At 37.1% G+C, this 144,179-nt stretch overlaps 1 protein-coding gene across 1 annotated transcript; it reads right to left on the reverse strand.

Annotated features, from left to right (window-relative positions):
• Nucleotides 1–3,434: 3,434 nt before the first annotated feature.
• On the reverse strand, nucleotides 3,435–103,734 carry LOC149787911 (metabotropic glutamate receptor 3-like). Its single transcript, XM_089974159.1, has 5 exons — nucleotides 103,466–103,734; nucleotides 44,031–45,646; nucleotides 22,072–23,135; nucleotides 7,768–7,939; nucleotides 3,435–4,015 (listed from the first exon to the last, which is right to left on the reverse strand). Exons 2-5 carry the CDS (start codon nucleotides 45,403–45,405, stop codon nucleotides 3,900–3,902), a joined length of 2,727 nt encoding a protein of 908 aa, XP_089830285.1. The 5' UTR covers nucleotides 45,406–45,646; nucleotides 103,466–103,734; the 3' UTR covers nucleotides 3,435–3,899.
• Nucleotides 103,735–144,179: the final 40,445 nt, after the last annotated feature.

Genomic DNA, 144,179 nt, shown 5'->3' on the forward strand with positions numbered 1-144,179 from the left:
GATGCACAATGACTCTTGGAGTATTCCAGGAATCTTCAATACAAAAATGACGCTAGGTTATTCCTGTAAAATTTACTATAAAATGACTAATGGAGTATTCGTGTAGTCTTGAATGCAAAATTTGCACTTGAAATTTATTTTTTAAAGCAATCATTCCTTGATATGTTGATTAGGTGAAGAGCAGAATAAACAAATTATATATGGCGACTACAGCCTCTCTTTTTAAACAAATCGCAAAATAAAATCCAATATATTTCACGCAAAAGTGAAGATACTTTGATGTTAATGATAAAAGACACATTTTAAGCACGGACACATACCTACACACACACACACACACACACAAACACACACACACACACACACACGTACATACATACATACATACATACATACATACATACATACATGCATACGTACGAATGTACCTATGTACGTTCGTAGTAGCTATATCACAAGCAAAGCTGTGAATTTGAAAATTAAAGATCAACATTTGCATATTATTGGAAATATCAAAAATGCGCAAAAGTTAATTCTTATAATGCTTGCTCATTAAGCAATTCACTATGTTCGGTATAAATTTTGCTGAAATGCACAATTGACAATTGACTAAAGAACCTCGAGAATAATCACCACCGTTATAACAAAATGGGAACAAAATGGGAACATATCAGTTTGCACAATTAAATTCAAGCTATGTTATAAATAACGACGACATTTAAAGCAGACCGTGAATGTGCACGAACATCAGATGATAACAGCATTTGCACCACAATTTAAAAGCTACACTTCTCAACAAAATGATGCTGAAATCATAAGAATTCTGGCATATCTGACATATGTACCTACAGTAATCCCTCACCACAAATCCCTTCAATATACCGCTGCAACTAATATAATGCATGCGTGTATATGGATCACATTCAGTTGGTGATATTCTTGTTTTATCATGACTGCTTATTTCATTTTTGTTGTTAGATTTTGGCATATGATAACGAATTATAATGCAATTTGACATGATTGAATATTAATTCTTGGTGTGCTAATCCACTAGTAGGATACAACCTTGCTGATTATGGCTCACTCCCTATAACGCAGATCGCTTTTATATTTATTCAATGAGCAGCTTTATAAAGAAGTGAACTTTGCAAGTTTAATTTTAGGGGTGTAGAGGGGCTTTAAATGATATCACTTAGTGATATAGGGACTTTCAGTGGTGATTTCAGTTAGTGATATAAAGGGACGTTCAGTAGTGATATCATTTAGTGATATAAAGGGGCTTTGAGTAAGTGATATCATTTAGTGATATAAAGGGGCTTTGAGTAAGTGATATCATTTAGTGATATAAAGGGGCTTTGAGTAAGTGATATCACTTAGTGATATAAAGGCACTTCAAGTATATCAGTGATATAATGGGACTTTCAGTAGTGATTTCACTTAGTGATATAAAATGACTTTAGTGATTTCACTTCGTGATAATAGACTTTTAGTAGTGATTTCACTTAGTGATACAAAGGGACTTTCAGTTGTGACTTTCAGTAGTGATAACTTAGTGATATAAAGGAACTATAAGAAGTGATTTCACTTAGTCATATAAAAGGACTTTTAATAGTGATTTCACTAAGTGATACAAAGGGACTTTCAATAGTTATTTAACTTAGTGATAAGAAGGAATTGTAGGTAGTGGTTTCACTTAGTTATATAAAGGGACTGTAAGAAGTGATTTAATTAGTGATATAAAGGGACTTTCAGTAATGATATCACTTAGTGATAAGAAGGGATTGTATGTAGTGATGTCAGGGACTTTCAGCCATGATTTTACATTGTGACATAAAGGGACTTTACATAATGATGTCATATTTGCAGTTTTGTGCGTTCATTAATTGCTTATTAAACGATAAAATGTTGTCAAGGATACTGTATACAACCATCATATGTTTTTGTATTGCAGTACATATATCTATATGGTGAAAACAAAAACGCATGTATTCAAACATCATGCATATGCATCTCTTCATTTTCTCAGGGTATACAATTTTATTTTATTTTATTTTCTCCAGAAAAACGAACATATAATCTAATACAATGACTGCAGTGAAGACATTTTAACACTTTACAATATGTCAAATATGTAAGCGATAAGAGTAAAGTTCGTCTTTCCACATATAGATACTGAACAACACTTAGAAGAAAAAGCTTTGACAGGGGAGATTTTCTATATAAACTACGTGGTTAAAAATATAAAATACATAACAGTTTATATGAAAAATGTGGACACGGAGATTCACAACCTTTAACAATGGCAATGTGCCCCATAGAAAATGTCATAGAAGCTGCATGTCTGTAACCATGAATTTCAAGCATGCTCCTGTCCGAAAAAAACATTGTTCACACTTGAAAGAGCATTTCGATGTAATTGATATGTGGAATGAATGGGCAGGAACGTTAAATTCCAACATACATTAATGTACTTTTGCATACTCTCTCTTATCACGGTCTTATTGGGAATATTTTTTTTATCTCCTACAGATACGTTATTTGACGAATCCCCAAAATCCATTCACCGACCCTACACTATCAATCAATCAGTATATATAGGCCGACAAACATCTTACGTTGCTGGCGTATAATCAACGAATGCTAAATCTGGGCCTGTCTCGTTTTGAATGTAGGTGGCTTCTCTAATCTTTTCTTTCTTATGTCAGTAATTTGCTTGGTGCCATTCAAACGCTTGATTAAAATGCAAACATTAAATAATATAAAGAAAACGGCGCACGTTTTTGTTGATGACCCTTCTAGCATTAGAAGAGATAATATAACTAACCGTTTGGAATACTGGAAAAACACGCCCACGACAAAAGAAGGTTTTTTCGAGCTATGCTAGTCCAAAGTTCAGCTGCCCTGGACACTGTGCTTGTCTAAATCTAAAATGGTACGTTCCGTCTAAAAAACCTTATAAGTAGAGTCAAACTGCAACCTGCACAGACCGGGACCTGTCATCATATAATGCGCTTGCGGGTCTGGTTATGTACAGTTTGTTAGGAGTAATTAGTAGAACAAACAAAACAGAAAATAATCTTCAGGTTCAGTATTCTATGGCAGATCAGTATTTTTGTTGTTTGCAGTTTGCTTTTACTTATAAGCTAGTATAGACGGTTTTAACAAGTGATGGACTGCATTGATCCATGGGCAATTTACTAAAGCCTAGACTCGTTAGAACGGAACAGTTCTCTACAAATGGGCGTTTTAATGAGATTGGAGGTGTTGGTAGGACTCACATCACACTTGATGAGAAGTAATGTTATATATATATATATATATATATATATATATATATATATATATATATATATATATATATATATATATATATATACATATACATACATATATACATATACATATATATATATATATATATATATATATATATATATATATATATATATATATATATATATATATAGATGATCACCTTACATATTTGATCAATGGTACCGTGATGTATTCGCTAAACTTTATTTTATATAACCGACAACAGGAACTGGAGAAGTCAAGATCACACTCTAGCAGCGAACTATAAAGAAAATAAACATTTTGTTTGTGTATTTTGGACAGCAACAACTTTAAACAAATAAAGAAATCCAGAAATTTCAATGCCCCGGTGACTGTACACACTTTTTGACTAATCTGTGGATAGGTGTGGAAAAAACACGGTTAGCCCATTAATAATAGAAATATGTGTAATTTCTGACAGTTTAAGGGGAGTGTATATCGCTGTTTGATGACAGTAAACTAGAAGGATGGGCGTTCCAAAGTCTGTGGTAACCCTAATGACAGAAGGAGATCATGCTGTCCGGATTTGCGATTTGTTACGGATGGTACTTTTTCTGGAATTGTCACAGTGAAGTCATGCTTTCTTTATCCGTTTCTGTTTCAGTGGTGGTTACATTTATACTTGAGAAATGGTTGCAAAAATTCTGCATGTTGAGCTTCATCAACTCAGCCGGGTTTTCTGCAACAGAAATAACAGTGTTATGTTGTCAACGTTACCTTACATACTGGAACGCACCCAAACAAAACCCTGTTATTGGTTACCCGCTTAAGAACTATACTTCAGATGCAATGCTTCTGGAAAAGCGTACCAAATAAGCGTAAGATAGTTTATGCACGCTATCTAGCGACACATAAGTGGATGAGTTTAATCGTTAGCAGTCAATTGAAAGTTATTTTAAAAGCGACGCACGGAACTTTAGAACTAAACTTGCACGCGAGCTACTATAGTATTATTATATACTCGTTTTTTTTTTAAAAAATCCCTTGAAAGTAACTACAAAGGAAAAAAGGTGCATAGACGTCACAATAACTATTTATAATTCGCCCAGCCCAGTAGATGAAGCAATTTACTAGCAATTACAGAATAGACGAGTAGAACATTTTATAACAGTTTATCAATGAGTACATATAAAAAATAACACCCCTACCCACAACAAATACCAATCCCAAAATATCCCCAGCAAACATTTCTAGTTTGATTGATACGTAATCTTTCTAGTTTGATTTATGCGTAACCTTTCTAGTTTCATTTATACATAACCTTTCTAGTTTGATTTATACATAACCTTTCTAGTTTGATTTACGCATAACCTTTCTAGTTTGATTTATACATAACCTTTCTAGTTTGATTAATGCGTAACCTTTCTAGTTTTAAATATTATTAACCCTTCTAGTCTGGTAAAGTTTCTTAAAATGAATCGAACGCGGCAGAATGTCTCATGAATACCAAGGGTAAAAATAACGGCATTTCTAGATCACAGTAGGCATGTTAAAGGTCCATTGTAAGCATTTAAATGAACTATTTCGGCTTTTATTAGGATTTTTAAAAAAAATTTATAACTCCCTTTTTTTGTCTGACTCAAAATGAAGTGTTCTTAAGACCTTACTAAATGCCTTTATGTGGATCTGCGTCCTTTTCCGAGGAAATATCACCACGCCGTTAATGTAAACACCTTTTCCTTATTCAAACAGCCAACGATAATTGATTATCCTTATTCATAAGCAAATCACGTCATTTAAATCCATAGGATAACATGACCTATTTCCATACATAAAGCTAAAGGATTAAAATAGGAATGATTTTGTTTGCTAAGACAGCGAATCGAAAATCAATGTTCAGACTGCAACACCCAAGTTAGACCATTCTCATAAACACTCCAAGAGTCAATCTTGAAGACTTTCACCAAATTTAATTTCTTTCTTATACATAAATATTATATCCGTGTATTGTAAAATGCAAGTGTTAGAAAAAATAGCTGAAATTCACTATTATATTTATAACCCACCCCAGCTTCTTCTCTTACAAATGTAGCACGATTGATTGAAGAAGAGCAAAGCCAAGTCTAAAATAGACCTCAGTTATAAAAATGTCGACAAATAGTTGGGATAATTTTAAAGAATATCAGATGCTAGACCAAATACTCTGTGGTCACAAATTATGTAACACAAAAGAGCAAACACCACCAGGTCTTGAAAACTTCAACAAATAATTTATTTCCCTGGAACACAAAGTGAAAATATAAAAAGAATTTACAGTATTGTGAATTGAATCCCCAAAACGTCTAAACGTCATATCACAAGTCAAAAAGTATAGAGTATTCCGAAGGAATTCCAGTGGTGTTAGAAGTGAATTTCAGTTTAAATGTGATTTTGTGGAAGTAGTCTAATATGTACTAATGTGCCAATTGTCTTGATGTATCAGAATGATATAATCCAAAATGTCTTTGAATGAAATCACAATAATTTCCAAATATAAATTTAGTCCTCAAGACAACGAGCACTTTGTATTTACAGTGAATAATTTCAATAATAAATCCTCTCAAGTATATTTGAAACACAACTAAAACTGATTCATCTAAAAATTGATGTTACGATATGAATGAGTAATTTTACGATAATCAATTTTAATATAAAAACCTAAGACACGGTCTGAAGACCCGAAAGAGGACTATCTTAATGGAAATTTCCATCAAACTGTAAACAAAATTTGGCTCAGGAAAATTCTAAGGCCTAAATCAAGGCTGTATCTAAGCTTAAACATAGTAAAACAGGTTTATCCAACCCTCAGTTATGGATAAAGGTCATTCACACAATGCAAAATAAGCATATATAACATATAATCATGGACAAAAGCCAACACGCAATACAAACTGAATATAAACAACATATTAGGAGTACATTTTTAGCAATAATTGACATTTTAATATGAATATTTATATTTCAGTCAACTGCGTATCTTAACGTGAAACGTTTTGATTTGTACCTTTCTGTTAGACAGTAGAGATGTCTTTCACATAATTCTTGTAGCTGTGGGCAATTAAAATCAATGTTTTATGTTCCTCAAATCCTACTACAGAAATGTTTTGCTTTAAATTAACTGGAACTTTTGTACGAAGTAAGACATAATGGCTGCAGTTCTTCGTAATTTGTTCTATTATCACTTTTAATTTATGTGCAAATGAGAAAAATATCTGATTTTGTAAAGGTCCGAATGCGTATATAACAAGGTATTGAGAAGACTGTACAAGAAATACTAAGGGTGGGAATTAGTCCGGAACTAGATTCATAACATTTCAACATTGCAAGTTGGCAAACAGATGGAACCGGCTTTCCCTATCGTTTAAGAATTTCATTAATCATATTCTAATGGCATATGCCATTATTTCGACATCAAATGTGTTCTTTGGAGACATATGCCGATATTTCGACAGTAAACATGTTCTTCTGAGATAATTAGACTGTATGTGTTTAATATAGACCTTAATCAGGATTACAAATAAATTCTTTTTCCATTGCAGTGTGAATTGAGGCATAAAGTCAAGTTATTAAATAGTGCATTAACTTTGCCGTGTCGTTATCTATATGAACTAAATATTTATCTTTATTAAGTATTATTATTTTATGTTTCTTTGTATGATTGATTTGCGGAAATATCATTTCGACGATCAATATTTCAAGAAGGGTTTTAATCCCTGAGAAAGTAGTGGATTTATAGTCGAGTTATAAATCTGAAATCGGATTATGGAAACGTTTTGAGTACATAAATGGAAGTCAAGCCTAAAGTCCAGAGATTTGGTTTTTTGTTAAAATTTAAAACTTACATTGGATTCAAAATAGAATAACACATATTTGCTTTGGTTCTTCTGCTAGTCTCTGAAATTTTTATAAGAGCGTAGTATTAAAAAGGAATGTTTAGAGAATACTATCTGGTTTTCTGCAAGCTAATCATATAGTCCATAACAATTACAAGTTTCATGGCCATAACTTATTATAATATGGCGTCAATTAATACTAACGGCAATACCTTGCCAAGCACGAGTTTCACAATGATTAATAATGGGACATGCATCATTATACGAGGTGAATCAGATAGTCCATGTCAAACACGGATTTAGCGACTATTAAATGTTATATTATGGTGTGCATTTTTATTGAAGGTAAGTTATGTAGCACGAGATTCACAATGAATAGTTGTTGTAATAGAGTATGCATTATAACTAACGGTAAACCATGTCAAGCACGAGTTTCACAAAGATTAGAGATTGTAATAGGGCATGTATTATTAAAGGAGGTGAGCAATGGAGTCAGTGTTAAGCACGAGTTGCACGACCATACCATGTTACAGTATAGCATAGTTACGTCAAGCGCGAGTTGCAGCTAATGACTGATATTGCTGAAAATGACCTACTTGAAAAAGAAGCAGAGACATACCGCTGTTATTAAGTGTGCTGGCTGCCATTTTCTTTAGAGATGAATTCATCGTTAGTTTCCGTACATTTTTCTCAGGCTGGAACACTATGATATATATTTTTGGTGCAAAGAGACACCCAAGAGCAACAGTAGCGCTCAAGCTGACTGACACACACAGCGTTGTAATCTGAACCTAAAGAAATAGAAAGAAAACAGGCATGACCTCAAGTAAACCTTCGGATTCAAACAAGAAGTAATTTATAATTAGACCATCATAGATGACGAGTTGCCACATATAATGGTAGCAAGAAATTGGAGAGGAAATTATCTGTACATCGCCACACCATCTAGCCATACCCATATTTTACAGATCCAAAATGAAATTACAATCCTGAAATTGTGAAGAAAATTACAGCAAGCTATGACTTTTGAAGTCTCTCCATCTTGAACTTAGAATGTAAACCAACACGTTCACAGACGAATATAATTTAATGGATTCAGGTTTTAACTCTGGCAAGCGCGGGACAAATAAATTTCAGGACGATTGACCACTTTGAACATTTTATGTGCATACACGTACAAGTTGTAATTGTTAAACCCTAACTCAGAATATAAAGCATAGATTCTACAGTTATCAAATTTTGTTGCTGTTTTCGTTTCTACCACTTTCGAACCACAAAGAAGCAGGTAAAATGAGCGGCATATAATATTCTTTTAGTTCAGGTGGCAAACTCTTTGTTACTTTAATCAATAATGGAAATGGAAGAAAGTAATCGTGTTGGCAAAGTGTTATGGCTGATTGAGCTCTTAGATAACAGTAACACATTAATGTCCTGCACTAGGGGAATAATCACGATTACACGAGAGGCACATCGCAGCCAATTCAGCCGTTGGATGCCATGACAGAACAGAAGGGGATCAAAAAACTTACGTTTCCACTAGAAGAATATGTAGATAAACATCGACATGTGAGGAATAGAAAATTTAGGCAATTTAGAGAAATATACCGGTGAAGAACGTGTTTTCATTATAAAGACCATTTCAAACAATATTTGCACTTGTATTGCCTTATGTGCGCGTATTTGCACGTTGATATTTTGTATTCAGCTGTGAACGGCATATTCACCGACCTGCGTGCGCATAATGCGCCTGCAGATCGGATCTATGATGTTCGATACATTGGACTTAATGCCAAACTACTCCTTCTTGACGACTGTACACAGCACTATTGCTTGTACATTTCGGCTGACCCATGTGTCAGCTTTATTTTGAATTGATATGTCTGTCATTTTTAGCTGAAAATTGTCAAAAAGGATAAAAAGTCAATAACAGTTCTAGAGTTGCTGCCTCGAGACTTAACAAATCTATCTTTGCATCACCTTCTAGCAAATTCATTCGATAAACGAAGTCAAAGCAAAATCAGGGGTTTCTGCAGGAAAGCGGCCATTTTAACTTCCGGTGACAGAAGCGTGAATTTCACGTGAGAAACAGAGCATCTGCGACAGCAAATTTGTTTCTGCACTATTCGCAGTTGGATGCACTTCGAACACGAGTTATAGAGAAAAAGCAAAAAAAGCTTGAAATACAACTTAAAAAGAACTGATGAAGTAAAGTTAGCTTTAACGGTCTCAGTGGTGTCTAAACTTTCAAACACTGCGTGATTTTTGTTGTTTTGCATGCTGTGGCCATACCTAAATTACTTTGAACGACGTTATCAAATTTGGTGATGAATATGCTTTCATGGAGTCAGCTTCTAAATCTAAAAGTAAGGTTGGTTTGTGCTTTACGGCACATCAACACTATGTTATTTAATGCCGTGGCGATTGGAGTAAAGTCCATAGACCACGGTCACACCATGGTAATTGATCCAGGCAGGTCCGATCGTAGGATTGAAACACGCACCATTTTGGTTCCGAATGCGGCATGTTAACCACTGAGCCACAGCGGCTAGTTCGTTCTGGATGTAGCATGTAAAGTAGTAAAACGGTCTGATTGACACAGTCGTTTTGTAATGTATTTTAAACGCATTTACCGTGACCACCTGCAAAGTTATGTAAAATCTCTCTCTCTCTCTCTCTCTCTCTCTCTCTCAATACACATACAGTGTAGTAAGTTATTTATTGCAAGTCTACTTTTCTAGGCAGCAATAAAATACCTTCTAACCATATGTAACTATTAGCTCTTCAGCTTGAAATCCATTGATTATATTAAACAATTTGCCAGTGTATGATAAGAAAAAATGTATAAAATGAGCCAATGATTTATCTGCTAACCTTGGTACACCGTGTCAGAGACGCGTTTAATCTGTTGAAAGAAAATAAAACAAGCAAATCTGATGTCATGATAAAATGTGATTCGATGGTACACTGAACAGCAGCTCAATTTTGAATGTCAGTTATTACTGTATTTTGGCATATTTCTGTCATGAATCCGCCACTCATGTACTTAAACAAGACGATTAATTAATTTAAATGAACTGCATATGTCTTCTTACGACAACATGATATGTGGACAATTAAAAAACGACTCGAGATATCCTTTTTTGTTTACGTTGACCTAATAACCGAATAACTGTCGTCTCTGTTAACGAGAAAGGATATATCTAAATGAAATTGACATTTGTTAAGTTAACAGTTTTTATTATGTCCCCACAACCCCCACTAATTTTCAAGGAACAAGCAACAAGACAAAAATTACGAAACACACACACACACACACACACACACACACACACTGATAGAGTTGTGTGGTATTCTTTAAGAGTATTTATAGAATTACGTGGATAGGTACATGCCCGAAAAAATATTCTGCGAAAAGAGCAACGTAATCATTGAGTTACATTTTGTCTCCTTTTCATCCATAACATTTCTTTCTTTTGATTTAGATTTAATACGACGCTGCATAAATTATAATATATTGTAAAATCTCACCGTCCTGTCTTCAAATAAAACTTCAACAGTCATTTTTCTATTCTTGTCCTGTCAGAGAATCCGTTGCATTGAGGACACAATTTTGTTTATAGGAGTCTCCAAACATATGACATAAGCCCATAATGCATTACATGATTATATTTTGGAACTCAAGAAAACTTGAAAGAAATTCTACCACAATAAAAAGCATTCGGAATCGCGTTAAGGAGTATTTGGTAGATAATGTTTCATCAAATATCTTAGCTTCTCGTGGGTCGGTGGTTCTTTCCGGGGTTTTCCCTGGTTCTTCCTCCACCATTAATACCGGCCGCCATGTATAGCCTATCTTGTGCCGAAAAATGGCGTTAAACCCCATAACAACAACAACAACAACAAATATCATACTTTTGAAAGATAATGTTCCATTAAATACCATATTATAACACTAACCAATTATGCGACTAAGACAGTCACACGTTAATATCTTAACCGAGTGGTCTAAAGCGCTCTCCGTTACGGATCACTGCCATCTCACCTCTGTCTGCGTAGGTTCGAGTCTCGGATTCGGCCATTGTGGGTATGTGAAAAAGCTTGCCAGTAGCTTCTCGAGGGTCGGTGGTTCTTTCCTGGGATTTCCTGGGTTCTTCCTCCACCATTAATACTGGCCGCCATGTATAGCCTATCTTGTGCTGAAAAATGGCGTTAAACCCTACAACAACTACAACAACAACGTTAATATCTCAAGTCAAAGTTGTGTTTTAGCCGAGTTTTGACCGTGTTTCACTTTAATAATTGGTCGGCCGTGTTTGCAGCTTTAGAACTGAGGTCAGACATCATGGGTTTGAACGAAATGTAACCAGGCCGTAGCATCGGTAATAAAAGCGCGGCAAGAAGATCGAAAACAACCGCTCTCGTAATGACTGGATGATACGGAATCCTTGGAATACGCTTTCAATTTTCAAGTGGGGAAAAGTTTAGTTTCTATACAAGAAGATGCGTAAGTGTGCAATTTTTCATGCTTGTCTTAAATATACTTGCGAAGTTTGACCGCTCTTAACATTGTCACTGAAATACAAAAGTAACTGAAAATCATCGTGCATGCGTGAGAACAGGTGCCAACTATAAAATCCATTCTTCTACTAAATCTTCACATTTTTTAAAAACTTGTAAATATTGACAATTTCTTAAAGTTCAAGAAATAATACTTTCATCATTTGGAGATTCAAATCAGTTAATTAAAACTGTTCGATATACAATTTATTTAGATTTTTTTCATACAAGAGCTTACCCCTGATAAATGGAAATTAGCCCAATGTAAAGCGAATTTGCTTTTCTCTAAATCGGTAATAGAATAAGGCGATGGAGCAATTTGTCTGGCAGTGATAGGTTACAAACCTTCTAAGACAGAAGCATGATGACACATAATTCTCCCTCGATGGTTCTGGCTGGGTTTTAGCGTAACCTCAGCAATAATGTCAATATTCATCTGTCACACTTGAGAACTTTTATTTTCTCGCCGTCGTATAACTCAGTAATGGACACATTTGCCTCTATTTAAGAGTTGCTTTTTGCATTTCCAAATTTAATCAAGTGTTATCGATATATTGCTTTGGATGATGTCAGAGAGCCCTGTGCTGTCGATGTCTTTTTATGTCAAATATACAGCGCAGATAAGTCTTTGGTACAGTACTAGCTTCTGTGTTTTCATGTCAGATACACCATTCATTAAGCCACTGAAAGTAGATTCTGTGTTTTAAATTTAGATATAACATGTAGTTAGTCACTGAAGTAACTTCTGTTTTTACCTTAGGTATACCATGCATTAAGTCATTGGTATAATGTGAATCATTTATCACCACGTCAGTTTTTACTGTTCTTTCGCTCGTGAGAGAGAGAGAAAAAAAGAATTACGATGCTTGTCTATTGAATCGAGTTTTTAAAATAAACTTAATCTCGTATCTTTCAACGATACTGTCAAGACAATAGCCTTAAAAAGGCTTCTATTGGAGCTTCTAAAACTGTTTGCGTATTGGTTAGTATATAATGTAAACACGAATTTAGTGTCCATCTGCATCGGAATCATCTGTAAATGTGACAATAGCGGCTTTACTGATCCACGAACATGCCGAGCATTAATCAGCAGCCCAGTCACATGACACGATGGACTTCGAAAAAGTGTTAGTATTCTGCACTTACAGCCGGGTTATGGTTTTGCAAAGATATGCAAACTGTTCAAATTATCATAATAATCTCGAGCAATTTAGAAAACCAATGCCGATTTTTATTCGAGACCGTTACTCCTAATGTGTAGCGTACAGCATGTATTTTATAATAAAATATAAGTTTCAGTGGGCCAGTTCTTATCATTATATATCTCATCATGAGATATTTAAATACATCAGTGGGAGAAAAATGATAGCGCTACAGTGGCGATATCACTTTTGGAATTACTTTCTGATCCCATTTAGGAAATTTATTTCCCCTTGTGTGTGTTATACAGATCTATATTTCCATATTTTGACTTATTTAATTTTCTTCTTCTTTTGCCCCCACCCCTTAACCTCATCAGAATGAACAGAATAGATCTTTCAATGTGTCCAAATTATAGATGATGATGATGATGATAATATTTACAATCAGATTTCCTCCTCCTCATCATGCACGTTTTTTTTTTATAGTTTAGATCGTGCGCGTTTTGTTTTCCAGGCACGATTTTACTGCATTAAAAAAAAACTCCTGGTAGCTCCGATTTCAGTTGGGGGCTCCAAAATTTTTATTCTGAAATATACCTATGCAATCTTTCCTTCATTCCATTCCTTTCCGTAATATATGTTGCTCGATCGTAATGATTATTATATCCTTTTCCTTTACGGAAGTCATCTTGATCTCACAAAAGCTTGACATTGCTTTATTATGAGTAAAGGTATTATATGATTACTGAAGATTTTAATTTCAGTAAGACCTGTATGTAACTGATAGTTATTAACAGTCAGCATACATTTATACAACATGAATAAGCATATACGTTTATTTGCTGTAGATACTGAGTCTCATATTAGGGACTTTTTTCATTTTGAAAATATTATTTTATATCAAATAACACACCAAAAACTATTACTTCTGCTATAAGAAAGACATCTTCACTACAAAACATAACACAATTTGATCACCAATTGTGGTTTATAATATACATATCCCTTGTAATATAGTTTGATTCTACAAAATCTGCTGCAATGGATATATTGAACAAATTGCAACGAAAATTACAGTAGTAATAAGGGATTGATAGAAAGTAAAATAAAGTAATCGCTCTCGATATAGAAAACATCATTTCTGGGGAATCCAATATTATGTTGCTATTACTGTTTTACCATGCTGGACTTGTGAGAACTTGTTTATGGTTTTGAGTATGTTGACAAGAAGTTACTTTTTCTTTCATTCTTTTTCCAAAATACCCATAACTTTGCTTCGTTGACTCTTTAAATTTAGCTCCTGTATAATTCTCAAATTGGATCGCTTCTGAATACATGGATTAAAACCTGGAATACATATCAGAAAGTTCTGCTCTTATCTCAAAATGAAAGCATCGCCTTTATTTTATGTGTGTACGTGCGTGTTTATAATATACGCACATATCAAAGGGATTGCTTGATCGCGAGATATGTGTATAGCTGGATTTTATCAACATTTCGTACGCTTGGAGAGTACTTACTTGTTGGTACATCTGCATTATATTGAAGAGTACATACTTGTTGGTAGATATAAATTATATTGAAGATTACTTACTTGTTGGTACATCTGTATTATTTTGAAGAGTACTTACTTGTTGGTACATCTGTATTATTTTGGAGAGTACATACTTGTTGGTAGATATGAATTATACTGAAGATTACTTACTTGTTGGTACATCTGCATTATATTGAAGAGTACTTACTTGCTGGTAGATATACATTACATTGAAGAGTACTTACTTCTTGGTACATCTGTATTATATTGACGAGTACTTACTTGTTGGTACATCTACATTATATTGAAGAGTACTTACTTGTTGGTACATCTACATTATATTAAAGATTACTTACTTGTTGGTACATCTGCATTATAATGAGGAGTACTTACTTGTTGGTAGATATGAATTATATTGAAGATTACTTACTTGTTGGTACATTTTCATTATATTCAAGGTTACTTACTTGTTGGTACATTTTCATTATATTGAAGAGTACTTACTTGTTGGTACATTTTCATTATATTGAAGAGTACTTACTTGCTGGTACATTTTCATTATATTCAAGGTTACTTACTTGTTGGTACATTTTCATTATATTGAAGAGTACTTACTTGTTGGTACATTTTCATTATATTGAAGAGTACTTACTTGCTGGTACATTTTCATTATATTGAAGAGTACTTACTTGTTGGTACATTTTCATTATATTGAAGATTACTTACTTGTTGGTACATTTTCATTATATTGAAGAGTACTTACTTGGTGGTACATTTTCATTATATTGAAGAGTACACACTTGTTGGTAGATATGAATTATATTGAAGATTACTTACTTGTTGGTACATCTGCATTATATTGAAGAGTACTTACTTGTTGGTACATCTACATTATATTGAAGAGTACTTACTTGTTGGTACATTTTCATTATATTGAAGAGTACATACTTGTTGGTACATCTACATTATATTGAAGAGTACTTACTTGTTGGTACATCTGCATTATATTGAAGAGTACTTACTTGTTGGTACATCTGCATTATATTGGAGATTACTGACTTGTTGGTACATCTGCATTATATTTCTACATTATATTGAAGATTACTTACTTGTTGGTACATCTGAATTATATTGAAGTGTACTTACTTGTTGGTACATCTGCATTATATTGAGGCGTACTTACATGTTGGTACATCTGTATTATATTGAAGAGTACTTACTTGTTGGTACATCTACATTATATTGAAGAGTACATACTTGTTGGTACATCTGCATTATACTGAAGACTACTTACATGTTGGTAGATATGCATTATATTGAAGAGTACATACTTGTATGTAGATATTCATTATATTGAAGAGTACTTACTTGTTGGTACATCTGCATTATATTGAAGAGTACATACTTGTTGGTACATCTGCATTATACTGAGGAGTACTTACATGTTGGTACATCTGCATTATAATGAGGAGTACTTACTTGTTGGTACATCTACATTATATTGAGGAATACTTACTTGTTGGTAGATAAGCATTATACTGAGGAGTACTTACATGTTGGTACATCTGTATTATATTGAAGAGTATTTACTTGTTGGTACATTTTCATTATATTGAAGAGTACATACTTGTTGGTACAACTGCATTATATTGAAGAGTACTTACATGTTGCTAGATATGCATTATATTGAAGAGTACATACTTGTATGTAGATATGGATTATATTGAAGAGTACATACTTGTTGGTAGGTATGCATTATATTGAAGAGTACTTACTTGTTGGTACATCTGCATTATATTGAAGAGTACATACTTGTTGGTAGATATGCATTATATTGAAGAGTACATTCTTGTATGTAGATATGGATTATATTGAAGAGTACATACTTGTTGGTAGGTATGCATTATACTGAAGAGTACTTGCTTGTTGGTACATTTATATTATATTGAAGAGTACATACTTGTTGGTAAATATGCATTATATCGAAGAGTACTTACTTGTTGGTACATCTACATTATATTGAAGAGTACTTACTTGTTGGTACATTTTCATTATATTGAAGAGTACATACTTGTTGGTACATCTACATTATATTGAAGAGTACTTACTTGTTGGTACATCTGCATTATATTGAAGAGTACTTACTTGTTGGTACATCTGCATTATATTGGAGATTACTGACTTGTTGGTACATCTGCATTATATTTCTACATTATGTTGAAGATTACTTACTTGTTGGTACATCTGAATTATATTGAAGTGTACTTACTTGTTGGTACATCTGCATTATATTGAAGATTATTTACTTGTTGGTACATCTACATTATATTGAGGAGTACTTACTTGTTGGTACATCTGCATTATATTGAAGGGTACATACTTGCTGGTACATCTACATTATATTGAGGAGTACTTACTTGTTGGTACATCTGCATTATATTGAGGCGTACTTACATGTTGGTACATCTGTATTATATTGAAGAGTAATTACTTGTTGGTACATCTACATTATATTGAAGAGTACATACTTGTTGGTACATCTGCATTATACTGAAGAGTACTTACATGTTGGTAGATATGCATTACATTGAAGAGTACATACTTGTATGAAGATATTCATTATATTGAAGAGTACTTACTTGTTGGTACATCTGCATTATACTGAGGAGTACTTACATGTTGGTACATCTGCATTATAATGAGGAGCACTTACATGTTGGTACGTCTGCATTATAATGAGGAGTACTTACTTGTTGGTACATCTACATTATATTGAGGAATACTTACTTGTTGGTAGATAAGCATTATACTGAGGAGTACTTACATGTTGGTACATCTGTATTATATTGAAGAGTACTTACTTGTTGGTACATTTTCATTATATTGAAGAGTACATACTTGTTGGTACAACTGCATTATATTGAAGAGTACTTACATGTTGCTAGATATGCATTATATTGAAGAGTACATACTTGTATGTAGATATGGATTATATTGAAGAGTACATACTTGTTGGTAGGTATGCATTATATTGAAGAGTACTTACTTGTTGGTACATCTGCATTATATTGAAGAGTACATACTTGTTGGTAGATATGCATTATATTGAAGAGTACATTCTTGTATGTAGATATGGATTATATTGAAGAGTACATACTTGTTGGTAGGTATGCATTATATTGAAGAGTACTTGCTTGTTGGTACATCTGTATTATTTTGACGAGTTCATACTTGTTGGTACATCTACATTATATTGAAGAGCACTTACTTGTTGGTACATTTATATTATATTGAAGAGTACATACTTGTTGGTAAATATGCATTATATCGAAGAGTACATACTTGTTGGTACATCTGCATTATATGTCGGCTAAATCTCTCGACAAGCAGTTGTTTCCAAGCTGTCCTGAACGCTTGTATCGTTGAAACTAATTGATGGAACATTAAGAAAAGAGGTAGAATATTCACTATATGACTTTCTTTAATTTTCAATAATACATTGGTTGGCTAGGTTATATAAGTAATCGCATATTGAAAGATTTGTTGATTTAAAACGGGAATTTTGCCATAGATTCGCTTAACATGTGGATTTTGAGAGTAGGCTTTCTGGAAAACGTTCAGTTGCAAGGCAGGCTACACTACAAGACCACACGCATTTACACTTCATTATAACATATCTAAACGAAAATCCGCTATGTTTCCATGATTGCTATGGAGCTCCAAGTCCTCATTTGCATGGAATAAAGTGAAGCAGTCTAACTGAAGTTATTTTTAGAAAAATGGTTAGTGTTGTCTTTTATGTATGATAATAGTAGATTTATTGCGCGAGTTTTTCATTTAGGTATTTAACATCGCAATCTCTCCCAAACCAATTAAAACAACAAAAGCTACTAATCTTACTTATTTCATTTGAGAACAATCTTATTTATGTCCAATTTAATTCTGATTTATATATTGAAGTAGTTAGTTTCCTTTCTTGCATGATTTATATCTAAACTTACAATATGGCTGTAAGAGTGTTACGTTTTTCTTGATGGTCTCATTTACTTGGATAACCAGAATAAACATCAAGTTTATTCCTCCATGAAAGTAAGCCACCTACAGTCCAAGATACCCAGAACTATTAAATCCAGCTTAAATATGTAGGTTTCTGTTTAAATTTAGTTTCGAGTTTTCCATACCCGAAAACCCCGTAATAATTATTCTCTGCAGAAAGGAGAACAAAGGCTGCTGTTAATGACATTCATTTGTGATACTTTTATAATGCAGAAATGTTAATTAATGTTGCACAATATTGCGCGGCAGGGGATCCGTTTTAGTTTGTATCACACATACATATGACATATATGATTGGCAAACCTTCGTGAATTAAGAGTTGTTTGGATATTTCTTTTAGATAACTTTGAATATACTTGCATCTTTCTATATCTAGTATGCTTTTAATTTTTCAACTAAAAATTTGAACCTCAACCAAAATGAAATTAAATTCTTTCAACTTAATATCAGAAGCATGGGAAACACAATGTCGTTCCTGAAAAAAATTGTGGACGAAATTGATGTTTTATTCCTGACTGAAAGTACGCTAGATGACACAGTTCCAAGTCATTGTCTGCAATTAGACAGCTTTCATCCTCCAGTTCATAAAGATAAAACAAATGTGAAAGAATGAGAAATTATGTTGGTGTCAGATTTGTTGCAATAAATTACATGCCTCGTTTTTAGAACAACAGATGATAGGAAGTCTTTGGGTAGAAATAATTTACATCAGAATGAATTAGATCCCCTATACTGTACACAAGAATGAATTAGGTACACTCTGATGTATAGAACTATAGATACATTATAATGTATACAATAATGAATTATATACACTATAATGTATAGATACACTATAATGTATGCAAGAATGAATTAGATACACTATCATAAATAGATAAACTATAATGTATCTAAGAATGAATTAGATACACTATCATAAATAGATACACTATAATGTATACAAGAATGAACTAGATGCACTATACTGTATAGATACACTATAATGTATACAAGAATGAATTAGATACACTATGATGTATTGATACACTATAATGTATACAAGAATGAATTATATACACTATAATATATACAAGAATTAATTAGATACACTATAATGTATAGAAACATATAATGTATACAAGAATGAATTATATACACTATAATATAGATACACTATATTATATACAATAATGAATTAGATGCACTATAATGTATACAAGAATGAATTAGATACACTATGATGTATAGATACACTATAATGTATACAAGAATGAATTATATACACTATACTATATACAAGAATGAATTATATACACTATAATGTATATATACACTATAATATATACAAGAATGAATTAGATACGCTATAATGTATACAATAATGAATTAGATACACTATAATGTATAGACACACTATAATGTATAGATACACTATAATGTATACAAGAATGAATTCGATACACTATAATGTCAAGATACACTATTATGTATAGATGCACTATACTGTATAGATACACTATAATGTATACAAGAATGAATTAGATACACCATGATGTATAAATACGTATAATGTTACAAGAATGAATAGGATACACTATGCTGTCAAGATACACTATAATGTATACAAGAATGAATTAGATACACTATAATGTATAGACACATTATAATGTAATAGATACACTATAACGTATATATACACTATAATGTATACAAGAATGAATTAGATACACTATCATGTCAAGATACACTATCATATATAGATACCATATACTGTATTGATACACTATAATATATAGATACACTATAATGTATACAAGAATGAATTAGATACACCATAATGTATATATACACTATAATGTATACAAGAATGAATTAGATACACTATAATGTATAGATACACTATAATGTATACAAGAATGAATTAGATACACTATAATGTATAGATACACTATAATGTATACAAGAATGAATTAGATACACTATAATGTATACAAGAGTAAATTAGATACACTATAATGTATAGATACACTATAATGTATAGATACACTATAATGTATAGATACACTATAATGTATACAAGAATGAATTAGATACACTATAATGTATACAAGAGTAAATTAGATACACTATAATGTATAGATACACTATAATGTATACAATAATGAATTATATATACTATAATATATACAAGAATGAATTAGATACACTATAATGTATATATACACTATAATATATACAAGAATGAATTAGATACACTATCTGCTTTAAATACAGATCCTCAAATAATCAATTAGGTAATAACCTTTGTTTGACAGTGCGGTCATTGCAGCTTTTAGTTCTGCATCAAAGGTCATATTATTAGGAGACTTTAATGGTAATTTTTGTTTCTAAATCAGTATGCGCTAATCTTCCAGACCACAAGTATTTGGTAATTACAAAATTTCTCCAATATTGTCACCAAAGCAAATATAGCGACAGTCAACTCGGTTTTGTTTGACCCGCTACTTGTTTCATGTAATTTCAAAAAAATACAAGCAGGTACACATACAGTCCAGTGTAGTCTTAAAATTATATTTTGTTTCATAAAATTCGCAGTTAAAATTAATCAATATTTCTAACGGAATGTTTGGAATGATAAGAATGCTAACTTTTAATATATATAATGATCAATAGCTTTAATTGGGAGCAAGTATTAGCTCTCTGTTGGGCTTTTATTGATCGACCTTGTAGTTTAAACGCTACGGTATTAACTTTCGTCAACGATTATCAATGGCTTACCTTGTCATGGTAAATAAATAACCTTTATTTAGTAAATGGACAATATTCCATTAAATAGAAGGACAACCAGTCAAAAACTAGTAACTTTCTATATGATTAGCAACATTGCTGTCCCACTACCTTAACAAAACTAGATTTCCCATAATGCAAGCGACATAAGTCGATATTAATTGGGTCTGGCGTTTTTTCAGTTTCACACACGTATGCCCACATTTAAAAAATCATTTATATAATACAGTCTCGATTTGTGAAATACGTTTTCTAGGATATAAGGGACATTACGTCGCTAGGGGAATTCAGACAATCTCAGCTTCCATCACTTATGAAAACAAAGTCATATGGACAGCGTTCTTTTGTATACCAGGGCCCAGCGACGTGGAATGAATTGATCACATTCAAGAGGGCTCTCAAAACTCACTTATTTCGACTGCAAGAACAAACTTAAAGACCTAATAATGTTTCCTACCTTAAATATTCTCAGCATGTTTTTTAAAAATGTTTTTTAATTTCATGGTGTTTGTTTTTGTAATCATATCATTATATTGTTTTTTTTTATCTTTTAGGTGTTGTCTAATGTTGTAAAGCGCTTAGAGCTTCTAAAGATTAGGCGCTATACAAAGTCCTCATTATTATTATTTTTATTATTATTATTATTATTATATATATATATATATATATAACTTTTTTTCTTTCTTTTTCTCCTGATGAAGTTCAAAGAACTTATCAAAGTTGGCTTTATTTCTGCCTATTTCAAATAAAATGAAGGAAATAATGCACATCGGTGTAAAGTCCGTCGTTAATGAAGTGTTCAGTCAAAACAGGCAAACAAGAAGAAACGTTTAAAATAAATGTAGCGGAAAACACAAAAACTCACCTGAAAGGAATTAAGTGTTCCAAAGTAGATGGGTACGAATGCCAGCCATATGATGCAAGTAGTGTACATAGTAAATCCTATGAACTTGGATTCGTTGAAGTTCTCTGGAATTTTACGAGTCTTGATTGCATAAAATGTGCAAATTATAATGAGAATAATATTGTAAATAAGTGACGCCAGAAACGATAGATCCTCTGTTCGACATTTAAGAATGACTTCATCCCTTCTCCCATTTGGAAAGTAAAGCCTAGTTCCAGGAGGCTCAAGCACTAGCCATATGATTGTTACAATAACCTGCAGTGATATTAATATCGAAGCTATGGCAATCTGCGATTTGGGACTGATAAAAGAAGGTCTTTGGGCTGTTCTGCGAGCACTTACAAAGATCCTTGAAATACGATTAGTTTTGGTAAGTAATGAGGAATAGATTACTGCAAACCCAAATCCTACCCCGAATCTCTGAATTATGCACACGATTGTTGATGGTTTCGTAACCAGTATAAAAGTCATTAAATAACACAATAAACACCCACAAAGTAACATGTAACTAAGTTCCTTGCCTGACGCCCTTACTATCGGCGTATCGTTGTTCCGAAGAAAGGTTATTATCACAATAAGTGTAGCTGCAATTCCTAAGCCCGCAAGACACACAGGCACTATCACATAAACAGTATTCCACTGCATGTAGTTCTCTGGTAGGTCGTAACACCCTTTTCTATCCAGTGTTGGCCATCTTCCAGGGCCGCAATCTTCGCACTTGAATTCATTTTTTAGATATTCGTAGCTTTGGCACTGCATGCATATCCAGCAACAGAGGTCACCGTTTTCTCCCACATGCTTGAATTCAAATGGCTTGCACGGCTTAGAACAGCGGGATTCTGGAATATCCTTAGTCTCACCCGGCCAGACAATCTTGTCAAGGTCAATGTCAAGAAACGAAGACCAAGTTCCCACTTTATCGTAGCCGTATTCTCTAGTCTCCCTGTTTAACTTGTAGTTCATGATATTATAGCGTCCAAGGGCGTCTCCGCTCTCGTCAAATGTTACAATGGCACCATATCCATCTGAAAAAGAGAACTAAACATGCTTAATCTGGTGATTCATTTTGTTTTAATAAAAAATACCCAAGACATGAAAGAAGTGGAATGTCTAAATGCCGCTTTTCCCACGACGACTTTAGATACTATATATGAAGAGTGTCAGTGGGAACAGTGAACACAAGGTGCATATTAACATCTTCAAAATAGAGAATGAAATAACGATGGAATTAATAAATTTATTTTCTACGCCATATTTTGTTGGTTTTTGCTTTACAAGTAGTGAATAGGGACACTCTAGGGACTAGTGAACTTCCATGTTAAAAAGGGTATATCCACTCTGGGGACTATGTAAAATTTAACATAGGAGAAAAAAATATCCACTCTGGGGACTATGTAATTTAACATGGGAGAAAAAAATATCCATTCAAGGGACAAGGGGAATTGAACATCGGAATAGAGTTTGGCATGTCAAGGGAAAAGGGGAATGGAACATGGGAATACTGTGTGGGCCTATCTAGGGACAAGGGGAAATGGAACAGGGTCGGGACCCTATTTTAATACGGTCCCGACCTGATGGGTCTATGGAAAGGGAACAGGCAAAAAATTGAAACAGGGAGGGGGGTCTCTATTTTTTTTTAATAAAAAAAATAAAAAAATGGGCTAGGCAATTGAAAGTCAAGATCTTTTCGAGACCTATGAGTGGCCCTGAAAAGGGCCTTTGGTTTTATGTTAATATATCCTTAATATTATATCGTGGATAAACATCCATGTATCTATTTATAGCTATAATCAGCTTAAATTCCTATGAAATCTCACTATCTATTTATACTACAACTTGTGGGTTATTCCTTTGGAAAATCCCACTATCTTTTTATAGCTTCAGCTTGAGTGAAGTTCCTGTTTATGAACTCTAATACATATGTATAGCTACAACCTGTGGAAATCCCCAAGTCCATATTTATAGTCTCAAAATTTCCAGCGTCAGTGACGTCACTGTACTGAACACTAGGGGATAAATGTCAACAGTGTTACAAGTGGCTGACCTGAATACGCGCTACTGTAGGAAGGTAGGTAGAGTGTATTTGATAGGGATAAAGTGAGTTTTATAGGAACAAACAGACACCAATACACACACACACACACACACACACACACACACACACACACACACACACACACACACACACACACACACAACGTACGTGCGCAGACACACACACACACACACACACACACACACACACACAGAGGGAAGAGGAAAAAAACAAATCCAAATATACTATCCATACAAACGTACCCAAACGCATACAATCTCCAAATACACTATCCACACAACGTCGCTAACGCATACAAACCCAAAATATACTATCCACACAGAAGGGATGGAAAACAAAACCAAACATACCATCCGTACAAACGTACCGGAACGCATACAATCCCCAAATATGCTATCCACACAACGTCGCTAACGGGTACAAACCTCAAATATACTATCCACACAACGTCACTAACGCGTACAAACCCCAAATATACTATCCACACAACGTCGCTAACGCATAAAAACCCCAAATATGCTATCCACACAACGTCGCTAACGCGGACAAACCCCAAATATACTATCCACACTCGGGAGGAAGAAGAAAAAAACAACCAAATATACGATCTACACAACGTACGCGAATACACACACACACACACACACACACACACACACACACACACACACACACACACACAGAGGGAAGAGGAAAAAAACAAAACCAAATATACTATCCATACAAACATACCCGAACGCATACAATCCCCAAATATACTATCCACACAACGTCGCCAACGGGTAAAACCCCAAATATACTATCCACACAACGTCGCCAAAGTGTACAAACCCCAAGTATACTATCCACACAACGTCACTAACGCGTACAAACCCCAAATATACTATTCACACAACGTCGCTAAATCATAAAAACCCAAAATATGCTATCCACACAACGTCGCTAACGCGGACAAACCCCAAATATACTATCCACACTCGGGAGGAAGAAGAAAAAAACAACCAAATATACGATCTACACAACGTACGCGAATACACACACACACACACACACACACACACACACACACACACACACACACACACACACAAGGAAGAGGAAAAAACAAAACCAAGTATACTATCCATACAAACGTACCCGAGCGCATACAATCCTCAAACATGCTATCCATACAACGTCGCTAACGGGTAAAACCCCAAATATACTATCTACACAACGTCACTAACGTGTACAAACCCCAAATATACTATCCACACAACGTCGCTAACGCATAAAAACCCCAAATATGCTATCCACACAACGTCGCTAACGCATAAAATCCCCAAACATGCTATCCACATAACGTCGTTAACGCGGACAAACTCCAAATATACTATCCATACTCGGGAGGAAGAAGAAAAAAAACAACCAAATATACGATCTACACAACGTACGCGAATACATACACACACACACAGACGCACTCACACACACACACACACACACACACACACACACACACACACACACACAGGGAAGAGGAAGAAAACAAACCCCAAATATACTATCCACACAGAAGGGAGATAATACAAACCCCAAATATACTATCTACACATGGAAGAGGAAGAATACAAATCCCATACCTACTATCCACACGGAGGTGAGATGTAAAAGAATAAACCCCATATCTACAATCTACGCAGAGGGAAGAAGAAATGAATAACCCAATATACACTATCCTCAAAGAGGGAAGAGGAAAAAGCCATAATATACTAACCACACAGAAAGAAGAAGAAAACCATTATACACTATCCACACGGAGTGAAGAAATAACCCTTTATATATACTATCAACACAGAATGAACAAAATAACCCATTATATTCCATCAACACAGAGTGAAGAAGAAAAAGATTTTTGAGAGCACCTAAGCCCTCACCTGCAATGACCAACTCTGCCAAACACATACACCCCACCCCCAACACTACAAAACCCATTTAACCCGTTATGTTATGGCATCAGTGTGTGATTTAGGAAACATCAAGACACAAAATGATGGATGAATAGACTGACTATGGTTTACCGACTTGCATGCCTAAAGAGCGTGCGTGAAGGAAAACATCCTTTCATTTCAATTCTAACTAAAACATGTTCCAGAGGGATAGAGATAGGTGAAAGAGCACAATTTCATAAAAGTGTGAGTAAAAACAAAACACGCCATCCTTATTATAGAATGTCAAGACTAAGAGACACTTACGTTTTCTTTCTGGTCTAGTCTCATTTAGAAAGTAGTATGAAATTTCACATCAGGGCCAACGGATCGGCTCACATTGTCAATTATTCCATTTCCATGTCTTTACTGGCACAAGTTCTTCATCATCTTCAATTTCTTCTTCTTCTGAATCCCTCTTCTCTGTTTCTTTTTGTTTCTGTTTCTTCTCTTTTCTGTTAGGACACTCTGAATCCCAGTGTCCTTTCTCCCGACAGTGATATTAGGTATCTTGACTTTTGTTTCTCTTTCTTAGACAGAGCAGGTATTCTGGAGACAAATACCCATTTACCTTTGCAGATATAGCAAACTTCATCAGCACTTACACACTTTCGTATGACTCTCATCAAATCAACGACCAAAAGAGTAAGTTTTGTTGCCACTTTCACCTGTGAATTATGCTTTCGTATGACTTTTAGCAAATATTTGACCAGCAGGTCGATCTGTGCTGACTCTTCCATCTTCTTGATCGTTTGAGAGTGGAATGAATACTCTGACGCTAAGACACTTTCCCTATGTACAGGGACCTGCTGCGTATGAAACCTAGTCAAATGTAATTTTGCAAAAGATGAAACGATTTCATTGAGAAAGTAAAAGGCAATGACGTGCCGTGTCGCCTCATACAAGAGCTGAAGTGTTAGCTCAAATCCGTGTCAGCGATTTCGAAGACGACATAACTGAGCTTTAATCAATGTTCTCCATTTATGCCACAAAACCACGAGTCCTGCTTCACGCCAAAAGAAATTTCGTTCGGTCCGTAAAATACAGTATCACATCTGAGAAACGCAAAAACGAACTTCCAGAAAACTGAGAACGACGACTTACACCTACATCGTAAATTTATGAGTTTAAGTAGTGCGTAAAACTTAATCAAATTAAATTTTTATAGTCAAGACGAAACGATCTATTTTCGAAGAAGAAAGCAGACACCAAGCGACAATGGCGATTCGTGTCACACAACACTTTTCAAAATGTATTATTATAGGTTTGTTCTAGCGATCTGCACGGTTAAATTAAATGTTGATGTATTTTGTAATAAGACGGACACAATTTCCATGGGATCGCCCATGGTACGATTGTTCGTGCATTAGTTTAATTTTTTAAAATATTTTTTTTTATATATAAATCGCCTATAGGATAGACTCAGTAAAGCATGGCCATTCTCGTCACTGTGTGAATAGCTACTCAAGTCAATTCGAAGTGAACGCGGTAAGAAAATAAGTATAGCCAATGAAATGGCTTACAACGGGTGATGCATTATTTTGTTCTAAGACTGTGTGGCATAATAATCCCTACGCTCTTGCGTTGCTACCATTACAGTGCAGACAGACTGGAATGTAAACTTACAAGCCCTTTTTGTGTATTGTACCATTTCTTCTCACCACATCAAAATACTGAGCGTCACAGTATTGGTTCGCGTTTTCAAGCTGACCATTTTTTTATATCTCATTTAAACATTTTAACATAAACACACACACTCACACTCACATCGGCTGAGTCAGAACAGACGTGTTACAGTATTGAGGAGCATGCTGTCTTCTTTTTCTTTTTTTCTTCAAACTAATAAATTTGGGGTTTGTATGAAGTAAAGAACCGAAAGTACAGTGAACCTCAAGGATGATGACCCAGTCTGTCTGTCTATTGATGCGTGTATTTACTTAAGAAGAAATATGACCTCTAAAACACAAAGTGATACGACAGGCATGATTAGAATGAACACAACGATGTTTTCCTTCACGCCCGTGTAATTTAGAGTTTCAATCGTCTTTGAAGACAAACTTGGTCTCCTTTTGTAGGGTTTGAAATAAAAACAATCTGAAAAATCTTAAGCACTTTGCTATAGATAATTTCATCAACAGACTAAACAACATAAATACCGTTACAACAATAGAAAGCCTTAAATCTTCTATCAAAAAGAAATGCATCCAAAAAATTAAAGATTAACGATAACTAACCAATGAAACCTAATTTAACAAAGGCAATGACATGTGAAGAAATGCCTCTCACTTTGGAAAGGTAGGCGAATGTAATCTGTCATGCACCATCAACTTAAAAAAAAATATAAACAGAGAGAAACCTGAAATCAAAATTCAGTTTTGTTTTTTTTTTAAAATTGTTTCGTTTCTTTTTTCTTTTTTGGAACAAATCTAAGCACTAATATAGAGTGGAAAAGGGAAAATGCACATAAAAGCTTTGATATTTCTGAAAAAATGAGGGGATATTCCTAACGTTCATAACCACCTATATATGCTTGGACTTATCTGTGACTTATACACAAAACAAGATGTACATATTTCAGGTCAAGCTGCAAGTGTGTGCGTATTTTTGAAAATGGTAAAAATTGGATATACAATTTTCTCATGACACTTATAAAGTGAAGAGTCTGTGCAAGTGTCAAAAGCCAAAGTCATATAAGTTTTGTATTTTGTACGGCGTGTAAAGATTTCCACTTTAGAAAATGTGAAGTATCACAAGTTATTATCACAAACAGAAGTGGAACATAGGGGCTTGCAAGAAAGAAAATAACCCAGACAGTTGGTGTCATCAAGAGTGCTAGAGACGGTACCCGAACTTGCTTGCTTGCTTACTTGAATTAAAGTGATTTTCGCTCTAATGGAGCATGTATCCCTGGTTTAATCACGCACCGCGTGATTTTTAATTACTCCTGGGGAAGGAAAGAGAGCCTCATCCCCCAGGCTTTTATGTATTCACAGACTACTTTTAAATTTAGCCACACAGGTGTAGGACTAACTAGTCCTTAACAACCTGACTGAAAGGTTTTAAACATGAGTGGGAATAGTCTCACCACACACTCATTTTTCTGTCCGAGCGTGGTAAAGGAGGAAACAGGTGCTCAGCAAGACAGCCATGGGTGTTAAGTACTCAACAAAACGCTAGCCCGTACTTATTTCAAATCAAGTCCCGTTTTTGCTAATGTACAATAAAAAGTACCAATAATGTGTTAACCACCTGTGCAATTAGTTCAAATCTAACGAGTCTGTTAAATTTCCTACTTCCTAACATATCTATCTAATATTAGTACTTAGTGTACACAAAAATAGCCATACTGATTTTATTTAAATTATTATGTCTAAGCGACATGTACCAGTTTGGTCACTGTTAGGTTTAAAAAGTTAAGTTTGTTGCGGTGTTCCAATTGGTCAAGTTTGTTTCGAGAATAGTTTAGTCAAGGAGGGATACCAAGCCAAATATGGTTCCCTATTTAATAAAAAGCAATCTTTTGGAGCCCTAAAAAAGGCTGTTTTTTCTGTTAGAAGGTAACACGTCTCTCTTTTGCTTTCAAGTTCTTTCCCGCACTCCTAGTCTCATGATTCTTGATATCAGGAAATGCGTAGCCATGATGGGCGGCAATGTAAGCAGCGGCTTCTACCAGTTGACTGAGGGGGTATCCAGTGTAGGTTTGTCTGTAGAATTGGGGGAGAACTCTGACCCCTAATCCCCACTGAGAAGGTTTTGGTTTAAACGTGTCTAGAGATTTGTAGGCAACGTATTGTATGGCTCTAATAAACTGCCCTGCTTTGTTGACGTCATACAATGCTTGATCTAGCCCCATTTCGGTGTACTTCTCAACGACGGTCAGCGTCCCCCTCCTCCTCCTTCTGATACTAATTCTTCAGTTGAGGTAGATAGTTTCAAATCCGCTGCTATGGTCTCTGTCGCTGTTATTGTTCTTGTGGTTGTTCTTTCAGCTGAGATTGCCTGTAGTATCGGAGTGAGAAAAGAACGTAGTGCCTCCGATAATTACATTTGAGTTTGCCATACCGTTTGTCTAACATAATTGGCTCTTTGTTCTGCCACCACTCTTTCCGGGGCTGGTTGTTTGTTAGGTATAGTCGGCTGTTGACTAGATGCTATTTGTGTTCTCGAGGTGGGTGGAGTGCTAACTAGCTAGGTCTGCATTTCTTGCTCCCGTTGCTGTTGCGTATATTTCTTCCCTCCACACCGAGTTCCTGGCCTAATTCTTTTAATTTCGTTGTACCCGAACTTACATTATCCATATTATCACGAACAAAAAAAAAAAAACGCACAGACTTAAAAAAACACTCACTCACTCACTTTTTACAGAACATTACTATTTTAAAATTTTTGATAAGCGATGGAAACGAAGGACTTAGAGTCACACTTTCTAACCAAGATAAAGAAATCATGTGCTTATAGACTCACTTCTGTAATTTTTCTTCTAACTGACTAACATATCATAGGCAATGGAATGTTATTTCTTTTCGAGAGTATAGGGTAGCCCTGGAATTTTTTTTTTTTTTTTTTTTTTTTGGGGGGGACTTGAAGCTATGGCGATCTTTTCGGTTATAAGATGGCGGCCTCCTCTGACGACAGCCTTTCTCACAGGATAAGGTCTGCTTGTTCGGAAAGAGAAGAAGAACTCTTTGGTGTCGATACAACTGTTGACAAAGCCTCTGTCAGGTTCATGCTGCTGCTGCTGTTGCTGCTCTCTCTGCTGTTTATGAAGTCTGTACTTCTCCGTCCATTCTTCTTTCTCCCTCTTGAATTCCTCCTTGAAGAGCTCTTCTTTCAGGTCTTCAGTGACTTTCAACATTATGATATTGTCTATCTCTTCAGGTCTCGGTATCAGATTTGTCATGACCCTATGCAAATTCACATAGGCTTCGTTCAACTTGGCTAATCTTGAGCACATCTTCGAAGGAAGATGAGTCGACAATGGATGGGCAGACTGGAGACTAACCCGCTTTTATGGTCAAAGCGCGGATGTGAAGGAAAACATTACTACACGGTTTTCGAGTCGAACTGTTCAAATAGTGTTATGGGAGGGATAGAGAGAAGTCAATGAGCATGAATCAGGATACTATAGTTAAACAAACCACAAAGGCATTTTTTTCTTCAAAACACAACATTTTTATTCAAAATTACTTAACACTAACAAACAACTCTAACATTTTTAACAATAATCCAACAATATAACATCAATAATTTTTTCAAATACCAAACATTTTTTCAACTAAGACATTATTTTGGACAGGGCTGACAACGTTGTGAATGAAATTGTGATTTCCACTGTTGTAAGTCATTAGGCCATTGATGGACACTACGTTTCCTAGCTAGAGACAAAAGATTAGCATACTGGTCACAAAACCATCGATGTACTTTCACATTGTTTCTAGAAGAATGACGAGGATCAAAATAAGTCACTAAATGTTCTAAAGAATAGCCCAGACTACGATGATGCAGAAAATACACACAATATTGTCCACACACCAAGGAATATGTGCCTTGTTATTTCACATTATTGAATCGTGTGGTCTGAGCATTTCTTCTCATAAAGTCAATGATATCGTCTTCCAAAGGGGGCAATCCATACGAATCGAAATATTCCACACATCCTTCTTGAGGAAAGTAGACGGCTACCCAGTGGGTTCCTGGAAGATGACTGTCGTCCGTGTTGATCACATAAGCTTGATGGTTTTGAGGTGTGCGATGAGGGAGTTCATCTTTAGCACAGACGACAGGATTCCAAGAAGCAGTGTACGAACTGTGGTTCAAAAGGTAATTAAAGTTCCAAGGTATCCCTGTTTTGTGTGAGTTTTTTCTTCACAGGTAACGATAAATGATCAATTCGATCCTGACTTTTTGCTTGAAAATGTCTGACAAGTAACCGTTTCTTCGCCTTGTCTTTCAACTATGATCCAGGAGAGCGTCGATGCGATGGATCTCTTGAGTTGTTAATGGAGGACAATAATGTTCACGCAAGCCTTTATACCACTGTTGTAACACGTCTTCTTCCGAGATGAGACTCCAAGCCTCGTCCAGATACTCGTCCAATTTTTCTTCTTGACTCAGCATCATGCATTTATCGTGTTGAATTTGACTGGGATGATCGTTTTGACATCCATAACACTCTTCCTTGATTACTTCCTTCATTTTTTCTGTCAAGACTATAGCATAACAGGAAACTAAATGTGATTCTTGTTCTGGCCATCTGGGGTTCTCCTTCCTCAGGATCTTCACATTCCATGTCCAAAGAATCCCTACTATATAAACATTGATAAAAGTCTTCCATGACTTCTAATAGTCTAGAATGACTTCTCTCAAACTGTTGGTTTATATCGTATTGTCAAATTCAGCATACAGGATGACGTTCACCGTATTATCTGCGCGTAGATTTTCTGCAAACTGAAATTCCACACGCATCTGGCCGGATTTTATAGGGTGAAAATGTCCCTCGTCGCTGTCTTGACTTACAATTCGTTAGAGAACCGTTTTCGAAAATGGAGTTTCACTGTAACTTTCCCTTTGGAGAATGGAATATTTTGTCCCAGATCTCCTTTTATAGCAATGATGACAGTGTCTAAATACGACTTACTGACCGGCAAATAGTGAGGATTGACAAATTCACGGTGTACGTGATAGATGTTTGCACCTTCCTGGTCATTGTTCGTGGTACAAACACTTTGAAAGGAATGACACGCAGTAACGGCACAGAGGTGTGTCCCACCACGTTGTACTCACCACATCGGAATACACAAAGATCAAATTAAGTCCTTGGTTCAGTTCTACCGGGTTTCCAAAAGCTCTGTAAAAATCCATATTACTGTTGATCTTTGGGCTCAAATTGTTTGCGACCATTTCTGCATGTCCACCCAAAATGTCAAACAAACTACCATTGAACCTGAGGGACAATGTGTCCGTATCTTGAAATTTGATCATGAGACGATGAGCCACCTTATGGTACTCAATCTTCACACTTTTTTTGGCTCTGTTCAGTGCTTTGCCAAAGGCGAAGTTGAACCTGTCCGCAATAGTGTCCACCAAATGTTCACCACTAAAATAATAACCTGAAGGAATTTTCAGAGTGTAGATAATGAAGGCTGGATTGCTGGCTGGACTTGTGTCACCTAAAAACCCGATTTTATTGATTTCTTCCTCCAATTGGGCATTCAGGATTTCCACCTGGAAAGTGTTTTGCTTTTCGGTGATGTTTTTGATTTGTGTTGGATGAATGATTTCCACTAAAGTCACTTCCCAATGGGCTTCGTGATCTAACTGGATGGTCTGAGGTAATTTGACCGTGTAACAGCACAATGTGTTCTTGGGAAACACCTCCATGGAACTGTCACTGGGTAAGGTTAAGTAAAATTGATTGTTATTGCTCATAATTCCAGAGTTTTGTGGCTGTCCGAGGTGTTACTGGAAGTCAGAGGAGTGTCTCCGCCCGAAATGGGGTTGTTGTTGGAGTGGTGACTGACACTGGACGCAAGATTTCCGGTCTTCCCGTTCGAGGAGAATTTCAGGGAGGGATTGGGAAGCAGGTAAAAGTGGCAACTGCTCAATAAAATGGTCCACAATTGTTTGTCTCCTTGTTGCAAACTCAAATTGGCAATGGCTGCACCGATGACACAATACACCACAAAGGTTTGGCAGAAAAAAACGATTTGCGTTTTAGGCACACGTTCTCTATACCACACCCACAAGGGTTGTTTTTGTAAATCTTGCAGAGAAGTACTGGGTGAAGGAATGATCGCAGTAGCTGAATCTGTGTGAAAGGGCGGATATCCTTTCCAACGTACTTTGGCTTCTTTGACACGTCGTTTGCCCACTTTACGGTTTCTGCGTTTGACAATGCCTTCGATGTCATACACGTCGATCTTTGTTGGTGACACGACTTGATTTGAAATAAGTACGGGCTAGCGTTTTGTTGAGTACTTAACACCCATGGCTGTCTTGCTGAGCACCTGTTTCCTCCTTTACCACGCTCGGACAGAAAAATGAGTGTGTGGTGAGACTATTCCCACTCATGTTTAAAACCTTTCAGTCAGGTTGTTAAGGACTAGTTAGTCCTACAACTGAGTGGCTAAATTTAAAAGTAGTCTGTGAATACATAAAAGCCTGGGGGATGAGGCTCTCTTTCCTTCCCCAGGAGTAATTAAAAATCACGCGGTGCGTGATTAAACCAGTGATACATGCTCCATTAGAGCGAAAATCACTTTAATTCAAGTAAGCAAGCAAGCAAGTTCGGGTACCGTCTCTAGCACTCTTGATGACACCAACTGTCTGGGTTATTTTCTTTCTTGCAAGCCCCTATGTTCCACTTCTGTTTGTGATAATAACTTGTGATACTTCACATTTTCTAAAGTGGAAATCTTTACACGCCGTACAAAATACAAAACTTATATGACTTTGGCTTTTGACACTTGCACAGACTCTTCACTTTATGTGTCATGAGAAAATTGTATATCCAATTTTTACCATTTTCAAAAATACGCACACACTTGCAGCTTGACCAGAAATATGTACATCTTGTTTTGTGTATAAGTCACAGATAAGTCCAAGCATATATAGGTGGTTATGAACGTTAGGAATATCCCCTCATTTTTTCAGAAATATCAAAGCTTTTATGTGCATTTTACCTTTTCCACTCTATATTAGTGCTTAGATTTGTTCCAAAAAAGAAAAAAGAAACGAAACAATTTTGAAAAAAAAAAAACAAAACTGAATTTTGAATTCAGGTTTCTCTCTGTTTATAATTTTTTTCAAGTTGATGGTGCATGACAGATTACATTCGCCTACCTTTCCAAAGTGAGAGGCATTTCTTCACATGTCATTGCCTTTGTTAAATTCGGTTTCATTGGTTAGTTATCGTTAATCTTTAATTTTTTGGATGCATTTCTTTTTGATAGAAGATTTAAGGCTTTCTATTGTTGTAACGGTATTTATGTTGTTTAGTCTGTTGATGAAATTATCTATAGCAAAGTGCTTAAGATTTTTCAGATTGTTTTTATTTCAAACCCTACAAAAGGAGACCAAGTTTGTCTTCAAAGACGATTGAAACTCTAAATTACACGGGCGTGAAGGAAAGCATCGTTGTGTTCATTCTAATCATGCCTGTCGTATCTCTTTGTGTTTTAGAGGTCATATTTCTTCTTAAGTAAATACACGCATCAATAGACAGACAGACTGGGTCATCATCCTTGAGGTTCACTGTACTTTCGGTTCTTTACTTCATACAAACCCCAAATTTATTAGTTTGAAGAAAAAAAGAAAAAGAAGACAGCATGCCCCTCAATACTGTAACACGTCTGTTCTGACTCAACCGATGTGAGTGTGAGTGTTTATGTTAAAATGTTTAAATGAGATATAAAAAAATGGTCAGCTTGAAAACGCGAACCAATACTGTGACGCTCAGTATTTTGATGTGGTAAGAAGAAATGGTACAATACACAAAAAGGGCTTGTAAGTTCACATTCCAGTCTGTCTGCACTGTAATGGTAGCAACGCAAGAGCGTAGGGATTATTATGCCACACAGTCTTAGAACAAAATAATGCATCACCCGTTGTAATGCATTTCTTTGGCTATACTTGTTTTCTTACCGCGTTCATTTCGAATTGACTTGAGTAGCTATTCACACAGTGACGAGAATGGCCATGCTTTACTGAGTCTATCCTATAGGCGATTTATATAAAAAAAAATATTTTAAAAAATTAAACTAATGCACGAACAATCGTACCATGGGCGATCCCATGGAAATTGTGTCCGTCTTATTGCAAAATACATCAACATTTAATTTAACCGTGCAGATCGCTAGAACAAACCTATAATAATACATTATGAAAAGTGTTGTGTGACACGGATCGCCATTGTCGCTTGGTGTCTGCTTTCTTCTTCGAAAATAGATCGTTTCGTCTTGACTATAAAAATTTAATTTGATTAAGTTTTACGCACTACTTAAACTCATAAATTTACGATGTAGGTGTAAGTCGTCGTTCTCAGTTTTCTGGAAGTTCGTTTTTGCGTTTCTCAGATGTGATACTATATTTTACGGACCGAACGAAATTTCTTTTGGCGTGAAGCAGGACTCGTGGTTTTGTGGCATAAATGGAGAACATTGATTAAAGCTCAGTTATGTCGTCTTCGAAATCGCTGACACGGATTTGAGCTAACACTTCAGCTCTTGTATGAGGCGACACGGCACGTCATTGCCTTTTACTTTCTCAATGAAATCGTTTCATCTTTTGCAAAATTACATTTGACTAGGTTTCATACGCAGCAGGTCCCTGTACATAGGGAAAGTGTCTTAGCGTCAGAGTATTCATTCCACTCTCAAACGATCAAGAAGATGGAAGAGTCAGCACAGATCGACCTGCTGGTCAAATATTTGCTAAAAGTCATACGAAAGCATAATTCACAGGTGAAAGTGGCAACAAAACTTACTCTTTTGGTCGTTGATTTGATGAGAGTCATACGAAAGTGTGTAAGTGCTGATGAAGTTTGCTATATCTGCAAAGGTAAATGGGTATTTGTCTCCAGAATACCTGCTCTGTCTAAGAAAGAGAAACAAAAGTCAAGATACCTAATATCGCTGTCGGGAGAAAGGACACTGGGATTCAGAGTGCCCTAAGAGAAAAGAGAAGAAACAGAAACAAAACGAAACAGAGAAGAGGGATTCAGAAGAAGAAGAAATTGAAGATGATGAAGAACTTGTGCCAGTAAAGACATGGAAATGGAATAATTGACAACGTGAGCCGATCCGTTGGCCCTGATGTGAAATTTCATACTACTTTCTAAATGAGACTAGACCAGAAAGAAAACGTAAGTGTCTCTTAGTCTTGACATTCTATAATAAGGATGGCGTGTTTTGTTTTTACTCACACTTTATGAAATTGTGCTCTCTCACCTGTTTCTATCCCTCTGGAACATGTTTTAGTTAGAATTGAAATGAAAGGATGTTTTCCTTCACGCACGCTCTTTAGGCATGCAAGTCGGTAAACCATAGTCAGTCTATTCATCCATCATTTTGTGTCTTGATGTTTCCTAAATCACACACTGATGCTATAACATAACGGGTTAAATGGGTTTTGTAGTGTTGGGGGTGGGGTGTATGTGTTTGGCAGAGTTGGTCATTGCAGGTGAGGGCTTAGGTGCTCTCAAAAATCTTTTTCTTCTTCACTCTGTGTTGATGGAATATAATGGGTTATTTTGTTCATTCTGTGTTGATAGTATATATAAAGGGTTATTTCTTCACTCCGTGTGGATAGTGTATAATAGTTTTCTTCTTCTTTCTGTGTGGTTAGTATATTATGGCTTTTTCCTCTTCCCTCTTTGAGGATAGTGTATATTGGGTGATTTATTTCTTCTTCCCTCTGCGTAGATTGTAGATATGGGGTTTATTTTTTTACATCTCACCTCCGTGTGGATAGTAGGTATGGGATTTGTATTCTTTCTCTTCCATGTGTATATAGTATATTTGGGGTTTGTATTATCTCCCTTCTGTGTGGATAGTATATTTGGGGTTTGTTTTTTTCCTCTTCCCTCTGTGTGTGTGTGTGTGTGTGTGTCTGTGTGTGTGTGTGTATTCGCGTACGTTGTGTAGATCGTATATTTGGTTGTTTTTTTCTTCTTCCTCCCGAGTGTGGATAGTATATTTGGGGTTTGTCCGCGTTAGCGACGTTGTGTGGATAGCATATTTGGGGTTTTTATGCGTTAGCGACGTTGTATGGATAGCATATTTGGGGTTTTTATGCGTTAGTGACGTTGTGTGGATAGTATATTTGGGGTTTTACCCGTTAACGACGTTGTGTGGATAGCATATTTGGGGATTATATGCGTTCGAGTACGTTTGTATGGATAGTATACTTGGTTTTGTTTTTTTCCTCTTCCCTGTGTGTGTGTGTGTGTGTGTATTCGCGTACGTTGTGTAGATCGTATATTTGGTTGTTTTTTTTCTTCTTCCTCCCGAGTGTGGATAGTATATTTGGGGTTTGTCCGCGTTAGCGACGTTGTGTGGATAGCATATTTGGGGTTTTTATGCGTTAGCGACGTTGTGTGGATAGCATATTTGGGGTGTTTATGCGTTAGCGACGTTGTGTGGATAGTATATTTGGGGTTTGTACGCGTTAGTGACGTTGTGTGGATAGTATATTTGGGGTTTGTACCCGTTAGCCACGTTGTGTGGATAGTATATTTGGGGATTGTATGCGTTGGGGTACGTTTGGATGGATAGTATATTTGGTTTTGTTTTCCATCCCTTCCGTGTGGATAGTATATTTTGGATTTGTATGCGTTAGCGACGTTGTGTGGATAGTATATTTGGAGATTGTATGCGTTTGGGTACGTTTGTATGGATAGTGTGTATGGATTTGTTTTTTTCCTCTTCCCTCTGTGTGTGTGTGTGTGTGTGTGTGTCTGCGCGCGTACGTTGTGTGCGTGTGTGTATTGGTCTCTTTTTGTTCCTATAAAACTCACTTTATCCCTATCAAATACACTCTACCTACCTACCTACAGTAGCGCGTATTCAGGTCAGCCACTTGCAACACTGTTGACATTTATCCCCTAGTGTTCAGTACAGTGACGTCACTGACGCTGGAAATTTTGAGACTATAAATATGGACTTGGAGATTTCCACAGGTTGTAGCTATACATATGTATTAGAGTTCATAAACAGGAACGTCAGTCAAGCTGAGGCTATAAAAAGATAGTGGGATTTTCCAAAGGAATAACCCACAAGTTGTAGTATAAATAGATAGTGAGATTTCATAGGAATTTAAGCTGATTATAGCTATAAATAGACACATGGATGTTTATCCACGATATAATATTAAGGATATATTAACATAAAACCAAAGGCCCTTTTCAGGGCCACTCATAGGTCTCGAAAAGATCTTGACTTTCAATTGCCTAGCCCATTTTTTTTACTTTTTTTTATTTAAAAAAAAATAGAGACCCCCCTCCCTGTTTCAATTTTTTGCCTGTTCCCTTTCCATAGACCCATCAGGTCGGGACCGTATTAAAATAGGGTCCCGACCCTGTTCCATTTCCCCTTGTCCCTAGATAGGCCCACACAGTATTCCCATGTTCCATTCCCCTTGTCCCTAGACAGGCCCAAACTCTATTCCGATGTTCAATTCCCCTTGTCCCTAGAATGGATATTTTTTTTTCTCCCATGTTAAATTACATAGTCCCCAGAGTGGATATTTTTTTCTCCTATGTTAAATTTTACATAGTCTCCAGAGTGGATATACCCTTTTTAACATGGAAGTCCCCTAGTCCCTAGAGTGTCCCTATTCACTACTTTTACTGCAAATCAAAACTATGTTATTTAATTCCGTGGCGATTGGAGTAAAGTCCCTAGACCAGGGCCACACCATGATAGCTGATCCAGACAGGTCCGATGGCAGGATTCGAACACGCACCATTTTTGTTCTGAGTGCGGCACGCTAACCACTGAGCCACAGCGGCTAGTTCGTTCTGGATGTAGCATGTAAAGTAGTAAAACGGTCTGATTGACACAGTCGTTTTGTAATATATTTTAAACGCATTTACCGTGACCACCTGCAAAGTTATGTAAAATCTCTCTCTCTCCCTCTCTCTCTCTCTCTCTCTCTCTCTCTCTCTCTCTCTCTCTCAATACATATACAGTGTCTTAAGTTATTTATCGCAAGTCTACTTTTCTAGGCAGCAATAAAATACCTTCTAACCATATGTAACTATTAGCTCTTCAGCTTGAAATCCATTGATTGTATTAAACAATTTGCCAGTGTATGATAAGAAAAGATGTATAAAATGAGCGAATGATTTATCTATTAACCTTGGTACACCGTGTCAGAGAAGCGTTAAACCTGTTGAAAGAAAATAAAACAAGCAAATATGCTGTCATGATAAAATTTGATTCGATGCTACACTATGCAGGAGCTTAATTCGGAATGTCAGATATTACTGTATGCTGGCATATTTCTGCCATCAATCCACCACTTATGTACTTAAATAACACAATCTATAAAACCTGTCGCAGAGTTTTATAGTGCATTCATTGTGTTATTTAATCTATAAAACCTGCCGCAAAGTTTTATAGTGTATTCATTGTGTAATATAATTTATAACACCTGTCGCAAAGTTTTATAGTGCATTTACTGTGTAATATAATCTATAAAACTTGACGCAGAGGTTTATAGTGCATTCATTGTGCAATGCAATCTATAAAACCTGTCGCAGAGATTTATACTGCATTCATTATGTAATACAATCTATAAGACCTGTAATAAAGTTTTATACTGCATTCATTGTGTAATAAAATCTATAAAACCCGACATGTTGCAATTAATTTTTCTTTCAATAATTCTAGCACACTCTTCTTTGCTTTTTCGTATATATAAGGAAAAAGAGTCCTTAAGCAGTCTGTATAATCTTACATAAACGATCATGTCCTTGCATACGAAATCTTTTCTAATACCATGGAGGAATCAACCCGGAAGGGCAATCTGTGAGTGCATGAGCTATCATTGAGCTGGGTGCTGATCAACATTAGAGTACAGTGACGTATGATGGTAACGTTGCATACACAGCATTATCAAGGAACCTGACAAGAAGTGAAACTGTAACTGACCTTACATACGAACGTACTGTTAAAAGTTGAACTATACGTCAAAATTGGTCCATTATAAAATGTGTTCTCCCAAGAAATCAACAACTAGATCTCACCATTTTCATTAATAAACGTTCCTCCTACTGCTTTGACACCATCATTTATTTCAATAATCCATTTGTACAAAATGGAGACATGTGACATAATGAAGTTCTGATGGAAGCCAATAATAATAATAATAATAATAATAATATACAAAAACATAAATTGCGATAAGATTACAAAGCAAACGCCATGAAATTAGAAAACAAAAACATGCTAACAATAAATACAGAAGTAAACAAAATTAAGAAGCACTATTATATCTTTAAGCCTGTTCTTGTTGTCGAAATAGGTTTTATGAACACTCTTGATGTGCCCATGTGTCTAATATCTTTGGGCAATGCGTAGCTGGTCTCTGGTACGCAAAAGAACGTTGTCCGCATGACATCATTTTAACAGTAAGAGCAATGAGAATGACAGTGTGGATGAGGAACGCATGTTACTCGCTGGGTTGAATACACAAGTGAGGTCAGATAGATATATTGGACTGAGACAGTCAACGAAATGTAGTATATATGTGTTATTTGGATTTTAAACGTAGCTATATATAACTAGTTTTCAGTCTTATGGCAACGATGTCTACGGTGTGGCAGTTTATAATGTCTAGCACTGGGGCATAATGCCTCAGACATGTAGCATGATCTCCCACCCACAACATTATCCTGACACAAGGCCGACCAGTCCAAACACTAACATCTTAATGCCGAGCACTTAGCGAGTCAGCTGTTAGTACCATTTTTATGTCTTTTGTATGACTCGGCTGGGGTTCGAACTCGCAACCTCCCACATCCGAGGCGGATGATCTAACCGCTAGGCCACCGGAGCGGTCACAAATGAAATGTAGCAGAGTGAATATATTTTGCGTTTGATTCTGGATCGAAAGTGTATCCAGTGAAGGTTATAGAACATAAGGGAGATGTGCTTAGTTCTTTGTACTATAAGGATGATCCGAGCAGCCGTTTTTGGAACTTTTTGAAGTTTCTGTAGTATATACTTAAACGAACCAGATATAAGTGAATTACAATAGTCCAGTCCTGAAAGTACTAAGGAACCCAGAAGTATTTTAATGACATCAACCGAAAGAAAATTGCTAATGGAGCTGATGGGTCCCAGCTCCAGGTATGTAGCTTTGCATATGTTTATTATATGTTGATGTAATGAGAGCGTACAGTCCAGAGTGACACCAAGGTTTCGTACTGACTATGAATTTAATGTTGGTATTCCTGATACTTATTGTATGAGGTAAAAGACATGAATGAGGAGGTCTTTGTGTGGTGATCATTGATGAATGAGGAGGTCTTTGTGTGGTGATCATTGTTTATTATTTATCTGCAGCTTGGTACATATATTTCATGATTTCACATCGGAAATGCATCTCTCTGTGCATTGTATGGTAGCCTCAACTTTAGCTGGGTAGCTAAATTTTTATATTTGAGTGTCGTCAGAATACAGTTGGAGACACGGATGTCGATTGATGACCTTTTAGAACGGCTTGGTGTATTGTACGAAGAGAACGGGCGAAGAACAGAGCCTTGCGTAACACCAAACACATATCAGCTGGGCTGGAATGGTTTTCTTTTACGGACACAGTTTGTCTCCTGTTGACTAGGAAGGACTTAAACCACGTTAATGCTGTATCGTGAATACCAAATACATGCTGGAGACGGTGAAGTAATATATCATGGTCTATTGTGTCGAATGCCGCACACAAGTCAAGGAGGGTGAGGGCTGTATCCAGTACCCAAGTACAGAGAAGGTCATTAACTATTCACAGAAGGGCGGGCTCATTACTATGGTGAAGGAGATATGCAGGCTGTACATTGTTAAACAGATTATTTGAATTCAGATGAGATACAACCTGGGATAAAACAACTTTTTTCTGAGATTTAGAAAAAATGAATGAGAGGTTAGAAACAGGTCGGTAATTCTTTAAATCAAGTCCAGTGTCAGTTTCTTCAAGAGAGGCTTAACAATGGCAGTTTTGAAAAAATGACGGGATTTCCCCGGAAGTGAGAGAAGTATTGATAACATCGGTTCGTGAAGACAAATTGAATCGAAGCAATCAGATGGCAATGATATATGAATCGGATCGAGTTCACATGACTTTGAGGGGTGGGTGGGTTCTTTATCACAATTGTATACCCAACTCAAAGAGACAGAGTCAAATGCTGTTTAAGATTGCCATGTATATTCAAAATCACAACTGTATGGTGACGATGAGTCAATGGGAATTGTATCTTTAAACTTATGAACCTTATCTCTAATAAACTGAAATTTGTCACGTAAGAAATTTGCAAACAGGTCCGGAAAATCGACCGGCGAGAAGGTTGTTGGAAGCCGTGTACCTATATTCATGGACAATAGCTTTTTCGTAATTTAGAAGAACTCTTTGCGGCTGGAACGTTCTTAGAGCTGTTGTAGGCTGATTTTGCTGCATGAACTATGAAACTTGCTTCTTAGCTGCTTCATATATTGGATCTGCTTATGAACAGTGAGGCTGGTGGGAAGCCAAATCATCTCAGCCTTACTGCGTTTTCTTTTAACAGCGCGAAGCTGGTCCATAATACTGCAATACCATGGAGAACACTTTTGAATTGGTATTCTGTACTTGGTTGCTGGGGCATGTATTAAGCAATAAACTCAAGCGCTTGTCAAGTTGGACTGCGGTAGGAGGTAACGAAGTTGATACGTTTGGTTCATGTCATGCATTAGTTGGGTTATATTTATCATACGTAGGTTTCTATTAGTAGCAAACAGAAATGGATGCTTGCGTCATGACTTTTCAGCTCACCATTCTCCCTAAGTGGAAATGCAACAATCTGTCTGATACGTTAAAACATTAATTACAAAATTCACCTGAACATTAACTTTTCACGGTCCTTGTCAAATCTCCATGATAAGTCGACCTGGACATGAGATGGATTCTACATCGTTAGTTGGTGGTGCGAGTTTTATAGGAAATATCATAGCTGACCCTGTGTTATACTATATATTGAAACTATTCGCCTAGAACACATATTATGCACATAATATAATCTTTTTCTTGTTTTTCATTTCAGTTTATGATAATTTCTGGCATGCAAATTACTTTGTTCAATAGCGCCAAAAGATTTACAGATGCTCGGATATAAAAAAATGCATTCACGCATAGGCAAAGTCACTTACCGTCAAAAGATGTATTCAGCAAATATTGCTTCAAAAGTTTCTCTCCGTTGATTTTACGCAAAGCCGGACAAGTTTTATCTCTGACTGGACAATCGTCCTTTAGCATCTTATCCAGAGCTAAAGCCATAGCCAATACAGCGTCGTACACGAACTGTACCTTTGTCTCCTGTTTGTATTTGGCTTGAGATAAAATTTCATTTCCCGTGCAGAATAAAACACGATCGTCAGTATATGGATTTTTTTCATTTGGCCATTTGCAATTATGTATCTCTTCCCAATACTCTCTGAACCATGGGTTCCTATAATTTTTTTTAGGATCCAGTTTCATGAAGTAGTCATCAAATTCCTTGATGACGGTAGACTGGAGTTCAATGGTGAGGGCTCCTTGCGCTGCTTTTTCATTTCCTTTTACAGGCGCGTCTTGTGTCCCCCAGCCGTCTGCTGCAATCCAAAGAAATTGTCCATTAAGATGGCGCCTATTTGCCGCTTCTAGAAGACCTCTCGCATCCTCCACGCGAAGAAACAGAATTACAACTTTCACATGTTTATTTTTCAGAAGATGATTTATAACAGAGTCAAATTCAGCCATGCTTGATTTAGCGGAAATCTTCAGCGTGGCAGCGAAACAAATATTCCGCGCCGAAGCTTCTTGTTGAAAGTATTCAATACCCGATACTCCATATTCACCTTCTGAAGCAACTGTTGATACATATGTCCAATTAAAAGCATCGACAAGGTCTACCATTGCTTTTGCTTGAAACCTGTCCGGTGGAACAGTTCTCACGAAGTATTCATATCGAGATTTGTCACTCAGTGCCGCACTAGTTGATGCGTAACTTATCTGGGGAATTTTAAAGAGTCGAAGTAAATTAGCTACCTGAATAGAAACAGTACTGTATGATCCTCCGATAACTCCTACAACAGGGGTAGTATGATGTTTGGCCTTGGCTTTCGATCCATCCTCACAAACAAACTCTGAAGCATCCAAAGAAGAAAAGAAGCCCCTGATGTATTCAAGAGACTTCTCAAGAGCGTACGTTCCTCGAGCACATGTGTCAAAGATTTGCGCCCCAAGAGTGATTCCAGGAAGAATTGTTGAGTTTTTATTTATTTCGTCGATGGTAAACAACATGGCCTCCAGCCTCTGAATTCCTCTGTCGTGGTTGATCTTTCCACACGACTCATTTCTGACACCTTCGTGATGCACGGGGAACAGTCCACCCAGACTTATATCGCCAATAATAGTTGCTGATCGTTTCTCCTCGGGCACTAAGAGGGAACCATTTTCGTCTAATACTCTAGATACGGTAGTTGTGAATAATAACATAAAAATCCATATTAGCCCTTGTCCAAACACTTTTATCGGAGTTAGCATTTTCCCTATCAAGATACAACTATTTCCGTTGTCCGGAATACTTTTTGTTTTGTTTCATTAGAGTGAGACTTTTAAGGTAACATTATTTGTTCAAGTAAGGGAATGCCAACTCCTTCACTCGATTCCCACTTGTTTCTATGCAGAGAAGATCGTTTTTCAATTTTGTTTCCGTTCTTGCAGATGCTACATCAGTAAGAGATATAGTTCCTACTGTCCTCATTGTCTAGCCAGAACTCAGCTTCTACAAAGAAGAAAGTAAATTGATTGTTTAAAATCTATGGCATATATAAAAGAGGTAATGACTGTTATTTATTTAAACTTAAGGAATACGGATTCTAGACCAGTAACTATAGGCACATCGATTATTTTGTTATACCATCATATTCGTCCAGTAAATGAAACCACATGCTCTTGCTTTATTCTCCAAAATACAATCGAATCTGAGACAGCTGTTGTAACATGTACTGGTGTTGATACATTTTTAATACGACGATCAGATATCGGATGTGATGGCTATAGCGAATAAAAATATTATCTCCGTAATATGACTATCCCTTCATTTATCTCAGACATATTTCTTTGCCAAACACCGCACGCAAGTAAGCCAACCAGAAAATAAGTAGATTCGTAAAGTGGTTAGTGCATACAACAAGTAATTTGATTATGCAAACAACCAATCTAGCATGCAAACATGTTTGAAGCGAAGCAGACAATTGTGTTGGTATAGATTTGAAGTTGTAAAACAAATATTCCCCAGCTGTAGACCAAAACAAAGAAGTCCAAAAGAGTTCCAAACTTCTCAAAATGTTTTATTAATTTTTATAATGGCATAAGAGTCTTAATAGAGCCATCAAACCTATATATTGAATATTTTGTATACCTCAGGTAGTTTTTGCTAAGAATCAGTTTAAAAGTGTTTTTAACAACTTGACAAGCCTTATAATGGGCAAAAGATTGGCTGGAATAATTGAAAAGATTTAGAATTGCAAATAATTGCAGCAAAAATACAAACGTTCATTCCAGATTGTTTTTCATCTGACCTAAATGGTTTTTGCCTAATCAGAATAATGCGTTTTTGTCCACATCAACTGTCCAAACGTTTGAACATGTACAAAAAGTTTGAGAAACTGCAATAATGACCCTTAAACATAATCAGATCATTATCATAAAAACATAAATATGCATGTTTCAGTTGAGGGTATCAAATGTTTTTGCTTAATCTTGCTAAAATAACTTTTGCTACAAAAGACAAAGTTGTAAAAAAGCGTATTATAATGTAGATAAATGCCGTAATTACTTGAAAACCAAATAAGGCCATTTCCAAATGCATAATAATATCCTAGTGTCGCGTCGCTCAAAGGGCACGGGCAACATACTAAATATACCATCGTTGTCTCGCTCCACATGCATGTGCAACATATTCAGTCTGGGCCAGTCCTGTCACCAGCTTTGATGTACTAAAGAATGTATTAACTTTATCAGTGTACACAATTAGTGTGTGTGTGATTTTTAACGTCGCTTTAACGATGTCAGCAATATGGCAGCTTATAGTGACACGAAGCAATGGGGCATGTAGCATCATGTCCCACCGTCACATTATCCTGACACTAGGCCGACAAGTCATAACACTAACATCCTAATGCTGAGTGTCTAGCGAGGCAGCTGTACCATTTTTATAAATCTTTTACATGACTCTGCTGGGGTTCGAACCCGCGATCACCCGAATCTGAGGCGAACGCTCTAACCACTAGGCGACCGGAGCAGTACACATAATTTGTATATGAATAAAATATATGAAAAATTATTTAATAACAAAGGAGATAACAAAGGAGATGAGCAACACACATTATCTCACATGAAGTAACGTAATGGTTTGAAGTATGGTTGTGTGCAAAAGTATATATATATATATATATATATATATATATATATATATATATATATATATATATATATATATGGTGGACAATATAGAAAGTTAAGGAAGAACCACCGACCCGCTAGAAGCTACTGGAACGCTTTCTCACATACCCATATCTGTCCATCCCCAGACTTGACAGAAACGAGATTGCAGTGATTGTTGATGTCGAGCGCTTTAGACTACCTGATCTACCCAGTGGTCCATGAAACAAATTAATTACATATGCCAGTTAAGGTGGTGCATTGCATGCATTATTTATTTTTGAGCTATAAAGAGAAGTTGCGGTGTTTTGGTTAATAAAAGAACCTTGTTTGGGGTCTAAGCTTTATTAAACAATATTACCAAAAACACAAAGCACTCTGAAGCATTGCACATTTATATCAGAATAATAAGGAATAAAATAATAAATAAAGAATATAAAATGCAATTAGACAGCCCGTGTGAAAAATATATGCAATTGTTCAAAATTACGTCCCTCAGCAGACAGTATATCGTAACGCAGAAAACACAACATGTGATCCAAAATTAACGAACATTCAAAACTATGTCTGCCAGAACAAAGTCTTCTTACTTTCGAATCGGAGTTGCGACCAATACTTACAACAAATGCTGTCATTCCTACTGACAAAAATGTACGTTACTATGGTGCAGTAAGTACTTGTGTTGGTATCAGTGACGCCTAACTTACGAAACCTAGATTTTTATTTGGAAAACACTTATTCCCCGACAGCAGACCAAAACAACGACGACTAAAAAGTTCCAGAATTTGTATTTTATACAAATCAGAACAAACCGTTATAATAACCTAAGACTCTAATCAGGTCACAAAAATGCATGTTAAATTGTATTTATGTACTTCAAGTGAGTTTTGTTTTAAATCAGCTGAAACATGTTTTGTGCTGCTATAAAACAAATTGATGAATTGCCTAATGCGTGTCTTGACTGTTTTTAAACAAATCTTGCGAACATGTTTTTGTCATAAAAGAAAACGTTTAAAAATATTAGAACAAAATTTAAAAGAAATATGATAGATTCCTGTAATAGCTTGGAAATCTAATACTATCATCAGCACGTGCGTTCAAAATACCAGCAACTTTTTGATTTGTCTTTCTTGAATGTTGTTGGTAATATTGTTATGAAGCGACTGGTGACGGACAAAATCAAATTGTCCTCGTTGCTTGCAGTAGGGACATAAAATCTTTGAACAAAACGGCACGCTATGTTAACATTCTTATTGATTCAATCAACAAATGTAACTTTTATCTTTATGGACCAATTATATCCTGAGTCCAGAATCTGTACATGTAGAAATCATGTCTAGAAAGTAATAAAAATTCTCGACTGCCCACAATCTTCCGATTACGAGGATGAAGTTGGTGCAAGAAATGAAACTGATGATGAAAAAATTTCATAACTGAGTATAAAATGTTGCACAATTTTTGAAAAAATAAATAATAAACTAGGAGGAGGCAGGCTTGTGATATTCTATTAACTAATATTTGGAACAATACTGTGTAAGTATCTATTCAATTATTCGTACATTGACTGACATATGCAAATGCTTCTTCAGTGAAATATTTCGTAACGAATACCCATTAGGTTTAGATATCGTCTCATGACGTGTGATAAGTTGTAATTATTATTCAGACATCATTGATTAATGGGGGAGGGGCTGAACTAGTAATACCATATGCTTTATGGTTGTCTATACAATTTATGAGTAGAATACAACACAACTGCCTGATTTCCTATCACAGAGAATATAATTTATCATTTCCAGCTGGATTTTATTCACCTTCTCTAAGTTGATCCCGCCCTTGTCAAAACAAATAATATTGATTTGATGTCTTTTACCTGGACTTTCATTTGCACGATTTATTGTATGGTTGCAGCAAAACACATAGAACTTGGTCATCTTCTAATATCGGATGTAATCTAGGCGGAGCATTTAAATGGACACGCATTGTAATGCTTGATAAAAACAAGCGATGTGGAGGTTTTTTTTTTTTGTTTTTTTTTTATTTTTTTATTTTTTTTAATAGAACGAACGTCCTCAAAATCAAATTTGAAACATTGTTTGAAATGACTTTCAATAAAAAAACACTTTCGTGTTAATATGTCACAACTCGCATAATACTGACAAGACAAATTAGTTTGCATTATAATCTTTTAAAATAGCAGAGCACAATTAAACATATCAATTAAGCATCGTTGGAAAAAACGTCAAAACCTTGATAGGGCGTTGTCCGTTAATATAATCCCCATCTTCATAACATGTATTTTGTTGCAGTACCCATATATCATGTCTGTAATAGATTCAAGACTATATTATATTATTAAACGTCTTATACGTTTCGGTACGTAATTTACGGAGGCGCGTTTGCTCAGTGATTAGCCTGTCGGACTCAAGACTGAATGGTTGCGTGTTCGAATCGGACCAGCCTTGGTCAGCTACAGTCGCGTATCTTTAGGCAAGACACTTTGCTCCAATAAATAACTTACTTGTGCTGTTGTGCCGTAAAGCACCAAACCAAAGCAAAGTGTAAGCGCTTCTGAAATACTCCTGCACATTTACTAGATATTCCGACGCTGTCAAATTTAGATTATAAGGACTGCACCATTGTTGAATGCCTACCAAGCACGCAACATATATTTATTGCTCGGAATTATTAGTGCCCTTAACTCTACCTCCTATTACTTTTGTTTTATCATTGGTTTATAAGTTATTATAGTCACTCACCAGTTTCCATGAAATCATAAACCAACTGAAGTTTGCGAAGAAATTTGGTAGTAAAATCAAGGCTGTAACGTCACTGATAATTAAGCCTCAGGAAAAGTATTTGATAAGACCACATCCCTTAGGGTGTGAAAAGTCTTACCTTTGTCAAGATCTGAAGAGCAAGTCCATAATTTAATCATATTTCTGATCCAATCGTGTACAATTTGCATAGATATCTAAAATTTATTGTCTGATATGCACTCTTATGAGAGAGGAGTAATATAATCGATATGTTCTTTCTGTTATTCTGATCTCCGTGGAATTTAGAGCTTCAATGAAAACCTCAAAAGAAATTAACCACGATGTCCGTACGTTGTCGGTAGAACATTACGTATAAAAAGAGATCATTGCATATATGCGTATCTATTGGCGACATCAAAGTCATAAAGTTAGCGTTATATTCAAAATAATGTATATTACACAAGCCCGGTTATGATGTATCATTACATATGAAATTACTATGATAATATGAAACAATAATTTAAATTAAATTAAAGCTCAATAAAACACGAAAAAGAAAACACTGATAACTAAATCATGATGTATAAACCTTGTAGTGATGATAATGATTAACTGTCTGCTTCTTATTTACATCTGATCATGATGGCCATTATATTCATCATCATTATGATCATCATCAGCAACTTCATCACCATTCTCATCATATGTTCTTTTCTCGACCACCTATTGTTCTTGACAAGTCCCACATTTACGTGACACACGGGGACAGCTATAACAACTAAACATACCGAAACTGACACATTCTGTCAAAGTTGATCAGAGCTGGCGAGAGCTCAGGCGTATTTTCAGATAAATATTTTGTCTTTTTGGACTTTGGGCATAAAAGAAAACTATTATTCTTGGACGGCCCAATAAAGTGTAAAGGACATTGGCTTTTCAAGAGGTTAATAGTGAATGTGTTCGGGAAGAAAATTTTAATTAGTATATTATATGTGGAGAGATTAAGATAAATTATCGTTTGGGAATAGAAGTGGCAAACTTTACACAAAAAAGTTTCCCAAAAGAATGAAATATTTTTATCCTTGTCTTCAGACCATATTGTACTAACATGTAAGGTGGTTATGTTTAATACAAAAGATCAGGATTGCTGAAATTTACATTTGCATAGATCTCAGTTCAAAATTTGCATGAAGCGGCACTTGTAACCTGTTGAAGGGATTAGGCAACGTATCTGAATCGATCTTAAATTGTCACATTTAACTAATTAATAAAAAGCATATCCACATATGAAAGACAACTAAATGTACATGCTTATAGAGCTGCGAATGTAACAGACGTCCCACCTGGTCAAACATAAAAATGTTGCAGCAGCATAATTTACCATATTCTTTTGAAACCTTTAACGCCATTGTGATACCATGGCTGTCTTTCTAACGTATAACCACGAAGAATTACATCCTTTGCCTACTTTTCGACGAAAGTTTCTTAAGTGTGTTAGTGGGATGTAAGAGAGGGGAAACTGTTGCAAATTTTAATTATAACGGCTTCGCTGACTCCTCGTCAAAGAATTGAACTTACTCAGCATAAAAGAGCCAATAAATGTGTTAAAAGTGCCATCAAGAACCAACCAGCCAACAAAAGATTATTACCTATTTTATTGCTGTCAGCGTTTCTTTGATGTGATTAAGGCTTTCAGCATTTGGAAAATCAACGCCTATAGCGCAGCTTCAAATGGCATGATCGTTACTTTATGACGTCATTGACATACCCACTTTTTCACTTGATTTACTGTAGTGCTACCAACTTACACATATGAAACGAAGACAAATCAAACTGCCTCTTACGAATTAATGTTTGTCATTTTAGATTTAAAAAATCAATTTTAATAAGCACATTAACATTTATGTAAACGAAAATTACAAAGTGAACTAACAGACCTCTTGGAGTCCCGAGTGATGATCGGTCTCGCAAGCTTTCTTTTGTAGAAATCCAGTGTGATATTGATAGTTGTGTCGTACTGAAACAATGCTCTGAAAAAATTCCATTTCTTTGTATATTTCTTAAGAGTCTATGGCCTTCAACTTGTGTTTATTCTTATGAAATTTTATTACTCATCCAGCTATTATTGTACGGGCCATTAGCGACAGTGCACTTTTACCCATATATTTACATATCAGGATCCTTATATATGAGTGTGTATATAGGTATAAAGCAATTTAATATACCAGTACTGTTGGTATATCAAGCTGTGATCCGCCCATGGCGCATTAATACGCATATATAAATGTTGTTTGAACAAAACGTTATATCTTAACAGTAGGCTATTGCTTCTATATTCTCTGAATCTGTGATGAATTTCCGCTGTAAACCATTAGCTTTGTACTAATATAATAATTAAAATATGAATAATCCCCGTCTTTTAAATAAATTAAACATGATGCACAATTTATGAAAATCCGCCCCCATCTATCTCTCTCATAAAGTAGATAACACGGGGGAAGAATACGTAGTGCGAGAGAAAAAAAATGAACTTGCACAAGTAACCTACAAGAACACGGGACTTCGTAACGGTTAGGTGTACACTTTCATGGGTTTTAATACACTGTTCACAATACCAGTAATACAAAGTCCCAATAGCATGCTAATATTTGTAAGGTACATTCATTTTTAAGCAGGCATTTGCATACTGTCAACTATTGAATGCTTTTTTTTGGTTTTGTTTTCTCATGTTTCTTCATGTTTTATAAAACCTATTTATATGAGTGTAAAATGTATTTAGTATTACAATTTCCTAAGGCTGCCTTGTCAATATCGTATAAAGCAATTTGATATGCCAATACTGTTCGTATATGAAATTGTGATCCACCCAAGGCACATTAATACGCATATATACACATTGCTTCAACAATAGGCTAATAATTTTATTGATCAATGTGGAATTCCCACTAATTAATCATTTAAGGACGTAAAAATATAGCGAGAACAAATATATAAAAATAATTCACGTTTTCGAAATAAATAAAAAATATATACAATTTCGTCAAAATCCTTTCCTTCACTTTTTCCTCTGTCTCATGCTTAAGGGACAAAATACGCACAGAGAGAGAGAGAGAGAGAGAGAGAGAGAGAGAGAGAGAGAGAGAGAGATTTTGGGATTTTGGGCTTGATGAAACTTTTGAAAGTGAATATGCACCATGCATTCTATAAAAATCTGGGTCGTAACGGTATGTGGACACTTTCCATAGTATTTATCTACATCGTTCACAACACCAATGATACCAAGTTGCAATAAACCTGTCGAGACTACAGTTAGATTTCTTGGTTCGGAGGTACACACATACTGTAATTTATTTTATGCTTGCTGATTTTCTTAAAATTATAGTAAGGTGCTGAAAATTAAAACGTCCATAGGCCACAAATAGCACAGAACTACATTTTGCAGCGCTAGTAGTTAAGTGGGATACCCTAGCCTCAATGGGAATTAGCATTACAGAGACCCCTGGGACACTCTAGCCTCAATGGAAATTTAACATGGAGAAAAATCGTGGGACACTCTAGCCTCAAGGGGAATTTAACATGGGAAAAAGTCTTGGGTCACTCTAGCCTCAAGGGGAATTGAACATGGGATTTTTTTTTTTTTTTAAAAATTTTTAAAAAAAGGGGTAGGCAATTGAAAGGCTATCTCTTTTCGAGAAATATGGCTGGCCCTGAAAAGGGCCTTTGGGTTTATGTTAATATTAATATTAACATAGATGGCATCTGTCACATCTTCTTCTTCTTCTTCTTAAACTCCTTCTAACTGCCGGTCCATACACAAGTACCCTCTTGAGACTTCCTTGTCTTTCTATGTAAACTCTCCTCATCCATTGACTAGTATCTGTCCTATCAACAACAGTCCACTTGGACCTGACATACATGAGCATGTCCGTCCTAAACATCATGGAAGACACAAGGGTGCATGACTCAACTGTGGTCCACATCTTGAAGCGACGAGAATAGGTGAATCAATGCAGTGAACTGCGCTTATTTATAGGTACAGGAAGGATTGAAACGGATTGAATTCATTCACCAATCCGAACACGCGTTACAAAATTCAGTCAGCTCGCATCCAATCCGAAGAGAGCAGTCTGTGACGTCACGTGGTCTATATAGATTCGTTAGCGCTTGTGTGCAGTCAATCTATGCGACAGTGATTCAACATGACGGAAACTCAGAAAACGATCCATTGGGGTGCACCAGCAGGGGAGACTGCCCAAGGGAACCCGGACTTACTTTCAGAAGAGGTGAATTGGGATTTTGTGGATTTTCTTACCTCGCAAGAATTTGTTCCGGAACCTTCGTTACCTTCTTCATTACCGCAAGTGGAGAATTTTAGACAGAGACAGAAAGAAGAATTGGAGAAATTTATGCAACGACAAAAGGAAGCGGAACAAGCTTTTCTCCTACAGCAACAGCAACAGCAACAAGAAGAGGTAAGAAAAAAAACAACAGCAAGAAGAAGTAGCAGCAAAGAAACAAGAGGGTGAAAATCAAACGGCTACGGTACTGTTGGACATTTTAGCGGAGTTAAGAAGTCTGAAACAAATGTATCAGACTTCTTTATCACGACCGAAGAGAATACGACCTTCCCGAGCTAAACACGCCAACCCTGTGACTAAGCCTATCGTACCACCCTTAGTGATTTCAACCCAATCATCAGAAGTAGGCCTCGGCCGTGGCAAAGGCTTAAGGCAGTTAAAGTTGATTGGTTAAACTCACCCCTACACCAAAATAAAAAGGCCCTTTCAGGGCCACCCACATTTCTCGAAAAGAGATAGCCTTTCAATTTGCCAATAACTCAAAAATCAACAAAAAGAAACAAACCATTTTACCCTTATAGTACGTGTCTTTTTTGTATGAGTGCGTGAGTGTAGCTTCTTATTTTAAAATCAAAACTCAAAGACACTTACCTTATATCATTCATGTATTCTTTTATCCATTTTTTACAATCCAATTCACAATTCACCACAGAACACTTTAATTAAAAGTTCATTGACTTCTTCTTTCTCCTTGTTTAGTCTCTCTGTTTTTTGAATTTCTTCACCGTTTTTTCCTCATTTTCTTCCCTTCTTCTTTTCTTCTCCTGTTTCTTTGCTTCTTTTAAATAGAATTGTCTTCTTTCTTCCTCTTCTTCCTCTGAAGAATCCCTCTCTTCTTTCGAAGAATCCCTCTCTTCTTCCGAAGAATCCCTCTCTTCTTCTGAAGAATCCTTCTTTTCTTCTGACTCCTCTTGTTTCTTTTTTGGGCAATCTGGAGACCAATGTCCTTTTTCTTTACAATAATAACAGGTATCTTGACTTTTGTCTTTTTTAGCCCCTGTTTTTTTTCTTTTTTGACGGTCTGGACACTCTGAAGACCAATGCCCTTTCTTCTTACAGATATAGCAAGTATCTTGACTTTTATCTCGAAAGGAAGGAGAGTAGTCCGTGGGCTGGTCTGAAGAGAATTTTCTAATGACCCCTCGCAAAGCTCTGACGAAACGTTCCATCTGGGTAGTCTCTTCCATCGTTGTGCTCGGCTTGAGAGTGAAATGAATAGTGAAAGAACAAGACACACACCCTTTTATATACGCTGGTCTGCCATGAATATAAATTAGTCTATGGTGTTTACACTTGAGTCATTTGACGTTTTGCACTCAAGATGAAACGATCGCATTCATTCGAGAAGAAAGAAGAAGAAAGTAAGAGGTAGAAACGTGATCTATCGCCTCGTACCAGAGCTGAGATCTTGGCACAAATTCATGCCAGTGATTTTGAAGAGGACATGAGTGAACCAGAATTTGAAACCTCTAAACCAAGTTCGTTACCCTTAGTCAACCCTGAAAAATACTATTCCATTCGAGAGACGGAAAAGCGCTCCTCTAGAAAATTTAGAACCACGGCTTACACCTACACGGTGAAGTTTAAAGATTTCAAGGCCGACGTACCATTGGAGAAAGCAGAAGGGTTCATCACTGGGGTGTGGGATTCTTTGCTCACCGCACTCAAGCGACAATGTCAACCCAAAGAAGACGATCGCTTGACACTATCCATAGATCACGACGGTTTGAAATCCCCTGTTTGGATCGAGTTTAGCAGACCCGCAGAACTAACCCCTTCCAAAGTCATGGACAAGAATCAACACGTACAACAATCTAATGACCAGTTTGACATCACCGATGGTAAAGCCACACTGAAAATGGCTCACGTCTCTCTTCCTCAAGAGACTGGACGCAAAAAGATGTTATTGGTGGACGACCTTCGCAACACCAAAACAAGTCTCGTCCGAATTAACAACCCTCATGACCAGATGTGTTTAGCCCGAGCCATCGTGGTGGGACGAACCTATGCCAACAAGAACGACACGACAGAATGGAAAAGAGCCTGGAAAACTATTCGACAATCGGACCGAGCCAAACAACGAAACGAAGCAGAACTCCTGTTGCAACAAGCTGGTCTGTCCAAAGACACACCCTGTGGCATTCCTGAGATGCAGAAATTGCAAGATGCCCTAGCTCCACGCTACACCTTGAAAGTGCACCCTCAAGAAATGCGTGGGTCTCTGTTGTTTCGAGGCCAAGATTTTAAGGACGGAAAATACATCCACCTTTATCATCACGATGACCATTTCGATACCATTACCAGTATCACTGCATTCCTGCGATACGGTTATTATTGTGAGAAATGTGATTATGGTTATAACAATCGAGAGCAACACAAGCATTGTGGATGGAAATGCCCAGGATGTTTGGCCTCTCAACCCTGTCTGAGCGAAGAACCAGTGCCTTGTTCAACTTGTTTGCGCACGTTTGTCAGCCCTACCTGTTACCAACAACATTTGAAGACGCAAGGTTCACAGAAGAAATGCTCTTGTCAACTCCTGAGATTGTGCCCTACCTGTGGACACGGCATACTTACCAATAATGCCAAGGCACACGTATGTCGAGGAAAGAAAAAATGTCACATTTGGCACCGCATCGTGGACTTGGAACACCAATGCTACGTGCAAAAATACCAACCCCCACCAGAGAAAGAGGACGGTCACAAGAAGAAAGGCAATTTCATCTTTTTCGATTTCGAATGCATGCAAGAGACCGGCATTCACATTCCTAATTTCTGCGTGGCTCATCGAGCGTGCGAGAAGTGCATTCAAGAACCTATCTTCAGTCATTGCCCTCACTGCAGCAAGATTCCCGGAGGGCGTGAAAAAATCTTTCCGGGACCAAACACGTTAGCCGATTTTGCCCAATGGGTCTTAGACCCCATCGACAAGACGTGGAGCCAAGAGGACATCGAACGTTACGGAGATTGTCATCGTCATGCCACGGTGATGGCTCACAATTTCTCCGGATACGATGGACAGTTTCTTTTGAGGTACTATACGGAACATGGCACCGAACGTCCTAAAGTGATTTTGAACGGAGCCAAAATCATTTTCATGCAAGTGGGACAAGTGCAGTTTAAAGATTCGATGAGTTACTTGGCCATGCCTTTGAGTCGAATGCCTAAAACGTTTGGAATGACAGAAATAGCTAAAGGGTACTTTTCTCACTTTTTCAATACGGAAGCCAATCAACACGCCGTTCTTCCCCATTTGCCTGAGGCTCACTATTACGACCCCGACAACATGCGTACCGAACAACGAGAAGCTTTCTACGCTTGGTACCAGGCTCATGCCTCTGACCCCTTCGACTTTCAGGAAGAAATGTTAAAGTATTGTCGTTCCGACGTGGACATTTTACGACGTTGCTGTGGAAAATTTCGAGAACTGTTCATGGAACACGGAGGGGTCGATCCTTTGAAAGAAGCTTGCACCATTGCCAAAGCGTGTTCCTTAGTGTACCGCCAACGATTTATGCCTGAAAACACCGTGGCTGTCATCAGTCCTCAAACGACCAACTATGTCAAGCGTCAATACTCGGTCAAAGCCCTACGTTGGTTACATTACTTGTGCGACAAGGAAGACAAGTGGATTCAGCATGCCCGCAACGGAGGAGGCGAAAAGACCATCGGAACGTATTTGGCCGATGGCTGGGACTTAGAAAACCCCAAGATCGTGTACGAGTTTAACGGTTGCTTATTTCACGGATGTCCCGTCTGCTACCCTGACCGTGACACTAAAAATCAGTTTTTACAACGGACCATGGAAGACTTGTACCAGGACACTTGTCAGCGGCGCCTAAAGTTAGAACAGCAAGGATACCAAGTGGTGGAAATGTGGGAACACGAATACGATCACCGTATGAAAACCGATCCCGAGTTTAAACGCCTCGTGGAAAGTTACCAGTTCATGGACCCGCTGAACCCGAGGGATAGTTTGTACGGAGGAAGGACCAATGCCACCTGTTTGCTGTACCAAGCCGACGAAGAGAAAGGAGAAGAAATCAAATACTTGGACGTGTGTTCGCTGTATCCCTACGTGTGCAAATATTGTCGCTTTCCTGTAGGGCACCCGCAATTGCTGACGGAACACATCGACCTGAAAAACATTCGACAATACGAAGGCTTGATCAAGTGCAAAGTTTTGCCTCCCACGAACCTATACCATCCCGTCTTACCTCACCATTGTCAAGGCAAACTGATGTTTCCCTTGTGCCGTACTTGTGCCGAAACGTGCAACCAAGATCAGCCTTGTCATCACAGCCAGGAAGAACGGGCCTTGACGGGAACCTGGGTCAGCGTAGAATTGTTCAAAGCTCTGGACATGGGATACCAACTGTTAGAAGTGTACGAAATTTGCCACTTTCCCAAGACACAACAGTACCACAAAGGTGACCCTACTCAGAAAGGCATTTTCGCTGACTACGTGGATGCCTTTTTGAAACTGAAGCAAGAAGCCAGCGGCTATCCTTCCTGGTGTCACACTCCCGAAGACCAAATACAATTCAAAGAGAAATACTATGCACAAGAAGGCATCTCTTTAGACCACATCGAGAAAAACGAAGGCAGGCGATCGTTTGCCAAAGTGATGTTAAATTGCTTGTGGGGTAAAATGGCACAACGACCGTGTTTACCCAAGACGGAATATTTGACAGAACCTTCCCGCTACTTCCAGATGATTCACGACAAAACCAAATACATGAAACACGTAGACGTCGTTCGAGAGGATTTGATCTTGGTCAATTACGAAGAAGATCTGGACTTTGTACAAGACGACCCTTTTGGAAATGTCATCATTGCGGCTTACGTGACAGCCCATGCTCGCTTAAAATTGTACGAAGCTTTAGAACTGTTAGGGGAACGCGTCCTGTACTTTGACACGGACAGTTGCATTTACATCCATCACCCGATTCAACATCACCCTGACATCGAAGGAGACCGTTTAGGAGCCTGGACAGACGAGCATCCCGACGACAAGATTCTAAGTTTCGTCAGTGGCGGCCCCAAAAATTACGGCTACGAATACCGGGACAAACAAGGAGAAGTGCACACGACGTGCAAAGTGAAAGGACTGACTCTGAATCATCGTACCAGGCGAGTGGTCAACTTTGGGGTATTGAAAGAAGCCTTGCAATCGGGAGAGGATGGAAACTTTAAGGTGACCACCTATCAACCGAACAAGATTGTACGTTTACCCACTCACCACATCGTCAGTCGACCCTTGGAAAAAGTCTATCAAATTGTATACCAGAAGCGAGTGCGACTTCCCAATCACTTTACGTTGCCGTACGGTCACGTCGGTATTGGTCTGTATATAAAAAGGAACCCTAGGCAAGATCGATAGTTCATTGTTCATTGAAGTAACTTACCATGTCGTTGACGAAGAAGAAACCAGATTGGTTTGGTTTGGACCAAGAGGTGGCCCAGTATGCACGAGAGTTATTCAAGGAATAAAGTTACTTTTCAACCCGTGTTAGTGACGGTGCCAGAAGAACCCGTCACCCAGGACGGGACTGTCGTGGACAGGCCTGAAAGACCCTTTCGGGAGGACACTTGTGTGACCTTACCCCCTACTATAGAACTGGTTAGAACTTTACCCAAAACATGTTGTACAGACACTTGTGTTTATTCCACGTTCATGGTTATCATGTGCCTTTTATTCTTGTACTTAAGCCTTTGGCTTTTATGTATTTTTGTCTTTCGTGTTCATGTTTGAAAAAAAAACATTCAATAAACGTGTTCTGAAAAAGTATACAAACTCTTGTCTTGTTTGTTTTTCGTGTCACAAGTGACATTTCTCACACAATGGCTACCTCTGCTGTCTCTGCTCCCTCTTCCTCTACTGTCAAAGTCATCGACGAACACTTAGATCGTGCCAGTTGGGAGGCTTTGTATCTTCGCCATCCCTTTAACATGCTCATTGCTGGACCTAGCGGTTCAGGCAAAACCGAATTCGTCAAACGTTTGATCGAACATAAACATCATTTGATCGATCGGCCACCTCAACGGATCGTGTGGTGTTACAAAGAGTGGCAATCGGCGTACAGCCTCTTGCGAGAAAGTCAAGGCGATTCCATCGTGTTTGTGGAAGGCATTCCTAAAGAAGACGACGGCATCGTCTCTGACTCCCGTGAAACCCATTTGGTCATTTTCGACGACATGTTAGGAGAAGACGAAGAAGAAATTAAACTGTGGTTCACGCGCAAAGGGCATCACCGTAACGCCAGTGTCGTTTACATCACCCAAAATTTGTTTCAACAAAGTAAAGCCCATCGCACCATCAGTCTCAATGCACATTACTTGGTCTTGTTTAAAAGCCCTCGAGATAAATCGCAAGTGCAAGTCTTAGCCAAACAGTTAGGAACGCCTTGGCTGACTCAGGCGTACGACGATGCCACTCAAACGCCACACGCCTATTTACTCGTCGATTTGAAACCTACGACCCCCGAGGATTTGCGATTTCGTACCCACTTGTTTCACGACTGGTGCCAAGACGGAGGGCCTGTCCTGTACACGTCTCCGTCCTCGACTTCATTTCACTCCCCATAAAAAAATCTATAAAAACCTCAGACCCTTTTTCGTCTGTCTCACACAGTGTGAACATGACGTCCCTTCAGTCGCATCTTCCCGTCAAATTGATTCGTGCCTTGTATGGCATCAGTCGAGAAAAAAGTCCACAAACACGAGCTCGTGTCTTAGAAGCTAGTCTCAAAGAAGTCTTACGATGGTTCACGGTGACGGCACGTCAATTACTCCAAGGAATCATTCAGATTCCTCATCAAACCAAACGCTTTTTCGATCGAAACAAAGTCGCTTTGGTCCAACTGGCCGATCCCCGCATCGACACTCAAACCAAAAAACAAATCATTTTGAAACCTGGAGGGAGCGGTACTCTAGGAGGGGTCATCATTCGCTCACTTTTAAGATGGGATCCTAATGCCCCCAAAGTTATCCCCAAGACAAAAGTCCAACGAAGTCCCAAGAAGAACAAAAAGACCAGGTCCCCAAAGAGAAGAACTTCTCCAGTGGCAGGACCCTCCTCTGACCAGACACCACCGCCCCTGAAAAAGAAAAGAAGCCCCCAGAAAAAGAAACAGAGAAAAAGTCCCCAGAAAAAGAAAAGTCCACAGAAGAAAACTAGTCGCAAGAGAGGCACTTCGGCCAGGACGCAACCTTACACTCGCAAACCACGATCTGCCACGGCAGTGACTGCGTCTCCGGCATCCTCACGTTCATCCACTTCTCCGTTAATGACACCCAGAACTGAAGAGTACTTGGAGACGTTGATTACACCAAGAACATCTCCGTTGATGACCCCCAAAAGAACTTCCCCAGTGGCAGGACCCTCCAATTTAGTGGCAGTGGCTGCTGCTCACAAAGTACCTTCTCCCAAAATCAAAGTCCAAGAAAGATCGGGCATGTTACAAAGTTTACTGGATTTGTCCAAGCAAGAACTGGCTCGATTTAGTCCGTTGCGTACCCCTGCACGACGTGTCATGCCTGTCATGAAGTTGATACGACGTAAAGACAATCAGTGGCGACGCGTTCCAGTATAAAAAAGGCCTGTGACCAAGTCGGGGTATCAGTGTTTTGGTGCTCCTGAAGATGTCACCCTCCAGAAAACCCCAAGGAAAGAAAAGGAAAGGACTGCCTCCTCGTTTAGTCAAACATGGGGACATGTTATCTGTCCTGTCCAAAGCTTCTCCACCCCTACGAAAAAAACTCATTCAAACAGCCTCCAAAGAGGTCATCGATACCGTGTGCGAATGTTGTTTGAACGTTTTGAAAGGCACGATCCTTTTGTCCAAACACCAGAAACAATGCTTAGGCAAACATCGTCACGTTCTTCGCCAAATGGTTCAAAAGAAAATTCCCATTCGTCAAAAGAAGAAGATGTTGGTCCAACGTGGAGGCATTTTGCCTCTCTTGTTAGGCCCCTTACTGAAAGGAGTCTTCGGAACCATGTTGGGAGGACTGGTGGGAGCAAGATAAAAAGGCCTTCGGAAGTCCCAAGATCTCAGAATCGACCCCTGACAACCCCATGGAAGGACGAAAACTAGCTTTAGTGCCTTACAAACGATGGATGGAATACCATCGGTGGCAAGAACAACGCACCCCGCATTTACCTCCCAATCCCCATTTGAGCGAGATGTCCCAGTTACAACACGAATTGCAGTCCTTAATGGATCGCCAAGATTTGTCCGAAACAGAAAAATCGCAAAAATACGGTCAACTCTTGCAACGACTGCAACTCTTTCACCAGAAAGCTTTAGACGAAACAGCTCTACCCACTCTGAAAGATTTTAAGAACTTGATGAAATGTCCAGCACCATCACCAGTACCAGTACCACCAGTACCAGTGACCAAGACAGAAAAAGAAGAAGAAGAAGGGTTTCAAACTCCACCCGAAAAAGTACGCAAGTTAACAACACCACCTACCTCCAGAATTGGATGGATTAAAAAGATGATGGCCACCCCTTCTTCCTTACAAAAACAAAAAGAAAGTGAAGACAGAAGTGAAGACGGAAGTGAAACAAGAACCGATATCCCCCGCTCAGACATCCTCCTCTTCAACACCTATTGCTGGTCGCACACGCAAAGCATTGCAATGCAAAAAAATACCCCAAGAGAAAAAGAGTAGCCTCTTCCAAGAGTGGGTGCCTTATTAACACACCAATCAACACAAAAAATAAAAAATGGAAAAAGTCTTAGCCAGCATTTACTACGATCCCTCGCATCCTGCAGGTTACGCAGGAGTTCAAAAATTGTATCGTGCTGCCAAAACGCGACTGAAAAGTCTCCGTTTACCTCAAGTGCAACGATGGTTACAAGAACAAGCTACCTACACTTTACACAAACCCATTCGACGCAAGTTTGCCAGAAGTCGCACCCGAGTGGAAGGCATCGATCATCAATGGCAAGCCGATTTAGCCGATGTCTCTCATTTGGCCAGCTACAATCGTGGCTACAAATATTTGTTTTGTGTCATCGACGTCTTTTCCAAATTTGCCTGGGTCGTACCCTTGACTTCCAAATCCAGCAGCGAGTTAGTGCGAGCCCTGCAACGAGTGTTGAAACAAAGCGGTCGTCACCCTCTTCGATGGCAAACGGACAAAGGCACCGAATTTCTGAACCAAGCTTTCCAAAAAGAATTAAAGAAACGTGACATTCATTTTTTTACCACCGAGAATCCTGAAACCAAAGCCAGCATCGTGGAACGTTTTCAACGCACTTTGAAAGAACGCATGTGGAAATATTTTACGTATCACCACACTCTGAAGTACATCGACATCTTACCGCACCTGGTGCAACCGTACAACCAATCTTACCATCGAAGCATCGGACGTGCCCCGCAAGACGTGACTCCCGAGAACGAGGTGCTGGTGTTCGAGCGTCTGTTTTGTACGTCCCCGACGAGGGCTGTCCCCAAGAAAAGTGGAGAGTTGGCCGTAGGAGATTGGGTGCGCATTGGCAAAACCAAACGCACTTTTGACAAAGGTTACTTACCTAACTGGACAACCGAACTGTTTCGCGTCACTGGACGAGTGCATGGCCGTCATCCTGCCGTCTATAAATTGGAAGACATGAACGGAGAAGTGCTCAAAGGAACGTTTTATTTGCCCGAGTTACAACGTGTCACCAAAAAAGAAGACGACGTGTACGACATCGAAAGCATTCTCGAACGCAGAACCCGTAAAGTGGGCAAACGACGTGTCAAAGAAGTCAAAGTACGTTGGAAAGGATATCCGCCCAGTTTCGATTCTTGGATCGACGCTTCGCAAGTCATCGACTATAAAAAGAAGTGACCATCACGCCCTTTCACACATCAGACGCAGCTACGTCGACCACTCCTCCTTCACCCAGTTCTTCTGTGCAAGATTTACAAAAACAACCCTTGTGGGTGTGGTGTGGAGAACATGTGCCTAAAACGCAAATCGTCTTTTTCTGCCAAATCTTCGTGGTGTATTGTGTCATCGGGGCAGCCATCGCCAATTTGAGTTTGCAACAAGGAGACAAACAATTGTGGACCATTTTATTGAGCAGTTGCATCGGTTACCTGCTTCCTAATCCCTCCCTGAAATTCACCTCGAACGGGAACCACGGGAACCTTGTGTCCAGTGCCAGTGCCAGTCACCACTCCAACCACAACCAGAACCCCATTTTGGGCGGAGACACGCCTCTGACGTCCAGTAATATCCCCTCGGACAGCCACAGAACTCTGGAATTATGAGTCACCAAAACCAATTTTACTTAACCTTACCCAGTGACAGTTCCATGGAGGTGTTTCCCAAGAACACGTTGTGCTGTTACACGGCCAAATTACCTCAAGCCATCCAGTTAGATCACGAAGCCCATTGGGAAGTGGCTTTAGTAGAAATCATTCACCCGACCCAAGTCCTCAATGTCCTTCGCAATCAAAATTTTTTTGATGTGGAAGTTCATGACGAGCAAATGCAACAGTGGATGGATAGCAATGTCAAATATGACAAGAAAACCCGTACACAAAATCAAAAGTACACCACCTATCACTTGTTCATACCCCCAGGCTATTATTTTAGTGGTCAACATTTGGTCAGCACCATAGCCTCTAGGTTTAATGTCGTGTTTCTGAAAGCTTTGGAGCATGTCAACAAAAATGTCACCATGGAGTACCACAAAGCAGCTCGTCGCTTCTTGATGAAATTTGAACGGAGTAAAATCATGTCCATTTTATTTTGTCCTGAATTGTTTGACATGTTGGGCGGAGACATGGACATGAGAAAGGCCATGATCAAGAAAAACGAATTACCCATCGTTTACGACAACGAGTCTTTTAGCAAGTTATTTCGTGCCCCGGTAGAACTGAACCAAGGACTGAATTTGATGTTTGTGTATTCCGATGTGGTGCAGTACAACGTGGTGGGACACACCTCCGTACCGTTACTGCGTGTCATTCCTTTCAAAGTGGATTCTGCCACGAACACTGACGAGGAAGGTGGAAACACTTACCACGTCCACCGCGAATTTGTCCATCCTCACTATTTGCCGGTCAGCAAGTCGTATTTGGACACGGTCAACATTGCTATAAAAGGAGATTTGGGACAAAATATTCCATTCACCAAAGGAAAAGTCACGGTGAAACTCCATTTTCGAAAACGGTTCTCTCACGACTCGTAAGTAAGTCATGTATCCAGTGTACCGAGGGGTTGCTCGACAGCGAGGACACGATTTAGGAGACATGTTAAAATCGGCCTTTCGTTCGGTGGCCCCAGTGTTGAAACCGATGGTGACACGCGGATTGCACGCCTTGAAAGATGCGGCACTGACGCAAGGCAAAGAATTTCTCCAAAATGTCATCATCGACAAACAAAACCCTAAAGAAGCCTTCATGAGGGCTGGCAAAAATGTCTTGCTGCAAACGGGCAAAGACATTTTAGGCCGATTAGACACACCTAGAAATGCCCTGCACGCTACCGAGTCAGGCATTCAGCAAGGACAAGGCAGAAAGAGACGACGAAGAAAACACCCTTTCACCAGACTTCAAGCGAGAAAGGCCAAGAAAAGAAGAACCGTTCGAGACTTAGACGTTTTCGATTATTGAGAAAGAACAAAAAAATGATGCACCGAGAGTCTTGCGCTTGTTCCAAGTCGGAACTGGATCTGTTTGCCATGCCCCCTACCATGATGACCATGCAAGAATCCCAGTGGGTGGAATTTCACCCCGTCTCCTCACTGACCGATTCCGCTCCCATCGAGTTTGAAATCAAAGGACAACCCGAAGATTACATCGATCTGAATAGCAGTTACTTGTACCTGAAAGTCAAAATTCTAGATAAGACTGGAGGTGCTATAGACGATGAAGCAGTAGCTCCCGTCAACAATTTCATGCATTCCTTGTTCAGTGGAGTGGACTTGTACTTGAATAACAAACTGGTCAGTAGCAGCATGGATACTTACCCTTATCGTGCCTACCTGGAAAATCTTTTGACGTACGGAATAGATGCCAAGAACACTCATCTCAATGCCTGTGTGGTATGGGAAGCTGACGAACCTACCAAGTTTGAAATATTGGAAACTGATGAAAAGAAAGACAACAATAATGGATTTCTAGAACGAAGAAAGAGAATCACGGGAGTCGACACAAGTTTAGAACTGATGGATCGTTTGCATTTGGACATGTGGTTGCAAGAAAAGTATTTGCTGAACGGGGTGGATGTCCGCCTGAGACTGAATCGTAGCAGTACCGCTTTCCATTTATTGGCTGATAGTGACGGTTACAAAACCAAAATCTTAGAAGCCAGACTCTACGTACGCCGTGTGGAAGTGTTACCTAAAGTGGGAAACGACATCAGTCAGACGTTGAGTAGAACGACCGCCAAGTATCCCACACGACGCGTGGAAGTGAAAACCTTCACCATTCCCAAGGGACAGCGATCCATGATCGAAGATCATCTGTTCCAAGGACAGTTACCCAAACGTTTGATCGTTGGTATCGTGGAGAATACAGCCTTCAACGGAGCTGCCGAAAAAGATCCTTTCTACTTTCAACACTTTGGCGTGTCCAAAATCGAAGTCAGTCGCGATGGCAAGACCTTGTGTACCCGACCTTTCGAACCTGACTTTACCAAGAAGAATTACTTGAGATCGTACTTGTCCCTGTACGAAGCCACGGGACAGTTAGGAACCAATACCAGTCACGGTATTACGTACGAGGATTATGCAGGAGGCTACGCTTTGTGGGCTTTTGATTTCACTCCAGACCAAGGCAGCGACGAGGGACATTTCCACCCTATAAAATCCAGCCAGATTCGTGTGGAAATTCAGTTTAATGACCGAGACCCTGATGAAACGGTGAACGTCATCCTGTATGCAGAATTCGATAATACCATAGAAATCAACAGTTTGAGAGAAGTCATCCTAGATTACTAGAAACCATGGAAGACTGTTATCCCTCTTTACCTAGTGGAGAAACTTTAAAGATGGAATGTGAGGAGAGTGTCGAAAAAGAAGAAGAAGTGATCGTGATGAAATCAAGATGGCCAGAACAAGAAGCCCATTTAGTCTCCTGTTTTGCCAAACACTTGGTCGACAAAATGACGGAATTAATCAAGAAAAATTGTTATGGATGTCAAAACGCTCATCCCAGTCAAATTCAACACGATAAATGCCTGATGTTAAGTCAAGAAGAAAAATTAGACGAATATCTGGACGAGGCTTGGAGTCTCATCTCGGACAAAGACGTGTTGCATCAGTGGTATAAAGACTTGCGTAAACATTCTTGTCCACCATTAACCACTCAAGAGATCCATCGTATCGAAGCTCTCCTGAATCAGAGTGAGGAAACAGAACGAATAACCGTTTATTCGTCAGACATGTTCAAGCAAAAAGTCAGGATCGAATTGACGACTTATTATTACCTGTGAAGAAGAAAAAAAACATGGATACCTGGGAACTTTATTACCTTTTGAACCACAGTTCGTATACGGCTTCTTGGAATCCTGTCGTCTGTGCTAAAGATGAACTTCCTCATCGCAAACCTCAAGACCATCAAGCTTACGTGATCAACACGGACGACAGTCATCTCCCAGGAACCCACTGGGTAGCCGTCTACTTTCCTCAAGAAGGATGTGTGGAATATTTCGATTCGTACGGATTGCCCCCTTTGGAAGACGATATCATCGACTTTATGAGAAGAAATGCTCAAACCACCCGATTCAATAATGTGAAATTACAAGGCACAGATTCCTTGGTGTGTGGACAATTTTGTGTGTATTTTCTGCATCATCGCAGCCTGGGCTATTCCTTAGAACATTTAGTGACTCATTTTGATCCTCGTTCTTCTTCTAGAAACGATGTGAAAGTAGATCGATGGTTTTGTGACCATTATGCTTATCTTTTGTCTCAAGCTAGGAAACGTAGTGTCCATCAATGGCCTAATGATTTCCAAAAGTGGAAATCACAATTTCATTCACAACGTTGTCAGCCCTGTTTAAAGTAGATTGTCAATTGAGAAAAAAATGTTTGTGATTTGAAAAGATTGTTTGATGTTATGGTGTTGGATTATTGTTAAAAATGTTAGAGTTGTTGTTTAGTGTTAAGTAATTTTTGAATAAAAAATGTTGTGTTTTGAAAAAAATGCCTTTGTGGTTTGTTTAGCTATAAGAATGTTGGATTGATGCTCTTTCATTTCTTACTATCCCTCTCATGACACTCACTGAACGTTGCGGCTCGAAAACCGTGTGGGGGATGTTTTCCTTCACGTCCGCGCTTTGACTTTAAGAACCGGGGTTGTTTCCAGTCTAACCATCCATTGTCGACTCATCATCCTACGAAGATGTGCTCCAAACTAGCTAAGCTCAACGAAGCCTACGTGAATTTGCATAGGGTCAGACACAGTCTGATACCGAAGCCAGAAGAAATAGAGAATGTGAGAATGTTAAAAATCACTGAAGACCTGATAGAAGAGCTCTTCAGAGAAGAAATGAACAGGGAAAAAGAAGAATGGACAGAGAAGTACAGACTTCAGAGACAGCAGCAACAGCAGCAACAACAACAACAGCAGCAACCTGAAGCTGACAGAGGCTTTGTCGATTGTGTATCGACACCAAAGAGTTCTTCTTCTCTTTCCGAAGAAGCAGACCTATCGCCAGAAAGTCTATCCTCAGAGGACATCGCATTCTTAGAAACTAAAAAAGAATGCCATAGCAAACAAAAAAAACCCAGCCCTTTTCAGGGCTACCCCAATACTCTAGAAAAGAAATAACGATCGATTTGCCAATGTGTGTAGGTAGAGTAGTGTGAAAATAAACACTAACTCTTTTTTTAAAAAATGTGAGGGTATGTGTTTGTGTGTTTGTGTTTGTAAGTGCTTAAGTAAGTTGGTATGGATAGTAGATTAAAATGATGTCTTTTTTTGGTGTTTGAGGTGTATATTTGGAGTTAGATTGGATTGCTTTGCGTATGTGGATAGTCTATTGAAGTGATTTATGAAAAAATTTTAAAATAGTGATGGGTAGCATAAAAAGTGAGTGAGTGTTTCTTTTAGGTCCGCGCGTTGTTGTTTTTTTGGTCATGATCTAGGTAAGATCAATTTTATGTTTTTAGGGGGATGTTTTCCTTCACGTCCGCGCTTTCACTATAAATTGAAACTCGCTGGGCAGTCTAGCTACCCTTGTTGATTGATCAACACCAGAATGAATACCAGAATAAGCAAACTTCTTGAACTCCAGATACATCTGGAATATGTCAGGCGCCTGGTAAATGAACTGGCTGCGGAGGCTATAGTAGAAGAGGAAAGAATAAAGAAGGAAGAGGAGGAGAGAAGACAGAGGGAAGAGGAGGAAAAGAAAATAGGAGAGAGGATGGCTTACAAGATACCAGAGACAGAGGATTGGGGTGATGAAGCTAATCATCCTCCCTCTGCGCTCCCAGCCAAACGAGTCAACTGGAAAGACTGGAGTAGAAGATGCGTGTGTGGCGCCAGGCCAGGAAGGTGCCATCATTAGATAGGTGCATCTGGAGTTCAAAAAAAAAACCAACAGCCCTTTTCAGGGCTACCCAATACTCTAGAAAAGAAATAACTATTAATTTGCCAATGTGTGTAGGTAGAGTAGTGTGAATATAAACACTAACTCTTTATTAATAGTGTGAGTGTATGTGTTTGTGTGTTTGTGTTTGTAAGGGCTTGCGTAAGTTTGTGTGAATAGTAGATTATGGGTTTTTTATTGTTTCTTTGCGTATGTGGAGAGTATAGTTTGGGGTTTTATTATATGAAATGAGAAAAGTGGGGGATGTTTTCCTTCACGTCCGCGCGTTGTTCGGTCATGATCTAGGTAAGATCAATTTTATGTTTTGGGGGATGTTTTCCATCACGTCCGCGCTTTCACTATAAGAACCCACAGTGTTCGTCGTTCGCACGATTCTACGGAAAGAAAATGGCAGCTGTATCTGACCTGTTCAACAACTTGAGACACTGTTATTTTTGGATAGTAGATGGAGTATATGTTGTAGAAAGAGTAGAAAAGGAATGGAAATATCCAGTTACAAGGGATTTTGTGACCAGACAAGTGAGGAGTCTGAAACTAGCTATGGATCTCCTTGACGGTATGTTAGAAGAAGAAGTGAAGAAAATAAGAGGATTCATTAACCCTCCCTATGTAAGAGTAGGTAGCTTGAAGGAAGCTCTGGATAATACAACATTAGTAAGATGCTTCCTACAAGATATCTTAGTTTGGAGTGAGTGGTCTTTTGTGAAATGGGGTGTTGACCAACTTATAAAAGCCGAGGTACTTATGAAACGAGTGCTGACCCAAGAAGTAGAGAACATAAAGGAAAGGTGGACTAAAGAAAGAAAGGAAGAACAGAATAAGAAGAAGGAATTAGAATTCGACCAACTAAATAACAACTGGATGAAAATACAGGCCAAGTTCCGAGCCATGGGTCACCCGGACTGGATACCAGAAACAGAAAAGAAAAAGAAGAAAGGAATGATGGACAAAATAAGGGGATGGTGGACAAAGTTAAGAAGTTAAAAGAAGAAGAAAAAACCCAAAGGCCCTTTTCAGGGCCCCCATATTTCTCGAAAAGAGATAGCCTTTCAATTGCCTACCCCTTTTTTTAAATTTAAATTTAAATTTAAATTTAAAAAACTTTTTTTTTTAAAAAAAATCCCATGTTCAATTCCCCTTGAGGCTAGAGTGACCCAAGACTTTTTCCCATGTTAAATTCCCCTTGAGGCTAGAGTGTCCCACGATTTTTCTCCATGTTAAATTTCCATTGAGGCTAGAGTGTCCCAGGGGTCTCTGTAATGCTAATTCCCATTGAGGCTAGGGTATCCCACTTAACTACTAGCGCTCACACTGGGCAAGGATGTGAGGAGTTCATTCACTCCGTCAATACACAGCTGCCTTTTAGTCAATCTTAACTTCCTTCAAAAGACAAATATGTGTATTTGTATAAAATATATGTAGTGTATGCAGGCTGCATTTTTTATATACCACTCGCTGCATCAGTGTGTGTGTGTGTGTGTGTGTGTGAAAAGTCGCTTACTGATTCTCCTTTCCGTGCCTGTTACCTTTGCAATTGCCGATTTTCATCACTTAACAACACTCTGAAAGATGCAAGAGTTGACATAAACGGTGCTGATTATACGAAATGCCAATCGATGCCATTTCCCTTTTGCCGAGCAGTTCAGAAATAGTTTTCCTGACTTTTTATTTCGAAATGCTGGCCTCAGTAGAAAGAAATCTCCGGTCATTATATTTGGAAATGAGGTTATTGAAAGACTGCAACTAAGATTATTCCAAAAATAATGCTAACGCGTCTGAAGTCCAGTAGAATAAACTGAATATCTATGGAAATTGTGGTATATTGAGAAGGTACTTAACTAAATGCATATCATTTGTGCATATCATTAGCGTTTAATTTATTTTCTTCGTTTCTTACATATACAATTTATTTTATATTGTCCAGACGGCATATGTTTCTTGCAAACAATAATGTACTGTATAAACAAAATAAAGATTCATCTATTATATTTCGTCAATAATTGTCTGTTAGTTGCGAAAATGTACAAATATTGAAAAATAATAAGAAATTTATCTTGATTGCTGACTTTCTAATCACACGGAAGTTTACTTACACGTGTTTTGAGTGTTTTAGGATGCTGGTCTTGACATTTATCTAATAAACTGTTACCTAGTTCTAAGATCAAGTAGGAAAAACTAAATTCTTATATTATTTTATTTTCTAACGCTGATTACGCGTTATATTTGTGCCTCATGTTTATTGCCTGAATTTGTTTCATATTAAACGCGTATCCGGAGTTAAATTATGTATAAATACCATACTATTTTCTCACCTTCATTACATGTACAGTTGTTATACAAGACTATTTTGTCTGAAAGCAGCGTTGAACGAGCCCCCTCAAAACAATGTTTTCACTTTACTACAGTTTTGTGCAAGAAGAACCGGTGTAACAGGCAATAGTATACCCGCAGTCCGGAGTATACCTGGGGTTAAAGCGGCATAGGCTAGATTATACCCGGGTATATTATGGCCTGGGCCAATTTATACCCCTGGGGTATATTATGGTCTAGGCCAATTCATACCCCTCAGGCCAAATTATACCCCCATGATATCAATAGTGTTGAGCTATATACACAAGAATTACTTAATTTTTCCACATTTTATTGAGGATTCAGCTTGTCAGGTAAGTTAAGTGACATGTTTTATGTTTCAGTCGTACTCGTAGTCTGTCATGGTATATATATATATATATATATATATATATATATATATATATATATATATATATATATATATATATATATACTCTTCATGTCCAGAGGCAGTGTTAATCATATGGTACACTATCGTGGTAGTGTCAATGCACAACAATTTGAGCTTTTTTGTGGAAAACTTGAAGAAGGAATCAACAATCATGATACAATATATACCTCACATTCTTCCAGTCCAATTCTATTGAGTAACTATGATATTTCCAACACTTCCATCAATATGTTCTAGTTTTTAAATCACAATGGTATTCCTATTTCATTAAGCTGAAGCTAAAACATACCACAGTAAACTCAGAAAAGGCGGTGATGATTGTTGTTCATGTTTTCCTGCTACAAGCAAAGACCAGAACGATAGGTAAATATTAATTTAATATACCAGTGGTGCATATTATGCCATCAAGGGGTTTGATCTGGTCCAGGCTATTTTACACCCCCGGGCATAGTTTAGCCTAGGACACTTTATCCCCCGGAGTATACTCTGGCCTGGGCCAAACTATACCTGGGGGGGGGGGGTGTAATCTGGGAAGGGTGAATTTGGCCTGCTACACCGGCTCAAAATCGCGCTTAAGGAATGTTTTGTTAGGAAGCTTGCATTTATTATCGCATTATATTGCAGCAGATGTTACAACCGAAGAAATGATTGAAGTACAACTCAATGTCGCATTGGATATAACACTTTATACGAATACGACTGAAATAATCCATGAAAACTCAATTCAAATTCAATCTGAAAATAAGAATGTATTTTGACCCAGGTTCAGATTATTGGCAAACTGCTGCATGTAAATTTGGACCATTTTGTATTTGTTGGAGGCTATTTGTTTCTTTTTATTATTACTAATTCAGTTACCTTTAAGATATTTTCCAGGAATTTTAGTTGAGGTCAGTTTTGAAAATAGTGCATGCAAATACCCAAATACTCTGTGTGTGTGTGTGTGTGTGTGTGTGTGTGTGTGTGTGTGTGTTATTTGGAGTTTTTACGTCGCTTTAACAATTTTTCCGTCAGATTGCTATGATGTCTGCAGTGTACCAGTTTAAAGTGATGTCTAGCACTGGGGCATCTCTAAAATGTACGAATATTGCACAAATACAGAGAAGTTACAAAAGAGAAACATTAACCCCACTAAGAAAAATTTAACGATCTGCTCCTTGAGTTCAACTTCTACATATAACCGTAATGGCCACCTTCCCGCTTCATCTCGTTCTAAAGTTGTTTTCATAAGTAAACAAACCTAGCATCATTTCATAAAGCTGTCCTTGATTATAAGTAACGAAACATGGAGATACTAAGAAGAGTTAATTAACATATGGGAAATATTTATTAGGTGTTGTCCAGATGTTATTCATAGGTCACGTGACGATAACAATGCTGACACGGTTATCTTACATAGCTTATATGTCCTCCCTTTTCTTTGTTAAGCTAGGAGACTAAATTGTTTTACGTTTGACCATAATTAGCCTCTAGGAGGATGACAATTACATGAGGAAAAAAAGCAGGAAGATAAAGAGAAGACCTTATAACGCCACGTCTACCAAACACTGCTTACAACGCTTATTAGAATGATAGGAAAGGCAAATAAGTGAGGTCCAGTTATGAACAACAAAACTGTCACGTCACTGATTTTATTCAGTGGACCTCGGATTTAAATTTTAAAGTAAGTTAAAAAAAACTCCGCTACTTTAATAAGTACGGATGCATTTTTTGTTATAGCGCTGCCTTTGTATAGTAGATGAACTTCATTTGATGACATGCTCCATGAACGATGAATGACAACATAAATGTTTTGTAAGATGCATACGCTCAGCAGAGGTCTCGGTGCGTATCTTCTATCAGGTCTGGTTTTATGGTCTTTTACTGATAATCTTTTCATTCTCTCGGATGTTATTCATTGCATATGCTTGCATTGATAATATTTGATCAAATAGCATATTCTACGTTTTTCTTTTCATCCTAGAATTAAAAGTTGAACCGATTCGTAGCCAAGCTTGAATCTCCACCTATAACTTGAATACTATGGCCTCTATTTACCTATAAATCGAGTCCAACTGCAAACCGCACACTCCCAATTTGTTAATTATGGTCAGGAAACAAAACAACATTGACAATGATCTGCTGGCGCATAATAATAATAATAATAATAATGAAGACTTTGTATAGCGCATAATCTTTAGAAGCTCTAAGCGCTTTACAACATTAGAAAACATATATAAGATATATAAAAAAAACATATAATGATATGATTACAAAAACAAACACCATGAAATTAGAAAACTTGAGAAAAAAAACCCACAACAACACATGCTGAGAATATTTAAAGTAGGAAACATTGTTAGGTCTTTAAGTTTGTTCTTGCAGTCGAAATAAGTTGAGTTTTTAGAACACTCTTGAATGGGATCACTGTGTCTTTGTGTCTAAGTTCAGTGAGCAATTCATTCCACGTTGCTGGGCCCTGGTATGGAAAAGAACGCTGTCCATATGACTTTGTTTTCATAGTGGGAATAATGAGTATACGATTGTCAGAAGAGGAGCGTAAGTATCTTGCTGGTGTGTACACATGGGTGAGGTCGGATAGGTATGTTGGACTAGAGTCCGACAGTGAAATGTAGCACAGAGAACAAATTTTGTGTTTGATTCTGGATAGAATGGATAGCCAGTGTAGGGTACAGAGGGTACTCTAAGTATGATCCGATCTTGCTGTGTTTTGAACTTTTGAAGTTTCTGGAGCAAATATTGAGATGAACCAGACAAAATTGAGTTACAATAGTCCAGTCTTGAAAGTACTAATGAACACACAAGTGTTTTAGTGGCATCAACATAAAGATATTTGCGAATGGAGCTGATGCGTCTCAGCTCAAGATATGCAGCCTTGCATATGTTCATGACATGTTGGTACAATGTGAGATTACTATCCGGAATAAAACCTAGGTTTCGTACTGATTGTATGAATTTAATGTTGGTGTTGCTGATATTTATTGTTTGATGTAAATGATGTCAATGACAAAGTCTTTGTGTTGTGATCAGAATGGCCTCAATTTTATCATCATTCATCTGCAGCTTGTTACATATCATCCATGATTTCCTATCAGAAATGCGACAGCATATCAGAGCCTGTTTTGTCTGTATTTGGACTAGATTTAATATTGAGTTCAAAGGAATGGTACTCTTTGCAGAAACCTCTGAAAGGCAGATTAAAACGAGTCCAGCTGTCTGGCTGTACGTTATTTGTTAAATGACTATTACCATACAAGCAGTGTAAAAGAATGTTTCACAAACTAAAGAAAAATGATAACTCAGAACTTCTTGTTCAATTCGTATACAATTTAACTATTCGGTACTGGAACAAACTGCCACTTCATAATAAAGGCAGCACCAGCATTTATCATATCAATGCTGATCAGGTAAGTATCGAAACATTAGAGGTGAAACCAAACCTTAATTTTCTTATCAAGTTTTAAACTAGGAATAATATGTCCTATATATTGATTGCATTCTCTCACTGCAATAAATCCCATTGCCTGCTGACTCCTGATATGTGCTCCCAGTCGTAATCATCATAATCATAAACATAATTAGAATTTGGAAACCGTCCGTGTAATGTATTGCAATATGTCAAGATTGTTCTGTTCTGCTGGTCCCTTTAATATTGTATGAATATGTGTTGGTCCCATGTCTATTGTATGACTATCTTCTGGTTCCTCGATTATTGTATGCATATCTCCTGGTTCCTCGATTATTGTATGCATATCTACTGGTCCCTTGATTATTGTATGATTATCTGATGGCCCTTGATTATTGTATGACTATCTGCTGGTCCCTTGATTATTATATGACCATCGGCTGGTCCCATGACTAGTGTATGACTATCTGCGGGTCAGTTGACTATTGTACGACTATCTACTGGTCCCTTGACTATTGCAAGACTATCTGCTAGTCCCTTGACTGTTGTATGAATATCTTCTGGTCTCATGACTAGTGCATGAGTATTTGCTGCACATATGACTATTGCATGAGTATTTGCTGCACACATGACTATTGCATGAATACCTGCTGGCTCATTAATTATTGTATGAATATACTGATTGGTATGATAATCACCACAAATATTTGCAAATGGCCGGAAATAAAAAAAAAATAAATGAAGTACTAAACGTCCAGCACAACATTTAGGTATACACTGAAAGGATGGTTTCCATGAGCCTATTTTAGACTGCTAAATAAGTCTCTTCAGTGTCAAAACGAACGTTAAATTAATCTCTTCAGTGTCATAACGAACGTTAAATTAATCTCTTTAGCGTCATAACGAATGAATGCGGCTGTACGTGGTCGCTTAGAAGTCGAGTTTAGCTGCAATCAACATATACTGTCATCTGCAGAGAATTATGTGCCTGAAGATCAGAGTCTATGGTGCTTGTTCTACTGATTATCTCTAAGAAGTTGCACAGATCCTGTTCTATCGGGGCAATATATGATGGCAGATCTGGGTCTGTTTAGTTAGATTCGTCTTATAAACCAGTGTACTGATAATACACATTTGGAGTCTCAAGATAGATTAGTAATAACGAAGCAGTTGAAAGGATATACTTTTGTAACAGTCAACCTAGAGGGCATCACGAGAAAGAGATGTTAAGAGTGTGAACAGATACAACATAATTTTATAATGCAGACACACAAAACACTAGGCATTTTAAACAATTGATGCATTTTTATTAATATATGAACATTACTGGTTTCGATTTCAGGTAACGGTGACAATTTTAATTTCTGAGACAATCAAAGCTTGGCGTTCCGGATAATGGTAAAGTTTTTTTAATAGCTTGAAATACTATCTTCAATATCAAAGATTTGATATGAATGTGCATTTGCTAATGTCACATCCCACAATAAGATGTAAAATGCAAATGTATCACAGAAATTCGAAGTTAATTAGACTGGGATAAATTCGTTGGGTATTTCTGCAGACCAAGATGAGAATGTTCTTTAAGATCAATATAAAATAAATTCAAAAAGAAGGAACATCACTATTAGTGGAGTTCAACTGAAAACAACATAGACCCTGTTGGCATAAACATGTTGTTATGTACTTGTATATCTATATTATGTGTATTATTCATAATTACAGTTAATAAGGGTTATGTAACAATAATATTCTATTCTGTATGAATGGGTTTGTACTGAAAAATGAGTAAACATTACGTGATGTGAATGGAGGTCGTGGTTTTGTAAAACTACTTGACTAACATAGTTATTGATTAGCCAGTATAACCCATGTGACCCTTGTTTACCGGTTCCGTGTTCAAAGTAAATCAGTCATTGAACCAACCGTCTTTTTGTTTCAGTAATTATAACTTAGCATTTTAAGTAAGAGAAATATTTTACTAGTAACATAGTCTTGGAAGAGTTACATGGAGAGGGTTCAATATTTAAATTTAACCATTTGTTGGAATTAGAGTACTTGAAATATTTCAGCTTAATTGGAATAATACCTGTATGGAATTAATGTGAATTCATTATTGGATATTTGGATTGATAGCTGTACTGGGTATAATGGGAATTCATTTAGATAAATATTGGGATTGTAACATAGCGATCTTCTGTATTGTTGAAACATCAGTACATTACTGATTATCATTTGCAATACCTTTGGAACTCATTCGGATTACTAAATACATTTGGAATCGTTGAACATTTAGGACCTTGCTGGTTTCGCTTTTTATTGTTGCTTCTTTGAGGACCATATAGTCGTAAACATTCGCTGATTTTGAATCCATGTCCTATTTATAATTGCCGGAACTAAGCATTAGTGAGTTAAACACTCAATCCTCGAAGCAATGATACGTCAACCATATTACACGTTGTGCAAAGGTTTAGTGACTTTCGAATCCTTGTTTTTACTACTTGTATTTCGTCTTCTTATTCATCGTTTTCTTTGTTGTCATCGTCTTCTTACTAATACCTTTAATATTAAGTAATAATTGCAGCAGGCGAGATATGTTATTCATACTAGCTACTTTTAATGTGTTGTAAGTACACTCAGAACTAATCGTAATGAAAGCACAGTCTTTTTAGCTAAATAATGGACAAGTCACAATACTTAAAACATACAAGTATTTCAGTATTTGGCCGTTAAGAGCTGAGTCATACAAATCTATTTTTATCTCCTTTCTCCTTATTAGCAAGATTATCTCCACTTGAACACAAGATCTTCTGAATCAAAGTAAAATAAGTCCTTATAGAACCATAATCGAAGTTGAATCGAGTAGTTTTTTCATTAACTATAGTGCAGTCTGTATCTTTGTTACCTTAGTTATGGCTATTTTCAGACCGTTGATACTGATGGTTTATCATTTCAGCGTTATGAAACGATCCAATTAAGGCTCATATGGTTGGCAACAAAGCTTCTATCTGCGAAATTGAAGATTATTCTAACGCCAGGAAATACAAGAAAAATACCACAAAATAATTTTAAAAAATGTTCATTCTAATCCGCAGTATATTTTAAAAAATACAGTAGAAAGATATAGAGCTTACAACACACATCAAGAAATGACTACCACATATCTGAAGTTGACTACAACACACATTTGGAATTTAATACCACACACGTCTTGAAATAACTATCACACACATTTGGAATTTACTAAAACATATATGGAATTGATTCAGCGTTTGTATAGATATGCAAGGTATGTACTAGGTGGCGACGTGGGCTTAAACGTTCTCGAAGTTTTTTTATCACGCGACATTGCATGGTAAGGACAATAAGCGAAGATCAACCCTGCTTCAAAATGTCAGTTGGTTTCAGAGATTTGCCGTAGTTTTATGTTTATTCTAAAGAGATATACTTACAAGGAATTATATAAATTAACAACATCGAAAACTTCATATTTTACATCTGCTTGTTGAAATTAATTTATCTCTTCGTTTTTGCATATTGACCCTTATTAAATGCATTATTTAAACCAGCCAGATGTATAGCCCTTGACAGACCACGAGGTAATACAAACGTAGCCTGGAACATCATGCATACCTTATCCAGTGAAAGGCCTCAGATCATGTTTTGAAGTCGTAACTAGTCTTTAAGGCTAGATAATCACTTTTAATTTCAACACAATCGTGTTATTTTCTATAAGATCATACTACTGAGATCGTACATGTCTGTAGGCATCGTGTAGCTACGTTACACGTCGTGTGTATGACTATACACGTATTGTGAAATGACCACTGCAATACACTGGACTCATTGCAACATTATCTTGATAAATATCAAAACCAACATGTATATCTAAAGTGTAAATAAAAATATTAACATTATTAGGAGCATGTACCTCTTACCGTATATTATTTAAAGTAATGAACTAGATGTCTACTTTATAATCTGCAGTTTGATTTTCATTTGGAATTACGCCGTAGATAATATTTCTCAAGAAATTAGACTGCCAGGTCCTATGGAAGCTTTATAATTTGTGATGTTTCCTTCCAAGAATAAAATAGTTGAATCCAATCTTCCATTGACAAATACATTTCTTCATATATAATGTTGTGTTTTCATACTAAACAACAGTGTACTTAATTACAAGAGGTCTTCACAAGACATTCCATGTAAGGGGTTGGTATAGTGAGGCAATTACTTGCATATAATCAAACATGGTTCCTCAAGGTGTTATTATCATTGATTCACTTTTTAATGTTATTACTGTTTGTTTCAATCTATAATAGTATTACAATTTGATTCAATCTTTAATTTTATTACAGTTTGATTCAATCTTTAATTTTATTACAGCTTGATTCAATCTTTAGTTTTATTACAGTTTGATTCAATCTTTAATTTTATTACAGTTTAATTCGATCTTTAATTTTATTACAGTTTGAGTCAATCTTTAATTTTATTACAGTTTGATTCGATCTTTAATTTTATTACAGTTTGATTCGATCTTTAATTTTATTACAGTTTGATTCAATCTTTAATTTTATTACAGTTTGATTCAATCTTTAATTTTATTACAGTTTGATTCAATCTTTAATTTTATTACAGTTTGATTCAATCTTTAATTTTATTACAGTTTGATTCGATCTTTAATTTTTTTACAGTTTGATTCGATCTTTAATTTTATTACAGTTTGATTCAATCTTTAATTTTATTACAGTTTGATTCAATCTTTACACTTAAACAGAAATACACATCATAGACACTGAATAATGTAGTCCCAGATAACAAGAGCAAACACGCAGTAGGTAGACTGACATGTTTGATTAACAATAAACCAAAGGGCACGACACAAACAACTAGTGTAAACGTATAAAGTCAGAAAAAACATGAATACATAGATTAAAGTTTCACTAGTTATCTCACCAAACTTGATTCCAAGCTGCTTCTGTGTCGTTCAAACGCTTTCAATTTATATTAGATACACAGTCCATGACAGTGGATAAGATCCGAAACAAAACATGAATCTGATTACTACAAAAGTATAATAAATTCGAAACATTTTCAACAGGTGTCAGACCAAAATCAAAATCTGAACATATCATATTTGGCGACAGCAAAGAGTGAATATATATATATATATATATATATATATATATATATATATATATATATATATATATATATATATATATATATATATATAATCAGTTGTGCGTATGTCACTGTCACCTATGTTAACAGAAAATGAGTAAATGAGAAAGATTTGGCTTTTGAGGAAATGACAGAATGTATATGCACGAAGCAGGATTGAAAGGAAATATCATATTCAACGTACGTCAGCGCCAAATGAAGATAAACAAGCTTATTTCAGATGAATTAATAACAGGAAAGACGAGGTACAATGTTTTTTCATGCATAAGAATCAATCAAAACTGCAGTGATACTTGAATATTATCCTCGACCAAGACACATTCACAAATTATGGAAAGCGTCAAATGACGCATTACAGTATTATTCAAGTAATCAAATGTGAAAGAGACTGAAAGCACATTAAAATGGCATAATATTGATAATACAAAAATGGTAAAAACATCCGGGCATTAAATCAAGGATCTGCAATGGGTGTGATTTTATTAGATCGACCTGACCTAAATTTCCTACATTTAAAACAATATACCAAATCTATAATTTTTGTACACATTATTTGATATAACAGACACGCAAGTAAATATATTTGGATAATTATTCCGATTAAGTTTCGTTTAAAGTAAACACTGTGCTATCTGTGATACCAGTTGGATATAAGAATGTGACCAAGACAAGCAATTTTGTTTATATCTTTTGTAGCAAATCATAATAATCTACCATTGATTCTTTCACTAATTACGTGTGTATGAACGGCAGACGAATATGTGACTTTATTAAAAGTATTCTAAGGCTATGAATATGATAGAACAAGTGAAATATATGCAGCAAAACCAACAGATAACATCTGAAAAGTTATATGAAAACTCTACACAAATTATCAATATTTACAAACGCGTTACTATTGACATTTTTATCATGATCCCAGTCTAACGTTTACTCGTTAGTGAAGTGGAGAATTACGCCACCATTCCGACGTTTGCTGGCTAGTGAAGTTGGTAGTAAACCCCCTATCTGACGTTTGCTTGTTTGGTACCTGCGCCCCCTGTTTTGATGTTTACTGGTTCATGAAGTGATTAAATACGATTCCCCAGTCTGATGCTAACTCACTAGTAATGGTGTTGCTTACACAGCGTAAGCCATCCTCATATATAGAGGGAAAATTCACATATTGCAAAAAACAATGTACAGACCATGGGTCTCAAAGTCAAACCGCCTAGAAGGCCGCATGATAGCATTTTCAATGGCCCAAGGGCCGCACTACCTTTGTTATCTCTCATGATACCTTCTGATGCCAAGCATTTTGCGGGCCACAGGATACGGCCTGGCGGGCCGCATGTTTGAGACCCCTGACATATATGTTTCTCTGCCTGATATATACACATTCTAGCGAAGGCACTCTAGTTTATTGACTTCATCATCATCTTTATTTCCTTCCATGGAAGATTACATGATATAAGAATAAATCATAAATATTTAAAAAAAAATAAAAAAAAAAATAAAAAAATTCCATATTAGAATACAAATTCTTACACAATATCAATCAACAGGTGTTCGTCAACTCATAAGTAGCAAGTTTCAGTACCTTATTTACAGAAGATAGCTGCACACTGCATGACAAAGTATGCTGCATACAGGACGAATAGCTTGGAGTTTTCTTTGTCGATTACTCCTGATGGTAACCTTTTACCTAAAAGATATTGTAGTTGCAGCTCATCTTCTGCATTAAATAACGTAATGTGCAGGCTCAGGGGAAATTTATCAGTAAGGAAATCCCAGAAAGAATTTCGAAAGTTCGACATATAAGGACAACTAACACAACAATGAAGTATCAAGTCTGTATAAACATTCCCACATCTAATACACATATCAAGCTGTGTTTGTGGAACAGCAGCCCATAGTTTAGCTACATATGTAAATACCTTAGTGTGTTGTCTGGTTTTAGCCGACTGCCACACTGAGGCAGGTCGTAAGTATTCGTGTATCGAAGAGAATCTATCAAAATCTGCTTGAAGAGGCTATTTTCAAGACCAACAATTTTTGACCTTACAATTTCTTTCCAATTATGTTTATCTGGAATTTCAGAATGATGTAAATAATCAGTTAGATACCCGAGCAAGTCAAACTTCTTTGAGGTATAATATAAATTTGAAATTAACTCGCAGCTTGACATGCATCCGCTCAAAATGAAGTGAAATAACGCAACGTTAAACAAACGTTTAGTATGTACATTGTTAGGCATCAAACACAATCTGTGTAAAAACATCCATTTTCTTCTATCAATTTCGGACTGCGCTGATGTCCATCCTAGCATTCCCAGGGCAATGTCTGATCTTGTATGTATTGGAAAACCTTGTAAATGTTTGGCAAAATACCTCAGAGTTTTATCCAATAAAGCGAGGTCACTTTTTGAAATGTTACACCATAATTCACTTTCATAAAACATTGAAGGGAAAATTACCTTTTTAATTACATTTGCAGCAACCAAAGGATTTAAACCATTCGGTTTAATGCCAATACCAAACAGACCGTGAAAAGATTTTTTCCCTTTGTATTGCGTCATGCGACGTCAGCTTTGAGTTAATCCGGTGACCCAGGTGTGTTGCCGAATCGGTAACCGGCAAACATGACGGGCCAAGATACCATTTCATATTGATATAATTCTTGTATTGGGGTCCGAAAATGATAATGTATGACTTTGTGACACTAAGCTCGAATCGCCATTTATTACTGTAGTCGTATGCTATATCTAACAGCTTTTGTAGATTGCTAGGATATATAGCCAAAAGTGAAATATCATCAGCTAGGGTTGGATTTTCCACAGCTAAGGATCCAATCTTTGCTCCAAATCCACTATTTTCTAACTGTTGCAGCAAGTCATTTATAAATATTGTGTACATCAAGGTTGACAAAACACCCCCTTGTCTCACTCCTTGGCAATTGAGAACCAATCTGAAAATTGCCCATTTACAAGAACTTTACTCTGTAAATTTGTATACATGTTAAAAAATATCAAAAGGGATTTACCCGTAATTCCCAACGTGAATAATTTAAAAAGCAGTCCTTCGTGCCACACGGTATCAAATGCCTTTTTTGTATCAAGAAAAGCAGCAAAAACCCGTGAACCCATTTTTACATTATATTGTACTGATTGCAACAGCACAAAACTCGCTGTTGTGCAGCCTAAACCTTTTTGGTAACCATGTTGTTGTGAACTGGGTATACTAGAATTAGTATCTTTGAGCCAAGTTATCAAACGTTCATGAATAATTTTCTCAAAGGTTTTGTAGATAACAGGCAGTAAAGTAACAGGCCTGTAACTTTCGAGGGAGTTCTTTGATTTTCTGTTACCTTTGTACAGTGGTATTACTAACCCTTTTTCGCAATCTACAGGTATGTAAGATTGATCAATCATCCGAGTAAATAAAATTGTCATACACTCGATGAGGTAGTCGCTGCCATAGATCAAATGTTTATTGACTTACCATTTCATGCCTCAGACGAAGAATCGATATTATGTTTAATTTACTTTTACACGCTTTCCTTACTTGAATAAATTATTGACTTGGTTGTGCCAGAGCACTAATATAAATAACGTTTGAGTTTTCAACCAAGACTGGAAACCACGTTTTATTGAAATATGACAGGGGTACTTTCCATATACACCAATACATATCAAAGATAGCAGTAGTTGTGGTAAATATATGTACCCGAGCTATTTACACTTTTCTCCACATGCATGTGGTACTGTGTGAATTCATGAATCACGCGGCTGGCATTATCTTTTGCTTGTTCTGGGATCGAAAAGAAGCAGTTGCCACTAAAATGGCTATTATCACCCGCCACCTCCCACTAAAAGCCTCGGGAACTGGACACTGATAGGCAATACGGTCATACTCATTGTTGAAATTGACATGTTTAATCTTGCTAAACATGAACGTTTATAGCAAATATATTTAAATATTTAACAACAGGTTTCTAAGGCCATTGAGATATAATAAGTCAGCCGAAGGTCAGAAATTTGCTAAAACACGGTCCCAGTCTGACCATCATCAGTCTCATCCAATACAAATCTTTTAAAAACATTTAAATGATGGCGGTTCTCAATCATTTGACATCAAATCCATCATCTGAATCTACAAATTAAATATCTGAGTGTTACAGCTTTTACATCTCTGTGAAATTTCCATTCCAAACCTTTAAAAGGCCTTGACTTTTACTAAATTCAAAATCTAGTCATTATCCAACTCTTCCACTATCTTTCTAGGCTAATCTTCACTGCAAATGGGATTTAAATCAAAGTAACGCTGTGACTGCGAGAGTGTTCCTAAACCAACGGGATGCTTTATTCTAAGGGCCATTTTTAAGTGAAGCTTCACAGCCAATCTGGTCGAAATGAAACCTAAATCAAACAGTGAAATGTAAACGTTAGAGTGTTCAAAAATCCAGAGGGATGCCTTTCCCAAAGAGACCAGAGGCTATTACTGTTAATTAGGGTGATAATCTGGCCATCATCAAACTTATCTGACATAAGAACGTCTTTTTGATAGATAAATAACACTATGCTCGATTGCATGAACGTTCACTGTCGGTTTGATAGGGAAATACCAGTATACTCGATTGCATGAACGTTCACTGTCGGTTTGATAGGGAAATAACAGTATGCTCGATTGCATAAACGTTCACTGTCGGTTTGATAGATAAAGAAAAGCATGCTCGATTGCTTGAACTTTCACTGTCGGTTTGATAGATATAAATAGTATGTGCGATTGCATGCATGTACACAAGTCAATATTACATCAGTTAAAGCAAACTTTACGAAATCGTTGAATTCGTACAAGCTTTTGTTGAAACGTTGCGTCTTATCAAATTGGTCGAAATCAAATAAAACTGTGTTGGTAGAGTGTTCACGAAGTTGTGCACTGTGCCAACCCTGAGATAATCAATCTAAATCTGACACGATACGTGGAGAATTTTGTGCTCATAAGGATTTTTGATAAGCAGTGATATATCTAGATGGTCCAGGGCCACATCTATTATGAATATGGATATAATGTGTCCATCATCGAACTCATTCAAGTCTTTGAGCTGAAACTTCACAACATTTAAAAAAAAAAGTATAACACTTTAACGTGGAACCTAGTTTATCCCCAACGCTAACGGTCGTACAAAGCCCATTACGATTGCTCCTCGCTTCCCTGGTTGGAATTGTTTCTTGAAAGACCCCACACTTGTATTTCTTTTTGAGGCTGATTGACAGCTTTAAAAATATTCATAGTATAGTACAACCACAGCAATGTAAGCAATGGGCACCAACATCTTGTGTTCACCTGTATGGTTGTTTAATTTTTCGAGAAGTCATACTAATGAAACGCTATCATATATATTAGGAAAAGTACCCGTACTCTTTTTTTTAAAACACTTTTTCTGTGTTAAAAAACAATTAGTTAACATACGTAAACGTCCAAGGACTCCAAATTCATAAACCAACTTATTTAATTTGCTTTTAAGTTTCAGAGGCGATTTCGTTACTGGATAGAGTCCATTTATGTGTGCGTGCGTGTGTAACAAATGCATGGAAACAGCAACATTAGCACAAAGCGTGTTTCCCATATCTATACCGAGCGAAAAATTTATCGAAATCCCTATGATAGGAGAGAGAGAGAGAGAGAGAGAGAGAGAGAGAGAGAGAGAGAGAGAGAAGAGCATTAATAGCTATCTTGTCCAATATCAATTATGATAAACCTGCAAAAATAGTATTTATTTTGAATGTGATCATGGGCGTCCACATGATTGTTTCCAGAGGGAAGCCATAATCCGGAGGATTGGGTAGATATGACAATTGAAAGGGACTTGTTTATATGCTGCACAATGGACTATTTAAAAAAGTTCTGAGGGGGATGAGTACGCTATTGAGGGCGAACCTTGATGCGATATATACGTATTTCCTACGTATAGCTATGTGTATAAGAATGATTGTGTTGCTAGGTTAATATGCATTGTACATATTCCCTGGCACAAACATTCTTTCTTTTGAGTTTTCAATTATATGCACTGATATATATTCTCGGAACACACACACACACACACACACATATATATATATTTCTCCAAGAGTGTAAAATCGAGATAACAGAGTTATGCGCTCACATCTATGTCGAAATGTACATCTAGTAGATATAAACTGCATTTCATATCCTTCACGATTCATTATCTTACAAAATGTAAACAGTGCAAGGCTGAGCTGCTCTGTGTGTTCAAATCGATACCATCACATTAGTTATGCCAATGACATGCTAATATTCCTGAACTGTCCAAGTCTTTAACAGCGTAGACACCGCCAGCTTCATATATTCCTAGAACGTATAGTATCACTTTATAGCTATATAGACATCAGATGATCTGATCTGTACAGTCTCTAGAATTAAGAAAAGTCACAACCCATACTTTCTTACTTTTGAAACTACCAGTAAATAATCCTTTTATCTTCAAATTCTGGTTTAGTGGAAATATCACCCCTAGATGGGGGGGGGGGAGTGAACCATGACAGTGGAGTTGTTCAGTGCATATTTAGCCCCTTGGGGTGGTGGTGGCAGTGAACCATGACAGTGGAGTAGTTCAATGCATATATACCATATCATGAGCAACAAAATATCTTAAAAATCAATTTAGCAGAATATGTATTAGCTTAAACATCTTGGCTGTTTTGAATTTGTGTTTTAATTGAAACAAGCACGGTTTTCTCTCGAGCACACAACAAACTATTCGTTGAAAAAGACTATGCTAAAGATAACTAGCAAAATTATTCAAATAAAAATTGAGTATTACAGCTTATTGACGAATACAAAATTTTACGTAGGTTATTAAGTTTATTCGACACTTAAACTACATAATTATTAAATAATTTTAAAATTCAATATGCATTACAGAAGATTTGTACATTTATGTAAGTGGGTAGCTATGTTTTCGTTAATATATTATTATTTATTCTATTCGTAATATCTCCTTAATGGTGGCCATAACGTATAGAAAATATATACATGTTGAGGAATCCGTTTAATGACGCACTACATATCAGGACTTTTAGCACAACCAGTAATTTATTTTATTAAGTAACTCATAAAAAACAAGATGGTCTTCACATCGTGTGTTGGATGACAATATAATGGAAATTACCAAACAATGTGTAATACATCTGATCCACAAGCATTCTGCAAATTTCAGAAGTGTCATATCTGCGCAGAGACATATATCGATACAATGATTGTTAGCTTTAAGAATGCAGTGCAGAAAGCTACGGAAAATTCAACAAGGCCCGCAAGGTGGAATAAATATATATTATCTGCAGAGTAATGGGATATTGATTACTAGATCACGTCGAGTTGTCTGCATCAGAAAATTCTCATCATTGCGAGACGGGAAGCGTTGTGTCGTCATGGTACCCATTTTCGGGTGCTGACAGCAATAAGTGTATTTGAAATCAAGATCGAATTAATATAAGAACAGTTTCATTACATACCTATCAAATTTCAGATAAATTAGTAAAATCCCAAAATGTAACTGACAAGAGAAGGAATTGCTTAAGACTGCAACATTTCTGACACGAACTTCATAAACCGAATTAAAATTTGTTTTAACAGCTGATATGCTCACGAATATCAGTTTCATGAATGAAGCGTGTTAATAACCCGAATTCTTCGACATATGAGGGTAGCAGACCTATGCATATGATTTACAGCTAATGAGGAGATGTCAAATTTTGCATCACGAATAAATCTGAATAACTAGGAAAGTTTTTATCAGAAGTTATACTGAGAGAGTATGAATTGTTTCTGGCGGGACATTGTGAGAGGCTTCGATTGAGACGTGACACGGGACAGTTATTTACAGCAGGATTGAAACTATGTTTTGGAACATAATGCCACATGTTTAAAGTTAAAGAGAGTGCTTTTAACAATGATATGTATATAAAGTAAGGCTACGGCATAGTTATTTACCCTTGTTTAGCTGCAAGCAAGAAACATTGGGGAAAATTAGTTCCAGCCTCGTTTAGGTTTTAGGCGAATACTATATTACTAATCTCATTTCTTGTTTCATTATAGCTTTGCAAAGCGCTGCTAGACCAATTGGAGAACCGACACGAATAAAACTCATTATATTAAGACAACTCTCTGACAAGAAGTCATTTTAGTGATAGATGAAAAGCATTCTTGCTACGTACCAGAATAGAATACTAGAGAGGTAGATTCTTGAAGAACATATCAATCAAAGGAACAAGTGACGGCTGATATCAGCGATATTAATATTTTTGTGTTTCGGCTAAAAAATAGTACATGCTATAAATATAATCAATGGATTCTGTGTGAATGGAAACTCGAATAGCAACGAATAGACATAACTAAGATATGTCCGGCATGTCAATTATTTTGTTTCTGTAAAGGACTCTATTGAAATGGAAAGTATTATAGAGGTAACACTTAATGTGAATTAAGTACGGATAACAAGACACAAATCGAGTAAGGATAGCAAGGTATAGGAGTTAAGTAAGCATACTACATTCTAGATTTACTACTTAGTAAACAGCATTAGCACGAGAGGGACACTATGATATTAAACATAAACCTAATTCCTCAGTTTTTAATTATTTGTACGTCTACACAAATTTTAATGAGCAATCCTGATTTTATACAGCATACTAATTGTAGAAGGTAACTGTGATATATCTGCATAGTAACAGTATGATACCCTTGTATAATTTGTATTAACTTCTGTTATATTTATATTGTTGCATTGGATACTAATCCCGTTGATTCTCTACTAATTGCATACATATTGTTCTGATTGCAGGGGCATAATGTAAATTAGGATGGTAGCCAATTATGATACCCGTTACTATAAGTAGAGTCGAAGACTATTTAACACGCACAGAAACAAAGGTTATACTTTCAGGATTCTCATGTATCTCTCATGTACTCTACATTCGATACAATCATAACGTGTTGATCCCATACAGAATGGGCAAATTCTTTATTTTAGTGTTAAAAATATGACGCCCAATCTGGCGTTGACAACGAATTCTATTGAGAAAACGACAAACAGCGTTAACATACAGATGTTATGTCTGAAGATTGATTTAGACTCATTCTTGGACATAAAAAAATGGTACATCATTTCAAGTTTAACTTAGGAAATATCATGTTTCAACAGATGTTATTGATGTGCAAAACACAGACATGTATATAGATTATAACATTTAATATCATCTCAAGATTAACAATAAGACTCGAGTTTGCAGAAAATACATGTTTTAAAAGATCGAATTTGTAGAAAACTGCGAAGGAACCAGTATAAAGAGTAAACATGTTGAATGGAGGATTTCGCAGTAAACCAGCCTTTGACACGTAACACCTGAAACATGTATAGTACAGAGGGTTGCAACAAGCGAATGACCGGCTTGAATTTCACATCGATAAGGACAGTCTCTAGGTAATTACCAAAGCTATGCGTAGTGGTAAATGAGTTGGCGATAAAGCCATACGATGAATACAATTCGCTACCGATGACAAATTTGCTACGGCATTTTTCAATTGGATTGTCTGAACATTTGCAGACTCCTATAGTTTGCCAACTCATTGAGATTATTTAGCAAAATCGTCAAAACAAATAATACAAGTTTGGCACAGGTGCGATTACAATGCAATAAGATTAACATACCATACAAATTCATTTGTCAGTCTATAATGTATTAACTTGGACATGATGCAGCTTTTTGAAAGAGTAAAACTGGAATTGTAAACATGTTTAGGAGTGTGACAAAAAGCTGCTTATTTTTTATTTTACCAATCTGCATAAAATTCATTAATTCTTAAATACAACAAACTCAAATTTGTTTGACGAATAAATTCCGAACAAATGCATGGATTATGATTATGTACATATGTATGAATTTGAATCATAAACATGCATGAATTAAAATTATAAAAATATGCAGGAATCGGAATTATATATATATATATATATATATATATATATATATATATATATATATATATATATATATATATATATATATATATGAATTATCAAAATATACATGAATTCGAATTCTAAAGATATGTATAAGTTTGAATTATGCACATATGCATAAATTATACTTATGAACATGTGCAGGAATTAGAATAATGAAAATATATGCAATATTTCGAGCAGAAAGAGAGTTCAGATTAGCATTAAAATAGTATTTTACTCAAATGTTTCACCCTAAATACAACCGCATAATTTTGAAATTAGTTTTAAAAAATGTATTTTGTCAACGTACATTTATTGAGCTTTTAAATGGTACAAAATATGACTTACTTGCATAAACAAGATTTGGAAATGCGTAAAATGGAGACCATGTGGTCTATCGAGGGCGATTTATAGCTTGGCTCAGCCCATCCCTTTCCAGACTGGATGACCACAGCCGAAATCCACTGATATAGTGTGACATGACATGGCCCTGAGCATGGTCGTTGAGCTCAGCTTGGAGCCATTCCGCCCATGCCGTTGACTTCATAAAGGAAGACTTCCGCCCAGTTATGCCGGGCTATCACCACGCTATTTCACCCATAGCTGAGAGACTAGTGGAGGCTGGAGCGTCTTATTCCATCCCGTACATATCCAATGGACCTGTACCACTGCCCATAGGACGCCTTGCATGACCACAAGGGCACTGTCAGCATTGAAGGAAGAACAATCAACAACCTTCGTTGACTTGGTTGAGCGCATCGACACAACCTCCACAGCATACGGTATGGAGATTAGCGCCGAATAAAACCAAACTGATGACAAACAACACCATTATCATCAGTGCAGAAATAAAGGTCAGTGGACAGAAGCTGGGAAGATTCACAAGCTTTAACTACTTAGGATCAGTTGTCATAGATGAGGGCTCCAAACCAGAACTACTTTGCAGAATTACATAGACAACAGCAGCAATAACAAGGTTGTGACCAATACAGAAAGCTGCTAATATTGCTTTTGACTCTAAAATAAGGCTGATAAACTCGATTGTCATATCCATCTTTCTGTATGCTTGTGAAACATCAGATCAACAGAAAAGGATTCAAACCTTGGAAATGTGATGCTACCACAAGATCTTGGGCATCTCATACACTGACCATGTAACTAACGAAGAAGTCCATAACAGGATCAAACGAGCCATCGGACCCTACGAAGACCTCTTGACCACTGTAAGAAAGCGTAAACAAAAGTGGTACGGTCATGTCTTAAAATAATCTGGACTGGCAAAAACAATCTTGCAAGGCACAGTGCGAGGATGCAAAAGAAGAGGCAGACAGAAGAGAAGTGGAGATGCAACATCAAGGAGTGGACAGGCATGGGATTTGGAGATTACCATGGGCTGTTGAGAACCGGTAAAGATGGAGAGAATTGGTTGTAAAGTCAACTGTTCCAACGACCTATTGCGTTAAGGGTTTGATGATGATGATGATGATGATGATGATGATGAAGATGATGATGATGAGGAGGAGGAGGAAATGGAGACATTAATATATATTTTACAGACGTGACTGAACGGATATTTGGGTCACGTTTAAATGTATAATTGAAGCTCATGTTTAGACCCTAAATACTGCTATATTTGAAGTGAGATTTTGAAAAAGATGAAGATAAATTGTGATTTATTGCCAATAAAGTTTGGCTTTCTGTGGAACAAAAACATCCAGCTTTCAAAATGACAGAAAATGTGACTTGACCTAACATTGAATTGAAATATCAATACGATAAGAAATTCATATTTCTTGGACAGGCATGGGATTTAGAGACCTTGGAAATGTGATGCTACCACAAGATCTTGGGCATCTCATACACTGACCATGTAACCAACGAAGAATCTTGGGCATCTCATACACTGACCATGTTTGATCTTGTGGTAGCATCACATTTCCACATTTTAAATGATACCAAGGAAGCTTTTACTTCACTTGAAGTAGTAGTAGCAAGAGGAACGCATTTCAAATTAAATCTTTCACAAATGTCATGCATCCTCAAGATAATATATTTATCTTTTGAATGGAACCAATTAGGCCTTGATTAATGAGAACCGGAAGAAATTCGTAACATATGTCACTCGGTAAAATTCAAACCAAGGAAGCTTTTACTCCACTTGAAGTAGTAGAACCCTAACTAATGACTAAATTATAAATATTCTGTGCACATGAGAATTGTGACAGAAACACAGTTTAAGACAGAGATTTATGTTTTTATTAAGCTCATTTACACTGCTTTTAAATTTAATTTAAACTTTCTCAAGACTTCTGCAGACTATATGAAACTTGTTGAGATTTTAAATGATACCTACTATGGCTTGATGCAATAAAACACACGAATAAATGCATACAATATAGCAATTGATATGTATTTGAAATGCATCGACGGAAATGTGGCTCCAGTTATTTATAAGATAGAACCGTATGAATTAAGATTATGACCATATACATGAGTTAGAATTATAAACATGTGCGTTAATTTAAATTATAAATATGTACATTAATTTAAATTATGAATATATGTATGAATTTGAATTACGAACATATGCATTAATTAGAATTATAAATATGTGCATTAATTTAAATTACGAACATATGTATGAATTTGAATTATGCATATATGCATAAATTAGAAAGATTGAAACATTTCGATGAATACGAGCTACAAGAGAGTTCAGATTATTTTAAAAATATTTCTTGTTAATTTTTATATATATATATATATATATACTTGAACATAAAATAGGAATATGCAAAAAGTAAAGAAATTTTGTATTGCCACGAATTTATAGTCTTAAACTATATGACAGAAATGGCAACATACACCAAATTATATAAAATTAAACAACTAATTAATTCTCCCAGAATACTAAATTAAATTTTGCTAAGAGCTTACAATATTGTGAATTAAATTCAAAATAGTTCTATCACAGGTCTAAATGTATAAAATTCCAGCTGAATTCCATTCGCATTCCAAATAAATCCCAATATTGAGTGTATTCATGTGCCTGTAGTTTCTACATTGCTAATGGGCGTGTTATGATGTACTAAAAGTCTTTTGATGTAACACACAATAATATAATCTAAAGTGTCCTTATCTGAATTCACTAATTAATTCCAAATTAATGTTCATGCCCAAAATATTATTAAGCCTTCTGTAATTCTAGTGAATACAAATTTGAATAAATAAATCCTAAAGAAAGCTTGAAAGAAAGAAAACTTGAACGCAACAGTAGTCTGATTCGGATTCAAGATCTTAAGGCAAGAATGAATAATTTTTTTTAGTAAAAAATATTATATAAATTATTATATAAAATGCTAAGACACAATAATAGATGAGGCAGGTAAGTCTCCTACACAAAACGTTTAAAGTTGCCAACAAGTATAAGAATTTCCGAGTGAAAAAGAATATCATGTTCTCAGATTCAAATAAACATGTTTACCTCCAAATATAATGATCGAGTATTTAATCAATAATCTTCGAGGAATCTTAGCTAAGCATTATGCTGCTTACAAAACAAACGTCACTTGTCAGAAACACCGTGAAATTGATTCTAGACAAGGTCAATTACAAAATACAGAGATACATACAATCATTAAGAAAAGCCAACAAACGATACAAAATAAATTTACATAACATTATAAAATTGGCAGAAACAACATGTACGCATTTTACGCGAAATTGTTCTCAAATGTCATGCATTCTTAAGATAATATATTTTTTCTTTTGAATGGAACAACGTAGGATTTGATTAATGAGAGCACGAATAAATTTATAACATATATCAATTGGAACAAGTGTCGAAGTTGCAATAAACAAGCCGGTTGAACTTCTACTCGAAATGAACTAGCAGAGCAAGAAGTCACTAGGACAAAAGCACATATGTTCTGTAGCTGAAATTTATAATAAACATTACCATTAAAAGTACTTTAAATATTTCCAAATGTTCTACAGTCTCTATAAAACGTCTGGAGCTTTTAAATGTTAACAAATATATCTACATGTAATAAAACGCAAATAAATGTATAAAATATGATATGTATTTCGAGAGTTATGAGGAAAATGGTCTTGCAGTTATTTTAAAGACAGTACCACATGCCTTAGATTAGTCCCAAGATACTGACGTTGAATTACCTTAAACTCTCCCGAATGCTGTGCAATCTACTGATATTTATTTCATCTTCTTAATCATACAAAATATGGCTTGACTTATGGGACCACTAGGAAAATCATTCATAAGAGCAATCTATATGTGTTGGATAGTTGCGATGAAAAAGCAGTTCACGTTTTTACAAAGATAAGTGTTGCTCACATTTAAATCGGTGATTCGGCTCTTAAACGTAAACAGTTTTTTTTTGTTGCAACGCTTTATATAATTTGTTTCTTTCAAATTATACCCAATATGGCGTTGTTTCTTAAACAATCATGAAATGCCTTAAGATAAAATATTTACCATACATATCTCCAAATGTACATTGTAGCTTGCTCCGATACATAAGTTCATTTTGGCATCTCTTTAGAGTACGCTATTATTTAGGGATAGATAGGAGTTTATCTTATTAGCTTCATTTTAAATCTGACACTGAAATACGATGTGTGGAGTGAAGAATTAGTCCAAGAAATATCTAAAGAAAGTAAGCTGCCTAGGTTGATCGTTGTTTTTGTTAGGTGCATGTGTGTATTAATAAACTTAATAAAAGAACACATATGTCATGTTTACAGACTGACATATCTCGTTAAGTTTGCCGCTAAATGGCGTGTTCAACTGAAAAGTTCTTATCAGACATAGCACAATAATTTGATGCTACCGAAGGGTAGTGGCGTTTTACAACTGGCAGTTTATGTGGAGTAACAAGTATCAGAATAATTGCTAGGATTATTTTTGTTTAATGAATTTAGTTTATTTATATCTGTATGAACCAAAACGATTAAAATAATTTGTCTCTGACCTCTGGCACTATTTTAGCTGGCATCAGTTTAGAATTATGCTCAAAATATCTACAAGCTACATTGATGTCATGTTGGTTTGCATCAATAATGAATGCAGTGTGATCATATCATGCATAAGGTGTATAAGAGCAATGATGCGAATTAAAAACAAGCGAAAATAAAGGCATAGACCCAGGTAAAAATCAACAAGCAAACAAAAAACAATCTCAACTTTACAAGGCTCTGATAATATAAACTTGAAGTTCGTTTCCATAAAAATTATTAGACATTCAGAGAGAGAGAGAGAGAGAGAGAGAGAGAGAGAGAGAGAGAGAGAGATGGGATGGGAGGGGGATTTGGTGAATCGAGTATGGTCAAAAGGAGCCGATTATGCGGGCAGACAGAATGGTTTGTTTTGCCTCGAGATTAGACAAGCTTAGGATCTTGTCCAAGAGTAAAATTTTCATCTTATTAATGAAGTTGTGGCCTGAAAGAAGTTGAGAGTCTCATGATTCGTAATTACAGTTTAAATCAATGACTTATTTTAATATATATGGCTATTGTATTCTCACCTATGAAAACAATAACGAAATCTTTCGACTGTCGAATTAATGGTGGATGGGAACAAATCATTTAACACTAAAGTTAGTGTTGGAATTCCTAGGGATCTTAAGCGTGTATCTCAAAGGAATTGAACTGAATCAACCTTGATATAGTAAGAAGTAAAACATGAACTGGTCAACAGAAATGTTTTACAAAGTGACACCCCCACCCCACCCCACACATTACATAAAAACAAACGTATATTTCCAAGATACTCCCGATCCAAAATAGATATGACTTGTATTCTGTTGTTATTTTAAGAAACGATTCATCCTTGATAGTAAAATCACGCCTCCTCTACCATACTGATTCTGCTATCAGCTTTTATCAACCCGAATTGAGTTAACATTGAGGGTTTTGATCATTTGGTGCATTAATGAGGTCCATCAATAATGCGATTTTCTTTCTGCATGAACAAATTATCCCGTTTATTAGGCATTTATATCCAGAAAAATATTGCAAAAAGCTAAATAGTATAACCAAGATCTGGAAATAAGGGTAAAATTAATTAAAAGTCATTAAACAAATTAAAATTCATGATACAGTTTAGTCATATGCTTATTCCTTTATCATGGTTTTTACTTTGATTACCTGGACTATGTTATCGTTTAATGACTGTCTGTATGCAAAATAAGGATACCGATTGCTATTTTGCACGTATTTGGTGCATTTTTTTGTTTTAATTTTTTTAAAAACTTTATTATATGTAACAATTAAAGTATTAGGATTGACCATTCAATGTTTATTGTCGTTAACTGATGTATGAACCCAAAAAATATTTGCAATCCGTTTGCAGTATGAACAAGAAAACGCTTTGCAAAACGTTTGCATTACTGTACATATTTCAGTGACTGTGCAATAATCAATGGCCAGTCCGTCATTACTCGCAAAGATGGTGCGAAAGTAAAATTACCTTGATATTTTCTCTCATCAAAATGTGCAAAGATGAGTTCCAATAAAATCAAAATATCTGTCACGACCACAAACGGTCAGTGATATTGTTCTGATGAGAAGGGATTTCAATTTGCTAGAATTTAGCAACTAGAAACATTCCCCCAACGGGAAACAAGTATTAAGGAGAGTTACTCGCTTATTCAATCAGGAAGCATCATAAAGTAATTCGTCTTCTTCACACTGGTAGCAAGCTTAAACTGTAAATCAATCCTACGGCTGTTGAACTTGAAAGAACAATATAGTACAATGTAAATAATTATTGTATATCTCTGCTCAATTGGTCGTAAAAACGAGTGAGAATAAATATATCACCAAAAATACGCAAGATACGCATAGTGCAGTTTATACAAGAATTTTGGATATAGATTATGACCAAAAGATTTTAATCAGGTGGCAGTTTTAACGACTAAAGTTTCAGTCTCGGCGGTGAGACCTTAGACTACATGTGTATGAATTGTGAAGGTGAGATCTTAACCTGGGTTTTTATGCTTTCACAAGCATGATCTTTCACATGTACCTACATTTCATGTATACTAGTTTATTTCCACTGTCCTATTTTCATTAGTAGACAAAGAAGGGACAATCTTTCTATTCGTCAATCTGAACCTTTCCATGTGTGACAACGTTCATGTATACTAAGTTAAATCCCATTCAGTTTTAGACTTTGCCTTTGTCCCATGAACAGCAAACTGTGCTTGAAGTTATCATATTCATGATGTGATCTCGCTATTTTTTGGGGGGTTACCAATACTTGCGAATTTCGTGGTCGCTATATACTATAAATTCAAAGACACAATGAATGTAGAAATCATGTGATCCTGAGATCAATTTACGAATAATATCCTTCGAAAACGAAAGCTATTGATATATTGTAAATTAGAAGCATGGCTTTTGAAGTAAATACAAATGTTAAAGAACATAAATACAAATTTTAATGCAAAGATTTAATGTTGTATGGTCCTGATATTCTAGATTATGAACCAATAAAGAAAAATGCATATAAAACATGTCAGTTTAACATATCCAAATGTTGAATAACTGACCCCATGGTAATTTTGTTCATGATCCATTGCCTCATTTTTCTTTATTTATCTTTTATTTTCATGTCCTCCTGTAGTTATAGAAATACAACTAAGCTGAAATGTCCCACTTTGTTGGTATATCATCTGATAAACAGTACCGTCGGTTGACAATAATACTGTATTTTTGTATGCTATTCAATACTAGAAAACGATCATTTAATGCCGGTAGTTAATGAGACTATTATCCACGGTTCCCCAGAGACAAGAAAAGGTGAACATTCCAACCCCTTACTTTAACAAGTTTTAACGGCACTTCACTCACGTCTAATATATTAACTTTCGTTCTTCTCTAACAAAAATACAACGGTATTTCACTCACGTCTAATATATTAACTTTCGTTCTTCTCTAACAAAAATACAAAGGCATTTCACTGAACAACTTTAAATATTTTTCTTTTCTTTTACCTCTTCTCTCTTCAAATGAGCGAAACCTCGTTTAATTATGACGGCAATTGTCTTTCAAATACAGAATTGTTATGAACTGGAGATAAGTGCAAGTAAATGAGATAAGTGTAGGGAATACAAATACACGTAGTCTTCATTATGTATCAGTTTTTCATCACTTGGCCAGTGTTGCTCTTGAGATCTTTATAGCATATTTGTAAACAAAATTAGACAGCATATATATTTCATGTCTAGAAAAATGCAACAACTGACAAATGATTAACTATTTTCCACAATTAAACCAATCTTCCCTTGCGGCTGTGTGTTGAAGTCAAGCGAATGTACAAATAACATAATCAATATTTTTTAAATATAAATTATGGCCTACTTTTGTTGTGGTAACACATATATGTTAGATCGCTAAGATGTGTCACTGAGAAAAATTAATTCCAAAATATCTTTGTTGCAGAGTACTTAAAAAATTCTGCCATTTTGGCGCTCATCGCCTGTGATTTGTTAGACAACAAACTAGTAAATGAATACTCATGTACTCATGTCTGACGTAGAATTATGCCTACTGTTGATCTGAATACATAGTCTGTCTGTCTCTGTCTGTTTGTCTGTCTTTCTTTCTCTCTCTCTATATATATCTTTACAAATAAGCAAATAAAGAGGTAGTTTACACAATGGACATCAACGAAACTTGGCGTGAATTAAATGCTCCTAAATTTCTTTTAAACGACAGGCCAAATTTGATCAGACAGTATGTACATACTAAATTCATTTATTTGCAACTGATTGATTAACGATTTTGTTCTTTTGTTCGACTTATTTAACAACTCTGTCATCTTACTTCTGTCCGCGCGTGTTCGAATCTTGAGCGACGGCACCTCTTATCATCGTTTCTATGCAAATATGTTTTCCTTTTGTCTATACTCACCACATTTCCGCAACTATTGTGGATGCACAGTACTCCAATTCTCTTGATTTTATTCGAGTTTAGTTAATGTTAAAGAAATGTCACTTTATTACTGAGATAACTAGACTATACGGATTCTTTAACTTTGGATAGCTTACAGACGATACATTTGTCTAGCGAAATATGTGGAGTGTAGCAGTGGATATGGTACAGACGATATATTTTTTGATTTGTTTTAAAAAGCAGATAATTCAAGCTTGTATTCTAATCACATTTTTAGTCACGCATAATTCGGGTTTTCGTGACATCTGGCGCCGACTTCTTCACAACGATATTTTTATGTGACTCATGCCAGTAGAACAATGACCTATCGACTATGCTTCGCCTACTCATTTGGATGTCAACTTATTAAATGCTGACTATTTATGTGAACATGTTCATATACCATTCGAAAGCACTTCTAAGTCACTAATGTACATTTTTCTTGAACATATAGACGTTGTATTGGTAGAAATTTCGAGTATAGGGGACCAGTCAACAAGGATTCGGACAAAGGGACAGTACAGAGGTACTCGAATGGCTCTCAGTTCAATGGGATCACCGATCCGCAGTTATTGGTTAACTGTTGTTCATATTATATTTATCATATATGAAACATGCATGTACAAATTAATAATATAATCTGTTCTTATGAAATAATAATACAAACATCGTTAAGTGGATCCAAGTTTCATGTATATTAGTGGATGATAAAATTAAATAACGAAGTTCATTGATATTCAGAGATCTAGAATTTTTCAGTTATTTTTTTATATAATACAGCATAGATTGTTCAGCAAATTTGGAGAATTTTTTTTCAAACTCACATGTCAGCCGGGTATAATGCTTTATACAGGCATCATTCACATTTCTTTTGATAAAAATGCACATTTTAATTTTAAATGGCAGATTGGTGGGAAAATCATGTCTACTTAAACATGTTACACCCGTTGTTTGCTTCTAAGATGACACTATATAAGACTCTAAAATTAAGACAGGAAAATAAATAGGAAACCCCAGACAACCCCTAGAGGTATTAGAGCATAACAATTAAAAACTAAAATTTGGCCAGACCGTATGATTCTATCGCAGTTTATTGTAATGAATGTTTACGGGGCGGGGCGGCGTCAAAATCTAATGGAAGAGCTTTCAATATGCCACCAATAGGGTCAATGGGAGAGGAACACTCACACAGTCGGCTTTGGATGGCTTCATATTTTGGGGGTTTGTTTCAATCTTACTGGGGGCCCCGAGTGGCCGAGTGGTTTAAACCGCTCTCCGTTACGGATCACTGCCATCTCACCTATGACTGCGTGGGTTCGAGTCTCGTTTCGGCCAATGTGGGTATGCGAAAAAGCTTGCCAGTAGCTTCTCGAGGGTCGGTGGTTCTTTCCGGGGATTTCCCGGGTTCTTCCTCCACCATTGATACTGGCCGCCATGTATATATAGTCTATCGTGTGCTGAAAATTGGCGTTAAACCCTACAACAACAATAAATCTTATTGCAGGCTTACATCTAGGGGTGGGGGCTCCTTCCCCTGCAGGCTATTTAAATTTATTTCACCTTATGGCAGTTATCGCGCACTGATATATCAAATATAAGTAAATTGTATTACTTCGCAGGCCATTACCTTCTTTAAACTTGTATTGACATTTACTTGCAGAATGGGGGTAATCCGCTAGCACAGTCTGGATGTAACACTGCTACATCGTACTTTGCATATTCGTTTCCTGTATATATTTCCGTCTCCAAAAAATCCCGGAAGATAAGGTACATTTAGATTGCAGCACACACACACACACACACACACACACACACACACGCGCGCGCGCGTAAAAATGAAATATAAATAATATCAAATAACTCCCGAATTATTCTTGTGCACATTTACTTCTAAATGTCGGTCATTGATCTCCAAAATATATTACTTTCATTTTCCTTCTTCAGGGATAGAAATAAGCTATAACATTTCAACGTTACTGATTTATTTAAGGTTGAAAAGATCATCAATTTACACAAATAATTCATTTAACTTTACTTTTGCCAAAGGCATGCAGAGTTTCTGAAACCCGATATAGCATGAAACAATTTTAATGAGAAGGTATTGCACAATTTTCTTGAAATAACAAGACAAACTTTATACGATCATTCTCATTAGACTTTACATCCTTTCAATCATTCCAAACCTGATGCTACACATCAACATTATCGAGTTAGCGATTTATTAAGTTCGTTTAATAACCTTAAATACTTTCTCTTTATTTCACATTTTAGTCAATCTTATTGAACTTCAAGACCTTTCTTTGTCTAGATTACCCAACTAAAATCGTCCATTATGATACCATGTTTCTTCGTCATGAGAGAGAGAGAGAGAGAGAGAGAGAGAGAGAGAGAGAGAGAGAGAGAGAATTATTGGGGGCAGGTAATAGCGGAGTGATGCAATTGTTTCGTGCATCAAAGATCAAAAATGCCACCGTGGTTTCCATTAGTAAGTTTAACTGTAACAGATTCTTTTCCCATAAATAGGGGATGGGCAAGAGAAATATATCCACTAAACTCATAATCATTAGATCTAAAAGCTGCATTTTTCTCCTCAAGATTAGGCGACGTAACAGAACCGTGTATGAAGATGACTAGCATCATTTCAGGTGCATTTCTGCCTAAAAATCATCCAGTCATGATATATCATTGCAACGTACATGTAAACGTACATAATGCCGACAAGAAGAGCCTGAATAGGTTTCTATTATTGAAAATCATGCATTACAACAATGCGAAATCACTTTCACTTTTTATCACAGCTGTTGCCATCTGACAGAAAAGTACTATTGGAAAGGTAGATACCCTTCATAACACTAAAGCATTATTTGTAACAAAGTAAAACCTTTAATAGTTGTTAACATTATAGGGTGTGTTTGGTTGGTGTGTTTTCTTCTAGCAAGTAAAAGATACAGCATGACCCGGAAAAAAAAAAAAAACACGACGTTGCTAAGTGAAAGGAATTAGAAGTGTATAGTGTAATTTATGGCCTACGTAAAACTACCGCGTGACTTCAGCCAAAAGTAATCAGAATAAAAACAGATGAAGTTACCAATCTGATGTGAAAGGAAAGTAAAAGCACAACATGTTTTTAAATCTACATTATGTTACACACTCTGACGAAAATGTTATAGGAAGAAACTCACACTTACGCTCAATTAGGTATCCTGGAAAACTTTGCAGAAAAGTTCTTGAATATCCAGTCTGTTCATCACTACTCCAAAGAAAGACATTTCTCAGCTAGAGGTAAATGTTACACAGATGAAACAGGTCTGTCGACTTGCCCTCGTCCGCACTAGAGCCAGAATCGATAACATCGCAACGTATGGTTTAAGTCTTCAAATTGCCTTCGCCATACTATCTGTTTGCTAATAATTGACTGAGTCGAGTTCATTCCGTTCTTTTAGTTCGATTTTTTAGCAGTTGCCTGAAAAGTGTGAAGGATAATTTTATAAAATAAATTCCACAGCTATCCCTACTATTCTATTTTATTTGCATAAAACAGACTAAAGGACGTGTGTATTTAAGGAAATTAGTTTCGATTTACGGGTTGTATTTATTACTATCCTTTTACATTCTAGAAAAATATAATGCATACGACGTCCTGATTATAAAATATGATAATTATTTAGCTGACTTTACAAACGTACAATTAGCTAATTTTGTTTTAATATTTGAACTTCGAAGTACAGTGTCAGATGTTTTAAATGCTACTTTCTGAGCACTAAGCTTAGTACGTAAACCCATTACAATTTAAGATATAACTTTAATCTTGATTCTGACGTAATTGAAGGGGAATTGAGCCAGAAATAAAAAACTGGCGTGTCCTTTCATTAAAAAAGTTAAATGAGATAAACTTAATTATTTATATAGGCGTATACTACTTTCAAATAAGAAGAAATTAAGTTGGTATGACGTAAAGGAATAGAAAAAATGATTTAAATAAACATGCAACACAGATCCGCTCAAAGAAGCCTAAATTGACTAATGTACGTAATACAAGCTTGAATGTTTATTCAAAAGAGAGTTCTGGTTTCTCTCGCTCATCTTTCTTCTAAGGACAATGCCTTTCATTCCCGCTTTATTGAAGACAAGATGTCCATGTAAGCTTTGTCAATTTATAAATCTGAGAAAAAATATTTTAAGTTTACGACGAAATTTAATTTACCGGTAACAAAAAACTATTGTGATATTTCAGAAATCTAAACGAAGCATTACGGATTGTTCAAAGAAATAGCCCACAAGATACCCGATAAGCTCCAAAGACCCATTTTCCGACCTTCTCACTTGAACTAGAGCAGACTGTGTGTCACGTATTATATATACACCGTATCGACTTTCTGCCTCCCAAAGAATCTAAATCATGATTCATTTAATTATACAGTTTTATCTTTCACTCCCGTCTTATGTGGATAAAACAAATTCCTGTATTTGAATACTGTGTTTCCAATAAAGTATTGGCAATTGTATGCAATAGAAGGATACATTTTGACAGATCAAGAAGTGCATATATGTTACGGATAAAATGAATTTATATACACAAAGTTAGACAAAATCTTATTTCTTTTCATGTACGCACTTGGATTATATTTCGCTTTTGTATTTGGTTCGATTTTGAGATTCATCCTCTATTAATATTTTCATGCACATGAGGACGGAGGTATTTCTGCACATGTTAGAAGCGGGAAAACGTGTTGTCGTCTGTCACTCTGACATTAGTATAACATATATTTAAATCGTGTTTAACATACCACATCCTAAAGTGGTCTTCACCTATGCCTATTTGCAAATTTTGTTTCTATTGATTAATTTAAGGCTTGGGTTTCAGTCCATGATTTCTGCTTCAATCAATCCAGATCGAGGGCTTCAACAGACATGTTAATCTATTGAGCACTTCACCCTATGGAGGTCTTCATAAATACGGTGTGTTTCATATGATTAAGCATTGTTACAGTCCTTCTCATTTGATGTCGATTAAGATGAAAACTCCAACTAAGCACATCACTCGACCTTACACTGAGAATAATAGATCAGTATCATAAATGGTTGGCGTGTACGTATAGACTCAAACTAAAAGATCAAGCAAAACTTTCCTCACTCTAATTCAGTTCGGAGAAAAATTGAAGCAAATAAAATGGTTTTGAGCTTTTGTTTCAAACACATTTGAGGGTAATTTCTAATTTTGTTCATAGACAATTTAGTGACTATAGGGACTAGAGAAAACGAATCATCGGGTCGTCTTGAAAATGCACACACTCTGTACTTGAATATGTTTATGTCATCAGTAAGTAATAGACATGTACTTAAACCATGCCATGTTTTGAACGATGATTACAACTCCATACGTTTAGAAACTCGGGGTTGTAAGCATGGTAAATGTTTCCAGTGAAATGAACTTTATTAATGATATTGGAATATCATAATATCATGTTAAATTTTTTCTTGTCTTATTTCTTCTAATATTTCTGATTTTTCAGAAAATTTGTAGCTAAAGTATATATATATATATATCCAGAATATTTATTAATAAAGGCGCTCTCTATGATCGATTTTTTTCCGTCTTTGATGGGAGTAAGTTTTGGGGGCTAGATAAATTTAATTCTGAACGGCTGTGCTAAACGTTGGGGCGTGTTCCCATAAATTAGTCAGTCTGAGTGTCTATGGGAAGCCAGAATTAATACATAACCTGTCTCATGAAATAAAATGTCGAAATAACGTGGGTCTGGAAGAAATTGAGAGACCCGGAACAAGAGAGAGATTCGGCTTAATAGAAAAGGGAACGAGTCTCGGAAAAGGCACAAAGATATTGTCTCAATAACATACAAAATACATTGATTTAAGTTGGTCACTATTTGTTGAATTTATTGGTTTTGAACTACACTTGAGTTCAGAAATACCTGTCTTGAATGCAATAGAAATCATGTGTAGGAATTACATGCCTTACTCTGATATATCATTAAGACTGCATGCATTCTTCTGATACGAATTGTGAGAATTTAATTATCTGTCTTAAATGATTTGTATCATGCATAATGAGAATTGATTTCTCTTTATCCGGAAATGGAAGTCAATGTATCGATAATTAGCAAGTAACATAGTTAGGACAAGGAGCGAAGTCCATTAATTCATTTGTGAAATCAGGTTGAGACTTCTTTAGAAAATCGTCGTGTATCGACCGGCTTTATTATTGGTAATGTATAACCCACAGTGGGGAGTAATAGTTATCAACGAGCTCTAGGTATGTCATAGATCCAGCTAGGAATGTGATTTGCCGCTACCAAAAAGACAAATTGATGTTAATAGGCTGATTTCTTTGGTATCAGATCAGGTTGCGAACTGACCATATCTTTAGTTCTGTTGCAAAAATATGACCTAAACGAGAGTGGGAATAGTGCTTAGACCCGGAGAAGAAAAACCCGACTAATATTTAGGTTGTGCATTATATTTTATTAGAATGAAAAATAGCTTCATACCTGTACTGTACAGTGGAAAAGAGTGCAGTCTACATCCAAAAGTTGATGACCTGAAGGGGCTATACGAAGAGAGAGAGAGAGAGAGAGAGAGAGAGAGAGAGAGAGAGAGAGAGAGAGAGAGATTGGGGGAGGTAATAGTGGAGTGATGCAAATTTTATGTGCATCAAAGATCAAACATGCCAATGTGGTTTCCATTAGTAAGTTTAACTGTAACATATTATTTTCCCATAAATAGGGCATGGACAAGAGAAATATATACACTAAGCTCAGAATCACTAGATCTAAAAGCTGTATTTTCGCTTAAACCGATTTATGAAGAAATATGGCAAAAGTGATTTGGAAATGACCGGAAGCAAACATGTGATACTGACATGCCGGCAGCTCGATTAGCTGAAGAAGTTTGTTTTATCTGTGTAACAGAACGGCTAACTGAATTTCCCATAAATTTTGTAACTCTATTTCTATGAGGAAGCGAATCATTCTGATGTCATGTTCAATTTCATTTTATGCATGCAATTTATTAAATTTTTATATTTTACATACGGGGGCTCGTGTTGTTCTATTATATATCTCTGCTCAGAGCTCTATTCTTTAATACATTACTATCATATTTTATTTTATTTTATACTCAATCCAGGCAATAACACTGTGGTTGATCATCTCCTAGATAACGATAACCGAAGAACCATAAGGATTGGGATATCACAAATCTACCCCCCCCCCCACCTCTGACAATCACACACCTCATTAATTTCATTGACCGATAATGAGTTGTCTGATCCCGTAATTCTACACCTCATCAACTTAAATGCACGCTAATGATCTGTATGAAATTTATCTCGCAGAGCATATTTATGCATCAAAGAAAACAGAACCGATAAGGATATTGACTCCACCTGCCCATGACACTTTGCTGTAGGTTTGAAGAATGCTAACGTCGATCTGTGCTTTATTGATTCCTATTTCGTCATTTTCTTTTGCCTCGAAAATTTCGTAATGCTTAAAGGAAGCGGGAATTAGATAGCACCGCTAGTAGAATACCAACAATGGTCACAGTGTATCATAAGAGAAGTGTTTGTTTTCAGAGGAAACGCCAATAACATTGCAGAAGGATGTTGTACACCTTGCTGCTATTTTGAACAAAATACAAAACATATCCGTTAAATGACTTAAAATGTTATTTAGGTTGGAACTTGAAATTTTATTTCCTAGGGTATAATACTGGCACGGGAATAATCAATTAAAATTGTCTTACTCAATAAATATACAGATATTTCTTCAGCACTGAATTATACTTAGGTAATTTAGAACCATAGACTAAGGCGCTTTGTCAATATAAATAATCTGCAGACCAGTTCCTTAGACTACAGTCCTGCACTAACTATTGAATAAAATAATGACTTTTGTATCCTTTTGTTTCTTTGGCTTCAGAATTAATTAGATTTCATACAATCTCCAATCCCTCACACTTCAATTAAAAACCTACAATAGGAAGAGACTGAGATTTTTTAAAGAAGACATTGTAAGCAATACCACCAAATACCACCATGTATTTAACCAAATGTTAGCTTCTACCCGTGAAACCAGTAAATTATTTTTCGATGCAGTTGCTTCTCATGCCGATACAAAATCAAATTCAACATCGACTACACAAAAGTAACTACAATGGCTGTGCATCACTTATAGATAATTTTGTATACAAAACACACATACATATATATGAATGCATAAATGAATGGATTAATGGAGGCATATATATTTGGAACGGAAACGTTTTATGTCACACACACACACACACACACACACACACACACCTATAGATAAATAGTGTGTAAAAGCCTCGTCTCATTGTAACGATTTGCAAAGGATGCCTTAAATAATTAAAAAATAAAACAAAACAAACACTCGATACAGAAATATGATTGTAGATACTATTGTCGACTTCTTTCAAGGTAAAAATCACACAGCCGAAACGTATCAGTTCATTGATGTAAAATTATGTATTGATAGTTCAAGCCAGTTACCCTGTCGTATGCCTTGCCTGCTTCTCTTAGCCAAATACGCGTATATAATGAGAACTGGACAATTATACATAATCTCAAGTTTTCATTAATTGAGAGGATTTAAATCACGCTAATAAGATTTTGCTAATAAATATATCCCTCTCTATTTCGTAGTTTTATATTGGAAAGATCTTAATACCAAGGTAGATATGATACATTATATATCGCGACACACAGGAAGATTATCAAATATATCTTTTAGAAACAATTTTCTGTGCTTTTAGACGAAATGAACTGAGGGAAACGAGGAAAATCTGCCGGATATCAATATTGTCCTATTTCAAACTGGAATGTAAGGTCTTATTTATGTTACGTGTTAAGGCTCGAATAAACAGTAAAACAAGAAAGAGGGAAAACCACAAGCTTTGAAAAATATACCAAATAATGTATTTCCCTTTAAAAATACATTAAAATGGAAAGCAATATGAGAACTTACGGTTTCCAGAATCAAATCCCCCAAAAATAAAAGAATAATTAACGAATAAAATTTTTGAAGTCCTAATATTGAAATGTTCTAATGATGCCAAGTTCGACTCCCGACGAAGAATCCAAGATGGAAGGCGATGCCGTATGCTGTAGCCTGTACTGTGCTGACGTCTACAGTTCCTTGTACAAACACAATAATTAATCCTCCGGTCATGGAAATGCAAATAAAATTTTCAACAAAAGTCCTTGTTCAAGAGTTATGTATGTATACAATACTATTTCCAGAGAAACGAATTAATCTTTGAGTCCAAGCAATCGGAAGAAGAATTCACATATAACTCAAAAACTTAAAATCTTCAATACTTTAATTCTGGTCACAACAGAAGAAAACAACTTGACATCAGGTGCTTAAAATCTCGGACTTTGATCTCTCTCTCTCTAAACATCACTATTAATACTAAGCATTTCGGAATTGCCTAATTGCGAAATAGAGGATGACGTGATCATGTTTACATGTAAAAGTCACATAGCTCCTCTATGTCCTTGATAACAACCAATCATTTTACTCCGAGAAAAAGTTGTTTACTTGACCCTCAATCAAGGCCAGGAACTATGTCAAAAATAGAAACAAGTGTTTCTAGTATTATGTATCTAAGAAAAACTCAGGTCAAACTGAATTTTCAGGAAAATATCAAATTCATAGCAAACAAAATTACATTACATTGACATGTAAAGAAAATAAAAAGACTCCGAAACCCACAAACAATCAAATCAATCAAACACAAATTAAATCAAATATAAATTAAATCAAATATATGCAACACGTCTTCCGTAAAGAAAAAGAAAGCTTTCTTTTTACCTTAGATTAAAGAAAAACATAAGAAGAACTCTTATGAAGTACACACAGTATACATGAAATAATAGATTGTTATACACGGGAACGTGCACCTGCTATTAAATTAACAATACATGTGTCAGCTAAAGGATAACTTTATTTATCAACATCATTATCAAGAGCTTTCTTTGTCATAGCTCTGGTAACTGCACAAGCTGGAGATAAATCAGGGAATTCTTTTTCAATTGGATCTACTTTCTGATATACTTTTCTGACCTAAAATGAAAATATGCTTGATAGTAAGTACTTTGTTGGCAATACAACTTTCCAAAAATCAAATTGTTGATCTAGTGTTTTTAAGCTAAACCTTTCCTTATTTTTCTTAACAGGTTACTCGCAAATCACGATATCTCTGATATGCGAATCTAATTCGAATATATATATATATATATATATATATATATATATATATATATATATATATATATATATATATATATATATATATATATATATATATATATATATATATATATATATATATATATATATTTTGTATTACTATTTATTTGTCTGCATGCCCTTCGGGTCGATGACACCTGTTTTTTGTTGTTGACCTGCTGGTGGCTATCGACCTGGTTGTATCATCCAATGCCTCCTAATACATTAAAGCAGAGTTTTTGACCTAATGTACACGAGGTCACACCGTCTTTACTATGAAACACATCGATGTGCTTAACACGTATTTTTGTAGAGAATATTATCAGACAGGAAAGAATGAAATTCATAAAATCATATAAACTACTTAATGAAAGAAATTTAAAAAGCAAACATAATATGATGAGCTATGCACCATTTGGTCTTTCTCTTGAAGGCTGATGGATATTTTACGCCCAATGTGCATTATTATCACTAATATATATATATATATATATATATATATATATATATATATATATATATATATATATATATATATATATATATATATATATATATATATATATATATATATATATATATATATATATATATATATATGTATCTATATATATATATATATATATATATATATATATATATATATATATATATATATATATATATATATATATATATATATATATATATATATATATGTATATATATATATATATATATGTATGTATATATATATATATATATATATATATATATATATATATATATATATATATATATATATATATATATATATATATATATATATATATATATATATATATATATATATATATTAAAGAGTTGATATAGAGAAATTTGGTATTCCAATATGGGTGTGCGTGGGAAACGTGGGTGTGCGCACGTCAACTATGCTTGTCAGTCCAAGTTATAACTTGGTTGCGAGCTCCTTAGAGAACGTGTTTGAAGTCAAAGAACGTGCGTAAAAGTTATCCTACAGCAGTTTGAAAATAGTGGTACCGGAGGTCTCTCTGTTCGCCGCCATTATCTCTCGAATATGGAGAATAATGAAGAAGGACGAGTAATCATTTTTAACGTCCATGGTACTTATGCACCGTAAAAAACAATCGCCATGATATTTACTCTTGTTTTTTACTCAACGAGGATCGGGTATTTTCTGGAGTTTAGATACATTACTTCAATACTTTACACTAGCAAAGAACGAGACACAATGTGAATCATCATCATGTCACGCGATATCAGTCCGTAGTTACACACACACACACACACACACACACACACATACATCTCCACACAGAGCTTCCAAAATATTCCCCCATTAGAGTAAGCAGATAAAATTACGCTTCATTTTTTGATTAAAGAGAAACATTGCTTGTGTGCATAGACGCAGTGAGGGTTTACGATTCAATCACGAAAATGAACAGAGAAGAATTTCAGTAAACACTTGTGGTTTTCTTTCTATAGCATGTTTCGCATCACAATATTTTATATGCATATTTTGCACACTGATGATTCCCTTTGCACCAGTTTGTATTTGGCAGTTATTTCAACTGATAGTACCGAATCGGAGTCGAACGAGGTCAAAAAGGATAGCGTCTATAAGCCAGAGTAATTACGAGGAAAAATGATTCGCTAGCAGATATCAATCAAAACGTTTTTTTCCTAAGTAAGCCAGGAGGATTTAGGATAAGACTATTTTTTGTGTTGTTATTGTCGTATTATTAATTAATGTTCAAGATGTCGTAGGATATTCGATTTGAAAAGCTATATATTAATAAAAACACGACACTAAAACTTTTTCAACATATAATTGAGAGAGAGAGAGAGAGAGAGAGAGAGAGAGATTTGCTGCTGAGAATGGTGTTTGTCACGCGTTTTAGCAAAACTATTGATATCAATAAAGAAACAGCTGCAAGATATCGGTTGAAATAAAAATTATTTTGAAGAACCAAAGATCCAGAAGATTACTTCAGAACCTTGTATGCTCTTCGAACTGTCAAGGATACAACTATATTCAGTACACTTTCCGTGTTAGTGGCGCAATTCCCGCAGCAATAAATAATTCAGCAACAAGAACTGAAAACTCATCAACACCTTTTTTATACGTTTATGCTTTGAAGAAAATAAAATATACTTTTGGGAAATTATTGCATACAAAAACTGAGCGATGCTGGAGTACTTTCATTTACAGTATAACAGTGATTTGACTTCGGTCTTTTGCAGTATGACATTTGATACTCTTTGGATGAATTAAAAGTCATATATAAAAGAACAATATGCAGGCGAGACAGCGTGTTTTACAAATCCTTTGTTTATATATATATATATATATATATATATATATATATATATATATATATATATATATATATATATATATATTTACCAGATTTTTCATTCATCCATCGATATGAAACTTATTATTTTTTAGAATATATAATCATAACAATGCGATCTTGATTGTTAGGCCACGTTGCGTTGTCCGCCTCAGTACATTTGGATGATAATGAGTGTGAATAAAGTGTTTAGGACTTCTGTTGTTCCTGAAATCGATGTGAGGCATGTGTAACTCCCATAGTTTTTTCGCAGCATGTAGATAGTAAAAGACCAATAGTGGGCTAGAAAGAAGAACTAGCTACCCATGACAGTAGATACGTAGGTTCATTACAAGTAAAATACAAAAAAAAAAAAAAAAAATCCGGCTTGGATTTCAATCATATTTAATTGCATCAAACTGTTTGAGTTGCTCTTTTAGTATCTCTCTGAGTAATGACAACATTTTTTGACAGTTATGTACAAATAGATTCGACAATTGTTGCCACGTATTTCTTACAGAGAATTAACTCCGTTTCTTTTTGCAGGTCAGGTGAGGCTACGGTATAATTGTTACGGTTGCCAAGGAACTTCGAGTGAAAAGTAGTTCCAGCCTAGTTGAGAGAATGATGATACTAGATCTGAAAACGAGAGTATCGTTTTCGGACTTGTATAAAATGACTAAAATTGTGGCTATTTCTTAATTAAAATCTTAATTAAAGTCAGATAGGTGTATAATAAACCTGCGACAGCTTCGTAAACCGTGAAATGTGGCCAGTACACACTCACGAGTTAGCAGACATTGGCATAAGTAGTGAAAGGGGGCACCCTACGGACAATGGGAATTAGCATTACAGGGACCCCTGGGTCACTCTACGGACAATGGAAATTTAACATGGCGAAAAATCGTGGGTCACTCTACGGACAAGGGGAATTTAACATGGCGAAAAATCGTGGGTCACTCTACGGACAAGGGGAATTTAACATGGGATTTTTTCTTTAAATTTAAAAAAAAAATTTTTAAAAAAAGGGTAGGCAATGGAAAGGCTATCTCTTTTCGAGAAATATGGGGGGCCCTGAAAAGGGCCTTTGGGTTTTTTCTTCTTCTTTTAACTTCTTAACTTCTTCCACCATCCTCTTATTTTGTCCATCATTCCTTTCTTCTTTTTCTTTTCTGTTTCCGGCAACCAGTCCGGGTGGCCCATGGCCCGGAACTTCTCTTGGATTTTCATCCAGTTTGTGTTCAGTTTTTCGAATTCATCCCTTTTTTTTTCTATTTTCTTCTTCTTTTCTTTCCTTTGACCACTTTTCTTTGATCTTCTTGACCTCTTCGGTCAGCACATTCCTCATTAGTTCTTCAGCTTTCTTAAGTTTTTCTAACCCCCACTTCGCGAAACACCAATCTGTCCATTCTACAAGGTCTTCTAGAAAGCACCTTGCACTCGTCACATGATCTATCGCTTCTTTTAACTTACCCACTTTGACATACGGTGGGTTAATTAAACCTCTGATTCTCTTCTCCTCATCCTCTATCATTTCTTTTACAATATTTACGGATAAGTGGAGGCTGGTTACTTGTCTTGAGACGAAGTCTTTTGTCACTGCATACCTCCATTCCTGTTCAACCGTTTCTACTACACTCAATCCATCTACCATCCAATACCAACTTCCCATAAGATCGTTGTATAAAGCTGAAGCTGCTGGCATCTTCTTGTTTGCTTATTCCGTAGAATGGGTTCCAATGGCCAACACTGTTAGTTTTATACTCAAAGCGCGAACGTGAAGGAAAACATCCCCTAAAAACATAAAATTGATCTTACCTAGATCATGACCCAACAACGCGCGGACGTGAAGGAAAGCATCCCCCTACTTTCTCATTTCATATAATAAAACCCTAACTATACTCTCCACATTTGCTAAGAAACCCATAATCTACTATTCACACAAACATACCTGAGCTCTTACAAACACACAAACACACAAACACATACACTTCCACTATTAATAAAGAGTTAGTGTTTATTTTCACACTACTCTACCTACACACATTGGCAAATTAACAGTTATTTCTTTTCTAGAGTATTGGGTAGCCCTGAAAAGGGCTGTTTTTTGAACTCCTGATGCACCTATCTAATGGTTGCACCTTCCTGGCCTGGCGCCGCACACGCATCTTCTTCCCCAGTCTTCTTTCACCTTTCTTTTGGGGAGCGCAGAGGGAGGATGATTCGCTTCAACACCCCAATCCTCTGTCTCGGGAATATTGAACGACATCCTCTCTTTTCTTTTCTTTTCCTCTTCTTCCCTCTCTCTTCTCTCCTCCTCCTCTTCCTTCTTTACTCTTGCTTCTTCTACTATAGCCTCTGCTGATAGTTCGTTTACTATCCGCCTGGCATATTCCAGGTGCATCTGGAGTTCTAACAGTTTCACTATTCTGCTAGTCATTCTTCTGGCTGTGTTGATCAATCAACAAGGGTAGCTTGACTGCCCAGCGAGTTTCAATTTATACTGAAAGCGCGGACGTGATGGAAAACATCCCCTAAAAAAATAAAATTCATCTTACCTAGATCATGACCAAAAAAAACAACAACGCGCGGACCTAAAAGAAACACTCGCTCACTTTTTTATGCTACCCATCACTATTGTAAAATTTTTTATAAATCACTTCAATAGACTATTTACATACGCAAAGCAATCCAATCTAACCCCAAATCTACACCTCAAACAGCCCAAAAAACCCAGACATCATTTTAATCTACTATCCACACCAACCTACTTTATCACTTACAAACACAAACACACAAACACATACCCTCACATTTTTTAAAAAAAGAGTTAGTGTTTATTTTCACACTACTCTACCTACACACATTGGCAAATCGATCGTTATTTCTTTTCTAGAGTATTGGGTAGCCCTGAAAAGGGCTGTTTTTTTTGTTTTTTTTGCTATGGCATTCTTTTTTAGTTTCTAAGAATGCGATGTCCTCTGAGGATAGACTTTCTGGCGATAGGTCTGCTTCTTCGGAAAGAGAAGAAGAACTCTTTGGTGTCGATACGACAATCGACAAAGCCTCTGTCAGCTTCAGGTTGCTGCTGCTGCTGCTGTTGCTGTTGCTGTTGTTGCTGCTGTTGCTGCTGTCTCTGAAGTCTGTATTTCTCTGTCCATTCTTCTTTCTCCCTGTTCATTTCTTCTCTGAAGAGCTCTTCTATCAGGTCTTCAGTGATTTTTAACATTCTCACATTCTCTATTTCTTCTGGTTTCGGTATCAGACTGTGTCTGACCCTATGCAGATTCACGTAGGCTTCGTTGAGCTTAGCTAGTTTGGAGCACATCTTCTTAGGAGGATGAGTCGACAATGGATGGCTAGACTGGGAACAACCCGGTTCTTAAAGTTAAAGCGCGGACGTGAAGGAAAACATCCCCCACACGGTTTTCGAGCCGCAACGTTCATGAGAGGGATAGTAAGAAATGAAAGAGCATCAATCCAACATTCTTATAGCTAAACAAAAGACAAAGGCATTTTTTTCTAAACACAACATTTTTTATTCAAAAATCACTTAACACTAAACAACAACATTTTTAACAATAATCCAACACTATAACATCAAACAATTTTTTTTCAAATCACAAACATTTTTTTCTCAATGCACAATCTACTTTAAACAAGGCTGACAACGTTGTGAATGAAATTGTGATTTCCACTGTTGGAAATCATTAGGCCATTGATGGACACTACGTTTCCTAGCTTGAGACAAAAGATAAGCATAATGGTCACAAAACCATCGATCTACTTTCACATCGTTTCTAGCAGAAGAACGAGGATCAAAATGAGTCACTAAATGTTCTAAGGAATAGCCCAGGCTGCGATGATGCAGAAAATACACACAGTACTGTCCACACACCAAGGAATCTGTGCCTTGTAATTTCACATTATTGAATCGGGTGGTTTGAGCATTTCTTCTCATAAAGTCGATGATATCGTCTTCCAAAGGGGGCAATCCGTACGAATCGAAATATTCCACACATCCTTCTTGAGGAAAGTAGACGGCTACCCAGTGGGTTCCTGGGAGATGACTGTCGTCCGTGTTGATCACGTAAGCTTGATGGTCTTTAGGTTTGCGATGAGGGAGTTCATCTTTAGCACAGACGACAGGATTCCAAGAAGACGTATACGAACTGTGGTTCAAAAGGTAATAAAGTTCCCAGGTATCCATTGTTTTGTGTTTTTTTTCTTCTTCACAGGTAATAATAAGTCGTCAATTCGATCCTGACTTTTTGCTTGAAAATGTCTGACGAATAAACGGTTATTCGTTCTGTTTCCTCACTCTGATTCAGGAGAGCTTCGATACGATGGATCTCTTGAGTGGTTTATGCTGGACAAGAATGTTCACGCAAGTCTTTATACCACTGGTGCAACACGTCTTTGTTCGAGATGAGACTCCAAGCTTCGTCCAGATACTCGTCCAATTTTTCTTCTTGACTCAACATCAGGCATTTATCGTGTTGAATTTGACTGGGATGATCGTTTTGACATCCATAAAAATTTTTCTTGATCAATTCCGTCATTTTGTCGACCAAGTGTTTGGCAAAACAGCAGACTAAATGGGCTTCTTGTTCTGGCCATCTCGACTTCATCATGATATCTTCTTCGTCTTTGTCTTGAGATTCTTCTCCTTCCACGGTCTCCTTACATTCCATCTCCAAAGTTTCTCCACTAGGTAAAGAGGGATAACAGTCTTCCATGGCTTCTAATAATCTAGAATGACTTCTCTCAAACTGTTGATTTCTATGGTATTATCGAATTCTGCATACAGGATGACGTTCACTGTCTGTTTCAGTTGTTCTGCAAACTGAAGTTCCACACGAATCTGGCCGGATTTTATAGGGTGGAAATGTCCCTCGTCGCTGCCTTGGTCTGGAGTGAAATCGAAAGCCCACAAAGCATAGCCTCCGTCATAATCGTCATACTCAATGCCGTGACTGGTGTTGGTTCCTAACTGGCCGGTGGCTTCGTACAGGGACAAGTACGATCTCAAGTAATTTTTGTTGGTAAAGTCAGGTTCGAAAGGTCGGGTACACAAGGTCTTGCCATCGCGACTGACTTCGATTTTCTTCACTAAAAAGTGTTGAAAGTTGAAAGGATATTGAGGGAAGGCTCCGTTAAAGGCTGAATTCGAGACCATACCAAGGATTAAACGCTTGGGTAACTGTCCTTGAAACAGACTCTCGGTGCATCATTTTTTTCTCTTTTTCAATAATCGAAAACGTCTAAGTCTCGAACGGTTCTTCTTTTCTTGGCCTTTCTCGCTTGAAGTCTGGTGAAAGGGTGTTTTCTTCGTCGTCTCTTTCTGCCTTGTCCTTGCTGAATGCTTGACTCGGTAGCGTGCAGGGCATTTATAGGTGTGTCTCGTCGGCCTAAAATGTCTTTGCCCGTTTGCAGCAAGACATTTTTGCCTGCCCTCATGAAGGCTTCTTTAGGGTTTTGTTTGTCGATGATGACATTTTGGAGAAATTCTTTGCCTTGTGTCAGTGCCGCATCTTTCAAGGCGTGCAATCCGCGTGTCACCATCGGTTTCAACACCGGGGCCACCGAACGAAAGGCCGATTTTAACATGTCTCCTAAACCGTGTCCTCGCTGTCGAGCCACCCCTTGGTACACTGGATACATGACTTACGAGTCGTGAGAGAACCGTTTTCGAAAATGGAGTTTCACCGTGACTTTTCCTTTGGTGAATGGAATATTTTGTCCCAGATCTCCTTTTATAGTAATGTTGACCGTGTCCAAATACGACTTGCTGACCGGCAAATAGTGAAGATGGACAAATTCGCGGTGGACTTGGTAAGTGTTTCCACCTTCCTCGTCAGCGTTCGTGGCAGAATCCACTTTGAAAGGAATGACACGCAGTAACGGTACGGAGGTGTGTCCCACCACGTTGTATTCCACTACATCGGAGTACACAAAGATCAAATTCAGTCCTTGGTTCAGTTCTACCGGGGTATTAAAATACTGGCCAAAAGTCACGTTGTCGTAAATGATGGGTAATTCGTTTTTTTCTTCTTTTAATTTCTTCCTCATCTCCATGTTACCGCCCAACATGTCAAACAATTCAGCACAAAATTCAATGGACACGATTTTACTTCGCTCAAATTTCATCAAGAAGCGACGAGCTACTTTGTGGTACTCCATGGTGACACTTTTGTTCTTGACAATGTCAAAAACTTTCCCAAACACGCCATTAAACCTGGAGGCTATGGCGCTGACCAAATGATGACCACTGAAATAATAGCCTGGGTGAATGAACAAGTGGTAGGTGTACGTTTTAGTTTTGTCATCATAGGTTTTACTGATATGTGTGTTACTACTATGTATCTTATCCAACTCATCTTGCAATTGTTTGTCATGAACTTCCACCTTAAAAGTATTTTGCTGGGGAATGACATTGTGGACTTGGGTTGGGTGAATCATTTCCACTAAAGCCACTTCCCAATGGGCTTCGTGATCTAAGGGGAAGGCTTGAGGTAATTTGGCCGTGTAACAGCACAACGTGTTGTTGGGAAACACCTCCATGGAACTGTCACTGGGTAAGGTTAAGTAAAATTGGTTTTGGTGACTCATAATTCCAGAGTTCTGTGGCTGTCCGAGGGGATATTACTGGACGTCAGAGGCGTGTCTCCGCCCAAAATGGGGTTCTGGTTGTGGTTGTTGTTGGAGTGGTGACTGGCACTGGCACTGGACACAACGTTCCCGTTCGAGGAGAATTTCAGGGAGGGATTGGGAAGCAGGTAACCGATGCAACTGCTCAATAAAATGGTCCACAATTGTTTGTCTCCTTGTTGCAAACTCAACTTGGCGATGGCTGCCCCGATGACACAATACACCACGAAGATTTGGCAGAAAAAGACGATTTGCGTTTTAGGCACATGTTCTCCACACCACACCCACAAGGGTTGTTTTTGTAAATCTTGCACAGAAGAACTGGGTGAAGGAGGAGTGGTCGACGTAGCTGCGTCTGATGTGTGAAAGAGCGTGATGGTCACTTCTTTTTATAGTCGATGACTTGCGAAGCGTCGATCCAAGAATCGAAACTGGGCGGATATCCTTTCCAACGTACTTTGACTTCTTTGACACGTCGTTTGCCCACTTTACGGGTTCTGCGTTCGAGAATGCTTTCGATGTCGTACACGTCGTCTTCTTTTTTGGTGACACGTTGTAACTCGGGCAAATAAAACGTTCCTTTGAGCACTTCTCCGTTCATGTCTTCCAATTTATAGACGGCAGGATGACGGCCATGCACTCGTCCAGTGACGCGAAACAGTTCGGTCGTCCAGTTAGGTAAGTAACCTTTGTCAAAAGTGCGTTTGGTTTTGCCAATGCGCACCCAATCTCCTACGGCCAACTCTCCACTTTTCTTGGGGACAGCCCTCGTCGGGGACGTACAAAACAGACGCTCGAACACCAGCACTTCGTTCTCGGGAGTCACGTCTTGCGGGGCACGTCCGATGCTTCGATGGTAAGATTGGTTGTACGCTTGCACCAGGTGCGGTAAGATGTCGATGTACTTCAGAGTGTGGTGATGCGTAAAATATTTCCACATGCGTTCTTTCAAAGTGCGTTGAAAACGTTCCACGATGCTGGCTTTGGTTTCGGGATTTTCGGTGGTAAAAAAATGAATGTCACGTTTCTTTAATTCTTTTTGGAAAGCTTGGTTCAGAAATTCGGTGCCTTTGTCCGTTTGCCATCGAAGAGGGCGACGACCGCTTTGTTTCAACACCCGTTGCAGGGCTCGCACTAACTCGCTGCTGGATTTGGAAGTCAAAGGCACGACCCAGGCAAATTTGGAAAAGACGTCGATGACACAAAACAAATATTTGTAACCACGATTGTAGCTGGCCAAATGAGAGACATCGGCTAAATCGGCTTGCCATTGATGATCGATGCCTTCCACTCGGGTGCGACTTCTGGCAAACTTGCGTCGAATGGGTTTGTGTAAAGTGTAGGTAGCTTGTTCTTGTAACCATCGTTGCACTTGAGGTAAACGGAGACTTTTCAGTCGAGTTTTGGCAGCACGATACAATTTTTGAACTCCTGCGTAACCTGCAGGATGCGAGGGATCGTAGTAAATGCTGGCTAAGACTTTTTCCATTTTTTTTATTTTTTGTGTGTTGGTGTGTTAATAAGTCACCCACTCTTCGGTGATGCTACTTTGGGTGGGTCGAAAGGGTGGTTTGGAAACGGATTTACGTGTCCGATGGGCTACGGGAGTAGAAGTCGAAGGTAGTGGTGGAGGTGGAGGTGGCAATGGAATGGCTTTGGTTTTCTTTTCTTTTTTCGCTTCTGGTTTCCCTTCTTTCTTTTTCACTTCTGTCGAAGGAGGCGTGGACATCATCTTTTTAACCCAAGCTTTCATTTCTTCTCGTTGGGGTGTGGGGGACGGGGTCAATAAGGATGCTGCAATTTTACTCGAAATGGGAGCTGCTGACGGTGTTTGAAACACTTCGCGCGTCTCTTCTTCCTCAGGTCTTTGTGGGGTAGCATCTCTGGTGACGGTTGGGGATGACAGTGGTGGTGGTGGTAATGATGATGATGGTGCTGGACTTTTCATCAAGGTCTTAAAATCTTTCAGAGTGGGTAAAGCTGTTTCGTCTAAAGCTTTCTGGTGAAAGAGTTGCAGTCTTTGCAAGAGTTGACCGTACTTTTGCGATTTTTCTGTTTCGGACAAATCTTGGCGATCCAGCAAGGATTGCAATTCGTGTTGTAACTGGGACATCTCGCTCAAATTGGGATTGGGAGGTAAATGCGGGGTGCGTTGTTCTTGCCACCGATGGTATTCCATCCATCGTTTTTAAGGCACTAAAGCTAGTTTTCGTCCTTCCATGGGGTTGTCAGGGGTGAATTCTGAGATCTTGGGACTTCCGAAGGCCTTTTTATCTTGCTCCCACCAGTCCTCCCAACATGGTTCCCAAGACTCCTTTCAGTATGGGGCCTAACAAGAGAGGTAAAATGCCTCCACGTTGGACCAACATCTTCTTTTTTTGTCGAATGGGAATTTTCTTTTGAACCATTTGGCGAAGAACGTGACGATGTTTGCCTAAGCATTGTTTCTGGTGTTTGGACAAAGGGATCGTGCCTTTCAAAACGTTCAAACAACATTCGCACACGGTATCGATGACCTCTTTGGAGGCTGTTTGAATGAGTTTTTTTCGTAGGGGTGGAGAAGCTTTGGACAGGACAGATAACAGGTCCCCATGTTTGGCTAAACGTGGTGGTAGTCCTTTCCTTTTCTTTCCTTGGGGTTTTCTGGAGGGTGACATCTTTGAGTCTTTAGGAGCACCTAAAAACACTGATACCCTACTCGGTCACAGGCCTTTTTTATACTGGAACGCGTCGCCACTGATTGTCTTTACGTTTTATCAGTTTGAGGACAGGCATGACACGTCGTGCAGGGGTACGTAACGGACTAAATCGAGCCAGTTCTTGCTTGGACAAATCCAGTAAACTTTGTAACATGCCCGATCTTTCATGGACTTTGATTTTGGGAGAAGGTACTTTGTGAGCAGCAGCCACTGCCGCTAAATTGGAAGGTCCTGCCACTGGGGAAGTTCTTTTGGGGGTCATCAACGGAGAAGTTCTTGGTGTGATCAACGTCTCCAAGTACTCTTCAGTTCCTGGTGACATCAACGGAGAAGTGGACAAACGTGAGGCTGCCGGAGACGCTGTGGCAGGTCGTGGCTTGCGAGTGTAAGGTTGCGTCCTGGCCGAAGTGCCTCTCTTGCGACTAGTTTTCTTCTTCTGTGGACTTTTCTTTTTCTGGGGACTTTTTCTCTGTTTCTTTTTCTGGGGGCTTCTTTTCTTTTTCCGGGGTGATGGTGGTGGTGTCTGGTAAGAGGAGGGTCCTGCCACTGGAGAAGTTATTCTTCTTGGGGACCTGGTCTTTTTCTTTTTCTTCTTGGGGCTTCGTTGGACTTTTGTCTTGGGGATAACTTTGGGGGCATTAGGATCCCATCTTAAGAGTGAGCGAATGATGACCCCTCCTAGAGTACCGCTCCCTCCAGGTTTAAAAATGATTTGTATTTTGGTTTGAGTGTCGATGCGGGGATCGGCCAGTTGGACCAAAGCGACTTTGTTTCGATCGAAAAAGCGTTGGGTTTGATGAGGAATCTGAATGATTCCTTGGAGTAATTGACGTGCCGTCACCGTGAATCATCGTAAGACTTCTTTGAGACTAGCTTCTAAGACACGGGCTCGTGTTTGTGGATCTTTTTCTCGACTGATGCCATACAAGGCACGAATCAATTTGACGGGAAGATGCGACTGAAGGGACGTCATGTTCACACTGTGTGAGACAGACGAAAAAGGGTCTGAGGTTTTTATAGATTTTTTTCATGGGGAGTGAAATGAAGTCGAGGACGGAGACGTGTACAGGACAGGTCCTCCGTCTTGGCACCAGTGGTGAAACAAGTGGGTACGAAATCGCAAATCCTCAGGAGTCGTAGGTTTCAAATCGACGAGTAAATAGGCGTGTGGCGTTTGAGTGGCATCGTCGTACGCCTGAGTCAGCCAAGGCGTTCCTAACTGTTTGGCTAAGACTTGCACTTGCGATTTATCTCGAGGGCTTTTAAACAAGACCACGTAATGCGCATTGAGACTGATGGTGCGATGGGCTTTACTTTGTTGAAACAAATTTTGGGTGATGTAAACGACACTGGCATTACGGTGATGCCCTTTGCGCGTGAACCACAGTTTAATTTCTTCTTCGTCTTCTCCTAACATGTCGTCGAAAATGACCAGAGACGATGCCGTCGTCTTCTTTAGGAATGCCTTCCATGAACACGATGGAATCGCCTTGACTTTCTCGCAAGAGGCTGTACGCCGATTGCCACTCTTTGTAACACCACACGATCCGTTGAGGGGGTCGATCGATCAAATGATGTTTATGTTCGATCAAACGTTTGACGAATTCGGTTTTGCCTGAACCGCTAGGTCCAGCAATGAGCATGTTAAAGGGATGGCGAAGATACAAAGCCTCCCAACTGGCACGATCTAAGTGTTCGTCGATGACTTTGACAGTAGAGGAAGAGGGAGCAGAGACAGCAGAGGTAGCCATGGTGTGAGAAATGTCACTTGTGACACGAAAAACAAACAAGACAAGAGTTTATATACTTTTTCAGAACACGTTTATTGAATGTTTTTTTTCAAACATGAATACGAAAGACAAAAATACATAAAAGCCAAAGGCTTAAGTACAAGAATAAGAGGCACATGATAACGATGAATGTGGAATAAACACAAGTGTCTGTACAACAACCACATGTTTTGGGTAATGTTCTAACCAGTTCAACAGGGGGTAAGGTCACACAAGTGTCCTCCCGAAAGGGTCTTTCAGGCCTGTCCACGACAGTCCTGTCCTGGGTGACGGGTTCTTCTTCTGGCACCGTCACTAACACGGGATGAAAAGTAACTTTTTTCCTTGAACAACTCTCGTGCATACTGGGCCACTTCTTGGGTCCAAGCTTCAAAATCCCATTCTTTCCAGGCACGGACATTTGTCCAATGGGGATGTAAGTCACAAGCTACACACACATCGTCATACACGTCTTGGGTAGCTAAAAGTTGACGAATCTTTTTTTCCTGTTGAGGTCGAGAAGTATCCAGATGAAATCGCAAGGCTTTGAGCAAAAGGAGTTTTTCGTGACCATTTAAGGCCATGGAGGTGGTAAATACTGATCGTAAAGAGTCCACAAAGAATCGGCTGGTAAACGAAATCCCAGAAAACAAGTCACTAAGACACACACCACTTGTCGTCCCAAATTGAATGGATACAGTTCTTGTAATAATCGATGGTAATGATCCACGGTTTGAATATGGTTATTGAGTTCCTTCCACGGAATCTGTTGGATGACATACGACATAAGTCGTGGCATAGCAGCCTGTTTTTATAGTCTCTTTGTTTCGAAAAGAATACACGTACTTTCTAGCCAGTGATCTTCGTTCTCCAGTTGGGAATGTAAATCTTGCATACTGTAACCGAAACGTCAGAGTTCGATTAGAAGTTTCCTCTTCCGCTAAGTAGATTCCACGTAAAATATGTTGGTAATCCTTTACCTCGTCTTCCTCAATGGGTTGCTCTAGGTGAATCTCGAAGTAACCAAAATGATCAACACGTGAATCATCGGGGGCCTGGAAGTATTGAACAAGGTCTGACCACTGAAACAATTTCTGACGAATCAGTTCTCTTATACCATTCAGGTACCAGTGGTTAAAAATCTGGTGACGTAACGGATGCAATTGTTCTTTACGTTTCACTTGTATTTTCACCAGCTCTCGGTAAATGCGTTCTCTCAACTCCACAGGCAAGCCGAAAATGTACTCTTGTAAAGTATCCATAAGTATATACACTGTTTTTGGAATCGTTGGGTGGTAGCCAATAGCCTCGTTTAACTTTGTGCCTAATGTAATATCCACTCATAATCAGTCTTCTTGTACTTTGGAACAGAGCATAATTTAAAAACGGATGAATCACTTTGAGTTTACGTTTCACTTGTATTTTGACCAGCTCTCGGTAAATGCGTTCTCTCAACTCCACAGGCAAAGCACGAATGTTCTCTTGTAAAGTATCCATGAATAGGTCATACTAAATCCTCTTTGGTCTGACACAAGAAATGTACTCTTTGCACAAACATGGTTTCACTTCAGTGTCGAATTTAAATCGTTGAGTCACTAATCTACACATTACAATTCGTTCAGAAGTTTCCTCTTTCACCAAGTTGACATTGTGTGAAAGATGTTGGTAATTCGTTAACTCTTCCTCTGGAATTCGATGCAGTACGTTTACAATGATGTAACTACAATCGTCCATACCAAACCAATCCTTTTTAAAACTAGAGGATCGTTGATCAATGTCTGTCCAATGGAACACTTTCAATTGAATCAGTCCTTGTATAGCCTTCAGGTACCAGTGGTTCAAACACCGGTGACGTATCGGATGCAATTGTTCTTTACGTTTCACTTGTATTTTGACCAGTTCTCGATAAATGCGTTCTCTCAACTCCACAGGCAAAGCACGAATGTTCTCTTGTAAAGTATCCATGAACAGATGATTATGGTAAAAAGTTACTTCAATGTCTCGGTCCCACTAAAGGTAAGTAATGACAATTCGGTGACCATCGAGCATGTTCTACGTAGGCCGAATCTTGCGGTTCCCAGTGGTGAAGTGACACACCGCAACTGAAGCACTTGACTTTATCTCCTTCGCCCAAGTAGAAAAATCCGGCTCTGGCTAATTCTTCGGGGGTCGGTCCTCCCAGATACTTTGGCCATTTTCCTTTGAACGATTGAAGACGATTTTCAAAGTCGCAGTATTCCGACAAACGCACAGGAAACGAATATTCGTTTTTCACAGGTTCGTTTCGATGAGGGTTGGGTGACAGGAACAGGAGTTTGCTCAGGGCTGGATGACATCCGTAGGGGGGTAGACGTGAAGGTCGACATTCCCCTTTAAACCCGGTAAAATGTCTAAGAGGACGAGCGGCATCGCTTTCGCATCCCTCAGGTTTGACACGCACAGCATCACTTTCCATGACAGGGGCAGTGAGAACAAAGTTCCCATGATGCTTTACGGCATCGCTCAGGTCACAACGTACAGCATCGGTCCCATCGCAAGGCTCACAATCGCACTCGTCTGCAAACTCCGTTACGCAATTCCGTCGCAATGCCTGGGTCTTATCCATCCAATATTAGTCACACTAGAGGAAGATACAACTTTTTTACAATCCCCAAACTGGAACGATGCCTCTTTCAAAGTATTCATCTTGTTCGCTCGGTCTTGGTAGTCACAATGAACTATCGATCTTGCCTAGGGTTCCTTTTTTATATACAGACCAATACCGACGTGACCGTACGGTAAGGTGAAATGATTGGGAAGTCTCACTCGCTTCTGGTACACGATTTGATAGACTTTTTCCAAAGGTCGACTGACGATGTGGTGAGTGGGTAAACGTACAATCTTGTTCGGTTGGTAAGTGGTCACTTTAAAGTTTCCATCCTCTCCCGATTGCAAGGCTTCTTTCAATACCCCAAAGTTGACCACACGACTGGTACGATAATTCAGAGTCAGTGCTTTCACTTTGCACGTCGTGTGCACTTCTCCTTGTTTGTCACGGTATTCGTAGCCGTAATTTTTGGGACCGCCACTGACGAAACTTAGAATCTTGTCGTCGGGATGCTCGTCTGTCCAGGCTCCTAAACGGTCTCCTTCGATGTTAGGGTGATGTTGAATCGGGTGATGGATGTAAATGCAACTGTCCGTGTCAAAGTACAGGACGCGTTCTTCTAACAATTCTAAAGCTTCGTACAATTTTAAGCGAGCATGGGCTGTCACGTAAGCCGCAATGATGACATTTCCAAAAGGGTCGTCTTGCACAAAGTCCAGATCTTCTTCGTAATTGACCAAGATCAAATTCTCTCGAACGACGTCCACGTGTTTCATGTATTTGGTTTTGTCGTGAATCATCTGGAAGTAGCGGGAAGGTTCTGTCAAATATTCCGTCTTGGGTAAACACGGTCGTTGTGCCATTTTACCCCACAAGCAATTTAACATCACTTTGGCAAACGATCGCCTGCCTTCGTTTTTCTCGATGTGGTCTAAAGAGATGCCTTCTTGTTCATAGTATTTCTCTTTGAATTGTATTTGGTCTTCGGGAGTGTGACACCAGGAAGGATAGCCGCTAGCTTCTTGCTTCAGTTTCAAAAAGGCATCCACGTAGTCAGCGAAAATGCCTTTCTGACTGGGATCACCCTTGTGGTATTGTTGTGTCTTGGGAAAGTGGCAAATTTCGTACACTTCTAACAGTTGGTATCCCATGTCCAGAGCTTTGAACAATTCTACGCTGACCCAGGTTCCCGTCAAGGCACGTTCTTCCTGGGTGTGCTGACAAGGTTGGTCTTGGTTGCACGTTTCGGCACAAGTACGGCACAAGGGAAACATCAGTTTGCCTTGACAATGGTGAGGTAAGACGGGATGGTATAGGTTCGTGGGAGGCAAAACTTTGCACTTGATCAAGCCTTCGTATTGTCGAATATTTTTCAGGTCGATGTGTTCCGTTAACAATTGCGGGTGCCCTACAGGAAAGCGACAATATTTGCACACGTAGGGATACAGCGAACACACGTCCAAGTATTTGATTTCTTCTCCTTTCTCTTCGTCGGCTTGGTACAGCAAACAGGTGGCATTGGTCCTTCCTCCGTACAAACTATCCCTCGGGTTCAGCGGGTCCATGAAATGGTAACTTTCCACGAGGCGTTTAAACTCGGGATCGGTTTTCATACGCTGATCGTACTCGTGTTCCCACATTTCCACCACTTGGTATCCTTGCTGTTCTAACTTTAGGCGCCGCTGACAAGTGTCCTGGTACAAGTCTTCCATGGTTCGTTGCAAAAACTGATTTTTAGTGCCACGGTCAGGGTAACAGACGGGACATCCGTGAAATAAGCAACCGTTAAACTCGTACACGATCTTGGGGTTTTCTAAGTCCCAACCATCGACCGAATACGTTCCGATGGTCTTTTCGCCCCCTCCGTTGCGGGCATGTTGAATCCACTTGTCTTCCTTGTCGCACAAGTAATGTAACCAACGTAGGGCTTTGACCGAGTATTGACGTTTGACAAAGTGGGTCGTTTGAGGACTGATGACAGCCACGGTCTTTTCAGGCATGAATCGTTGTCGATACACTAAGGAACACGCTTTGGCAATGGTGCAAGCTTCTTTCAAAGGATCGACCCCTCCGTGTTCCATGAACAGTTCTCGAAATTTTCCACAGCAACGCCGTAAAATGTCCACGTCGGAACGACAATACTTTAGCATTTCTTCCTGAAAGTCGAAAGGGTCCGAGGCGTGAGCCTGGTACCAAGCGTAGAAAGCTTCTCGTTGTTCGGTACGCATGTTGTCGGGGTCGTAATAGTGAGCCTCAGGCAAATGGGGTAGAACGGCATGTTGATTGGCTTCCGTATTGAAAAAGTGTGGAAAGTACCCTTTAGCCATTTCTGTCATTCCAAACGTTTTAGGCATTCGACTCAAAGGCATGGCCAAATAACTCATCGAATCTTTAAACTGTACTTGTCCCACTTGCATGAAAATGATTTTGGCTCCGTTCAAAGTGACTTTAGGACGCTCGGTGCCTTGTTCCGTATAGTATCTGAGAAGAAACTGTCCATCGTATCCGGAGAAATTGTGAGCCATCACCGTGGCATGACGATGACAATCTCCGTAACGTTCGATGTCCTCTTGGCTCCACGTCTTGTCGACGGGGTCTAAGACCCATTGGGCAAAATCGGCTAACGTGTTTGGTCCCCGAAAGATTTTTTCACGCCCTCCGGGAATCTTGCTGCAGTGAGGGCAATGACTGAAGATAGGTTCTTGAATGCACTTCTCGCACGCTCGATGAGCCACGCAGAAATTAGGAATGTGAATGCCAGTCTCTTGCATGCATTCGAAATCGAAAAAGATGAAATTGCCTTTCTTCTTGTGACCGTCCTCTTTCTCTGGTGGGGGTTGGTATTTCTGCATGTAACATTCGTGTTCCAAGTCCTGGATGTGGTGACAAATGTGACATTTTTTCTTTCCTGAACATACGTGTGCCTTGGTATTATTGGTACGTATGCCTTGTCCACACGTAGGGCACAATCTCAGCAGTTGACAAGCGCATTTCTTCTGTGAACCTTGCGTCTTCAAATGTTGTTGGTAACAGGTAGGGCTGACAAACGTGCGCAGACAAGTTGAACAAGGCACTGGTTCTTCGCTCAGACAGGGTGGAAAGGCCAAACATCCTGAGCATTTCCATCCACAATGTTTGTGTTGCTCTCGATTATTATAACCATAGTCACATTTCTCACAATAATAACAGTATCCCAGGAATCCAGTGATACTGGTAATGGTATCGAAATGTTCATCGTGATGATAAAGGTGAATGTATTTTCCGTCCTTAAAATCTTGGCCTCGAAACAATAGAGGCCCGCGCACTTCTTGAGGGTGCACTTTCAAGGTGTAGCGTGGAGCTAGGGCATCTTGCAATTTTTGCATCTCAGGAATGCCACAGGGTGTGTCTTTGGACAGTCCGGCTTGTTGTAACAGGAGTTCTGCTTCGTTTCGTTGTTTGGCTCGGTCGGAACGTTGAATAGTGTCCCAGGTTCTTTTCCATTCTACCGTGTCGTTCTTGTTGGCATAGGTTCGTCCCACCACGATGGCACGGGCTAAACACATCTGGTCATGAGGGTTGTTAATTCGGACGAGACTCGTTTTGGTGTTGCGAAGGTCGTCCACCAATAACATCTTTTTGCGTCCTGTCCCTTGAGGAGGAGAGACGTGGGTCATGTCCAGTGTGGCTTTACCATCGGTGATGTCAAACTGATCATTAGATTGTTGTACGTGTTGAATCTTGTCCATGACTTTAGAAGCAGTTAATTCTGCAGGGGTGCTAAACTCGATCCAAACAGGGGATTTCAAACCGTCGTGTTGTATGGAAAGTCTCAAGCGATCGTCTTCTTTGGGTTGACATTGTCGCTTGAGTGCAGTGAGCAAAGAATCCCACACCTCAGTGATGAACACTTCTGCTTTCTCTAACGGCACTTCAGCCTTGAAATCTTTAAACTTCACCGTGTATTTGTAAGCCGTGGTTCGAAAGTTTCTAGAGGAGCGCTTTTCGGTCTCTCGAATGGAATAGTAATTTTCAGGGTTAACTAAGGGTGATGAACTTGGTTTAGAGGGTTCGGATTCTGGTTCACTCATGTCCTCTTCAAAATCACTGGCATGAATTTGTGCCAAGATTTCAGCCCTGGTACGAGGCGATAGATCACGTTTCTGCCTCTTACTTTCTTCTTCTTTCTTCTCGAATGAATGGGATCGTTTCATCTTGAAAGCAATAAGTCAAATGACTCAAGTTCAAACACCATAAACTACTTTATAGTCATAGCAGACCAGCGTATATAAAAGGGTGTGTGTCTTGTCCTTTCACTATTCATTTCACTCTCAAGCCGAGCACAACGATGGAAGAGACTAACCAGATGGAACGTTTCGTCAGAGCTTTGCGAGGGGTCATTAGAAAATTCTCTTCAGACCAGCTTACGGACTACTCTCCTTCCTTTAGAGATAAAAGTCAAGATACTTGCTATATCTGTCAGAAGAAAGGGCATTGGTCTTCAGAGTGTCCAGACCGTCAAAAAAGAAAAAAAACAGGGGTAAAAAAGACAAAAGTCAAGATACCTGTTATTATTGTAAAGAAAAAGGACATTGGTCTCCAGATTGCCCAAAAAAGAAACAAGAGGAGTCAGAAGAAAAGAGGAATTCTTCAGAAGAAGAGAGGGATTCTTCAGAGGAAGAGAGGGATTCTTCTGAGGAAGAAAGAAGACAGGTGAAGAAAAAGAAACAGGAGAAAAAAAGAAGAAGGGAAGAAAGCGAGGAGGAAGACGAAGAGGAAAAGAGTGTGACGGTGAAGAAATTCAAAAAACCGAGAGACTAAACAAGGAGAAAAGAAGAAATCAATGAACTTTTGATTAAAGTGTTGTGATGTGAATTGTGAATTGGATTGTAAAAAATGGAGAAAAGAATAAATGAATGATATAAGGTAAGAGTCTTTGAGTTTTGATTTTAAAATAAGAAGCTACACTCACGCACTCATACACAGACACGTACTATAAGGGTAAAATGGGTGAGTTTTTTTTGAGTTATTGGCAAATTGAAATTGTATTTCTTTTCGAGAAATGTGGGTGGCCCTGAAAAGGGCCTTTTTTCTTTATGGTGCAGGGGTGAGTTTAAGCAATCAATTTTAACTGCCTTAAGCCTTTGCCACGGCCAAGGCCTACTTCTGGACTGCGTAATGTTGATGATGATGATAATGATTGGGTTGAAATCACTAAGGGTGGTACGGTAGGCTTAGTCACAGGGTTGACATGTTTGGCTCGGGAAGGTCGTATTCTCTTCGGTCGTGATAAAGAAGTCTGATACATTTGTTTCAGACTTCTTAACTCCGCTAAAATGTCCAACAGTACCGTGACCGTTTGATTTTCACCCTCTTGTTTCTTTGCTGCTACTTCTTCTTGCTGTTGTTTTTTTCTTACCTCTTCTTCTTGTTGCTGTTGCTGTAGGAGAAAAGCCTGTTCCGCTTCCTTTTGTCGTTGTATAAATTTCTCCAATTCTTCTTTCTGTCTCTGTCTAAAATTCTCCACTTGCGGTAATGAAGAAGGTAACGAAGGTTCCGGAACAAATTCTTGCGAGGAGAGAAAATCCACAAAATCCCAATTCACCTCTTCTGAAAGTAAGTCCGGGTTCCCTTGGGCGGTCTCCCCTGCTGGTGCACCCCACTGGATCGTTTTCTGAGTTTCCGTCATGTTGAATCACTGTCGCATAGATTGACTGCACACAAGCGCTAGCGAATCTATATTGACTACGTGACGTCACAGACTGCTCTCTTCGGATTGGATGTGGGCTGACTGAATTCTGCAACGCGTGTTCGGATTGGTGAATGAACTCAATCCGTTTCAATCCTTTCTGTCCCTATAAATAAGCGCAGTTCACTGCATTGATTCACCTATTCTCGGAGCCTCAACATGTGGACCGACGTTGAATCTTCAACCCTTGTGTCAACAATGATGTTCAGGACGGACATGCTCATGTATGTCCGATCCAAGTGGACCGTTGTCCACAGGACCAACAGCAACCTGTGGATAAGAAGAGTCGATATAGAGAGACAAGGTTGCCTCAAGAGGACTCTGATGTATGGCCCTGCTGTAAGACGAAGTTTGAGGAAAAGAAGATGTCGCAAATGCCCTTTATGCTAAGGGCATATTAACATAAACCAAAGGCCCTTTTCAGGGCCAGCCATATTTCTCGAAAAGAGATAGCCTTTCCATTGCCTACCCCTTTTTTAAAAAATTTTTTTTAAAATTTAAAGAAAAAATCCCATGTTAAATTCCCCTTGTCCGTAGAGTGACCCACGATTTTTCGCCATGTTAAATTCCCCTTGTCCGTAGAGTGACCCACGATTTTTCGCCATGTTAAATTTCCATTGTCCGTAGAGTGACCCAGGGGTCCCTGTAATGCTAATTCCCATTGTCCGTAGGGTGCCCCCTTTCACTACTGGCATACTGAGAGGTGCAACGAGAATAGTTGTTAGTGTGATATTTGAAATTGATGGCTGTTTGAACTTCGGTTTAACTTATCCTTGGTAAAGCAACCAGAACCAGTCAAAACGAAAAATGTGTGTTCTGCAATGGGACCAAATACATGTACTTCACACGAGGTGAACAGAAACTACCATGCAGACGTGGAAGGATAATGACGTAATATCCATGTTCAGGAAATTATTATATTAACTTATTACTTTGAAAGTATGTTTGAAAATTGAAACAAAATGGTATATACTAATAATTTCATCGTTTATGAGGTATTTTGTGATGTAAGTCACCTGCTTTGATTAGAGAAATATCGTTGACACATTCTTCTAAGTTTTAGTTAAGTAACATAGAAAAGACTTAGTCAAGCGGATACAAATCTGTGTATTGGCGTGACAAAGAGGGGAATTGCTAGCTTAAAATTTAGAAGTGTACAGACTTATCTGATGGAGACAAGAAAGTATATATTGTAATCATTTGTTATATACAAGACGCCATCAGTATGCTGATAAGAACACAGAAGGCTGAATTTAAATATTGAATGCGCATATTGATATTTGCTGAGAAAGTCCACGGCAAATTAGCTTAGACAGGGATTAGAATAAAAAAATTAGACTACCGCGAAATGACGCCTTCTTCGAAAAGACACCATCCAGCTACTACAGCGTTTTCCTTATAAAGTAAGCCATCTTCATAAGCTGCTAAAATACATAATGCACATCTATTATGAATATTAATTAATAAGTGATAAGAAAAGAAAACAATATCTTAATTAAAAAAAGAGACATAAATATTCTAAACTATAAATAAAATTCTAACTTGAAATTAAGTCAGTAGTCATATATTATCCTTCATTAAGTCGAATTGGAAGTAAGAATATAAAAATGATTTCGATTTCTTGTAATATTTATAGATACAAGAACACTTTTACCACTTGTCAACTATCATTAATAGTAAGTCATCGTGAGAAAAAAAACCCTGAATAATAATTACTAACATAGCTATGAATTTATATGGTGTCTGTAAGACACCCAACCCAAAAGAGCCAATTTTTCAACGTAAATTTATCTTTGGAATCTACAAAGTAAATTGGCGTGACTTGCAGCATTATTTCATCTATATCAAAAGAACTAATAATATCAAATTGTTTAATGTCTATATGAAATTGTTTTAATGCACTGCATCATGTCTTGTATCAAGTATTTATGAAGACCCCTCGACTGGACAGATATAAAATTGTTCTAATTTCCTTCTCAAAGACGTCATACGTCACAAATTATTTCTTCTGGCAGTAATAGGACGCTAATAAGTTGCAAAATTGCTTCCCAGTCTCAGTCATAGATTTTGGGACCCAAATTTGAACGGACATTGATAAATAAACTGTGGGGAGGGTGTGAAAATGGATACAAAATTAAATTAAATGATTATCAATGATGTAGTCATCGGGGTGATTAATTGATTTTAATTAGGTAATGACAGTTTTGCGAAGTCCAATCACCCTAATATTATCATTTAATGACATTAGGAAGCAACAGTAAAAAGGAGTTTTCTATATTGGCACATAAATGATTTTTTAGAGGAGATATTTTCGAAGAGAAGCTCTGTGTGATGCACCTGTTAGAGCACATTATTTTAATATGACAAGTAAATGTTACCTGCATGATTAAAAAACTCGTAAATGAATATGCTCTCAACGCTCAACAATTGAATGATTAGCGAAAACGTGGATATTTGTAACACTTTCATACTTTCCTTTCGCAGAAAAATATAAAACAAAATCGACCCTAACCCTCAATAGAATTTATTAAACTTTGAAAAGAATTGCCATTTTGGTGTAAATTTGGAGAAGGGGGCATTGACATAATCTAACTGCAATATCTTTCCTTTGATTGAAAAAATAATTTTTTGTGAGAAACATTCGACCTAGATCAATGATCAGTTTTAACCGTAATTAATTTCTAATATTGGTACGAGAAAGATAGAAGTACTATATATTATGTCCAAGAATACAGTCACATTTCTGACGGTAAACGCGATCCGTATGAACTCCCCTTAACATATTCGCGTCTACAGTCCAGATATTCATTTTTGAATATCAGTCTGTCGAATACCATTAAACTTCAGATAGCTGACAGAATCATATTCTGGCATAGGACAAGATTGGATGAAGAAATAATGTCGAAGGACATCAGGAAAGGGAAGATAATGAGATATTAATTCTTACAATATTCAGTCTTCACAAGGAAAGCTAGCCTTTCACATGTATCTTGTTAGCAAACAAAGACTATTTTATCAATGTATAAAATCATTTGGAGACAGGATGCAAGATCTAGCAACTTGTTTCGCAGTTTCAGATAGTTCACATATGTACATACCTTTTCAGTAAGTCTTCACTATACTACTGCGGTAAATGTTTTCTAAAACATTTTATCGAACAATTACCATTACATCATATTAAATAATAGCCTCCTGGAGCTTCAGTAAAAAAGATATGCAGCGTCTAACTACTATGATTAACGAATCCATCCTCACTCCATCCCCATCCACTTCCACCTCCACCCCCAGTATTTAATACAGTTGTAATACTTATCGCCAGTAAGTCTCTGCTCGTAAACATTTTCTTTTTCGAAATTTAACTTTGTAACCGTTCAAGGCATTACAACCAACATAGCTGGACTAAAGTGGGTGGGGGAAGAGGTCCTCAAGTAATCTCCACATTTGCCGTTTATACAATTACATTTGTTTACTGGGGCTATAAAACATTCACTTGCTCTCGTTACACATGAAATTACAACCATAATTAAACTGATATAGGGATTGGATGGGGGTCCATGTACTATAAATGCAACACTTGGACTTACAATGCATGTGTCCTACAATGTAACATGCCGACTATGACTATTGGACACTTATCACTATAGCCATTTACCGACAGTCCGAATTTAATTTGTAAGGAGCTCTTGCATGTAGCCCAGCCTGTTAATGAACATGAAGACAGGTCTAAAAAGAAATTGGTTAGTCACGAGTCTTGACAATACTGAATAGGTCAAATCACGTTGAACAACATTTTACGTTGAAATAATGTGAACAGACGTATTAGATGTCTTATCTTAGAATACTGAACCAAGGGCTCCATAACAGAAGAGGTGAACCATGGGCTCCATAAGAGAAGGGGTGATGTGAGATCTATCAGCGACTGATTATAGAACATATAACATCATAAACGTTGTATTACTTACTTTCACTGAGGTGCACATGATATAGAGCTCGAGCTGAGATGTGGGGAAAACTACTTTTATCAGGAGTTAAACGACTATGCATTACCCAGTAATATCAAATTCGTACAGCTTGTAAGACTTTGTGTTTTTCTTTTGCGTGGTAATGTTTGCACTGTTCGTTTCTGGAATAAGTTTTACAATGATTCAAATTATGCAATATTTTAAAACAAGAAAAGAAAGGAAGATAATGTGTATCAACATAATAGAACAATGGAATGAAGTGGCATACTAAAGCGTTCACTGACCAATTCATCTGTTATCTTTATTATGATGGCAAATTGCAACGAAATTACAAACTGTAAGAGTAATGGTAATAGTTATTCATGCCTGCTTCAGATCTACTGCTGCATATCGTTCTTTCTTGTTTTTATTTGTCTTTCAAGTAGTTTGATATCTATATGAAGTGATGAAATACTGGGGTACTTTAGGTATCAGAAATCATAACCGACAATAGCGACACAATTACCTATGTATTTTGTCCATAGTTTCTTAAAATTGTACATACATACATACATACATACATACATCTAGCGATTTGAAGAATGAAGCAAATTTGAGATAAGGTTATTGGCATTGTCTCATTTTATTTATCTGAATGAAATTTCAAAGCATATAACGACTGAGTTTCTAATCTCCAAATATGAGACTTTCTTCAATCGTAATGTGATATAAGTAATTTCAGAGACAAAAATGTATTGCTTCCTTTCTTGTATTCTAAATGTCAGAAATAACGAAGTCACAATGGGCTTTATAAAGATATTATAATGCAATTAATTTATAACGGACGAGACATATATAAAACACCAGATAACCTTACAATGACACTAGTAGCATCCCATATTTCGTTATAGGCTGAGTTGACTCTATTTGTACATGATCTTGTTGTTCCGTGTATATTAGCAAAGTTTTTAGTAATTGGTATGACGGGGTAACAATAATATAAATAAACTCCAGCTTTCTCAGTGCAGTTACACTACCCCTTCATTACAGACAAATTTTGTTTGAATTATTTCATGCTTGCTTGCTTGATTGAAACGATTCATGTTTTGAAAATACATATAGGAAAGAAGCATGAAAAAGAACACACATAACACATCAAAAAAGGAAAGGAGGCAAGACTATGTAGAAGCTTTAACTCTAGTATCTGCATAAAGTTTCTTTATAAGTGCAGAACCGGTTCTGAATGAAATATATATTCACATTTGTAAGACAGCATGTGATCACCAGAATCATTGTAAATATTAAACACTCTCATCAACATTATCGAAAAGAAAATACAGAAACTTACTTGTGGGACATGATAAGTTGATTTAGTTTCCATCTCCGGCACGTTTTGTTTTCTTATTGGATCCAGCGATATGTCAGCAGTTGACATGTTCTGCTGTGTTTTGTTTATATTATCACAGAAAATATAAACAGTAACAACGTCCTCTTTCCCTTTTCAATGTAAAATATAACATTTAGAAGCACCCTCCTCACAAAACCCCACAAAACATTCGTCTTCTTGGACTTAAATTGAAATCGTCTTTACAGGAAAATGGCAATACGTACCGCTCTACTACGTAAGCGTCAACAAGTAACTTCAAATTACTTGCCTATAATTTGTTATGTATATTTGATTTCATTATATCTGATTTAATATATATTTATTCCAATTTAATTGTTTGTCAGTTTTATTTTTATTTTTTATTACATGATTTTGTAATGTAAAGTTATTCACTATAGATAATAATTTTTTTCAGAAAATAATTTGACCGTGACTGTTAGTTTATAAACACCAGGTGTTGATCTAAATAATGACCTTGTTTGAATATTTTTAGCAAGCATCTAAACAAGTTTTATCTTTATTTTAAAATGATAGGTTGTTGTCGAGGTCATGTTGGGACTTCGTGTTTAAGATGGAACGATTTTTAAAATAATGTTTAATTCTTAGAGTAAAATGATTGGTTTTCGTCAGGGTCACACTGGGTAGACGTGATCTTTAACAAGTACTTAGTTGTAAAGAGCTTACAGAACATGATCACGTGACCGCTTGTTTACATTTAGAAGAATTACAACTATGTTTTAGAGAATTGTTGTCAGTATAAACTGGGCTGCTGAACTGGAAGTTTTATGTTGTTCTGTTTGGAGACATTTCCAAATTACTTGGATTGACAAAGATTAATTTTGTTATTTTTCTGGAAATACATGTGCTCATGTAAGAATCGTAATGAAAGACAATTCTTAAACGAAATTTGTTTTGATTTCGAAAACCTGAGTGATAATTCTTGTTTCTACAAGGAACTGTAGACTTCAACACTACATATTGCTCCATACGTCATCGTCTTCAATCTTTTATTCTTGGTCGGGATTCGAACTTGAAATGAGAAGAACAATTTGTTATTAGGACTACTAAAGTTTTATTCTTCGATTATTCTTGGATTATTTTTGGATCTGATTCTTCAAACCGTAAATTCGTATTTTTCCCCTCATTTTTACAGTATTTTCCTAGGAAAATGAGTTATTGTATTTTTTCAAAGCTTGTTGTTTTCAATCTTACTTGTGTTACTGTTTATTCGAGCCTAGACACGTGACAAATGTTATCGATGTCTATTGACGGATTGTGAAAAATTATGATAATTTTCCACTCCAAACCAGTAAATCACGGACTAGCGAATAAAAGGGACGATCAGTATTCAAAACTTGCAATGTAGGTGACTGGACCTTTTTCATCAAATAAACTGCGTTTAAAATATGTTTATAGGCCAAATATTTGTAGTCTTTGCTCCTTTTCTCAGATGCCAACTTCATTATTTTCTCTTGAGTGGCTTACAGAAAAGTAAATAGTTGTTTCATTCAAACGTTTCTTGGCATATGCGATAAGCAGCTCTCTGGCGATTTCTGTGATAATATAAATAGCCTACACTATGTTTCAATTATCTTCATAAATTTTCCCATTCACAGCAACCAGTATACTCACCAATCTCAGACAGCATGTTGGAAATTCATATCCTGTTTGAAAATATATAATCAGTATTAACTGACAGCTTCATAAACATATAGAAGCTACTAATTCGACCAGCAGAGGGCGACCTCAAATGCCTGATAGTATCCATATATTAAAGTCTGGAGGCATCCACACAAATGTTCTCTTTTACCTTGTTTAAGGTCGAAGCGAATGAAATCTATTATTTTCCCTGCGCCGTTATCCAACTTTTGACTTATATATAATTAATTTTATCATGGCATAATTTTTTGTATTATAATTCGGCAATATAATCAACTATCTTGTGTATCTATTCATCCTTGTGGATGTACTTTTTAAGTCCTTGTCGACGTACTTTTTACAGTCCTTGTAAATGTACTTTTTAAGTCCTTGTGGATGTACTTTTTAAGTCCTTGTCTGTCGATGTACTTTTTAAGTCCTTGTCGATGTACTTTTTACAGTCCTTGTAAATGTACTTTTAACAATCAACGTTTAGAAACAAGAAACCTGATCATTTCATTGAGCTAATTTAAAAACGAAAACAAAACGGGAGATCAATTACTTCGCAAGAATACAGGTAAGCTGATAAAGTTCTCAAAGACTTTAAAATCTCCGATTAAAACGTTTTTAATTAAAACAATCAGGAATTATAGTACAGACATAAATGAGAAATAAATGATATTAGTGACCACTCTTTAGGACCTTCCGCTTTCATAACATTGAGCTTAATTGTTGGATGGGATATGTGGGGATATTGTCACGAAGGATATTCATTACATGCTGTCATTAGCCAGAACATTAAGGAACGGTCAAAGAACGTTTTGGCACGCACCGAACTGAAATGAAGACGCAAAAAGGAAGAAGATAATCTCCGTATTACTCTGTAATGACAATTTACACTGATTCTGTTTTTCCTCTGCATCAAATCTTAGGAGCCATAGAGTCCTGGCAGAACATTAAGCAGGCAATAGAAAGGCTGAGAAATAGTTATAAACAACGAAATGGGTCGATAGTTAACCAGAACAATTTGTAGAACAGGATTGTTATGTGCTTTTGTCACGAATCATTCGAATAGCTAGTAGTAAAGAGATTATCATTTGCAACAAATTCGATGTGATTCCGCGTCTTTAAGGCCACTACCAGAACATGACTTTATGGTAACATTTATTGAGATATTGCGTGAGCTCAGTTTTTACTTTCATGTATTTTTTACAGCCAACTGGCTATTATGTAGTCGGCATGTTTATAATTTGCTAAAAAGCGCTGACATCTTATTTTCTTTTCGAGGAAGTATATGAGTTATAAGCATCAACGGATTACAAGTTGTACAGCCGCAGACTAGATTAGACTAATGCTGTTTAAATCCTCTCATGTCAAGCTTTATAATATTTAGTAATCGTAACCAATAAAATGAAAGCCAGCAAAACAGTCCTAACAATGACCGGTCACACACACACACACACACACACACACACACACACACACACACACTGCGAATTAAGACAAGGAAAAACAAATAAAGTCTTTATTTCCAGGCTGACAAGTGCATGCAAATCGAGTATTACCTCTCGTTTCACAGACGTAATGGTGTATAACGATTTCACCCACATTAGGCCACCAAACAATAACATAATAAGCCGCATATCCCATTACAATTAGTGGGGGGAATTAACAAGATATACTCCATGAGAACTAGACTTAAATTAAAAACAATGAAGTGCTTTCTTTTGACCTTGTATAGACGAGAGATTAAGCTTCTGAAGTTTGATAATAGTACATATAAAGTTGTTAGCTATCAACCAGGAACATGAATGCAATCGTTTCTTAGTATGACGTCAGTTTCAAACGTTCTCTAATTGCAAACTCCCGGAGTTTTCTTTTTAACCTGATTTGTAGAGATACTGATACAAGCCTCTGTTTATTTCGTGCAGGGTGTATAATAGCATATAATGTTCAGCAGAGCAGGATCTTGTAGTTTTATCTTCTGGCATATGTACAAGTTTGTTCTAAGTGCTTTCGGTAGGAGGTAAACTAACTGTGGGCTGAAGTCAATTAAATTTCTAAAACATACAAAAGTAATTCGAAAATAACAGCTGCTTTTTTAATTATAGAGAAGAGAAATAATGGGTAAATTTGTAAAGTTAGATGCGTTATCGCGCTTATAAAGATAATAATTGGGCCGAGGGAGGCCATGGTGTTTAAGGTACACGAATTTATAAATCAGTGACATCTCACCTCTGTCCACGTGGGTTCAAGTCTAGGACTAGGGAAACATGGATATATGAGAACGTGTGTCAGTAGCTTCCTCAAGGTTGGTGGTTCTTCCGGAGGTTTTCCCGGATTCTTCTTCCACCAAAGATACTGGCTGCCATGTATAGCTTATCAAATGCTGAAAAATGACATTTAACCCTCAGAAACAACTAATATCAAGGAAGTGATGTCTCCCATTTCATCAGTTGTTTAAATCATTCATACTTTCCAATATCCGTATTAACATGACTTTGTGATTTTCATGGAAGGTTTGAGGCAATTCCTATGCAATCAGTTTTTGAAGAGTCCGAATGAAAAGCATTATCACTTTAGTTTTCTTTCTATAGAAAAAGAGGTAAAATGAATATTATGTATTTTGAATTAGAACAAAACAACGGAAAATCGTTTCTTTTACGTTCACTTTTAGCAAGGAATTAACGAAATATTATTCCTGAGGGATACTTCAGCACTCACCGGGGTTAAACACATGGTACAGATCATTACACACTCGTAAGTATGTAAGAAAAGCTTATTGACTAATAGTCATACGAAGCAATCACTTTCAACTTGATGACCAATGGTCATACAAGGCAATAACATTCAACGCAGATTACCAAAATGGTTCATTTTCAATAACTATCTCTTTTCATTTTATTTATCAGCTTTCTAAAATTATTGGAGATTATCTGTGCACACAGATGGAATGTTTTCTATGGAAGTCAAAGTACTTGCATACATTATCAGTGGAATGGTTAAAATAAATCTTTTATGGTTTGTTCATTATTAATGTTAATTGCTATATGTAGATCGCACAAAATAATCCTTGCAATAAATTACTCCACGAAGTCAATTTCTACCTCTTTTGATGGGTATGGATGAGATGTATTGTGCTATACTGAGTGACCAAAACATATAACATCGGTAAAACAAGAAGTTATTAAACTTACCAGATAGTCACAAGATGGTCCCTATAAAGTAATCAATCGTCAGTACATGAATATAGCCTCCATGTAGGTGTGTCGTTGACGGTTGAAAATCTATAAAGAAAAAGCTTCAAAACTGTTTTCTATTTTCTTTAATGACTCATGGCCAAGTTGAAATAAATACCTAACGAAAGGAAAGGAAATGATAAGATATATAGCATACAAATTATTAAAGGATTAACTAGGTTTCGTCTAATGGAAATTAAGAATGTGAGTGTGGGTTTTGGGTTTGAGACTTTCGTACCTAATAGTAGACATCCATAAGCGACATGATACGATATTTATCGTCATTCTTGGTAGATTCATTTAATTACCAAAGACAACATATGTCTAACTGTATTGTATATCGAACGACTTTCGTCAGTACATTACTTTCTATAAATATTATGATACATACAAATGTCATAGACTTATTTTGTTTTGATTTTGATTTCGCCAAGCCTATGGAAGATAGTGATAACTCATTTAGCTTCAGTTGTACCAAACTAAGAGGCCAGAATGCAGAATATGAATAGAACATGATGTTATTTTAACAGAGATTGACTAATAGAATCGACGATGTGGTTGAAACGAGAGTTTACGTTTATCGCCTCCTCCTGCTGCATTACGTATTGTACTATATATTCTCAAAGTCTTTAAAACAAATGTCGAGCGTAACAGGCAAGAAGTCAATTGATACAATAGTCAATCACCTGCTTTAAAGAAAAGTGTATGTTCTATGCGTATAAATAACCTTTTACGGCTTCGCTCCGCTTTCCATTTCATAATATGCTCCATGTACATTCTGTATCGGGGTGAATGATTCTCGCGGTTCTTTCATGAACAGGAATGATGCATGGTAATGAAAGCCATACTAAACGAATCAAATGTAATATATATCTACTTATATTTCTCAACATTTGCAACTATGGCAAAATAGTATAAAGATGTGGTATATGTAACCCAGGTTATCTGTCAAACTAGTTTTATCTGTTAGCCACACATGTTGTTGTAGCAAGTTAAGGTCGAACAGTAATCCACTGGCTGTCTGTTTATATCCAAGAGTAATCCATTGTCTGTTTGTTTTTATCCAGCAAAGCGTTCCGATTAAATAGAGAGAAGATACATATAGCTCGTATCGTTTCGACCTTCAGGTAGAAATATGTGAAACAATTGACCAGTTTACTGCAGGTTTACATCAATAAAAATAACCCGAATACTTTTGACCAATACTTTACATTTTATGGTCTATTAACATGTGGTGATTGCGGTCTTTTTACTCACACGTTAATTCGACATATAAAGTATTTTTGTGGCATTCAGATTCAGCAAGTTGTAAATTTGTTTACTAAACAGATCATTTTAAAATATAGCGACTCATTGGGTCACCAATACTTGTAGAAGTTAACAAAATATAGCAACCTATATCTTGGTACCTTCTTAACGTTAAGAATAAGTTCATTTACTGTATGCATTCAAATTTCCTGTCATTTTTGTTTCAACTGCACAGAGCTGTGAAATTGTATTTTGATCATTTCAAAGATGATACAGTTCAATATATGCTCATAAAGTAATGTAATAAAGAGACAGAATGTTGCATAAATTTCTCATCCAGGACAAAATCGCATATGTAAAATCCAATCGAGAGGGCCATATTATATTCCTGCAGCTTTTGTAAAA

Source organism: Sinohyriopsis cumingii, chromosome 11 (genome assembly GCF_028554795.1).
Source record: "Sinohyriopsis cumingii isolate HCF-2022 chromosome 11, ASM2855479v2, whole genome shotgun sequence".
Taxonomy (NCBI): Eukaryota; Metazoa; Mollusca; class Bivalvia; order Unionida; family Unionidae; genus Sinohyriopsis; species Sinohyriopsis cumingii.

Bases quoted from the DNA above. Each gene is read 5' to 3' on its own strand.
- LOC149787911 (XM_089974159.1), bottom strand. From the start codon at position 45,405: ATGCTAACTCCGATAAAAGTGTTTGGACAAGGGCTAATATGGATTTTT. The intron at 23,136-44,030 runs GTAAGTGACTTT...TCTCTTTTTCAG, and splicing joins GCTGAATACATCTTTTGACG to ATGGATATGGTGCCATTGTA. The intron at 4,016-7,767 runs GTATGTCTCTGC...TTTCTGTTGCAG, and splicing joins CAGCACACTTAATAACAGCG to AAAACCCGGCTGAGTTGATG.